Source organism: Microtus oregoni, unplaced genomic scaffold, assembly GCF_018167655.1.
Source record: "Microtus oregoni isolate MIOR12 unplaced genomic scaffold, Mior012 000016F_ref0000370, whole genome shotgun sequence".
Lineage (NCBI taxonomy): Eukaryota > Metazoa > Chordata > Mammalia > Rodentia > Cricetidae > Microtus > Microtus oregoni.
In genome coordinates this window covers 4,755,850-4,880,159 of record NW_024543075.1, presented here as the reverse complement: position 1 = coordinate 4,880,159, position 124,310 = coordinate 4,755,850, and the positions used below count along the sequence as shown (strand labels likewise).

General features: G+C 43.9%; 7 protein-coding genes across 7 annotated transcripts; 3 read left to right on the top strand and 4 right to left on the bottom strand.

Moving 5' to 3' along the window:
• Positions 1-11,418: 11,418 nt before the first annotated feature.
• On the bottom strand, positions 11,419-12,375 carry LOC121457967 (olfactory receptor 226-like). The gene has a single exon (XM_041667069.1). The coding sequence runs from the start codon at positions 12,373-12,375 to the stop codon at positions 11,419-11,421; it is 957 nt and encodes a 318-aa protein (XP_041523003.1).
• Positions 12,376-25,559: 13,184 nt separating this feature from the next.
• LOC121457637 (olfactory receptor 13A1-like) lies at positions 25,560-30,985 on the bottom strand. The gene is made up of 3 exons (XM_041666546.1): positions 30,949-30,985; positions 28,231-29,153; positions 25,560-25,592 (listed from the first exon to the last, which is right to left on the bottom strand). Exons 1-3 carry the CDS (start codon positions 30,983-30,985, stop codon positions 25,560-25,562), a joined length of 993 nt encoding a protein of 330 aa, XP_041522480.1.
• A 13,809-nt stretch (positions 30,986-44,794) lies between these two features.
• On the top strand, positions 44,795-59,356 carry LOC121458102 (scavenger receptor cysteine-rich domain-containing protein SCART1-like). The gene is made up of 13 exons (XM_041667226.1): positions 44,795-44,855; positions 45,180-45,506; positions 46,112-46,423; positions 51,550-51,864; positions 54,325-54,630; positions 54,772-55,089; positions 55,194-55,508; positions 55,586-55,900; positions 56,173-56,238; positions 56,316-56,630; positions 56,884-56,907; positions 58,549-58,689; positions 59,175-59,356. The coding sequence occupies exons 1-13, from the start codon at positions 44,795-44,797 to the stop codon at positions 59,354-59,356; spliced, it is 2,997 nt and encodes a 998-aa protein (XP_041523160.1).
• An 8,263-nt stretch (positions 59,357-67,619) lies between these two features.
• Positions 67,620-70,860, top strand: LOC121457636 (olfactory receptor 13A1-like). The gene is made up of 2 exons (XM_041666545.1): positions 67,620-67,658; positions 69,943-70,860. Exons 1-2 carry the CDS (start codon positions 67,620-67,622, stop codon positions 70,858-70,860), a joined length of 957 nt encoding a protein of 318 aa, XP_041522479.1.
• Positions 70,861-80,150: 9,290 nt separating this feature from the next.
• Positions 80,151-81,068, top strand: LOC121457852 (olfactory receptor 13G1-like). The gene has a single exon (XM_041666893.1). The coding sequence runs from the start codon at positions 80,151-80,153 to the stop codon at positions 81,066-81,068; it is 918 nt and encodes a 305-aa protein (XP_041522827.1).
• A 14,696-nt stretch (positions 81,069-95,764) lies between these two features.
• LOC121457931 (olfactory receptor 13A1-like) lies at positions 95,765-96,715 on the bottom strand. The gene has a single exon (XM_041667008.1). It carries the CDS (start codon positions 96,698-96,700, stop codon positions 95,765-95,767), a length of 936 nt encoding a protein of 311 aa, XP_041522942.1. The 5' UTR covers positions 96,701-96,715.
• A 25,144-nt stretch (positions 96,716-121,859) lies between these two features.
• LOC121457957 (olfactory receptor 13G1-like) lies at positions 121,860-122,777 on the bottom strand. The gene has a single exon (XM_041667051.1). The coding sequence runs from the start codon at positions 122,775-122,777 to the stop codon at positions 121,860-121,862; it is 918 nt and encodes a 305-aa protein (XP_041522985.1).
• Between the last annotated feature and the right edge of the window lie 1,533 nt (positions 122,778-124,310).

Below are 124,310 nucleotides of genomic sequence, written 5' to 3'. Positions count from 1 at the left end.
CTTCCCTTAGTGCTAGGCCTGTGGAGTTGGAGTCTGATATGGGATTCCCCTCTGTATGCTGTGAATATCATTGGTTAATAAAGAATCTGGCTTGGGTCTGTACAGGGAATAGAGGTAGGTGGGGAAACCTAAACTGGATTTTGGGAGAAAGGAGGCAAAGTCAGAGAGAAGCCATGTAGCCCCGCTGGAGACAGATGTGGAACTTTAGCTGGTAAGCCACAGCCATGTGGCGATACACAGATTAATAGAAATGGGTTAAATTAACATGTAAGAGTTAGCAAGTAAGAAGCTAGAGTTAATGGGCCAAGCAGTGATTTAATTAATACAGTTTTTGTGTGGTTATTTTGGGGCTGAGCTACTGGGAGGCCGGGAAACCAACATGTGGCCTCATTACAACAAATTGGCATGCCAACGTGGTGGACTAAATCCATGTAAAACCTGAGAGGACTTGAAAAGGAATTCTAGGCAAAAAACCAAAAAAACTCCAGAGTTAAGCACAGCTTAATGCCGTGGTTCCTTTAAGAGAGGTTTTCCTGATTTAGCAGTAGTGATAAAAAAAAAAAAAGCTGTTTTGAAATGGCTGTGGCTTCCTGGGCTGTACTTCCAGTATGAACTCTGATGAGGTCCGGCTATGGAGGATTTAAATGGGATTTCTGAGTAGAGTGTGACAACTTCCTTAATGGGAACATAGACTGTCTGTGTGCCTGATAATGGGGCAATGTACATGGCTCTCAGAGGCAGGGAACAGCTCCACCATGTCAGACTGGGCGGGGCAAGCAGGCAGTGCCGTATTTCCTCTAGCAATGGCTCCACTTAAGTTCATAAGAAGGGTTTAGCATGTAAGAAGTACTTCTGGTCAGAAAATAGTTACAGACACACAATAAAGACAGATTCAGATAACAAAAGACCTCTAAATGGGTCAATGTGTTGGATAAATGTATGTAGGCTTGGGAGAGAGAAGATAGAGAGTCATAAACAAAAAAAGAAGAGGTGATGTGGGATTCCCCTCTGTATGCTGTGAATACCATTGGGTAATAAAGAAACTGTCTTGGGCCTGCACAGGGAATAGAGGTAGGTGAGTAAAACTAAACTGAGTGCTGGAAGAAAGGAGGCAGAGTCAGAGAGGAGCCATGTAGCTCCACTGGAGACAGATGCTGGAACTTTAGACAGTAGGCCACAGCCACGTGGCAATACACAGACTAATAGAAATGGGTTTAATTAACATGTAAGAGTTAGCAAATAAGAAGCTAGAGTTAATGGGCCAAGTAGTATTTAATTAATACAGTTTCTGTGTGGTTATTTTTGGGGCTGAGCTGCCAGGAGGCTGGGAAAGCAACACGCAGCCTCATTACAACAGTCCATCTCTCAGATGTCACCATCCTTGACTCAGTTTCCTAGTACTTCATCAATACAGTGTGTATCTACTGATACAACTCCAGCCTGACGGGCACTGGCCTGTTCCAGGTTTGGCTGTTCAGATGTTGGCGACCAAGTGTTGGTGCCCAAGGCTGCATAGGATGGATGGCCGCTTGCTTGGGAGTCCAGCAGGACAAGGATCTTGCCTGTCCACATTTGTAGAGCTGGATCACCTTCTGAAGAGCACTAGCTACATGTGTGTGGCAGAGGGAGTGTCCTTGTCACTCTGTAGATTTGCCCCTGCTTGGCATTTCTTGTCTTTTTGCCTTTGTTGGTCGCAGTAGTTTTTCATGGTTTCATTTTCATCTCCTCGATGCTCAGTGACTCTTGTGAGTTTGCTGATCTTTAGCCTCCCTCTTTTCTAACTTGCCAGTTTTCTAACAGATCACCCCTGTTAGAGATAACTCTATCTTCATTCATCCTAGATTTTCTTCAGCTCTACATGTAGTTTCTTTTCCAGCTTTGTGCTTGCTCTTAGACTTTAACGGTGTTTGCAGAAGTAGAGATGTTTGTAGTTCTATTTTTGTTAATCTAATTTCTTTTAAAGTCAGTGCAGTGTTTTTTTTCTTTTCATCTTGTTTTTCATTTTGTTCTTACATCTTGTTTATGCAGCAAACCTCGCTGTGTGCATGAGTGCCGCTAATATACCACTCGGCTAAACTCTGGCATTTGTAATTGAACTTGTTTTCCCTCTGCTCTCACACCCGCTCTCCTCTGAGCATGGGGTTCACAATGTCATGTTTCTGCACCATAGCAGCACCACCTCATTAGTTTCTGACTTCCCAGGGTGATTTCTTTCTGTCTCCAGAGCTTCTCCTTGTATGTAATCCTCTGCATTCCAAATGGGAGTCTGTTAATTCTACTAAGTATCAAATGCCTCCAGGAATCTATGAATTTGTCTTGGGTCAGTTTTGTAATCCACTGTCAAATATTTCTCCATTCCAACAGTCCAAAAAAATCTGTTCTGGAGAAGAGTGGTCAGATAATGTCTATTTTCCACTCATTTTTCAAAGGGGTTGTTCTGTTGGTATTCTTACAGATATCCTGCGAGGTTCAGGTCTCCAAGAGCCTCACTCATACTTGAGAGGTCAGCCTGTAATCTAAGCCACTGTGGTTTCTCATGGTGGTTTTAACTTGTGGTTCTCTGACGACTAGAGATGTTCATCATATTATCATGTGCTTATCCCTCATGTCTCTATGCTCTTTGTAAAATGCTCATTCAAATTGTCCATTTAAAAATGCTTGGAGCCTGGCGGTGGTGGCGCACACCTTTAATCCCAGCACTTGGGAGGCAGAGGCAGGCGGATCTCTGTGAGTTCGAGACCAGCCTGGTCTACAAGAGCTAGTTCCAGGACAGGCTCCAAAACCACAGAGAAACCCTGTCTCGAAAAACCAAAAAAAAAAAAAAAAAAAAAAAAAAAAAAAAAAAATAAAAATGCTTGGATTATTTGTATATAATTGAATTTTGCTTGTTTTCTATTGGAAGTTTAGATTTTACACTTAGGTCTGTAATCATATTTTTAAAAAAATTAAAAAGACTTAAAAATATATGTGCATATGCATGAATCTTTGTGTTTGTGTGTGTGTGTGTTTGCATATCAGTACATTGCTCACAGGCGGCCAGAAGCTAGAATTAGAAGTGGTGGTGGTGAGTCACCTGACACGGGTGCTGGGAACTGAAGTGGGTCCTGCTGAGCCATTTCTTCAATTTCCTTCCCTAGTCTAATTTTTTTTTTGAGATAGGGTCTTATGATATAACCCAGACTGGCCTGGAACTCACTATATTGCCCAAGCTGACCTTAAACTAATAGCCCTCCTCCTACCTCAGCCTCCCAAGTGCTGGGGTGAATACAGCTGCTGACTGTTTTGGGTGCTTTACTACAGAGATGCACCCCAACCCTGTGATCTATTTTGAATTTGCTTCCACAGGTGATGTGAGGTATCAACGCCATTTTTTTTTGAAATCTGAGTGTTGATTTTTCCAGCACAATTTGTTGGAAAAAGAAGTTTCTTTCTATGCCGAATGCCTTTGAACCTCTGTCCAAGCTAATTGGCTTTGTCACTGTGGTCTGTTTCTGCAGTCTCTGCATGACTGTGGTTCATTTGTCTTCCTTGAGACCTCACTGCCTGCCTGGGCCATCAGCTTCCCAAAATGTCTTAGAATGGTTGTAAAAGTCATCTGACTTTGTTGTTGCTTTTCAGGTTGTTTTCAGCATCCCAGGTCCTCTGCTTTCCATAAGATCTTTACGGGGAAGACTGAGGGGCCCCTGACAGTGGCACCAGGATTTATTCCTACTGCATATAATGCCTTTTTGGGATTCTATGCTCTTTGGATGTATACCTTGATCAGCCTAGGTATAGTTGGGAGGGCCTTGAACCTTCCACAAAGCAATGTGCCTTACCCTTTCTGAGGATGGGATGGAGGTGGGGTGGAGTGTGTGTGGAGGGAATGGGAGGAGGGAAGGGAGTAGGAACTTGGATTGGTATTTCTTAAAAAATCTAAAAAAAAATCTTTAGGGGGTTTCTGAGAGAAGTCTGATGAGATTTTGATTGACATTGTGATTATGCCAGAGACTAAGGTAGTATCGTTTGGATCATGAACATGACTTATTGCTCCGTTCCTGCAGGTCTTTTTTAAACTTTGCTGAGAAAGTTAAAGAATCACATGAAATTAAATTTAATAAAGAAATTGAAAATAAGTTATACACAAATTAATCTACGAAATAGGTTTCATTATAGTTTTTGAATGTCTTTTGTGAGATTTATGCTTGGCTACTCAATGATTTTGGTTCTACTTACAATATTTAAAAATTTCCTATTGCTTGTTGGTGATATGTGGACATATTTGGGCCTTGAGCATCTGCCTTGTATCCTCAACAGTCTGTTATCATTATGAGCTTATTTTAGATTCTGTTAGAGTGTCTGCATGGCTGATTATGTCAGCTGTGACAAGGGACTGTACCTCTTTATTTTCTATCAGAATTCCTTTCCTTGCCTTACTGGACTGTTGCATCCTTTGGTGTTGTGTTGAAGTGGTGGGGTACACAGCCATGCTTTGATCGTGACTTTGGGTGAAAGTCTGGACTTGACTTTTAAGTGTGAAGTCAATTGGGCTTCCTGTAGGAAGAACATCTCGTGAGGTCTTACTTTGCAGAGAGCTATTTTTTTCCCCCCAGGGACAGAGTTTACATTTTCTCTGTTTTTATGCATCTAATGAGACAATCAAAGCATTTGTCTTTTAAATTTTGCTGCTTTGGTAAATTGTACTGATTATTTCCGAGATTTAACTTTTTTTAAACTATGTGTCTATATGTGTAGGTATGTAGACAGAAATTTCTGTCCTGCCTGGTCCTGCAGCTGTTCAATCCCAAAGAAAAACACAGAGGCTTATATTAATTATAAAAATATAAATTTATAATATAATTATAAATTATAATTATATTATCTCAGGCTTTTTATTAACTAGCTCTTACAACTTAAATTGACCCATAATTTTTGTCTATGATTAGCCATGTGGGTTAGTACTTTTTCTCAGTAAGACATTCTCATCTTGTTTCCTCTGCATCTGGCTGGTGGCTGACTCTCTGTCTTTCCTCTTCCCAGAATTCTCCCAGTCTGGTTGCCCTGCCTATACTTCCTGCCTGGCTACTGGCCAATCAGCATTTTATTAAACCAATATGAGTGACAAGAACATTATCCCCCAGCATGGGTATGTGTGAATAAAGATGCCTTTGGAAGCCAAAAGAGGATGCTGATTCTGGAACCCCTAGAGCTTTTGCTATGGGCAATTGTGAGCCACCCCTTGTAAGTGAGGGGAGCTGAACTTTAGTCTTCTGCAAGAGCAGTGAGTACTCTTAACCAATGAGCCACCTCTCTAATCCCCAAGACATGATTCCTTTCTCCTCTCTCTGTCCCTCCCTCCCTCCCCTCCCTCCCTGCCTTTCATTTCTTTTCCTCCCCTCCCTCCCATTCTTTTCTTTTCTTTTCTTTTTTCTTTTCTTTTCTTTTCTTTTCTTCTCTCTCTCCTCCCTCCCTCCCCTCCCTTCTTGCCTTTCTTTTCTTTTCCTCCCCTCCCTTCCTTTTTTCTTTTCTTTTTTTCTTTTCTTCTTTCTGTCTCTGTTTCTCTCTCTCTCCTCCCTCCCTCCTCCCTTCAGTCCTTCCTTCTTTCTTTCCTTCCTTCCTTTTTTTTCTTTTTGAGACAGGAAGTCACAATTTAGCCAAAGCTGGCCTGGACTCACCAGGCAGAACTCACAGAGACCTGCCTGTCTCTTCCTCCTAAGTGCTGGAATCAAAGTATACAGCACCATGTATGTCTACTGATTGAGTTTTAAATGTTAATTCAACCTTGCATTCCCAGTGAAAACTTCACTTGGTCTGGATGTATTATGCTTTGTTTCTACCTATGGATTTTACAGACTAAAATTTACCTAGAAATCTATAGCTATGAAAAATATGGTTTATGGTTTACTTTGCAATTCTGTTGCTTTCAAATCAAAGCAATGTCTCTTCAGGATGACTGGGGAAGCATTTAATTCAATTATCTCAAAAGACTGGTGTGTTATTATTTCTTGGGTGCTTTGTAGGATTAACCAGCAAAGCTGCCTCTCCTGAAGTATTTTCTTAGGAGTAAATGAATTTGCTTACAAATTTAAGAGATTTATATTTTATATTTGTGTCTTCAAGCAGTTTGCCTACTTAATCTAAGTTATCAGTTTATTGGCATAAAGTCCTTTATAATATTTCCTTAGAATCCCTCTAAAATCCATGGGGTCTGTGGTGATGTCACTATGACAACCTCATCCCTAGTCATTTGTTTATGATTTCACTTTTCTCCTGATCATCCTGGCTAGAGATTTATTGGTGTCGCTGACATTATCAATGAACATGTTATTTGTCCTAACTAATTTGGTATATTGCCATTTCTGTTTTATATTTAACTATTTTATGCTCCGTTAATACTTTATTTTTCTCATCATTTGTTTATTGTTAGATTTCTTAGAGTGGAGGCTATGCTCACTGGTTTAAGGCCTCTGCTTTCTATAGGTTGCATCTATAAGTCTGTGGTGTTATGACTCTTCCTTTAGGCACTGCTTTTGCAACATCTCATTAAATGCTTTTTCCTTTATGTGTATGGTTGCTTTTGCCTGCCTGCATGTCTGCACCATGTGCATGCATTATCCTGCATTCTGCACCATTACCCATGGATGCCAGAAGAGAGAGGGCATCAGATCCCCTGGAATTGGAGTTATAGATGATTGTGAGCTGCCTTGTGTATGCTAGGAATTGAACCAGAGTCCTCTGGAAGAGCAGACAGTGGTCTTAACTGCTGAGCCTTCTCTCTAGCCTCACATCTCATAATATTTATGTATTTATTTATTTTCACTTTCCTTGATTCTTTGTGGATTTCGCATGATGCATTCTGATCCCACTTATCTCTCCTGTCCCCTCACATCTGCCCTCTGCTTTTGCAATCTTCCCCCACAAATCAAAACCAAATTTAAAGAAAACCCCAAAACCGAACAAAACAACAAAACAAACAAAAAATAAAAGAATCTTGTCATGGAAACTGTAGTGTGGTCCATTGAGTCACACACAGTGTCCCCCTTAGTCTATTCATCTTACTTGCAAGTGTTCATTGCCAGGAGTCATCGATCTGACTTGAGGCCTCTGGTTTCTGCTACACCATGGGTAGTGAGCTCTCACTGGGGCTCCTCTTGGATACCCTGTTGATGTTCTGTGTCATGGAGATCCTGTTGTTTTTTAGATCCGTAGGCTCATCTTCTTCATATGCTTCATTTCTAAAAACTGTAATCTCAAATGTTGTCCTAATTTCTCTTTTTACTTCTTCTTGCTTAAAAATGTATTGCTTCTGAATACTTGTAAAATTTTTAGAAAGAGTTAACACTCATTGATTTTTTTTAAAAGTTTGATTCTATGGTGGTCAGAAAATACACCATGGACTACTTCTAATTATTTTATATTTGGGATTTATTCCACGGTTTAGAATATGAATTTATCTTGGTAAATGTCCCATGTACATCACAAAAGAATATGTAGCTATCATTAGGATGGAAGATGAACAGGATCCAACTCCTATAGACCCTGCCAGCCAGACACCCTAGACATCTACCCTGCATGTGGCAAAAGGCTAGTTAAGTGACTTAATGTTCTAACTAGTGATCCTAAGTTTTCCTGGATCCTGGCTCTCTGCTTTTGGGGTTTATTTGGGTCAGGGTTTGGCTTTGCTAGGTTCTAGGGTGAAGAAGGAGCTGATTAGATGTGTCCAGGTAGCAACCCGGCTCCTCCATGCTCTAAGAAGCTTCCAGGATAGTCAGCTACCTCTGCCATTCACCTCCATGCTCTAAGAAGATTCCAGGATAGCTAGCTATCATTCCCCAGTCCCTCTTCTCCTTCTATACCATGGGCTCCCACCACCCATTTCCCCATCCTCATCGGGCTCTACTTTCTGTTGGGCATAGCCATCCTGGAGAGCACATAAACAGAATGGGTGCTGCCAGAGGAACTCAGAAGCTCTGACAGTCTGGGAGACCTGATACTCACTGGAATCAGGCTGATTTATGGGTTACATCTTGTCATGCCATTTGGAGACAAGTTGGTGGTAGGCGATCTAAAGGAAGGATCTTCAGGTATGGGTAACTAGGGGCAACAGAAGCAGATGGACCAGACTGATACCCAGTGAGTGCTGTCTGCCCTGTGGGGAACCCAAGGGGAGGGCTGGGGTAACTGGTCTTGGTAAGAATTGTAGGGCTCACCCTATGAACAATCAGAGGCCCAATAGTATATGGTGGGTTACGTTGTGGGGATGACTAAGCTGCTGAGGAGCAGGACTTTCAACCCAGTGGTGGTTTGGGTTGAGAAGAAGGTGGCTGAGAAGAGGGTCTCTCAGAGGGGCCCAGCCTATGGAGTATCATTCATTGAGAAAGACCAGGATCTGTGAGCACAAGGTAGGGGTTCAGTGTGCTGGAGATCAGTAATGGTTGGTGATCATCGTTTGAGGTTCTGTAGCTGAAGAATTGTAGGTCGGGACAGAGTCTGGTTCCAGAGTGGGTCTGGGTTATGATTGACAGGTTGTTTCCAGGAGCCCTTAGCTTCCCAGGGTCTGCCATGACCCTGTCCTTTCATCTTCAGTTGCTTCCTGAACCACCAGGGAATGAACTAGCATCGTCATCCTAGTAGGGGCTCCCTACCACCCCTTGCTGAGTTGACTCTTTTATTTTTTTTTTATTTTTTTGGGGGGGGGTTTCGAGACAGGGTTTCTCTGTGGCTTTGGAACCTGTCCTGGAACTAGCTCTGTAGACCAGGCTGGTCTCGGACTCTTTTATTTTTTAAAATTGTTTTTATTGAGCTATATATTTTTCTCCTCTCCCCTTCCTTTCTACCCATCCCATGCTCCCCATGCTCCCAATTTACTCAAGAGTCTAATTCTTGAGCAATTCTTGTCTAATTCTTGGTGTATTATTACTATAACTTAATTCCATTTTCTTTTTATGTTGAGACAAGGTCTCATTGTGTAACCCTAATAGTCTGGAACTCACTTTGCAGCCCAGGCTGGTCTTGAACTCCCAGTGATCCACTTGCCTCTGCCTGCCGAGTGTTGGGATTAAAGGTGTCCATTACCAAGTCTGGCTCATACTTTTTAACTTTTTCTCCCTTTCAACAGTCAACCACTGATGCCTCTGCATCTTTCTCTCCAGTTCTGTCTTCCTTCAGCACTCTCTCCTTAGCTTATCTCTTGCTTCCTCTCCTCTCCTCTCCTCTCCCCTCCCCTCCCCTCCCCTCCTCTCCTCTCCTCTCTTCCCCTTCCCTCCCTTCTCCTTACAAGTGTTTTTCTAGAATAAAAAGTTGACCATGTCCCTGCTCTGCATCTCAGAGTGTTTTGGTGACTCTGTATTCAGTGAGAGATTAGGTCAGCCCTAGGGAATCTAAAGACTTTGGTCGGTCTGAGCTCTTGGACTTGAGCCTGAACCTTGGGTCTGAGCCTGAGCCTTTTGCCTCTGAGATTGGCATTGTCCCCTCTTTGGGCCTATAGTCCTCCATATTCAGTTGTACTGTTTCACAAATACCTGTCCATCCTCAAGAACACATGTCCCTACATGGTCCTGGCACCCAGAAGAGCCTGCTGGAGGCAGGCACCAGGCTCTGGCTTTCAGTGTTGGACTGGGCTGTAGGCTGCCTGATTCTCTGGTGTCTGTGGGGTTGGGCAAGACCTAGATAGGGCAGATACTGCATATACTTTATTATTAGTACAATGGTGAATCGGCAAGCTGGTTTCTACTATGCGTGTTTGGAAGGCGAGTTTACAGGTATTGGGAAGAGGGTGTGCTTGTCAGTTTTTATCTAGAGTCATTCATTTATCAGTCTGTAGGGCAAGACGCTTGTGCATGGATATGTAAGACAGGGCCCTGGCCTCCCTATTGCAAATACAGAGCTGGATCTTTCACTAGCCAGGTGGTGACCAGCAACAGACCTTGGGTTAGCATATGCAGAGAGCTCCTAATTTGCCTGGCTTTGATCCCCCCTTCCTCTTCTCTTGTTCAAATTTCCCTTATAGCCAAGTGACACCTCAGATCCTCAGGCCATGTATCACCTCCAGAACTACCAAGACCACCTCCCCAGGATGTGGAAGACTCTGTTGTCATACACCTACACTCTATGTGTCTGTGACCCTGTGAGTCCCCTGCTCCAGGACTTGGCCATCTTTTAACATACCTGTTCTACATAGCTTAGCGCAGTACCTAGGTCTCAACGGAAGCTTTGATATGTCTGTGTGCTTTATAATGGTCTTGAGAGTGATACACAGGGCTTTTACACTTCTGTAGTACAGGTTTCTGTGGCCTTGCAAATGCTGCTGGGAATCATTATCAGATAAAAACCCACAGAATGTCACACAGCTCCTGACTCACATACGACTGAGTTGAGGACTGGGGTAGGGCGGTATGAGTCCTCAGAACCCTTGGTTTCTTTAGAAACAAGGTAGCATTGAAAGGTACACTGCCTGGAGTCCTTTGCACATTTGCGGGGAATCTGGAGCAGTATGGCAGATGTGATCTGGGGTCCTCACTGCCCATCACCCTCAAGAGGAACAGACCAAGGTCTCCTCCAACAGAGACTGGGATGCTGGGATCCTTGGTCTGTAACTGTCATGGACACTAATGGCTGAACCCTGGCTGGAGTCAGGGTCTTCTGAAGACACCTGCCCTGTAGCAGGCAGCCCAGCTCTTTCAGGACAGAAGGTGCCTGTGGTCTATTGGGTGGTGGGCTTCAGGAATGGTCTGAAGGTCAGGATACTGAGTTCAGATCTCTGTGAGAAGGTCCTTGTCCAACTCCTGCCTTTTGTCAGTGTCCAGAGGTGTGTATCCTGGGTCCCCTTCCTGCCTTCGTTTTCACTCTGCAGGTGACTGGTGGAGCTGGAGAGTGGCTAGCGCTCATCAGGCAGCTGACAGGCTGCCTCTGCTTAGCGGTCTCTTGGGGTCTACCTGCTTTATCTTCTTTCCCAAGCTGTTTGTTCCCATCTCTTATTACCCTCTGCAACCTTGAGGCCTCTTCTTCTGGAAGACAAGCCTCCCAGCAGAAGCCACTGGTATTGGGTTATATATGTGGGCGTCAAGGCTGCTGGTGCTTGTTGCATCCCTTGTATGGGATGTAGAGCTAGAAGTTCTGTGTGTGCTGACTTCTTCCTCTGGAATCTGGTGCGTCATGGTCTGCTCTGATCTCCTCAGGTGACAGAGGCTGCAGCTATAGGTTGACCACGGTTGGTTGGTTGGAAAGAGCCCTCACACGAGGACAGACTTCGCATGGGTCCAGGCAAGGGCTCCTGAGAGGGTCCTGGCCTGGGACCTGGGAGCCATGGTGTGGCAGCTGGCTGTGTAGACCTAAGCAGGATTCAGGGACTGGTGAGAGGGCGTGCCAAACTGTCTGCTCACCCAACTCGGTTCTGGTGAGCTGGTTAGCAGGCTCATGTCTGGAGAAGCATGATTCCTCCTAGGAGGAGGCTCCCAGAGCCTGGGCTAGTCTCTGCAGCAGCTTGCGCAATGCCTGCTTGACCTCCTGGTTCCTCAGGCAGTAGATGATCGGGTTGATGAGGGGTGTGAGCACTGTGTAGACAACTGACACAAGCTTGTTGTAGTCAAAGGAGTAAATGGCCCGTGGCCGGGCATAGATGAAGAGGGAGGCCGAGTAGAAGATGACCACCACGGCCAGGTGCGAGGCGCAGGTGGAGAAGGCCTTCTGCCTGCCCCCGGCGGAGGGCATGCGCAACACGGTGCTGAGGATGGCTGTGTAGGAGAAGACAGTTAACACCAGGGGCCCCAACAGGATGAGCAGTGCCAGGAGAAAGTCGACGAGCTCTGCCAAGGACATGTCAGAGCAGGCGAGGTTCAGTAGCGGGGACACATCGCAGAAGAAGTGGTTCATGATGTTGGGGCCGCAGTAACCCAGGCGGGAAATGAAGAAGACCTTCCCTAGGGAGATGGTGAAGCCAGAGAACCAGGAACCACCAGCCAGGAGGCTGCAGAGACCAGGGCTCATGATGGCTGGGTAGCGAAGGGGGTTGCAGACGGCCACATAGCGGTCATAGGCCATGACCCCCAAGAGTGCGCACTCGGTGCAGGCCAGTGCCAAGAAGAAGTACAGTTGTGCCATGCAGCCTGTGAAGGAGATGCGCTGGAACCTGGGTGAGAGCAGACTGAGCAGCATTTTGGGGACGGTGACGGAGATGTACCAAACCTCTAGGAAGGACAGGTTGCTGAGGAAGAGGTACATAGGTTTGTGCAGCGAGGGGCTGGCGTAGATTACTGTGATGATGACCAAGTTCTCTGTCACGGTCAGCATGTAAGCCAGCAGGAAGAGCCATAGAAGGCCGAGGTGGAGCCCCAGGGAGCCTGGAAATCCTAGCAGGATGAACTCGGTCACATCTGAGATGTTGTTTCTGGCAGACATGGTGACCACAATGCCACCTGAGGGAGCAGAGGGAGAAGAATGAGGTGTGGGAGAGGACAGCAACCTCCTGAGCTGAGTTCCCTTTGGTACAGAAGAGACCTCATCCTCATATGCCACGGTCCCCCACCATTACTGCCTACAGCTTGGCTCACACAGGCTGTAGCAACCAGGCTTGCTTCTTAGGGCTGACAGTTCAGCTCAGCAAGTATCAGACAAACACCGTCCATCCCGGAGGGTATATCCCGGCACTGTGAGGCTGTCTCTCAGGCTTGGCTATAGGAAGAAGCAAATAACAATTGGGATGGTGGCCTTGGGACACTTTCCAGCTCTAGGATGACTCTTCTGGGCTCAGGACACATCCCCTGAGTTAGGGAGAGGCTATGGCTGGAGTCACTTTAGGCCCAGGAATTAGTGAACAGAGGCCAGCAGTATCAGAAGGGACTGAGGCTGTTTTAGAGCAAGTGGCCGGACTTGAGGAAAGGTAACAAGGAGAGAATTCTGGGGTCACCAGAAGGCATATGCGGTCAGTAGTAAGAGCAAGGCCTAGCCGGAGTGCTGGTGATGCAGCAAGGTTCACCCCGTGGGATTCAGCTCCGCCTTGCAGCACCGCTGGGCTCAGAGACCCTGCAGAGGGTGGAATTGCTAAAGACAATCACATTGAAGTAGACATAGGCTTCCTTTTGTGCCTTGCTGAGGAGTGGGATCTCCCCTCTTAGCTGGCTCAGGGGCTTTCCACCCTAGGCTAGGCCTCCTGAAACGTGGGTGCATTTAGTCACCATTTGCACTTACAGGCAAATCCATGTATTTGGGGCTGGGGAGACGGTTCAATGCAAAGTGCTTGTTGTTCAAGCATGAGATTCTGAGTCCGGATTCCCAGAACTCATGCAAAACTGGACATGGTAGCATGCACCTGTGATCCCAGCGTCCTCACAGAGAGATGGAAGGCAGGGAAGGAGACTCCCTAGAAGCTCACAGAGCAGCTGGCCTGGCCTGTGCAGCAGTGAAAAAGAGCCCTGACTAAACGAGGTGGAAGGAGAAGACTGGCATCTGAGGCTGTGCCCTGGAGTTTACATATGTGCCACAGCATGTATGTGCCTCTGTACTCACACACAGGAACACGCACACATACGGGTTAAAACACAAACACATAAATAAACCTATTCACTTGGAGTGGCTGGAAAAATTTCTGCTTGTTTCCATGGTTACTGTCCTGGCTGTCCTTGGTACATCCTCACATGACTACACAGGGAAGTCCAGCTAGTTTGCTGAGCACACTGGCTCATTTCACAGAGAACACATCAGACCAGGTGTAGCCGAGGACCAACTGCCAGGCTTTTCTCCATATTCTTTCTTTCTCTAGGGTGCTGTTAAGAAACACAGCCGGTGACCAGCGCAGAATCCAGCCGCCACCTACTCTGCAGTCCCCAGGTGTCCCAGGAAGATATTCTCAGACTAGGGACAGAGCCCAGAGTAGAGAAGATGCTGCTGTTGGGGCCTCTGACACTAGTCAGCAAACAGATCCTCTCAGGGCAGCTACTCTGTCCTCCATCCCGTGGAACGGCCTTTGGAGTCAAAATGCATGGGCTCCTGGGAGGGTGGCTTCCTAGGTACCCTCTGTACTGCTCTAAGGATTCAAAGCCTCTAACATATCTATTGGCGTGCAGTTTCTCTTCCAGAGACCACAGATATAGCAGAATACTAGGACACGAGCTGGGCTCACATGTCACCCTTTTCTTGGACTGTGACTTTGGACAGCACACATACACACAAGCCCCATACTCTTCTGTCAATCGGGGCTATGGTGGAATCCTCACTGGGAGACCTGGAAAAGCCATAGTAGACACCTCCTGCTACAGCTGCTCACAGAATAGGTGGAAGGCACGCTCTAGGAATAGGGAATCCCATAGGTTATCTGCTCTGCTGGCTCCTTGGAGCAGGGAAGGTCAGGACGGTTGGTAGGTACCTGTCCTGAGCTGGCTGGATAGGACAAGTTCACTGCCAGTATGGGTACAAAGAATACCATGTGATGGAAAGGCCTGGGTAGGTCTAAGCAGGGTCAGACCTGATCATCTGAGGTTTTCGAAGGTTAGGTACGGTGGTCTGGTTTGGTACAGAGATCCTTTGTTTGCATATCTGGATCACTGATACTGCTATCTCTGACGGACCTGTCTGGGAGCTGAGCTAGGAAAAGCCCAGGTCTTTCCCTGATGCAGCCCTTGTGACCCACAACAACTGCTTTCTGCTGATATCTGTTGCCCATCTGCTATGGGCATGGGCCAAATACCTCGTTCTCCCGGCTAGTTCTTTCTCTGAGATAAGGAGCAGCTGTCGCTTTATGCGACAGCAGCAAGTCTAAGCTTCTGCCTCGTGGACAGGAACAGACAAACTGGAGGCTCCTGGGGACCCAGGGCTGCTGGGGAGCCTGGAGCTGTTGAGCTTCCTGCCCTGGATTTGGAGATGCCATGGACAGGTACCCAGGAAGTTCACATGTCCCTGCTCCTCCTAACTCAATACCTAATAGAGCAACCCTATAGTTAACTTAGGTTCACTGACAGGGCATCTAGTCTTTGTGCCACATGCACACATACAGAACACAAGGCTTCACAAGGATAGCAGACTCCTGCCACATAGACAGGCATGGCCCCAGGAAAATCTACTTCTGGCATGTACAGATATCCCAGGGAACAAACACCAAGCTCCCAGCCTCAACACACCATCCTATTGCCCATAGAAGTCAGTGGATAAACACAGCTTTGAAACAGTGATAATCTTAAAAACACAGACATGTTGCTCCCTCCACATGAGCATCTGCTTAAGGGGATCATGGTCACCAGAATCAGCCCCAGGCTTACCGCTCAGCTAGGCTACAGCTCAGACTCATACAGACATGAGCAGGCACCCCGCCCCCCGTATGTGAATACAGGTGTGTAATCAGGGTGAGGCATATACAAATGCATGAGGCATCCGTACAGGCTCATGCAGATGCACACACAGACACGGTGCACATGCAAATGTACGCATAGACAGATGCACACAGATGTATATACAGATGCTCACAGACACATGCAGGTGGACACTCAGCACATATGTAAGTAGACACATACCCATGGCAATGCACAGGCACACCCAGATTTCATGTGCATACACAGGGGTGCACATAGACACACGAACACATGCACTTGAAAATCCACTCTCCCCAAGCTCTCACCTGCGTGGGGGTTGTTAGGTGATGGATCTGGGGGTTTGAGTCTGTTCTGACTGCCGGCCACTAAGAAGGAGCCAAGGGCTTCATGGCTTCGTTCAGGATCTCCTGAAGAGTCAGTGCTGCTTCTTGGACCTTACCCTTGAAGGTGCAGAGGGCCTCAGCGTGAGAGATCATGGCTCATGGTATTGGAGGGAGATGGGGACCAGGACTGTGGTAGAGATGACTGGGTGTCCGACTGTAGGCTCCCAGGACCCCCTGGATGTTAGGTGAAACCTCCTTCCAGGAGAGGAAGGTGGGTTTTGCCGTTGGAGGGTGTTCAGCTTCTCCGTCACTGTCTAGGTCTTTTGCAACAAGATCAGAACATGGGAGAAACAAACCCAGAGTTTCACTGCACAGGAGACCCCACGCAATAAAAGGGACCCCTCACATCAGAGACAACTGTCCCTTTCCAGAGGCGAAACAGGAGCTCCTCCAGCATTCTGTCACTCCATAAAAGTGGGAATCGGGACACTGTGTTCTCAGGTCCACCCAGCCCTACACCCTCAGCCTGGAGAAGGCAGCTGAGAGCTGGGAAGCTGCAGCCTTGCTCTATCTTGCTTCAGCCAAGTTTCCAAGGGCGTGTGTGTGTGTGTGTGTGTGTGTGTGTGTGTGTGTGTGTGTTTGTGTGTGAAGCCCTTACAGCTCCTGGCAGAGCAGCTCACAGGAGAGGGCTTGCCTAACTGGAGTTGTGCAGAGGGCTGGAACTGGGAGGAAAGAGCAGAGACCACGCCCTCTGCCCATCCCTGGGTGCTTTCTCTCACCTTATCCCCACGTGGTCCTCTGAGATCATGCTTGTCAGCCAGACTGGCTGTACTAGGAGGAGATGGACACTTGCCCCAACCAAAGACCTCAGAGGGCAGGGAAGGCATGCAAGGTATTGCCATGACATGAGCAAACAGCCCACTTAACACCTTGCATGGGACCTAAAGAGCAAAACACTGGTGGGGGGTGTCCCTGGGCCTTTTGCCCCTATGCCCAACTTCAGTCTCATCAGGATCCTGGGTTTAGAGTCCCTCTTACCTGCCTGTTCAGAGCTGTTATGTCTCATCACCACTTCCTGATCCCCGGGCAGTCTCTTTTGAGGATTATTGGGTGGGATCAGCTCTTAAGGTAGACACAGGACCTTCTGCCCTAGCACAGGCACCGGCACCGTCACCGTGGGAGGACCACATTCATGTCTCTGCCCTTGCTGAGGGCCTGTGGTGCACTATCTGCCATTTGAACATGATAGGTATGGTGGGTATCTTTCCAAGTGTGCCCCATGGGGAGGTTTGGCTTGAAGCTCCATGATGATATTGTCTGCAAGTGAAAGGGACAGAGGGTGATGGGTAGTGAGGGGAAGGTGTCTGGCCCTGACAAGGGAGCTTCAGCGCTGGCATGTCCAGGTAGAAGAGAGGCCATTCCCATTGCAGAGGGTAATGACCAGCTTCCTGTGGCTAGGGTTCCTGCCACTCATCTCATAGTCCTGAGTCTGATTGCTGATGCAATCTAGACCCCGGGGACTGCCTAGGCCCAGCATTCTTGCCTCCATGATGCCTGCCTCAAAAATCATCTTACAAATGCTAGTTTGTGGGGTTCCAGATTTCAGATCCAGTACATTCTTGGTTTCTTCAGGGATCTCAAGTATGGGGATGAGATGTCATAGGTTTTGATAAAGGGCAGTTTTATGGTGGTGGTGGTGTGGGGGCGGGGGGCGGTGGTACAAGGAGGGGCTGTTTGGAGTGAGGCCTGAAAGTGTAGAGACTAGGGTCCTGCCTAATCCTCAGCCCATTCTCCACCATGGAGGTCCTTCTCACTGAGAACTTAGGACTGGGGTACAACCTCCAGTGATCTATTGCCCCTTTCCCACCATTGTCCCAGCCTATACCAATATGCCTTCTCCTTCTTAACCAATCCCATTTTTCAGAAAGAAGCCACAAGGTGGGGAGCAACTTCCTGATTTCAGTGACCTTATCTGTGCCAACAGGCCCCCTGAGGCCCCCTGCAGCTTTGCACGGTGCCCTGGACCTTCCCGGCTTTCTCTAGCGCCCAAACTCTTCCTCTGCTCTCTTTGCCCACAGTTCTTTCTTGGCTCCTAATATCAGTACGAAAACAGCTCTCCCCTTCTGTCTGAGGAGTAGGCTGTGAAGCCCCAGCTCCAAGATCTGTCTTCTCTCTGTCTTGGTCCGTTTTGGGAGTCTACACTTGCATGTTCTTCTTCATGCCCATGGTAGGGGAATACCCAGGAAGGCAAGGAGAGGCCCATCCCAATCGGTTCTCTGTTTCTTGCTCTTTCTACTCCTGGGAAGACCCCAGTGAACACACCAAATCTCAAACAAGCTTCCACTCCTAGCTCCTTAGGCAGGGAGGTTATTCCTGTACATGTAAATTCTCATGTGTATTGTGTGTGGATCCTGTGCCTCCCGTAGTTCTACATTTTTGTAAGTTTTTAAGACTGAGACTTGCAGCCCACCACCTTGATGTATTTCCATATTTACTTACATCCCCTTTAATGTCTCTCAGTTTTCTGGATAAAGATGTTCCACATATTCCATGAGTCCAGTTCCCACACACTGGATATTTTTGTTGCTTCTACAAGTGGATCCGTTGGAACGCATTTTCTGAGTGGCTCAGGGGAAGATGCAAAGCTGGCTCCCATTGCCTGGATTTCTGTAGGCTGAGCACTGCTATGACATCTAGCGTTCATGCATGTCCTCCTGACATTTCTGGTGGTGACTCACGGCCTAACGCCATGGCATGTGTTTTGTTCATCTTCCTGTGCAGGTTTCCAGCTCCCGATGCAGAGTCAGTCAGATCTGGAGGAGCAAGGAGCGCATGTTCGTGTGGGTGGGCATGATGATGCCCGCTGTTTGAGCGAGGGGCTTCCCTCTGCTCTCTGGTTTGCAAACACCTGATTATGTTTATTTGTGAGCATAAATGGCCATTGAATTTTGTTTATTCTTTGCCCCTTTTAATATGGTAACATGATTTTCCTGTGTGGCTTTTCCAGCATGGCAAACTAACAGCAGCTGATTACGAGTGTCAGCTTTCCCAAATGCTGGTCAGAGCAAGCAGCTGGGGCATCGCTGCTTTGTGGTTCAGGGTCTGGAGTTTCCTTTGGGTGGGACCTTTCCTCTCTTTCAAACAGCTTTAAGCAGGCGTGGCTGATGTTTGATAAGCACACACAGAGTGCACAGTTTAGTGAGCTTGACTCAGGAACACACCCACGAACTCCTCGCTGCTGTCCAGACAGTGAGTGGCTCAGGGCTGCACACTTTCCTCTTTTCTCCCCCAGGAGACCACTGGTGCTTCCTAGTACTAAAGCTTAATTTGTATTTCCTGGAACTGCAATAACTCCAGTGTGGGTGAAACCACGCAGCCTGAGGCTTTGATTATCTGTATTGCACACACCTGCAGCACACTGGAAACCTTCATGACCATTTTCCATTGCAAACGGTGGGTGAGTAACTCTTATACCAATGGGTAGACACTGGAGATGTCTCAGTTATTGGCAGTTATGAGCAATTCGGTCATGAACGCTCATGTATTGTCTTTCCATACCTCCAATGTTTTAATTTTATACCCCAATGTTTTAATTTATTTTATGTAAACACCTAAAAGTAAAATAATATGACAGGCGGTAGGTGTATGTTTAGCTTATGCAGCTCCCTGCCTGTCTTCCCTTAAGGCACTCAAGGCGAATGACGGTGAAGATGAAACACATTAATCTGGGGATGTAGCTAATGCAATGCCTGGAGAGGAAGCCACAGCTTTGGGGTCTTCATCTGAACAGAAGGCAAACGTAAGAAGCAGAGATTCTGTCTTAAGAAAGTAGGAAGAGCAGAGCAGATCCAATTTAAGCCACAGGAAGAAAGAAATAAAAAGAAACAAATGTTAGCAAAATATAGATTATCAACAAGCCTGGAGGTCAACTGGATAAAATGTCAATAAAACAAAGTCTGCTTTACTAAGACTAGCTAAGATAAAAGAGAAAGCCCACAAATTATCAGTAAGAGTTGAGAGACCAAAAAGGGGTTTCTTGTGGGTTTCACTTATGACTAAAAGTAATATAAGACATTTACAAATGGTTTTTTTTACAATAAATCAATCAATGAGGATTACATTTATGCATTTATAAGCACTGATGTAATCAGAAATAGATTATTTGTGTATTCTGATATTTATCAAAGAAATTAAATTTATAACACACACTTCCCACTATGGAGGTTCCTCAAAAACCAAAAAGAGAACTTCCATGTGACTCATCTACAAGACCCCTGAGAATTCACACAAAGGCCTCCACACCAACATTTCACAGAAATGCTTGCACATCAGTTTTCTGCGGCGATACTCACAACAACCAAGCTATGGACCAGCCTAGGGATGACGATATGAAACATACACAGGACAAGATTTTATCTAGCTACAAAGAAGAACAAAATGATGTTCTTTGCAGGAAAATGAATGCAGCTGGAAACCATCACATTGCATGAAATAAATCAGACTCAGACAAACATGTGTTCTCTCACCTGTGCAATCTAGAGTGTACATGACAAATTGTTCATGAATACATGGCGTGAACGCAGAAGTGAGTCTGGGCAATGACGGCAACTAGCAATCAGGGGATGAAGAAAATGGAGGCAGGGAGGGTGAATATTGCTTATTTTTCATATTACTTATATGAAAGTATCTTCATATAAGCCAAATACTATATGATACGCAATGAACATGCCAATAAAATATTTAAAAAACTTTGCACATGTGTCTCACATGAAAACACTGAACATGAAAATGGAGGGAGGTTGCTGGGGATAGAAGAGTCTAAATAGGAATGGGTGAGAGGGTAGATAAGAGTGGGCTGGGGAGGCAGGAGCAGTTGGAACGAAGGATGCTGGGAGGCTGGAGAGATGGCTCAGCTTTTAAGATCAGTTGCTGTTGCTCTTTCAGAGGACCTGAGCTTGGTACCCAATACCCATGTTTGAATGGAGACACTATGTATGGATAGATAATGCTTTTCTCAGAAGCCATGGGTGATTAAAGAAGAATCCCAGTACCACCAAGGAGGTCCCAGAGATACCCCAAACTATGCAGGTGGTTGTCATTGATCTTGGTTGTCCACTAGACCTTGATGGTGAGATCCTGTAACTGAAGATGCACGTGCTCATAGATCATAGACAAATCAAGCTGCGGCGGAGGCAGAGCTTCCTCCCCAGTGGCTAGCCTCCACATTGCCGGAAGGTGGTAGGCAGGCTCCCCGGGGAGAAGAGTCGTCAGTAGTTTTACCTAGCCGAGAACCATACAAGCTACAGCCATAACCTTTCAGACACAGTACGCCCTCTGGTAGAATAGCAGCATGGCTGCTATGGGGCTAACCAACCATTTTCTGATTGAATCTGCGGTCTTCTCCAGACCCAAGAGTCTGCTGCTGAGGAGACCATAGGCCCTGGGAAGAACCCACTGCTATTGTTTTGTTATATGGTCATGTCTAACTGCCTTCTAAACACTCGTGTTTATGCCCACAGGTTAGTGCTGCATCCAGTCTTCATCAGAGAGGCTTCTTACTGTGGGAGGCTATGGCTAATTTACAGACCCAAAACTGACCAAAGTGCCAAAACCAAGCAGTGGTGGAGTGTTAGGGGGTGGGAAGGGGACTGATGTATTGCTCCCTCTAAAGCGTAGGGAATTTCAAGGAAGAGGAGGCAGAAAGAATGCAAGAGCAAGAGGATGGGGAGGCAGGCAGCAAAAAGATGCCTTCTGGACAACATGCAACCATTGCGTTTATGAACTCACTGCAGATGTAGTTATCTACAAAGACCTGTCTAAGACTCAGTCCCTCAACATTTCATCACGGATGACGGAGAGACCCATGAGGCCCATCCCTCCATGAACGACTACTGGCAATTAACAGCTGCTGGTGTATGGGGGTCTTTTTCTTCAATGTGGACACAGATAATTTGCCCTTACTCCCGTGGATTACCTCCCACCTATGAAGTTCTAATTAAACTCTGTGGCCACGCACAAAAAGAAGGCTTGAGAGTGTAAGGGAGATCTGCTGGGAAGTGCTCCAGAGGGGGAAGAAAGGGAAGAGAGGGAATAGGAGTGTGTGTGTGTGTGTGTGTGTGAGAGAGAGAGAGAGAGAGAGCGAGAATGACTAAAATTTACTATATAAGTGTGTAAAACTGTCAAGCAATAAAAATAAAAAAAAAACTTCACACAAAAAGAAGTTAAAAGCCCAAAGAACTCTACTAGTGAAATATATCAAACATCCAAGGACCCATGATGGAGACACACACACACACACACACACACACACACACACACACAGAGAGAGAGAGAGAGAGAGAGAGAGAGAGAGAGAGAGAGATTATTCAGATCTTTCATGACCAGCACAATCCTGATATAAAAATCTGATGAGAAAATAGATTTACAGAACAAAATCTCCTGTGAACAGAGAATTCCTAACAAAATCTTAGCAACCTACAAAACGATGATATAGTGTAAGTACCATGTATCCCAGGATTGAGATAAGCTTAACATTAAAACATCATCTCAGCTGGTAAGAAGACTTAGCCTGATATCCTGGTGGGTTAGATTCCTGGAGCCTGTGGTGTAAAAAAGAGAAAACAGATTTTTGAAAGTTGTCCTTTATGCACTACATGATTTTGTGTGTGTGTGTTTATGTAGTATTTTCAAAATTTAAATAAAATTAAAAAACCCATCACCACGATTCATCTTTACTTGATGGATACATGTTTCTGTGACTGATGTAGAAGGCGGGTGATGGGAAGGTGCTTCCGGGTCCTTGTCACAGCCTGGGTTCTGCAGGCACTCACAATTTTCAAAACCGCTCTGTATTCACCACCCCTAGCCTCGCTGCTGTAAAATGCTACCAAGCATAGCTCTGTCCTCTCAGAGACATCAGCTTGCGTTTTGGGGAAATCCACTAGAGAGAGTGGTGGCAGGGACCTGCTGGCTGAATTCTGGGATTTGGATAAGTCCTATCCCAGTTTTGAATTCAATGGGCAAAGATCAGGGGAGGAAAACAGAATTCAGTTGAGATATTGTATGATGTAAAACCCATATCCATTTTCAAAATATAGTAATTATTTTTTATTTTTATTTTCAGTATCGGAGCTTAAATCTATGGTCTCACACATGGTAGACAAGTGTCCTACTACTGAGCCCCAGCAATCGAGAACTTAATTATGTAGACTGTCTATGGTTTTTATAGACATGGAAAGGACCTAAATGAACCACAGAATTATGGAAAAGAACAAAATGTAGATTTGTTTTTGGTTTTCAAGACAGAATTCTCTCTATAGCTCTGGCTCTGAAGACTGGGCTGGCCTCAGACTCACAGAGAGCCACCTACCTCTGCCTCCCACGTGCTGGGATTAAAGGCGTGCACCACCACCACCCGGCTAAGAGATAGACTATTTTATCTTAACATTCAGAGCTGTAATAAGAAGAGTAGTGAGGCATGGGTATAAAGATAGAAAAGCAGATGAACAGAACACATGGGGACTCCAGAAATACTCCTACACATTCAGCTGGTGGAGCCAAAGGGCAAAAATCTCCTAACCAGGGACAGGAAAGACACCAGTGTTAATACCCACTTGGAAAGGTCAGGAGCCCCACTCCATACCTTATACCATATGCAAAATGAGTTTGAGATGGAGCTGGAACCTCAACAGACAAGTATAAAGTACAGAGATTTCTGGAAAAACAAAAACAAAATCCTGGAGACATTTTACATGCTCAGCATGGCTGTTCTGAAAGAAACAAGGAAGCAAGAATAGCATGAACACTGCTGTGTATTCAGATGCAACCCCGTGCTCTGCATTGCCCGAATTACACAGTTCTAAGCATCAACACTTCGGGTGCTTTTGTTCTTCATGTCTCCCTGTATCTCGCTGCTCTCAGAGGTTCTCCCCTGCATGATTTTAAGGCTTAAGATCAGTTTGAGGCCATGGTCGGAAGGACTCTGAAGTGGTAAGTGTATGAATGTCTGCCTAGTCAAGGGCAGATGTGTTTGTTGGCTTCCAGATGCAGTGACCACAACGTCTCTTTGCAATTTTGGTTAGTCCTGTTGTTTGATCTCTTCACTGATTTTTTTCTGTGATTGCGGTCTAACTTGCTGACAGGTTAAGATCTCCTACCAGCTGCATTTCCGTCAGTTTTGAGTACCCACAAAAAATTTTAGGTCATTTCCTTGTGTACTTGCTAAATTAAAATTCTTGACTATATGTCTTTCTTTGGGTTCATCTTCTATTTAGCTTCTCTAGGATCATGAATTATAGGCTCAATGTCCTTTATTTATGGCTAGAAACCAAATATGAGTGAGTACATCCCATGTTCCTCTTTTTGGGTCTGGCTTACCTCACTCAGGATAGTGTTTTCTATTTCCGTCCATTTGCATGCAAAATTCAAGAAGTCCTTGTTTTTTACTGCTGAGTAGTACTCTAATATGTATATATTCCATACTTTCTTCATCCATTCTTCCGTTGAAGGGCATCTAGGTTGTTTCCAGGCTCTGGCTATTACAAACAATGATGCTATGAACATAGTAGAGCATATACTTTTGTTGTATGATAAGGCCTCTCTTGGGTATATTCCCAAGAGTGGTATTGCTGGGTCCAGGGGTAAGTTGATCCCGAATTTCCTGAGAAACTGCCACACTGCTTTCCAAAGTGATTACACAAGTTTGCATTCCCACCAGCAATGGATGAGTGTACCCCTTACTCTACAACCTCTCCAGCAAAGGCTATCATTGGTGTTTTTTATTTTAGCCATTCTGGCAGGTGTAAGATGGTATCTTAAAGTTGTCTTGATTTCGGGCAATGAAAGCAGACAGAGACAGAGACCCAAATTGGAACACCGGACTGAAATCCCAAGGTCCAAATCAGGAGCAGAAGGAGAGAGAGCACAAGCAAGGAACTCAGGACCACGAGGGGTGCACCCACACACTGAGACAATGGGGATGTTCTATCAGGAACTCAACAAGGCCAGCTGGACTGGGTATGAAAAAGCATGGGATAAAACTGGACTAGCTGAACATAGCGGACAATGAAGACTGTTGAGAAGTCAAGAACAATGACACTGGGTTTTGATCCTACTGCATGTACTGGCTTTGTAGGAGCCTAGGCAGTTTGGATGCTCACCTTACTAGACCTGGAAGGAGGTGGGAGGTCCTTGGACTTCCCACAAGGCAGGGAACCCAGACTGTTCTTCGGGCTGATGAGGGAGGGGGGACTTGATTGGGGGAGGGGGAGGGATATGGGAAGTGGTGGAGGGGAGGAGGCAGAAATCTTTAATAAATAAATAAATAAAAAATAAATTAAAATTCTTGGAGAATTCGATATTTTTATGATGGTAAAGATGATTCATTTTTGTCTCCAGTAATGCTTTCTGAATGATTTTGCACAATATTAATATCTGTACAAAGTGACAGCCATATGAGCTGTATTAGAGCATCTACCAGTTCAGTTTCACCGTGGCCTCCAGCAGGCTGGCCAGAGTCTCTGACTGCTCTGTGTTCCTCTTGCTATGTAGTACACTCACCCCTCAAAAAAATTAATGAAATTCAAAACTTCAGCTCTACAAAGAACACATTCCTGTAAATAAAGACAAGTCACAGTCACAGAGGCCCAGGCTGGTAGCCCAGAAACAGAGTGCACCGGGCCCCGGGGAAAGACATAGGAGCAGGAACATCAAGGCCACAGGAAGATCAAGACTGCTGCTTCCAAGTTTGCTGAAGGCACCTGCTGTTATGTCCTGTCTGAGGCAGCTGCCTTTTATATCCAGTGTTCCCTTGTTCCGTAGATTATAAGTAAGTAAATCATAGTGAAGAATGACAAGAGAAAATTATCTTTTGTGTATTGTGGGGTTTAAAATACCCAGAGAATTAAAGTGTAGGATTTTAAAATGCAGGAAAAACTGGGAGGAATGGAGGGCGGATAAACTATAACCAGGATATATCGTACGAGAAAAGAATCTATTTTCAACAAAAAGAAAAGCATAAATTAAACCAACATTATTTATCACTAGAAAAAAATGACTCTGTCAAGCTTGCATTACTGAGGAAGCGATGCACATAGTAGGAAAAAAGCACTCTCTAGATGGAATTATTGCACACCATGGAAAGCGATCCTGTTAAAACATAAAACCCTTCCAACACCTGTCTGTGTTCATAAAAATACCAAGCTGTATTCATTACTGTAACTCTATAATAGAGCTTGATGTCAGGGATGGTGATGCCTCCAAAAGCTCTTTTATTGTACAGGATTTTTGGCTATCCTGAGTTTTTTTTTTTAATATGAAGTTGAATATTGTTTTTTTTTTGAGGTCTGTAAAGAATTGTGATGCGCGATTCCCTTCTGTATGCTGTGAATATGTTTTATTACCACTGGGTAATAAAGAATTTTCTTTTGTCTATGGCATGGTAGAATATAGCTAGGAAGCAATTTCAAGCAGAGATAGAAGAGGAAAGAAGGTGGAGTCAGGGAGATGCCATGTAGCTGCCAAAGGAGGAAGACACCAGAACAGTACCAGTAAAGCCACAGCCTTGTGGAGATACACAGATTAATAGAAATGGGTTAATTTTCGTGTTATTATTCAGGTATCAGTGGCCAGGAAACGAAAAGAATCAGTCTCTGATTACATAATGGCATCCAAAGTTCGGCAACGTACATCCACATAAAGCTCCAGAGAACTTAGAAAAAGGGCCTCCACATGCACAAATATGTGAATCAACTGGAGTTTCTTGGTAGTTGCATATTTTTGAGATAGGCTCTGTTTTCTGGCAGCTAACACAGGTACTATTCCTTTAAGAGACATCTACCTGGTTCTAGCTAATGGCAGGAGTGGCTCTGGCTCTTTAGGGGTGCTCTGTTACAGAGCAATTAAATGGGGTTTGTGAGCAGCTTGCGCAAGTTGTTTAGTGGTGGTGACTTAGTCCGTGGAGCTGGGGTGGTGAACATGGGGCTCACAGAGCAAACATACCTCTGCTATATTGAAAGGCTGAAGGGCGGAGCCAACATCCAGGCCACAGCAACCACACCCTTAGCATTTTAAAATAATGCTCCTGGCTGGCATTGCCTGCTCTTCCAAAGGTCCTGAGTTCAATTCCCAGCAACCACATGGTGGCTCACAACCATCTGTAATGAGGTCCAGTGCCCTGTTCTGGCCTTCAGGCATACACACAGATAGAATATTGTATACATAATAGATAAATAAATAAATAAATATTTAAAAAAATAAAATAATGCTCCTTATCAGATAAGTATTTCAGATACACAATAGGACAAATTCAAACATAGTAGACCTCTAAGCAAGACACAGTATGTTTAAAAAATGTACATAGGCTTGAAAGAGAGGGAAAATGTTGTATTTTTAAAAACTATTTCTTTTTATAATTGTCTATAATAAAGTCTTCAAAGATACATTAAAATAATATCAAAAGGCACATAAAGATGGAAAATTCACTGAGTCTGGATTATGTATATTATTGTGTTCCCTTTGAATTTATTGAATGCATTAGTAATTTCTTTCATTTTATTTTTTAAAAGAAAACAAACTATATTTATTTTACATAGCAATCCCAATTCCCACTGCCTTCCCCTTCCCATTCCCTTCATTTATTTCCCCACACCACCCACCATCCACTCCTCAGAGAGGGCAAGGTACATTGGTTTGTGGAAGGTCCAAGGCCCTCCTCACTATATCCAGGCTGAGCAAGGTATCTATCCAAAGAGAATAGGTTCATATAGGGACAAATCCTGGTGCCATCGCCAGTGGCCCACAGTCTGCCCCAGGCATACAACTGTCACCCACATTCAGAGGGACTAGTTTGGACCTATGCTGATTCTGTTCCTGTTCAGGTGGAGTTGGGGAACTCCCATAAGGTCAGGTGAACTGTTTTAGTGTGTGTCCCCATCATGGTCTTGAGCTCTTTGCTCATCTTCTCATTCCTCCCACTCTTCAACTGGATTTTGGGGACTCAGTCCAGTGCTCCACTGTGGGTCTCTGCCTCTGCTACTGTCAGCTGCTGGATGAAGCTTCTATGGTGGCATTTAACATATTCATCAGTCTGACTACAGGGCAAGGCCAGTTCGGGCACTCTCTTCTCTATTGTTTAGAATCTTAGCCAGGGCCATCCTTCTGGGAATCTCTCCAGTGCCAGGTCTCTTGCCAGCTCCATATTAGCTCCCTCAATCAAAACATCTCTTTCTTTGCTCCCATTTCTGTTCTCCCTCTAGCCTCACAATCCCATTCCCTCAAGTTCTCCTCCCCCGCTTTCCACTCCTCCTCCACCTCCCCCTACCTTCTGCTCCCACAAGACGCAATTCTTCTCAAGTCAAATATTGGGGTTTGAATGATTTTCACCAACACTACCAAAAACTCCTACGTCAGCGACACCAGGCTACAGACGTGCAGCCTGTCCCAAACCTGTTTGCACACACTGACAGAAATGGCCAGTGTCTCCTCCAAGAGAGGCACATTACATGTACATCTGCCACATAGATCACACGTCTGTTCCTTGCCATGGCATCAGATTCTCAGTCATAGGTTCCAACTAGTTCATCAGCAGCTGGATCAAGCTTTCTACCTCCTCAACAGACACAGGAAAACACCTTCCTGAGGGCCACTTTGACATCCTTATTCCTCAGAGAGTAAATGAGGGGATTCAGGATAGGACCGACTGTTGTGTACAATAAGGAAACCACCTTTCCATTTTCCATGGAGGATCCAGAGCCAGGCTGTACATAGGTATAAATGATAGTGGAGTAATAGAAGGTGACCACCATCAGGTGGGCAGAGCAAGTGGAGAAAGCACGCCTCTTACCCTCTGCAGAGCGGATGCGTAGGACGCTGGCAATGATGAAGCTGTAGGATATCATGGTAAACAGGAAGTTGACCACGCCAATAAAAACGTCTGCCAATACAGTCATGATGTTGTTGACGGTGGTTGGGCTGCAAGGCAGCAGTAGCAGTGCTGGGAGTTCACAAAAAAAGTGGCTGATTTGATTGTGGTCACAGAAATGGAGTCGTACCAAGAGGCCAGTGTTCACAGAGGAGTTGATTGCACTGATGGCCCACACACTGCCCGCCAGCAGGACACAGACGGGCCGACTCATCAGCATGCTGTAGTGCAGTGGGCGACAGATGGCCACATAGCGGTCATAGGCCATGGCTGTGAGAAGCATTAGCTCAGCCCCCAGAAACCAGGATATGAAAAAAATCTGGGTCAAGCATCCTTTGTAAGAGATGTGGCTGCCCTTCCCCATCAGACCCTCCAACAGCTTGGGAAGAACAGTGGATGTGCAGGCAATGTCCATCAGAGCCAGGTTTGCAAGGAAGAAGTACATGGGGGTGTGAAGACTTGGGTTCAGGCTGATGGCCATGAAAATGAGGGTGTTTCCTGTAACAGCCATAGTATAGAAAATGGAGAAAAAGGCCAGGAAGAAAACCTGAAACCCAGGATCCCCAGAGACTCCCTGCAGGACAAAGTCTACCACATCCGTATAGTTGTTCATTGTGATTTGAGACTGAGCCCCTGGGAGTTACTGTGACACAGATGGGTATGATCAAGGAGACACAGGGTGTAGAGCATCCATCATCTCACTAAGGATGCAGCCAGGTGTTACTTGAAATTCTTGCCATCTGTGCTGTTGCTGTAGAAAACACATAATTAACATGATGACATCATCTCTCAACATAGTCTGCTAATCTAGCTCTCCAGTCTGTACGCAACAGACCCAGAACAGAAGAAAATGCTGCCTGTGGTGGGCAGTATCCCTTTGTAACATCTGTTAACTTTGATATTGATCATTCCCTGTGATATATTTAGAACTGGAACTGTTATAAGTATGTGTGCCTGACTACTAAACTATACCAAGGGCCAAGCTGGTCCCCAGCACAGGTTTTTTTGTACCTAGAGGTGCCCAGCTTCATCAAGGGGTGGACCAGGCTTCTCAGATGCAGGCTGCAAAACAGTTCTGAGGAAGCATGCTTGGGGGTCTGGAGCATGGAGCAGTGACAGCATTCCATGCAGTTGGCACAGACGGTCCTGGCTCTTGGGTAATGAAATCTACAATCTCTTGTGAACACCACAACTGTCTATTTCTCCTGGCCACCCTAAGAACTCCTTGTGGACAATAAACTTAGTGAGGTAGGGAGGCATCACCCCCACTTCCCTGGGCCTTGTGGAGGCTTGTGCCTGCCAGAAAAGCTGGAAACAGAACATGAAAGGTATGGACACAGCTTTCACCTGGGCCCCAAATTTCTAGGCTATCACCCATGCCCAGTCTCAAGTCTGTCTTCACTACTCCTCATATACCCATCTATCTCTAATCACCCAGGCCTCTTCAAACATATGGACCTCTCAGGCCTAGAAGCAGGTGGATGGATTAGCATGTGGTAAAAGTAAGTTCTGCCCTCTCTAGTGTCTCCATGGGACTGAGTGTTCCTAGACCCTTCCTGGAGATTCAGGAGTGGGCTGTTGGCTACATGGAAACAACTCACACCAGGGCATGTCCTGAACAAGAAGCATATCTTCTCCCCTGCAAATGCACAGATCAAGGCCTTTCTCCTGCAGGGTGAGCTTGAGAGCAGGACCTGAGCTTTTGATACTTCCTCCACCTTTTCCGACTGAAGAACCAAGAAATTCATAGAATCTCCAGGGCCAATACTTGACCATGCAAAAGCAAGGGTTGGTCTGCCAGCACTCCCTGCAGTTGTCTGATGGCCTCAGACTGCATGCAGAGCTTCTCAGTTTAGGCCCTAAAATCCCTTTGTCTGCATCTCAGCCCAGTACCTGTCTGCCTGCAGCTCTGGGTCACAGGTGGCTTTGAGCCCTGTACTCTGAGCTAGATTCACAGGAAATGACCCTGCCTCTCTCAGAGATCCAGGGATGCCTCAGAACCAAGTCACAGGGCAAGTTTCCTTTTCTGCATGGATCAATGGCTCAGATACATCCCAAAGCAGATCCACAGAGGCCAAGCTCTTAGTTTCAAACTGAAACTGTAAAGGAAAGTGACTCTGGTAATGGATTTTTAAAATATTGGAATAGGTTAGGATAAAACCAAATATCTCTTGAGAATAATCACCCCCCCCCGGAAAAACAGATAAGGGAAAGATGTGAATAGAGGAAGGATCAGCTCACATGGAAAGAGAAGTTGTCCCTGAGTCTCCATCTAAGTCTGAGATGTCTGCATGTCATGGAGAACATGCAGTGTGGCCACAGGGTGAGAGTCCTGTGTTTCTTTTGTTTGCTGTTGACCTTAAAGTAGGGTCTGCCTTTTGGCATGGACACTGAGATTGCTAGGGAATGGCCCTCAGAGAGCAATTACCCACTTTGAGGTAAACAGGAATCCCTATGGTGGCCATAGTCCTCAAGCTGAGACACCAGAACCCTATGGCACAGGAAAAGTAGGCACCTGAGGCCATATGCACAGGTCTAGGGCACTGACCCCTCTGGTGACTTCTACCCTGGGGATGCCCTCAAGATAATTTGGCTGAGAGTCATGGCCATTTAATCCATGTAGGAAGATGGTTTTCACATTAACATACAATTCCTGAGCATAGTCTATGGGTTTACCTCACCTAACTATATCGTCTTGGTGTGTCATAGTTCTATCAATAAACCAACACTGATTGGTCCATTATTGTATAGGGAGATTGAGTAAGGGTCACTCTCATTGCATTGCGTGGAGAGTGTGGTCAATATGGGACATCACAGTTGAGGTTGGTCATGAGTGCATGCATCTTTTCATTGTAGTGTTCAAACCCTCTCATGAAGAAAGAGTGTGTGAAGTCTGTGGAGATGAAGATCAGCATCAGTAAACAGGACTTCAGTTCCACCATGTTTTGTACACTGGGTATAGATAACAAGGCACCTGAGTTCTTAGCAGCAGATTGGCTTCCTTGAAGCGCCAGAAGTCCCACAACAGGTGGACTAATCATCTCTTGCAGTCGTAGAACAGTGCAGACATTATAACTTTTAAAATCATCCTTTATAAAAATCTAAAAGAGCTAAAATGTCCATACTTCACAAGCCAAATGACCACTGGCCACCTTAAGTTCCACATCCTCCGAAGTCCTTGATATCTGTGTATATAGGCATTCTCAATCCCTCATAAAACCTCAATGGATGGACCACTTAGCATAACAGCAAATGCAACAGTCTCAGCAACACTCAAGATTTGAGGAATTCCTAGAGTACCTCAAGATGTGATATGACGTCATCAGAGAGGTCTTCATTGACAGTTGATGGGAACAGATACAGAGAACCCAGCCAAACGTTAGGCAGAGAGAAAGCCCAACTTGGAGATTTCCATCAGGTCCTTCCTTTTGTAGTTCAGGGAACACAAAGGAAGAGGGGGGATGAAGAATTGTAGGAACCAGAGGGGTCAAGAACACCAGGAGAACATGGCCCACAGAATCAACTGAGCAGAGCTCTTAGGGGCTCACAAAGACTGAAGAGACAATTTTCTCCTTTAAGTAACCTCTCTCCCATACTACCCATTTACTCAATAAGTTGGACTTTGGTGGTATCTGTGCTTTGGTCTATCCTAGACTCCCTGATGAGTGCCTATGTTGTAAAACCACTTCCTCTGAGATTACAACTGACCTCGGTCAACCTTTATGCATCGTCCCACAAAGGAAAATCTGCTGACACCACCTGTCTCCCAGGGATATCTGTCTCACAATGGGCAAACAATTTCAGGAAGGAGAGACTGCAGACTCCTATATAGTCCCCCATAGCTGCAACAACTTCCTCATTTCCAGGCTCCCTCCCTCACCCCTATAAAAGGGTCCCAACCAGTTTTCTTCCTTGGCAGAACCCTCCATTTCCCAAGGGGGAGAGGATAACTGTAGTGATTTGAATGTAAACGGCCCTGTATGCTTATAAGCGGTGGCATTTTTGTTAATTTTGGTCTTGTAGGAGGAAGTGTGCCACAGGGGGCAGGCTTTGAGGTTTCAGAAGCTCAAGCCAGGCCCAGTGTCACTCTCTTCCTGCTGTCTGCAGGTCCAGATGTAGAACTCTTGGCTCCTTCTCCAGCACCATGTCTAGCTGCATGTCCCCATGCTCTGCACCATGATGATCATGGACTAAATCTGTATCCACGATCCTGCCCAATCAAATGTTTTCCTTTATAAGAGTTGTCCTGGGCTGGAAAGATGGCTCAGCTGTTAAGAGCATTGCCTGCTCTTCCAAAGGTCCTGAGTTAAATTCCCAGCAACCACGTGGTGGCTCACAACCATCTGTAATGAGGTCTGGTGCCCTCTTCTGGTCTGCAGGCATACATGTAGACAGAATATTGTATACAGAATAAATAAATAAATATTTTAAAAAAATAGTTGTCCTGCAGTTATGGTGTCCCTTCAGAGAACTGGAAACCCTAATTAAGTCAGTGCCCTTGGCTGTGTATGTCAATAAACATTCTCTTCTGCTGGGGTCTGATTCTGGTTTCTTTTCTGCCTTCTGTCTCTACTCTGTGCTCCTAAATCTAACCTCTGATACTGAAACTGGGATCCACTGGTGACCTAGGCATCCAATGGATGGACCTCCCTTGTTCTCCTCTGCTCACTGGCTCCAGGCCCCAAGTAGGCCTGGCAAGACCATCTGTCACTCTCAGGCAGCCTCTGCTTTCACTCTCTGCCCCCACCTTTCTCTTCTCTCACTTTGCTCTGTTTCATTCTGATATAGTCTGACCTGCAGAAGGACGACTCCATCCAACCAGAGCACACATGAAACACAGTCAAACGCTGAGACAAGCTAACTCATGAGACCTACTGTAAAGGCCACCTGGTTAGGTCTCAGGGATCCCAGGAATGCTCCTCATCTCACCTGGAGACTCACTTTGTCGAAAGTTCCAGGAACTTTCCCTGGGCCATGAGGCATCAAATTCTAAAAGTTATGAGTCTGGGGATACCCATTCTAGTCTCCAGGACTGTTGGGTCATCTGAAAACAAAGGAATGCCTCCAGTGACTGAATTTGACCTCTGGTTCTACCTTGGTCACCCACTATGAGCTCTAAATTATCCATGCCAAAACAATACACACCTTTAGCCTGTTTGCAGGCTAACTTCAAAGAGCTCCTTGTAGGTGATTTAGAAAGGCCAGTCCTGTTTAGCTCTTAGTCCAAATCTAATGTCAATATATACTTAACAAAGACCACTGCTGGGTTGAATTCAAAACTTTCCATTTTAGTATCTAAATTGATTTATATAACTTTAAAAGACAGAACAAAGAATTGTCTGAGTTGCCTTCCCTCATATAATCCCTCCCCCACCAGATCACCCTAACCAGTCTCATCCCTGTCACTCAGCTCCCTTCAGTCTCTGGAAGTTCATATGGGCTTTGCTCAGTTGATTCAGAAGGTCTTTCTCTCTTGGTGTCCTTTTCAATTGTCGGATACGGAAATTTAACTGACTCCTTTTACAAAGTTTCCAGATGCTTGTTTCTTATGCAGGAATCTGATGCAAGCCATAGATAATTATAATTACCATATCCTGCTACAGAACTCTAGCATACAGCCCAACCAGTTATACAATGGAATGTAACATCGCTAAATGTGCTGGATAGTTTTATGTCAGCTTCATACAGGCTAACAACCTCTGAGATGAGGGAACCTTAATTTTAAAAGATGTCTCCATAATATCAAACTGTAGACAAGACTTTAGGGCATTTTCTTAATTGGTGATCCATGGGGAAGACCCAGCCCATTTTCTTGTTGCCATCCATGACCAGGCGGTGCTGGCTTCTCTAAGGAAGCAGGCTGAACAAACCAGAAAGAGCAAGCTAGTATAAGGCATTCTTCCATGGCTCCTACATCAGCTCCAGCCTTCAGATTCCTGCTCTGCTTGAGTTCCTACCCTCACTGCTTTTTTAAAAAATTATTTTATTTTTTTAAAAAGAAAACAAACTATCTTTTTCCATTTTACATACCAATCCCAGTTCCTTCTCCCTCCCCCCTCCTTCCATTCTCTCTACTTATCCCTCCATACCACCCCCATCCATTTCTCAGAGACGGTAAGGCACATTGCTTTGGGGGAAGAACCAATGCCTTCCATACTATATCTAGGCTGAGCAAGGTATCCATCGAAAGAAATCAGGTTCCCTAAAAGCCAGTATAAGCAATAGGGATAAAATCTGGTGCCACTGCCAGTGGTCCTGCAATCTTCCCCAGCCATACAACTGTCACCCTCATTCAGAGGGACTAGTTTGGACCTATGCTGGTTTCTTTCCTGTCTGACTGGAGTTGGTGAGCTCTCATTAGCTCAAGTAGACTGTTTCAGTGGGTGTCTCCATCATGGTCATGAGATCTTTGCTTATATTCTCACCCCTCCAACTCTTCAACTGGACTTTGTGAGCTCAGCTCAGTGCTCTGCTCTGGCTCTCTGCCTATGTTTCCATCAATTGTTGGATGAAAGTTCTATGGTGACATTTAAGATATTCATTAATCTGACTACAGGGCAAGGCCAGTTAGGGCCCCTCTCTTCCATTACTTAGTATCTTAGCTGGAATCATTCTGTAGATTCCTGAGAATTTCTTTAGTGCTGGGTGTCTTGCTAGCCCCATAATGGCCCTCAAGATCAAAATATCTCTTTCCTTGCTCTCATCTCTGTCCTTCCTCCATCTCCCCCTCCCCTTCTCCCTGCCTCATCTCCTTCCACCTTTTCTTCTATCCCTACCCCCAAGCTACCAATTTTGTCAGGAGATCTTATATATTTCCCCTTCCAGGTAGATCTATGTATGCTTTTCTTTGGGTTCAACTTGTTGCTTAACTTCTCTAGGATCATGAAATATAAGCTCAATATTCTTTGCTTTACAGCTAGTATCCACTTATGAGAGAGTCCATACCATGTTCATCTTTCTGCGTCTGGGTTACCTCACTTAGGATGGTATTTTCTAGTTCCATCCATTTGCAGGCAAATTTCAAGATGTTGATTCTGTTTGTTTTATCATTGATTACTACTCCAATGTGTAAATGTGCCACATTTTCCTTATCCTTTCTTTGCTTTAGGGGCATCTAGGTTGTTTCCAGTTTCTTGCTATTACAAATAATGCTGCTATGAACATAGTTGAACTGATGTCCTTGTAGTATGATTGAATATCTTTTGGGTACATGCTCAAGAGTGGTATTGCTGGGTTCTGAGGTAGTTTGAGACCCAAATTTTTGAGAAACCGCCATCCTGATTTCCACTAACAATGGAGGATTGTTCCCCTCACTCCACATCCTCTTCAGCATAAGATATCATTGGTGTTTTTGATTTTAGCCATTCTGACTGGTATAAGATGGAATCTCAGAGTAATTTTGATTTGCATTTCACTGATTGCTAAGGATGCTGAACATTTCCTTAAGTGTCTTTCGGCCATTTGAATTCCTTCTGGTGAGAAATCTCTGTTTAGTACTGCACCCCATTTTTTTTAAACTGCTCAGATCTTTATTCCTTTCCTCTCTTACAGGTTTGGGTCATGACTCCTTTGGGGTCTCATACCAGATATCCCTGCACCCCATTTTTAATTGGATTATTTAGAAATTTGATGTCTAATTTCTTGAGTCATCTATATCTATATATCTATATATATTTTGGAGATCAGTCCTCTTTCTGATGTGAGGTTGGTGAAGATCTTTTCCCATTCAGTAGGCTACTTTTTTTTGTCTTATTAACTGTGTTCTTTGTTTTACAGACACTTTTCAGTTTCAGAACATCCCTTTTATTTATTGTTGCTCTGCGTGTCTGTGCTACTGCGGTTCTATTTAGGAAGTAGTCTCCTGTGCCCATGCATTGAAGGTTTCTTTCCACTTTCTCTTCTCTCAGGTTCGGTGTGGTCAGATTTATATTGAGGTCTTTAATCCATCTGGACTTGAGTTTTGTGTATGGGGATAGACATGGATCTATTTTCATTCTTGTACATGTTTTGCTAGCACCATTTGTTGAAGATGCTTTCTTTTTTACATTGTATAATTTGAGCTTCTATGTCAAAAATCAGGTGTTCATAGGTGTGTGAATTAATATCTGGGTCCTCAATTTGATTCCACTGTTCAACCTGTCTGTTTTTATGCCAATACCAAGCAGTTTTTATTACCATAACTCTATGATATCAGGGATGGTGATGCCTCTGGAAGTTCCTTTCTTGTATAGGATTGTTTCGGCTATCCTGGGTTTTTTGTTTTTCCACATAAAGTTGATTAATATTCTTTCAAGGTCTGTGAAGAATTGTGTTGGAATTGCGTTGAACCTGTAAATCGCTTAGCTAGGATTGCCATTTTTATGTTGATCCTCCCTATCCAAGAACCTAGGAGATCTTTCCATATTTTGGTGTCTTCTTCAATTTCTTTCTTCAAAGACCTAAAGTTTTTGTCAAACAGGTCTTCCTCTTCTTTGGTTAGTGTTACCCCAAGATATTTTTGTTATTATTGGCTGCTGTGAGGGGTAATGTTTCTCTGATTTCTTTCTCATCTTCTTTATCATTTGTGTGGAGGAAGGCTACTGATTTTTTTGAGTTGATCTTGTGCCCTTCTATATAACGGAAGGTATTTATAGGTTGTAGAGTTCCAGGGTAGAGATTTTGGGGTCACTTATGTATACTATCATATCATCTGCAGTTAGCAACAATTGGACTTCTTTTCCAATTTGAATCCCCTTGATCTCCTTTTGTTTTCCTAGTGCTCTAGCCAGAACTTCAAGAACTATGTTGAATAGACATGGAGAGAGTGGATAACCTTGTATTGTTCCTGATTTACTGGAATTATTTTGAGTTTCTCTCCATTTAATTTGATGTTGGCTGTCATCTTGCTGTATATTGTTTTTATTATATTTATTTATGTTCCTGTAGCTCCTGATCTCTCCAAGAACTTTTTCATAAAGGGGGGTTGGATTTTGTGAAATGCTTTTTCAGCATCAAAGAAATGATCATATGGATTTTTCTTTCAGTTTATTTATATGATGGATTATTGATAGATTTTCATATGTTGAACCAGCCCTGCATCTCTGGGATGAAGCCGACTTGATCATGGTGGATGATTGCTTTGATTTGTTCTTGGATTCGGTTTGCCAGTATTTTATTGAGTATTTTTGCATCCATGTTCATGAAATGAAATTGGTCTGCAGTTTTCTTTCTTGGTTGAGTCTTTGTGTGATTTCTGTACCAGAGTATTTGTAGTCTCATAAAAAGAGTTTGACAATGTTCCTTCTGTTCCACACTCAACAAAACACAAGAGAAAAGAATTACTGCTCTTTATTAGTAATCACAAAGGTGATACATAGTATAACACTGTAACTAGATATTTTCTATTCAAGTATATATATATATATATATATATATATATACATACACACACATAATGTATATATACAATCCACATCTATAGCCTGTGCATCCCCATATAACATACACAACACAGTATGATGTTTGGGGATTTTAGAAGAACACAGAAATAGCCAACATTAATTATTCTATAAGCCACGATCCTGAAGTATATGGATATATGTGCGTATTTTGAGCTCATACTATGCAGTTGTGTAGTCAGCTGTTTTTCACTAAACAATATGGCATGAACATTTTGAATTTGTTTTTGAAAATGTGACATTTTTGTACACTGTTGTTCCTTCTTAAAAACTATTTTTTGAGAATATATATATATATATATATACTTGAATAGAAAATATCTAGTTATAGTGTTATACTATGTATCACCTTTGTGATTACTAATAAAGAGCATAATATAATATATATATATATTATATATATATATATAATTTTAAAAAATCATACTCGCCTCCTACCCCTCCAAACAGACTTTCCCAGGGCTTCTTCCTCCCAAATTTATTCTCTCTTTTTATTTTATTTAACTCCTTGGGTCTAGCTAGTGCTGCCCCTGTGACTGTGGGTATGAGGTCATTCACTAGCATATGAGTAACTTATCAGAGGCCATACCTAGAAGAGAAAAACTACTCCATTTTCCAACCAGCCACCAGCCACTAATAATTCTTCAGATAGGGGATATGGTCTGGTAGGCCCCTCCTCTACTTTCTCATCCTTAATTTCTCAAAGGTCTTATGATTGGGCATCTCTTGGCTATATTCCCAAGAGTGGTGTTGCTGGATCCTGAGGTAGGTTGACTCCCAATTTCCTGAGAAACCGCCATACTGATTTCCAAAGTGGTTGCACAAGTTGCATTCCCACCAGCAATGGATGAGTGTTCCTCTGACTCCACATCCTCTCCAGCATAGGTTATCATTGGTGTTTTTCATTTTAGCCATTCTGACAGGTGTAAGATGGTATCTCAAAGTTGTTTTGATTTACATTTCCCTGATCACTAAGGAAGTTGAACATGACCTTGTCCCAGGCCTCAGATCTCTCTTTTCTAGTTATTGATCACTGGGGTCCCATAGGCTCATCCAAACAATATAGTCTATAGCTATTGCTCTGGGTTATCCTCCAGAACTTAACGGTAAAATGACATTGCTGAAGTCACCACATACTTGGGTCATAGAACGTAGAAAAATCAAGCTGGTATCAACCTGGAAGTTTTTTCCTGGGCAGTTTTCATAGACCTTAAATATATTTTAACATGTAAAAATGTCAGTTTTTTTTCCCTAATGGTCACAGCATAGAGTATTCATTTTATTTATTTATGTTTTGCCCATTGTTATTTCTTTCCTTTTACTAATTGTAGATATGGCTTATTCTTGCTTTTCTAGATCCTTGAGTTGTATCCTTAGGTTGTTTGGGATTTCTTGTAGGCTGTAGGCTTTCTTGATAGGCTGCTTTCATGGTAGCCATTAGTGCTGGTATTTTCCTTTCTGTTTTAAAGAGTTATTTATTTTACTTTATGTATATGAGTGCTTTGCCTGTCTGGATGTATAGGTAATATATGCATATCTGGTGCTCATGAGGTCGGAAGAGGGTGTTGGGTCCCCTGGAGTGGATTTGCAAGAACCCTGGAGTGGATATGCATGAACCCTGGAGTGGATTTGCAAGAACCCTGGAGTGGATATGCATGAACCCTGGAGTGGATATGCATGAACCCTGGAGTGGATATGCATGAACCACCATGTAGGTGCTGGAAACAGGACCTGTGCCTTCTGCAAGAGCAAGAAATGATCTTTACCACTAGGGTTTTTTTTTCTGACCCACTATTTCCTTTTTGTTTTGCTTGTTTCTGTTTTGAAGTGTATCAAAACCCAGGGCCTTATGCTAAGCACATACCCTAACACTGAGCTGTGTCTCTGCCCACCGCAGGCTGTTTATAAAGCTTTTCATGTATTTTTAGGATTTGTAAAGTATGTCATGCTACTGATTTCTAGCTTCATTCCATTGAGTCCATTGAAAAGATTAGTAAGGGTTTTCACCATTAGAACTTGTGGTCTTACCCCTGTTGGCTTTTCCTGTGGTCTGCCCCGGACTACATTCCATGTATGACTTGAAGAAGTGTTCTGTGAAGCGGGTGAGTACATTTGTCTGTAAATGCATGGCATGGCCATTGATCTATCTTATATATTTATCTGTAGGCTTCCTGTGATGTCTAGATCATTCTGATGAAAGTAGAATATTGGCACCCACATTATGATTGTATTGAACTCAGTGTCTGCCATTAGAATTTGTAATGGCCCTGTGCGTTAGGTCATTGTTGGGTCTGGGTGGGGGGTCATGCAAGGATGGGGACAAATCACCAAAGTTTAATAAACCAGAAGCAAACTTTATTCCAGAAACCAGAATCTGGGAAAAAGTATAAAAAAAAATCTCCATGGGGCACAAAAATTTATTAGCTAGCTGAGACCACAGCCAGAGATGGATTTTTATAAGGCTGTTGAAAAGGCTGGTTTCTGAACCCACCTTTTTATAGGAGGGGCACCAAGCATTAGGTCTGAACAAAGGAATTTTTACAATCTCAAGTAAAACTCAGATACAGATTGCCTTGCTTTACAATCTCCATTAGCAGAGAGTTTTTTAGTTAAACTAATATTTGTACTCAATCTATTGTCTTCCTTGGTACTTCCAAGTGGTGTTTACTGAATCCCTGTGCTCTCCCCTTTGATGCTGCCAGTTTCACATAGCAGAGATCATCTATTTATTTCCTAAAAGTTGACTCAGCTCATATCTGTAGGCTAACTCTCAGTTTGCAGAGAGATGCTTTGGCCTTGTAAATAGAGCCATAGGTTGTAATGCAGAGAAACCCACTATTAATGGTCAATCCTCAAGCTGCTGAGAAAACTGTTGACAGTCTGTTCTCATTCTCCTGGGCTTACAACTTTGCATTTCTTTATTTCTACACCCCTATTTCTGGAATCTACATTTTTATATTCTCATTCTTGGCCCCTTCAGTCATCTGATATTCTGTGTCTGCCAATAGAATTTGTAACAGCCCTGTGTGTTAGGTTATCTGGTATTGGTTGTATACACATTCACACTCATTATAACTCATTGGCGGACAGTTTATTAACTATCTTTGCTTCATTTTCATGCTTTTGGCCTAAAGCCTACTTTATCCAGCATAATTTCTGTGATGACTGCTCACTTTTGCTAAGTTTCTTTAAAACCAATTCCCCTGAATTCTTTGCAGGGAAATTTATGGGTTTTCTAATGTTAGGATAGTTGAATTTCCTTGGTGACTGCCATGTTCACCTTTTGTGCCCCTCTGATGATATTTCACTGTCTGGTGGCTTATTCATCTTTGTTGGGTGTTTTCACAGTGAGTAAGATGTTGTCCTGGCAGAGTTTCTTGTTACAGTTGGTTAGGGTGTACTGGCTTTGCTACAGGTGGGTACTTTTAATTCAGCATTCATGTCCAATGTTGGTGATGTCTTCAAATGTCTGATTGGTGTGAGATGGCCATGTTTGGGAATTATATCATTGCCAGCATGTGACTCGCTCAGGTGGGACTGGTTCTGAGGAAACTCTGGATGTGGTGCATCTTTCTGTGTCTATAAAATCTTCAGACTTTCTGAAAGTCTTTGAGGACATGGACATCTCAATGAGCTGGTGGGTTTTGTCATAACACATCCAGTAGCGGAAGGAAGTCTCTGTCAGTGTGAGTGGGCATCTGTTACAGGCTGAGGCCGGCACCTGCCCATCAATTCTGTGTATGAGGTGCCTCCAGTGAATACTTAGCATCCAACTAGTGGTGCTGTTGTAGATTATTTAGAAGGTAAAGCTTGGCTGGATAAAAAAGATTACTAGGGGAAGATGGAGCTTGAGGTTTTATAGCCCAGGTCCACTCCCTGTCTCCTCTCTGCTTCCTCCTACATTAGGATGCAATGAGATCACCTGCATCCCTTTCCTGCAGCCATGCCTTCTGCTCTGTGGTGGACTGTGTCTCCTTGACTTATGTACAAATAAATCCTTTCTCCCTTTACCTTCATGTCAGATCCTTGGCCACAGCAACAAGTGAAATGATGAATAGTCTTAGAGCTTCCTCAACGGTTCCCAGTGCTGAATGTTTGCTTCTCAGGCACTATATGAAAGGATTCTGAAAACGGGGCCTCAGCTGCTTATCACACGCTTCCTTCCCAGAACCTGTGGCCCAAGACAGCTAGAAAGGCTGTTGTGTAAGCACCTTCCAGCAGCACAGGTGGCTCGTGGTTTGCCCCTTTCTCTCTTCCTTGAGTATATTGGGCAGGGCTTCTGAAGATAAATTTCCTGACTAGACTTTAGATTTGTTTAATTTTGTAAAGCAAACTTTGATATATTTTTATAATTCCTTCATATTTGGGGCTAACACATGTTGCTAGATTTTTAAAATAATAATAGGGGTTTTAATTATTTTAACTGCTCAGTGCTAGTGTGCAAAATAATTGTTATCTAAATAATTTACATGTCTGTGTTGGTATGTACTCTGCAACTTGGTGGGATATTGTTTTATCTCTGTTACGTTCCTTGTGAAGACCTCAGCATTTTCTATATACGAGGTCTGCTGAATAGAGCTTTGCTCTGTCTAGCCTGAGCAACCCTTCTCCTTTTCCTTGCCTGTTTCCCCTTTGGGTTCTTTGGTTTCTTCCCCGTGTTCAGAGAGTTGTTCTGAACACGAGCATCCTTCTCATGTCCCTGATCTTAGCCCAGAGGCTTTCGGTCTTGTACTCCTGAGCACAGGTGTAGAGTGTGAGGCTAGCATCCCTCAGAGGGTGTCTATGAGCACGTTGAAGTTGTCTTCATAGAAGGAGAGGAAGGGCCTCTAAAATCCAAGAGCCTTGTGCATAAAGAAGATGATGGCCATGTGGAAGAGCCCAAAGACAGCCTGGGAAGGATATGAAAGAGACTGGGCATTCCTCATTCTGGAAAGTGCGCCTTTGTTTTCCCAGGTCCATTCACTATTTCTGCTGTACTGCTCCCAGAAGGGTCTTCATGATGACCAGCACCTACATTTTACAGACCCAAATGTCACTTCCCTGTGTCCCCGACCAGTGCTTACATATCTAGGCTGGGATGCTAGCTCATATACTATTTCTTTCAAGGTTGGTCCTCAGACTGGGGTCCTCTACTAAGTAGGCAAAACCTCAGAGTAAGTGGTCCTTGCTCTTTCTCGGGGTTCTTATGACGTGTGCCTACAATCCTTTGGCAGCTGATTCCTATGGCAATTATTGCTAGTCCTTTCCAGAAACTGCTGTGATTCTGCCATGGCTCTTGTTCTGGGCCTTTCTTCTCTTCCTAACCTGGAACATTCGTTTGCATTTGAAGCCAAGGGTTTTGGGTTTCCCACTCACTCTTCTTTTTCTTTGGAGGAGAGGCTGACTCCTAATATGGCCTGGTGTTGATCTTCTTGCAGCCTCTAGGCATGGCCTTTCCAAGCTCAGTGGCCTGTTGATACATCCGAGGCTTTAGAATTTGTCTGTCTACCATGTCTTTCGTCCAGCACACACTGGAATATGAATGGTGGCCAACGCAATCCAATATTTTCAGATCACTTGTGGTCATATTTATTCAGAATCCCATCCTCCATGGCCAGAGTATTCTTGGACTACAATTCTCCTGAGACCAATCCATGGTCACACTCTGTCTGTATCTTCCCACTAATGACCCCTGTGTGCGATCTTCTCACTGAATGAGAACTCTATGAAAAAGACATCTACTCTCCTCTCCCACACAACCTGTCTGGGAAGTGTGTTTCCTGGTGTCCTTTCCCTGTGCCATGTGGACCAGCTTGCACGTTTGTGTTATTATCTGTTGTCTTATAAGCATGGGCCCGCATGAAGTCCTGGCAGAGCTTGGCTTCTTCTGGCATTCAGTTATAACATTGACCCTCAGATCGGATCGTATTACAGCAGAGAACAGAACCTTTCGTGTTGTGGGCGAATGAACTGCCATGGGGCCTGGTTCATAGAGGTTCTTCCAAGAGTGTTGGTCCCAATTTTCCTGGACTATTAAGCATTGTTAAACGTGACGTTAGGACAATGGCATGTAGGAGGGGAGTTGGTGACCAGGATATGATAGCTCAGACAAAAGCCTGAGGTTTTGCTGAGGATTCCCAGTTAAAAGAGGGTTGCCCTCTTGTCTGTCTCCACATGGCTGGGTCCTGTCTCCTTCCTGGGAGTGGACATCCACTTTACTTCTCTTGCCTGTCTCCCTCCTCATACTTCTCAATCTTTCCCACCGAGAAGCTCCACAAACCTCCTGAGCACCTTGTTGGCGGTGGCTCCAGCTTCTTTCATGCAGTTGGCAAGTTTACAAATAACCTTTTTTTGTTAGCGGGATGTGTAGGCATTTCTGTGACTTCTGGTGGAGTGAACTCGTAGGGGCCCTAAGAGAAGCTCCCAGAGAGGGAGAAAAATGTGACATGATGAAATTTTTAAGTCTATTTACTAATAATTAACCAGTCTTGGAAAGATCCCAGTCCTTGTCCAGATCTTCTGTTTGAGGGAGGGAAAGATACTTAGTGTCTTGCTTGACTCCAGCTTCATGAGGCACAGCCATTGAGAACTTGCTGGGAGGCTTTTTGCCCCCCTTCCACCTGGGGTTACGCTGGGTACCAGCTGCAGGAAGCACACTACTGGTGTGGCACAGTGAGGGAAAGCCTTCGTTGGGTTACAGATGGCAGCTCTGATGTAGGGGAGGCTCCCAGGGTGATTACAGGCTCTGGCTCTAGAACAGCATCACTGTAGATTAGAGCCCACCTTTTGCCTGGAGGCAGAACAAGCACTGTTACTGAGACTATCAGTTTGGGGAGCTGACCCTGCCTGAGATCCAGAATGGCAGGATCCTCTCTGGCTCTGTTTCCCCTATTGCTGACCTGCTGGACCCTCCCTACTGGTGAGTGGACACTGCTGTTTACCACTTGTCAGGGACGCAGGTGTGTAAAATATTGGCAACGGAGGTCAGCGGTAGCATAGTGCTGGTGATGTCTGCTGCCTTATTTCTTTGCGTTAGTTTCTGCTAGTTTCTGTTTTGCTAAAACAACCATCTTGATTCTGTGATGATTCTGTGCTAATTCAGAATATTCATAGTGAGGGAATCTAAAAAAGGAGGGAGTAACTGGTAGACAGTGATGATGAGTGAGTTTTCTAGTCAAGGAGAACTTGGAATGAAATCCCCACCCAGTATTTTCTCCATCTGACTCACGTCTTATCCCGGAAGGACTGACTGGGGAGGATGCCCTGAATCTCATAGATGGTACAGACCAATGTGATGGCCGTCTGCAAGTGGAGCATGGCGGGCATCAAGGCTTCGTGTGTGGTGACCACTGGGGCATGCAGGAAGCTTCTGCGACCTGCAGACAGCTTGGCTGCAGTCACGCACGCTCTACCTACCAGTATATTCTGAGGCCTGAAGAGATGACGGCACCCTGGCTGTATGGTACCAACTGTAGCGGTGAGGAGGCCACCCTCTGGAATTGTTCTCTAGGGACCTGGGGGCCCCTCAGTGACTGCAAGTGCCAGTGTGTGGTGTCAATTAACTGCGCAGGTGAGTCAGACAGGGGCTACTCAGATTCCTAGTCTCCCCTGGGCTCCTTTCCTGCCTTGGAGCTAGAGGCACTGAGGTAAGTGTCCAGGCGAGGAGGGGTGTGGTCAGGTGGGAGCCTCTTGCCCCCAGAGAGTCCCATGGTGAGAGACCATGAGGGAAGCTTACCTTCTCTGTTCTAAAGAAAACCAGTTCTCACTCTCCTTGTTCCCCTTCTCAGTAATTTTTTTTCCTGTATTTTTTTTTTTTAAGTCAGCCATTGGCTCTAAATATCACGGATGTGCCTAGATTACCTCAGGGAACACCTCAGGATCCCTGTACACTGTCACTGCAGCAGACACAACTTAAGTCAGGGGGACAGGACAGGTTGTGAGGAACGAGCCCTGTCTCAAGCTCTCCTGTGAGTTACTGCCTCTCCCGTACACCTGTCTGTGATAGTATTCTGGGAGGATGGGCTCTGTTTGCCTGTTCTTCTGGGGTAACAGTAAAAGCAACACCACCAGGGCTCCTGTGCACTTACTTCAAACTAAAAATGCCAGTCTGCAGACCCTGATCATGCTCTCTTGGCAGTGGCTTCTAGGAGTGGGTTTTTTCTCCTGTGCTACCAGGTGCAAGCTTTCAGCAAGTCATACTGGCCGGAGGTGCCAGTCCGTGTGCTGGGTCTCCCGAGTTGTTGAGTGGGTCTGTCCCCATCCTGAAGTGTGACCTGCAGAAGGAAGAGGCAAGTGTCCTGTGCAGAGACCTGGCGTGCGGCACGGCTCTGCAGTGGTCCAGAGCTCACCAAGGAGCAGGGGCTGGAAGTCAAGACCAGAAGTTCGTGTCTTGCCAAGGCACGGAGCCTAACACTTCCTTCTGCAAGATCAATGTGAACTTTGCAGAGCAGTGTGACCTTGTATCTTACACCCAGGTGGTGTGCACAGGTAGGAATGCCCTATGATGAGTGTGTCAGTGTGGAAAGTGGGTGTCTCCATATGAGGAAATAGGATCAGGCATCTGCCCCACAGTACAAGGTCAACGGAATCTTAGTTACGTCATGGTTGACACCATTCCACACTGCTACCAGGAGCCATTGGGAGATCCCTCTGGGAGCAAATATGTTGTTGGTGCTACTCTGCCCAGGATTTCTTTCCAGTTTGGACCTTGGAGCTTATGGACTCTGAATCTCCTTGGTATCTATTGTAATGTTCTCTTTTTCATCTCTAATTTTATTAATTTGGATTTTCTTTTATTTCATATAGTTAATTTTGCCCAAGGTTTGTTAATCTTACTTTTTTTCTCAAAGAATCAACTTTTCATTTCATTGATTATTTTTGATGTTTTTTTGTTTGCTTGTTTCTATTTCATTAATTTCAACCCTAAGTTTGGCTATTTCTTCCCATCTATTCTTTTTTTGTGTGTTTTTTCTTCTTGTTTTCTACAGCTTGCAGGTGTGTCACTAAGTTACAACATGCTATCTCTCCAGTTTTTTAGCGTGGACACTAAGGGCTATGAACTTGCCTTCGTTGTGTCCTATAGGTTTGAGTATGTTGTGTTTTTGCTTTTATTCAATTCTAAAATTCTCTTATTGATTTTTATCTTGACCCATTTTTTTTCATTCATCAGTGAGTTGCTCAATTTCCATGGGTTTGTGTACTTTTTTTGCTTCTATTGTTGCTGATATTTAAGTCATGAGTCATAATGGTCAGATAGGATACAAAGTTTTATTTCAATTTTTTAGTATCTGTTGAGACTTGCTTTGTGCCCTAGTATGTAGTAAGTTTTGGAGAAAGGCCAATGAGCTGCTGAAAAGAAAATATATTCTTTTGTGCTGGGGCGAAATGTTCTGTATATGTTGTCAGGCCCAAAGAAAACTCCAATCTCCCGAACTCCAAAAGGCAACCCAAATATCCAGAAATGGGCTCAACTTGAACTATTGGAGCCTTTCTGGTGGTTAGATAAAAGCCAGCATTCCTCTGGAACTTACAAAGTTGTATTCTGTCTACCAAAAGAAGTCATTCTCCTTTCCTCAGGCAAAATGGGCATATGGCTCTCCAGTTAACATATACCGAGGTACCCATCAGGTAATCAAGGTCCACGCTGGCCTCCAGGCCCCCTCGGTCCCTACTCACAAGTGTTTGCTATGCATTTCAAAGCTCCCACGTCAGTCTCTGGCCAGTTTCTTTCCGCAGTCACTCTTTCTTACAGCCCACCTCTTCTGACTCGTCTCTCTGTGCTCTGCCCCTGCCATTGTCACTGTTTTCTCTGTTGTCTACCCCCTGCTACTCTCCCTCCTCTTGAGAATAGCCCTGGCCATGTCCAGTCTACCTTCTCTCTCTGCTGTGGACTCTCCCGGATTCTTCTAACTGTTCTCTCTCTCACATCTGCAATAAAGTCTTCCCGTGCCATGGAGTGGTTGCATCATTAGTTTACCCAGATGCCTGTTAGGTACATTTTTATGAAATTGTTTAACTCTAGCATTTCTCCGTTCAGGAATTGTTTGGATGACCTGCCTATTGGTGAGGGTAGGTTATTGAAATCACCCCGTTTCAATGTGTGGGCGTCAATATGTGATTTTAGTTGTGGTACTGTTTCTTTTGTGAACTTGGGTTCCTTTTTTATGTTGTGTGTATAAATATTTAGAGTTGTAATGTTCTCTGGGTGGATTTTTTTCTTTAATGAGTGCTTTATGTTCTTCCCTAGCTCTTCTATTTAGTTTTCCTTTTTTTTTTTAAAAAAAAATTAACACTTTCTTTGACCGAGGTGTCCATATCTATCTATCTTTGAGACCTGAAATTCTCTTTTCACATCTTGAACTCCATTGGTGAGGCTTCCCTTTGAAGTTTTTGTTTGTTTTCCTAAATTTTTAAGTCCCAATTTTATTTAAGTTTGGGGTTTCTATCGTGAGTTTATTTTTACTTCCTTTTCTTGAACTCTTTTCATTATTTCACTCAACTGTTTTTTTTTTTTTTTTGTGTGTGTGTGTGTGTGTGTGTTTTCATGGCCTTCATTCAGGAATTTATTCATAACCTCTCGAAGGTCCTTGGACATATTTGCAGTTGCTACTTGAAGTTCCTGTCATATGCTTCAGCTATATTGTATTTTTCTTGGCTTACTTTAATGCAGTAACTGGCCTCCTTGGAAGCATGAAGTTTCTTGTTCGTGTTTGAATTTCTGTGCTGGGGTATAGGCGTCTGGAGTTGATGAATGAGTTGATCCTAGGGTTTGTTTTCTGGCTTTGTCTTCATTGGTGTGTGCTCCATTCATTGGTTTTTGCTGCTCCTTCTGCATCTTAGGAAAGTGTAGTGACTGCAGGTCCCTTGGTAGAGAGTGCTTCTTCAGGTCAGGCGGTGCTGAGAAGACTGGAGAGGATTTGGAGAGAAGTCTGAAAGGGCCTTTCGGGAAGAGCGAGGGGGATCCTGCCCACACAAGCTGTGAGGACCCCAGGGGGTTGGCAGTGTGGTTAGAGGAGTGGATCCTGCAGGTGGGCTGCAGTAGGACAATGGATGTATCCGGAAAGACAGTGACTGTAGAATTAGAGGACCTAGGGACTCTACCAAGAGTTGGAGTTTCTACTGAATGGAGTTCAGTTGCGAGGATGGGAACCTAAGAGCCAGATGCCAAAGTGTCTTAGGGTTGCTATTGCTGTGATAAAACACCACGATCAAAAGTAACTTGGGAAGAGAAGGCGTTCTTTCACTCACAGTTCCATATAACAGTTTATTATCAATAGCAGTTCCTGTTCAAGCAGGGTTAGGAACCTGGAAGCAGGAATTGATACAGAGGCTGTGGAGAGGTGTTGCTTACTGGCTTGCTCCCAGTGGCTGGCTCAGCCTGCTTTATTATAGAAACCAGGGCTATCAGCCCAGGGATGGCCCCACCCACAATGACCTGGGCCCTCCCACATCAATCAATAATTAAGAAAATGCTCACCAGGCTTGCCACAGCCAAATCTTATGGAGGCATTTCCTCAGCTGAAACCTTTCTCTTTGAGGACTCTAGCTTGTGTCAAGTTGATGTAAAACTAGCGAGCACAGTGAGAATGAAGAGATGGTAACGGAGAACAAGAAGAGAGGTGGGAATTGCCTGCCTGACTCTAAGGCTAATTATTTTATTGGCACACACCCTAGTATTCTTTGTAATTTTTTTTGAGAATTTTATGTATGAGTTCCGTATGTATATAATTCTTTCCCTTCCTTTCTACTCATCACGTCCCTTCCACTCCCTCTCAAACTCCTGATTTCCTGTTTCCTAATTATAATTGTTAAATATATGCATATCAGTTTATAACCACACCCCGCTGAGATCATTAGTGTTGCTCATGTGTTCAGGGCTGATTCTTGGGACTGGCTGGCCTAGCAGGAGTCTAGCTTCTGTTGAGAACTGATTCTCTCTTTCCCATCAACCAACAAGTGCCTGTAGTTCTTGTTCTACGGGTGAAGCCCAAGAGAATTTCCCCATCCATGTTGGCATGCCAATTGGTGTTGTCATTTTTAGGTATTCTTTCGGTAGTCTTATTTTTGTGACCTCTTGGGTACAGCTTCTATGTCATTTATAGAAGACACTATCTTGCAGCTCTATCCTGGTCTTCTTAATAGTTTTACTAAGAAACCTTAAATTTTTTTGACTTAAATTTTTATTAGTTTCTGCTGCAACTTATGCAGAAAGTTCTGGATATACCTTTTTATTTGCTGAGATCTGTCAGCACAATTGAAGTTCATTATCTATTCCTTGTACACAAACGAATCAGTTCGAAAGAAGGAAATGGAGATCATTGCATACTCCACCTCTTAGAATCAAATGTGTGAAACCAAATGGTGTGGATTTATTGAGAGATTTCTTTGCAGAAAACCAGACGCAAACTCACAGGGCAAAGTTCATCAGTGTGTATTGTGTTTCCTCCTGACATTCAATTGTTCATAATGCCTCACCATTAAGTAGACATATGTGCCATGTTGGAAATGGTGGCGTCATATCTACTTACTCAGTTGGTCATTAGTTTTTATACCAACCTTATTGTATGGACTTTCTTGTGTGGCTACCTGGTAGGCAGGGATGTTTCCATAGGGAGTTATGCATCCCTGATGGCTATACATAGGACAAGTATTCAGATTTGGAGATGAAATTGCTAAGTCTGTCTGTTAATGCTATACTGATCTTAGAAGTGCTCAGGTGTTCAGACAGAGTTTCTGTTTGAGGCAGAGAAAGGTTCTTGCTGTCCTGTGTGGTTCTGGACTTAATAGCTGCAGCCTCTGTGACCTTGTTAGGTGGAGGATCCTTGACCTTCTCATATCTGGAACTGTTTTGCTCTGACTGCTGGAGGCATCAGACTGATGGTGCTGTCTGGGCCCTGGCACAGTGTATGAGTTCCTGCTATCAGTGCCGGATGAGTGCCCTGATGTGGGGAAGACACTCAGGGTGCTTATGGTCTCAGGCCCCAGGGCACTACCACCCTAAATTAGAGTGATATGACTCTAAATAAGAGGCAGAGACACTGGTATCTTCCAACCAATGTAATAGGTAGTGTGCAGAGGTAGGGATGCTTCACCCTGAGCATTTTAGTCTAGATGTTGGATATCTCAAGATGAACAAAGGAGATTTATCTATCTGTCTCCAAGCACAGAGTCAATAGAATTCTCTCCATTGAAGAGTTTGTCACCATTACTACTGAGGTGATTCAGGGTGGTCCAGGGATGTCCTTGGATAGTGTCGTTGCACTGTGTGTTCTGCCCATAGCTCATGTCTAGTCTGCACTCTGGGTTTGAGGAGCTATTGGGGTAGAGCCCATTTGCCTTGCTTGTGATGACATGGGGCCCATGTCTCTCTAGAAGCAAAAATACTAGGAGAATATTTATGTTCAAAATCTGTGTGGGTTCCAGTTTCCAAGTGAGGTATGAGGGGCAGTTTCAACATCCTTGTGTAGACCCTCAGAAGTTGCCTTGTGGGCCACTGTCCCTGTCCTCCTCTACCATTCCTCACTGGGGGACTGGGTGGCAGGCATCACTTCACTCCAGTGACCTGCAGGAACCCTGCCTTGACCTTATTTGCTTCATTTAGTGTTTGTCTTCAGGTCACGTGGAGGCTCGGCTGCTGGGTGGCACACACCCCTGTGAAGGACGCCTGGAGGTTCTTCGAGGACTTACCTGGGGCTCTGTCTGCTACGATGACCTGGACCTGCCCATGGCCCAGGTGGTTTGTCAAGAGCTGGGGTGTGGCACTGCTGTATCCATACTCGAGAGTTCCCAATTCGGCCATGGATCAGGGCCAGTGTGGACAGAGGCCTTTCGCTGTGTGGGCAATGAATCACTGCTGTTCCATTGCCAGAGGGAGCCTGGACACCAGTGTGGCCATGATCAAGATGCTGCATTAACCTGCTCAGGGGAAAGTGAGTCCGTTCACAACCTAGAAGGGTGTTGGGTTGTGTTAGTAGGATCAGTAATCTGAGTGATGGACTGTGATGACCATGGATGGATAGCTGTGGGCAGGTGCTCAGGGCTTGTGTTCTCTCCTGTCCTAGAATTTCCATGGTCTCTTTTTCACATTTCTCTCCTCTCATGTGTCTGCTTTCCTTTTTCACCTTTTGGGAAATGACTGCACAGCTCTGTCACAGATCTCAGAACAGGGGGTAGTTTGGGGGTAGTACTGATGGTTCCGCATATTCTCTATGGCAGGCCTTAGTAATACATGGCTCTCAGCCCTGCCATGTGTGTTGTTTCCCTGGTGATGAGGCCCATTTGTATACACAACTCAACTTTGCTTCATTCCAACCAGTTTTCTGCCTTGTCTTGTTCTTTGGTGTCACATCTAAAGCTTTACAAGTCCAAGGAGGTCTGCTACCCTCAATGTAGGTCTTGTGCAATTTATCTTTTAAGATGTGTATTCTGTGTGTACTATGTGTAAAATATTTCCCATGTTTAATTAACATGTACTTAGTGTCTGTATTTAAGGGGTGCAGTCTGACATGGAAATTCATGTTATAATCTGCACTGGTCAGGTCTGGGTAACTGGCGTATCTGTCATCTCAGACATGACTTTTTTGTTGAGAACATTCAACACCTTATCCTCTAACTATTTGGAAATATTCCACAAGTTGTGGTCAGCCACATTAGAAAGCATTATAAGTCTGGTTGTTCCATGACACATTTAACCGTTCTCCCTCAACTCCCAATCCTCCCTTCTTGGCTCTGGTAACCATATGTGATTCTGTCCTGTTGTTCTATCAGCATCTTCCTCATGAAGATAAGAACTTGTGTTTTGTGTCACCTGGTGACTGATTTATTTTGCTTAATGTCTTCTTTCCTGTGTATATTCCTCCAAATGGCAAAGTTCAGTCTTTTCAGTGGCGGAGATACCTATCATCTTGTTCATACACACTGTCTTAGAGTTTCTATTGCTATGACAGCATGGCTATGGTAACTCCTATAGAGGAAAATATTTAACTGGGGGTGGCTTACAGCTTCAAAAGTTTAGTCCATTATCATGGTGGGACATGGCAGCATGCAGGCAGACATGGTGCTGGAGAAGGAGCTGAGAGTTCTATATCTTGATCCCCAGGCAACAGGAAGTGAAGTGTGTCGTTGGGAGTAGCTTGAGCATAGGAGACCTCAAAACCTACCCCCACAGTGACACACTTCCTCCAACAAGATCATAGCTACATCAACAAGGCCACACCTCTGAATAGTGCCACTTCCTATGGGCAAGCATTCAAAGGCATGTGTCTATGGGGCCCATAGCTATTCACATTATCACACACCATGCTTTCCTTACCGAGTCACTCTTTAAGGGATACCTAAGTCAACTCCATGTCCCATTGTGGATAGTGCTGAAATAAACACATAAGGGCCTTTGTCTCTTCCACATGCTCTTTTGAGTGTGTTTGGCTAGATGACCGGAAGTGGGATTATTGACCTGTGTGGCCATTCTATTCTTGGTTTTCCTAGGAAGCCTCTTATTGCATGTGTAGCTTTAGATACTGAATGAAATTCAGGATTTTCTTTTAAAAAAACTGAGATTGGTTCTATCCTTTTCTTTTCAGTACGTTCTTTATAGACATGCTTATCTGCTTAGGGGTACCCCATAGATCTCCAGGGCACTGTTCATTTGGGATAATATCAGTGGGTCTATCATTATGTTCCTTGGTTCTTCTGTTCTGCTCATGTCTACCCTTAAATCCTGCAGAAATATACTTGGGCCACACAATTTTCTTTTTGGTCCATTTCATCATTCCTACAGGTTGTTGAGATTCAGTTTACAGAGACATTGCACATAGTCCTCACATTTTACAGTTCTTTTCATGGTTTCATGGAGCAGATTAAAGACCACGTGCTTAGGATTGTGTGGTATGTTGCTTTTGAACGTCTTTTCATAGGTAAAATGGTTATTGAGGCAACACAGAGAGATTTCCTTTAGTGATCAGAAAAAACTATTCTTCTCTTAGTCTGTAGGTTAATTCTCTGTTGTGTTACACTGTATCCAGGCCACTTAATTGCCTAGTGTTCATACCTGCTGTGTGTAGCCAACGTTGAAGGCATTATCACACTAGAGATGTCCCATATTCAATTTCAAGAAATTTGATGCTTCTAGTTCCCCTAGCATGATCCCTGAGATAGGAAGGGTAGAGGTATTGGGGATGTGGGGGTTTGAGGAGGAAGGGATGGAGTTGTGTAGGGCCGGGGCTCAGGAGCTACTTAGCCTACCTTGAGTAGCAGCACTCTGCAAAGATACTCTCCTGCTTAGTCTGTGTGTGCCCAGTTTGCACGTGTCCTGTCTGTAAGAGACTCACACTGAACATGGGTGTCCGCAGCTCTGGGATGTGGGAATTTCACTGATTCCAACTCTCCCTTAGAGTTCCGGCTGGTCAATGGCAGCAGCCGCTGTGAGGGCCGTGTGGAGCTTCGGGTAAAGGAGAATTGGCTGCCCCTCTGTGCTGCCCACTGGGACTTAGCAGACGCCATGGTGCTCTGCCAGCAGCTCAACTGTGGCCGTGCAGTGGCCATACCCCACGGAGGCCACTTTGGAAATGTGAGGGAACCTATCTGGACAGATGTGTTTCGCTGTTCAGGGACAGAGCCCCACTTGCTGAGCTGCCCAGCAAGCACGCTAGGGGCCCAGGCATGCACTGTGGAAAACCCAGCCTCCGTTATCTGCTCAGGTGAGTTCAGGCAGTCATGAGACTGTGAAGGAGAAGGTAAGCAGGACTGATGGACAGAGGCGGGAAAGGGTTGGGAGGATGAGGATAGGTGAGACTCCTCGATGCACTGGTCCTCTGCCCTTCAGAGTTTCTCTCTGTCAGGTCTCCAGGATGCTCTGCGGCTGAGGGATGGACAGAGCCATTGCGATGGACGAGTGGAAATCTTCCTGGATGGTGTGTGGGGGCGTGTGCTGGACAGCGCCTGGGACCTGCGTGATGCTGCTGTGGTGTGCCGACAGCTGGGATGTGGTGAGGCACAGCGAGCCTATGACGCTCCAGCACCAGGCCACAAGACAGTCCCTGTGGGGTTGAGCCTGGTGCAGTGCTTGGGCTCTGAGACCCACCTGACCCGGTGCAATGTGTCCGTGTCTCAGCTGGTGACTGCGGGAACTTTGCAGGATGCGGGTGTGGTATGCTCAGGTGAGTGTGAGTGTGGGGTGTCATCTCCTCCCCCTCCCCCACCCTGGGTTCCTGCTTTGCTCATGTAGTCCAGTGTGCCCTGACTGGGTCTCTCCTCTCTGCAGGGAGCTTGCGCATACGGTTGGCAGAGGGTAAGGGCCGCTGTGCTGGGCGTGTTGAAGTGTTCTATCAGGGCACATGGGGCACTGTATGCGATGATGCTTGGGACCTGCGCGATGCCCACGTCGTCTGCAGGCAGCTGGGCTGTGGCTATGCCCTCAATGCCCCCGGGGCTGCCCATTTTGGAGCAGGTACTGGGCGCATCTGGATGGACGAACTGGGCTGCCTGGGTGAGGAGGCTACTCTCTGGGAGTGCCCATCAGGAGGCTGGGGCCAACAAGACTGTGGGCACAAGGAGGATGCAGGCGTGGTCTGTTCAGGTGGGTGCTACAGGTCCAGCTTGACACACCCCAGTCCTCCCCAACTCTGCCTGGCTGACTGAGCCCTCTGTCTGCAGAATTCACTGATATAAGGCTGCAGGAACACAGCCAGGCTTGCACAGGACGCCTGGAAGTTTTCTACAATGGGACCTGGGGTGGCGTGTGCCAGTCCTTGAATGCTGCCTCCCTGAGGGTTCTGTGTGGACAAATGGGCTGTGGGTCCCAAGGGCAGCTGCTGGCCAGGCCAAGGAGCTCGTCTACACTTGAGACTGTCTGGCTGAAGTCCATTCAGTGCAGAGACAAGCATGACAGATCCTTGTGGCAATGCCCCTCGGAGCCCTGGAACAGGCATTCTTGCCTCAGCGGAGAGGAGGCCTGGCTGGTGTGTACAGGTGAGCTGTGTTGTGCGTTTCCAAGGGGGCTCACTGGGGCTCTGGGTGGGGTGTGGATCGTAGAGACTCAGCTCAGGATCCTGTTGCTTCCTGTTTCTCGTAAAGACGGCTCAGAGGGGGAATAGTGTGTGGAATTCTCAGGCTTTGTGGCTCTCCTTTGAGACCTAGAGATTTTTTTTCTCCCTCTAGTTATGGGGAGACAGCATGAGGGAAAGAAAGTAGTTCCTAGATTTTAGGTTCCTGAACTTATGACATTCTTAATTTCCACACAGAAAAGACTGAAGTTTCTCAGGATATGGGGCAGGTTCCCAATTGCTCATCAACACTTAACTGCCCAGGTAACTCTTCCTCCACAAGTCTCCTAAGAACTCATCAGCCGGAAAGCATCATGCACTGATTGTTGACCCCTTTCCAGAGGAAGGTGCGCTTCGCGTGTTTGGGGGTGAGGATGGCTGCTCTGGACGAGTAGAATTCTGGCATGCAGGTTCTTGGGGCACAGTGTGCGATGACTCCTGGGACCTGGCAGATGCAGAAGTTGTGTGCCGGCAGCTGGGCTGTGGCCCGGCCATAGCTGCCTTGCACAATGGTGCCTTTGGGCCTGGTTCAGGGCCTGTATGGCTAGATGAAGTGGGATGCCGAGGCACTGAGACATCTCTGGGAACCTGCCAGGCGGAACCGTGGGGCTATGGAGACTGCTCCCACAAGGAGGATGCTGGCGTACGCTGCTTAGGTGAGTGAGGCAGCACACAGTGGTGGGAAGAGAAAGATTGATATTTCTGGCTATTTTCTACCCTTATTCTGCTCAGACAAATCCTTGAGCACAGGACCCCAACATTTAGGGTACCATTGGTGCTCCAGGGACAGATTGCCACCCTCCGTCCTATATAGCTCATGCTGACCTGGTGGCTGCCACCCACAAAGTATGGGCCCATTTGTGTCGTTGAAGGTGGTTGGTAATTCCCCAACCTGCATTTCTTTTGCAGACATCTCTGGGACCGTGGCTTCAGGTAAGTGACTCTTTGTTAATCCTTCCCTCCGCTCATCCATCATTACCTGGACGGCCTGCAAAGGCACCCTTTCCTGACCTTTCTTGAGAACCGCCGAGACCACATGCCATGGGCACACTTTGTGTCAGATATAAATCTGTGGGGATGATCTCCCAGTCTGTGATGGAGACTGCTCATCTCTCCTATGCCTGCTGGATGGGAAAACATGGGGGACCAAACTCCTGGTCATAAGCAGCCCCTTCTAGGAGCCTTTAACTTACAGACTATGTGGTTTTGTCAGAGTAGGCTGTATCCTACTGGACAGCATGTCCATACCAGAGCAGAGGGAAAGACAATGAGAACCCCCACATGGACTTTCTCCTTTCCTCAACCTAGGACTGAGCACTTGGGTCCTCTTTCCTGGGGCATCTTGCTCTGTTAACACAGATGATCTTTTCTTTTTATTCTTTACTGAGCTATATATTTTTTCTCCACCCCCTCCCTTCCTTCTATCTCCTCCTATGATCCTCACACTCCCAATTTACTCAGGAGATCTTGTCTTTTTCTATTTCGTGTGTAGATTAGGTCCATGTATGTCTTTGGGTTCTCTATGTTGTCTAGGTTCTCTGGGTTTGTGAACTGCAGGCTTTTTTCTTTGTTTTATGCCTAAAAGCCACTTATGAGTGAGTACATATTACATTTATCTTTCTGGGTCTGGGTTACCTCACTCAATATGATGTTTTCTAGATGCATCCATTTGCCTGCAAAATTCAAGATAGTGATTTTTTTTTCCTGTGGTGTAGTACTCCATTGTGTAAACGTACCACATTTTCTTTATTCATACTTTGGTCGAGGGACATTTAGGTTGTTTCCAGGTTCTGGCTATGACAAATAATGCTGTTATGAACATAGCTGAGGACATTGGGTATATACTCAAAAGTGGTATTGCTGGGTCTTAAGGTAGGTTGTTTCCTAATTTTCTGAGAAATTGCCATACTGATTTTCAAATTGACTGAACCGGTTTGTACTCCCACCAGCAATGGAGAAGTGTTCCCCTTACCCCAAATCCTCTCCAGCATAAGCTGTCATCAGTGTTTTTGATCTTGGCCATTCTTACAGGTATAAGATGGAATCTCAGAGTTATTTTGCTTTGCATTTCCCTGATGGCTAAAAATGTTGAGCATTTCCTTAAGTGTCTTTCATCCATTTTAGATTATTCTGTTGAGAGTTCTCTGTTTAGGTCTGTACCCCATTTTTCATTGGATTATCTATTCTTTTGATGTCTAATCTCCTGAGTTCCTGGTATATTTTGGAGATCAGCTCTCTGTCTGATGTGGGGTTGGTGAAGCTCTTTTCCCATTCTGTAGGCAGCCGTTATGTCTTGTTGACCATGTCCTTTGCTTTACAGAAGCTTCTCAGTTTCAGGAGGTACCATTTTTTATTTGTTTCTCTAAGTATCTGTGCTACTGGGGTTCTATTTAAGAAGTGGTTATACATGATGATTTTACATGAGCAGTTACCTGCTAATGTAACACTGACATCAAGCTGTCCTGGGTTGCTCATGGGGAGGTTGATGTCCTCCAGCCCGAGCATCAGCTTGTCCCAGGGGGCCCAGGTACATAGCACACACTTTTACTCATTACCTGTTTCTGTGCTCCATAGGCAATTCTTCGGCTTCTCCACCACCTGTTCCTGAGGTCTGGACCCTGCCTGAGATTGCCTGCCTGGTCCTTAGCTGCCTCCTGGGCATAGTTTTTCTGGTCCTGGCTGCTCGGTGGTGTCACAGCAGAGCCATCAGCATGGGTAAGGAACAAGCTGGTAATGTGTCCCAAAGGCAGTGGAACAGAATTGTAGGAGAAGCGTTGTGAGACTCCAGCTACCACACACCCTCTCTGTTCTAATTATTGTCCTGAATGCTGGAAAGTCTCCGTGATAGCCAATGCTGAGTTAATATCGGGAGATTCCTGGATTATTATGGTCTGGAGGATTCTGGGTTTGTCCACTGTGCTGAGGACATCCTGCAGGTACACAATGGACTCCATTGCCTCACCCACCATTGCTTGTGCTGTCCTGACTGAGATCTTTCACAGATGAGCTATGGACCTTACACTTACACGTCCTACACCAGACCTTTGAGCATTGTGTATCCTGAGCAATAGAGATCTCATTGAGGGCACCTGCAGTCAGGGGTGTCTCCCTGTATCTGGGTTCTCATCATGCACAAGAGCCACAGGAACCAGAGAGGGTGGCTGAGCTTCTTTTGGAAAGTTCTGGTATGATCTCTGCAGGTTCAGGAGCAATGGGGCAGCTGTCCTCAGATGCTGTCTATGAATACATTGAAACAGTCCCTATGGAAGAAGGAGCAGAGGAGTCGGCAGCATCCCAGAGCCTGGTGCAGGATGAGGATTATGATGATGCAGAGGAGCCCGAGAACAGCCCTGCAGAAGATGTGGAGGCTGGGTACCACTGAGCTGGACTAGTGTGTACCTCTGTTCCCTGAGTTCCAGTGCACCCTTCCTCATAAAGCAGTTCTACTGTGGCCTGAGGATCAAATGGGTGGCTCTCCCTTTAAATATAGATAGAGCTGTTTGCTGCCTGAATGCTGACGCTGATGCTGAAGCCGAAATAGAAAACTGTGATGGTCCCTATCGTCAACAGATGATCTGGCCATAAACCTGTCCAAAGTGTGGTATCCCCCTCAGAGACTATAGCCTTCCCCGTCCCCATTTACCAAACTGATGTCATTAAACTTCTTTCTACTTAGAACTAATTGTCTGTCCCCCCTAGAACTATTTTCACAGTCAACCATAAAACTTGTTGTCTTCTGAGCCTCAGGTGGTACATTCTACTATAATCATGGGTAAGTATCTTGCATAGCTATCACGAATGAAATATCCTCTTACCATAGATGGAAACTAACACAGAGACCCACCACTGGCTTGTGCAGAGCGTGAGAGACCTTGGAACACTCAGTCCTATGGGATGTCTTCATCAAACCCCTCCCCTCTGGGCACAGGAAGCTTTGCTGAGGAGGAAGTGGAAAGTTTTATTTTGAGGCTCCTATTGAGAAGACCACACAGACATAGTGAAGAGCCAACTGAAAGTCTTTATTCCAGTCAGCTGGTGGCTGCACCTGGGTATCAGGGGCCCAAGTGTAGTCCAGTGCCTTTCTCAGGGTCTACAAATGAGCGAGAAAACCACATCCTGGCTGGAGAGTCCCAGGATTCCTTCCTCACCACAACAATCTAAGTAGATAGTTGCAAAAGCCATATGCAATTGGAAAACATAGCTCAGGCCTATCTTTGTCAAGAGCCCAGATCCTTGAGTTGTTTCCTCCCTGGAACTGTTTCCCTTAAGTTCATTTCTACTGGCACTTTTCTCAGCAAGGCAAAATTTATCCTAGATACCAAAATGGAGTTAGCACAGTCAACTTACAGCCACAGTTTGTAAGAGCGAGAGGCGATGCATGACTCCAAGAAAACAGCACCTTCCAGACACAGCAGGACTGACCCGTGACTGAGCTCAGAGAGTGTGGCAGCACACACACGCTCGAGTCAGGTTCCCAGGGCTGAGACAGGGAAGTGGACCAGGGCTGCCTGCAATCACTCCTCTCTGGAGCCTTCTCCCATGGGGTCTCACTGGTGTGTTAGTCATACTTTATGGTAGGTCCCACATCTAGGAGTTGTTAGACAACACAAAATGAACTCAATAGTATTGTTAGAGACTTTTTGTCTCATAATGTTTTTCTTGGGCATTTTTTTTATCTTATTGATCTTTCGCTTGTATATTTTGGTTGCTATTTTTTTTTGTGGGGTGTTTCTGATTTTGTTTTGCTTGTTCATTTTTTAAAGAGAGAGAGGGTGTGGAGTTGGGTCAGTGGGGAGGGGAGAAAGTGTGATCAGAATATATCGTCTAAAAGAGGTTTGTTCAATAAAAAATAATAATCTCACAAGAAATTTTAAAATTTGGAATGACTCCCTTGTTCTCCTCTGCTCACTGGCTCCAGGCCCCAAGTAGGCCTGGCAAGACCATCTGTCACTCTCAGACAGCCTCTGCTTTCACTCTCTGCCCCCACCTTTCTCTTCTCTCACTTTGCTTTGTTTCATTCTGATATAGTCTGACCTGCAGAAGGACGACTCCATCCAACCAGAGCACACATGAAACACAGTCAAACGCCGGGACAAGCTAACTCATGAGACCTACTGTGAAGGTCACTTGGTTAGGTCTCAGGGATCCCAGGAATGCCCCTCATCTCACTAGGAGATTCACTTTGTAGAAAGTTCCAGGAACTTTCCCTGGTCCCTGAGGTCCATAACTTTACAAGATAGAACAAAAAATGGTCTGAGGTGCCTTCCCCATATAACTCCTCCAGGTCACCCTAACTGGTCTCATCCCTGTCACTCAGATTCCTCCTACTCACAGTCCCACCCAGACCCCATTCTTAATTAACCCCCATCCGTCTTTTCCCTAGAGCCTCTACACATCCTTAAGAAATGAACCATAAAGCCTAGTGTGGTTCTGCAGGATAATATCCTGGCTGGGAGAGCCTATTGCACAGGGTGATGGTTTCTGTGGGAACCATACAACAGCAACTGCAAATGTGTACAGAAACGGAGCATTCCCCATGCTCCCATGCTCCCAATTTACTCAGGAGATCTTGTCTTTTTCTACTTCCTATGTAGACTGGATCCATGTATGTCTCTCTTAGAGTCCTCATTGTTGTCTAGGTTTTCTGGGATTATGATTTTTTAGGCTGGTTTCCTTTAAAGTGGTTTATTTATTTATTTATTTTTATTGAGAATAGAAAAAAAAAACAAGTTTCCGCCTCCTCCCAGCCTCCCATTTCCCTCCCCCTCCTCCCACCCTTCTCCCCTCCCCCTACTCCTCTCCCCCTCCCTCTCCAGTCCAAAGAGGAGTCAGGGTTCCCTGCCCTGTGGAAAGTCCAAGGTCCATCCCCCTCCATCCATGTCTAGGAAGGTGAACATCCAAACTGGCTAGGCTCTCACAAAGCCAGTACATTAAGTAAGATCAAAACCCCGTGCCATTGTCCCTGGCTTCTCATCAGCCCTCATTGTTCGCCATGTTCAGAGAGTCCGATTTTATCCCATGCTTTTTCAGTCACAGTCCAGCTGGCCTTGGTGAGCTCCCAATAGATCAGCCCCACTGTCTCAGTGGGTGGGTGCACCCCTCGTGATCCTGACTTCCTTGCTCATGTTCTCCCTCCTTCTGCTCCTCATTGGAACCTTGGGAGCTCAGTCCAGTGCTCCAGTGTGGGTCTCTGTCTCTATCTCCATCCATTACCAGATGAAGGTTCTATGGTGATATGCAAGATATTCGTCAGTATTGCTATAGGATAGGGTCATTTCAGGTTCCCTATCCTCAGCTGCCCAAGGAACTAACTGGGGACATTTCCTTGGACTCCTGGGAGCCACTCTAGGTTCAAGACCACTTATGAGTGAGTACAGATGATAATTGTCTTTCTGGATCTGGGTTACCTCACTCAATATGATGTTTTCTAGATCTATCCATTTGTCTGCAAATTTCAAGATTTCATTATTCTGCTATGTAGTACTCCATTGTGTAAATGTGCCACATTTTCCTCATTTATTCTTTGGTCGAGGGAAATTTAGGTTGTTTCCAGGTTCTGACTATGACAAACAAAGCTGCTATGCACATGGTTGAACACATGTCCTTGTGGTATGATTGATTATCTTTTGGGTATATACCCAAAAGTGGTATTACTGGGTCTTGTTTCCTAATTTTCTGAGAAATAGCTCTACTAATATCCAAAGGGGCTGTACCAGTTTTCACTCCCACCAGCAATGCAGAAGTGTTCCCTTTACCCCACAACCTCTCCAGCATAAGTTGTCATCAGTGTTTTTGATCTTGCCCATTCTTAGAGGTGTAAGATAGAATCTCAGAGTTTTTTGATTTGCATTTCTCTGATGACTAAGGATGTTGAGCATTTCCTGAAGTGTCTTTCAGGCATTTTAGATTCCTCTGTTGAGAGTTCTCTGTTTAGGTATGTACCCCATTTTTTAAAAATTGGATTATGTGTTCTTTTAATGACCAATTTCTTTAGTTCGTTGTATATTTTGGAGATTAGTCCTTTGTCTGATGTGGGGTTGATGAAGATCTTTTCTCATTCTGTAGGCTGTCATTTTGTCTCGTTGACCATGCCCTTTGCTTTACAGAAGCTTTTCAGTTTCAGGAGGTCCCATTTATTCGTTGTTTCTCTTAGTGTCTGTGCTACTGCGGTTATATTTAGGAAGTGGTCCCCTGTGCCAATGAGTTCAAGTGTACTTCCCATGGGACAACTCTTATAAAGGAAAACATTAATTGGGGCTGGCTTATAGGTTCAGAGGTTTAGTCCATTATCATCATGGTGGGAAACACGGAGGCATGCAGACAGACATTGTGCTGGAGAAGTAGCCAAGAGTTTTACATCTGGATCAGCAGACAGTAGGAACAGAGTGACACTGGGCCTGGCTTGAGCTTCTGAAACCTCAAAGCCTGCCCCCTGTGGTACATGTCCTCCTACAAGAACAAAATCCCAAAATGCCACTCCTTATAGGCCTTCAGGGACATTTTCATTAAAGCCACCACAGACATCTTCTCTTCCCTGGGAAATGGAGGATTCTGCCAAGGGAAAAAAGCTGGTTGGAACCTTTAATAGGGGTGAGTGAGGGTGCCTGGGAATGAGGAAGTTGTAGCAGCTATGGGGGACTGTATAGGAGTCTGCCATCTCTCCTTCCTAAAATTGCCCATTGTGAGACAGACTTCCCTGGGAGACAGGCTGTCTCAACAGACATTCCTTTCTGGGCTGACTGATAATGGTTGATCTTGATCAGTTGTAATCTCAGAGGAATTGTTTTTACAACATAGGCACTCATCAGGGAGCCTAGGATAGACGAAAGCATGGATACCACCAAAGTCCAACTTATTGAGTAAATGGGTTTTATTGGGGTTACTGAAAGGAATATGGGAGAAGGGCTAGTTAGAGGAGCAGAAGTTTTTCAAAGACAGCAAAGCCCACCCCAACATGAGTGTCAGCTTATGAAATTTGGGAACTTGGAGCGCACTGCACAGCCTGCAGACACCTCAGCAGCTGGAGATTGTCCTTTCCAAGTGACTCAGTCGCTCTAAACCTCTTCTTTTTCCAGGCAGCTAGTCTGGTCTTAGTCTTCTCTGCAGCAGGGCTTGTCTCAGCATGACTCTTATCAGCCTTTGTTTATTCTTGGATGGGAGGGGCCTGTAAATCTGATGAGTTGCAGGGACTTACTGACTCTATTTTGAATTTTTTTTTTAACCTTGTGGCTTAAGTAGTTTCCTGCAAGATGGAATATTTCAATTTAGGATGAGACTGCTACACATCAGCCAACTATGGCTCTGAGTAGGAATTACTTCTGTTAATGTAGGGACTGGTGACTCTGAGAGCGCTCCTTCACAGTTAGGGGTCAGTGATGATCCCGGGGATGGCAGGATGAGTTCCCTACATTGTGGGGGAAAAGACTGACAATAGCATGGACCAGGCAAGCACTTGCACTGGAGTTGCTGATTTTGTAACACACTTACTCTTTTGATGTCTTTGTTCATGTTTTCCTCAGCTTCCTTAGCAAATACAAACTTATGAATGTTGTCTGAGATTTCTGTCCTGCCTGGTTTCCACAATTAAGTCCCAATGAAATCACACAGAGGTCTACATTAATCATAAACTGATTGGCCCATTAGCTCAGGCTTCTTATTAACTCTTATAACTTATATTAGCCCATTATTCTTATCTGAGTTAGCCACGTGGCTCAGTACCTTATTCAGCGGGGCAGTCACATCTTCCTTCTTCTGTGTCTGGGAAAGGACTCCAGACTAGGACTCTCTTCTTCCCAGAATTCTCCTGTTCTCCTTGACCCACCTCTACTTCTTGTCTGGTTGTCCTGCCTATACTTCCTGCCTGACTACTGGCAAATCAGTGTTTATTTAAAATATAATTGACAAATATAAACCATTGTCCCACACCATATGGATATTCTGGTACAGTGGAACACACCTATAATCCCTGCACATCAGAGGCTAAGCTAAGAAGATCTGGTGCTAAAGACAACCTGAACTACACAATAAGACTCTGTCTTGGAAAAAAAAAAAGACAAACACAAAAACAAGTCCAAAACTAGAATCCCAGAGAGCATCTGGGGCTGAGTGGAGGTTGACTAGACCCAGAGGGAAGAACAAGGACTATTCTGGAGAGGGATCTGGTGGAAGGGAGTTCAGGATTTTATCTAAGTGGGCTAGCTTTCCAGCCCAATGAAATGAAACAGGTAGACACGCTATTTGAATGGCACACAAGGGATATCCCTGTGAAGGATTCCAAGGATTGGAAATTCCAGTAAAACTATAAAATAGGATGGTCTCTGGAGACAGCCAAGCATGGATGTGGGGTTGTGTTTCTACTTTTCATGAGTGAGTGTGGTCAAGATCTGATGCCTGCCTCTCTGAAGCTATGGAGTGAGTTTAGTACATGTAACTGGATTTATACAGGTGTGTTAAAATATTAACACATTTGTCTTAAGAGATCATAACTAAATGGGGTCCCAGGAGTTATTTATGGCCAAACTGATGGATAGGATAGAATCAAATGTAAAGGGAACAAATTGGTCCCCAGTGACTGAAACCTGGCATTGAATAGCCCCATGTGCAACATCCCCTAGGCAGCTCCAGGATGTCAACAAGGGGAACGCCTGTATAGACAAGCAAAGGGAAGAGCCAACACTTGGCTATCCTGTCCTACTGAGCAAGGGAGGTCCAAGACTGCCTTCAGATCAGTTCTCATTTAGTTTATGTGAGAAGGGAGACACCAAGGTATTCCAAGTACAGTTCTCCTTAGATGTATCCCAGACAGACCCACCTGACTCCATGATGAATGTTCATTCTACCACATCCCAGAGGATTGACGAGCAGGGGTTCCTACACACGTATTACGTGTACTGTCAATCTTTTTTTTTTTAATGTACTGGCCGTACTATTGCTAAGGACATATTGCTGTGTGTGTTCTGCAAGAGCCCATAGAATGTCTAGAGAACTTGCTTGCCTAGAGCTTCTGTGAGCAGCTTCCCCTCAGTCATCTTCTGAGCCCTCTCTCCTGTTTGGGAAGGAGTAGGAGACAGCCCTACAGTTACCTCTGAAATAAAAATAAAAAAAAATGGCCCATTGTGCTTTCTGATCTTCAGGAATCAAAACCTGTATTCTGTGCCATACCACAGATGGAGTGGGCTGGCCAGCTTCAAGGGGCAGAGGAAAAGCCAGATGCAAGGCTGTCCACGCCACTCAAGTTATTGACCCTATAGCTCCTGCTGGTTTTCTTTTACTAGTTAATGACTGAGTGCAACCATTACACCAGCCTAACCACCAAATGTTTTTCCACAGACAGAACAGAGTTCCCACCAGCAGCATTGTCAGTTGCTAGGTTCATGGTCACACTGGCACACCTCATCACTGGGATAACTGGCTCCCCTGCTCTGTGGATGATTGCTGCTCCAGGTCAGTGAGTGGTGGATGAGCATCAGTTCCTCATTAACCAGTTAGCTCCATCGTTGAGGCTTATATGCTACAAACATGGTCACTTGATTTGAAACATGAGATTTTCTTATGCCAGTGTTGCAGAAACCATTGATTGCTTATTAGTTTTATAACACAGTATTATCCCTTTATGAAAAATTGACTAGTAAAAACAGATGTAGTTGAAGTTCATATCACAGCTTAAATATTTTTATTTGTATTTTTGTATTGTTTGTTAGTACAGCCAAACTGCAGTTTTTGCCTCCTTTCATTCCTCTCAATACCTTCCTCAACTCTCCCACAGATCCACTCTTCTGTTTATAAAAGAGCAGGCTTCCCAGAAACAGCATCTGAACATGGCTAACAAGATACAGTAAGACTAGACACCAACCCTCATATCAGAGCTGGGCCAGCCAATCCAGTAGGAGTAAAGGGTCTGAAGAGCAGGCAGAAGAGTCAGAGACAGCCCCAACCCCTGTTGTTAGGAGTCCCACAAAACCACCAAGTTAATAACTATAACATACATGCAGAGGACCAGTGCAGACTCACGCAGTCCCCATTATTGTCTCTTCAGTCTTTGTGAGCCCCTAAGAGCCCTGCTCAGTTGATTCTGTGGGTCATGTTCTACTGGTGTTCTTGACCCCTTTGGTTCCTACAATTATTCCTCTCCCTTTTCCTTGGGGTTCCCTGACCTACAATGGGAAGGACCTGATGGAGATCTTCAAGTTGGGCTCTCTCTTTGCCTAATGTTCAGCTCTGTATCTCTGCATGTGTTCCCATCAACTGCCAATGGAAGCCTCTCTGATGACATCATATCACATCTTGATGTCCTCTAGGAATTGCTCAAATCTTGAGTTGTGCTGAGACTGTTGCATTTGCTGTTATGCTAAGAGGGAGAAGTTTTGTGACAGACTGAGAATGTGTGTATTGACAGAGTTTGAAGACACTTGGGAAGATTTGGAACTTAAGGTGGACAATGATCATTTGGTTTGTGAAGTGTGATCATTTTAGTTCCTTTGGATTTTTTTTTTATAATAGCTGATTCTGAATAGGTTGCTTTCTTAACTGTTCTAGAACTTCAGAAGATGATCCTCCCACCTTCTGTGGGCCTTCTGCTTCTGCAGGGAAGCCAATCTGCAGCTAAGAACTCAGGTGCCTTGTTATCTATACCCAGTGCACAGAACATGGTGGAACTGAAGTCCAGTTTACTGATTCTGGTCTTGATAACCACAGACTTCACACACTCTGTCCTCAAGAGAGGATTTGAACACTGCAATGAAAAGTTGCATACACTCATGACCAACCTCAACTGTGATGTCCCTTATTGACCACACTCCCCAAGCAATGCAATGAGAATGGCCCTTGCTCAACCTCCCTATACAATAATGGACCAATCAGTGTTGGTTTATTGATAGAACTATGTGACACCAAGATGATATAGTTAGGTGAGGTAAACCCATAGACTATGCTCAGGAATTATATGTTAATGTGAAATCTGTCTTCTTACATGGATCAAATGGCCATGACTCTCAGCCAAGCTGTCTTGAGGGCATCCCCAGGGTAGAAGTCACTATAGAGTTCAGTGTCCTAGACCTGTGCATATGACCTCAGGTGCCTTCTTTCTCTGTGTCTTAGCGTCCTGGTGCCTCAGCTTGGGGACTATGGCCCCAACAGGGACTCCTGTTTACCTCAAAGTGGGTAATTGCTCTCTGAGGGACATTCCTCAGAAATCTCAGTGTCCACCCCAAGGGGCAAACTCTGCATTAAGGTCAATAGCAAACAAAAGAGACAGAGGACTCTCATTCTGTGGCCACATTGGATGTTCTCCATGACATGCCAACATCTTAGACTTAGATGGACACTCAGGGACACTCTTTCCATGTGAGTTGATCCTTCCTCTTCTCACATCTTTCCTATGGGTATCTACCGTCCCTGCTTTTTTTCTTTGTGTGTGTGTGATTATTCTCAAAAGATACTTGATTTTGTCCTGACCTATATAAATATTTTAAAATATTTGTTCCCAGAGTCATTTTCCTTCACAGTTTCAGTTTGAAACTAAGAGCTTGGCCTCTGTGGGTCTGCTTTGGGAACTATCTGAGCCATTGATCAGTGCAGAACAGAAAGCTTGCCTTGTGACTTGGCTCTGAGGCAGATCTGAATCTCTGAGAGAGGCATGGTGGTTTCCTGTGAATCTGGTGCAGAGTTCAGGGCTCAAAGCCACCTGTGACCCAGAGCTGCAGGCAGACAGGTACTGGGTTGAGAGGCAGACAGAGGAGATTTAGGGGCTCACTGAGAAGCCCTGTGTGCTTTATGAGGCCAACGGACATCTACAGGGATGCTGACAGACCAACCTTTGCTTTTGCAGGGACAAGTATTGGCCCTGGAGGCTTTATGGGTTTCTTGGTTCTTCAGTGGGAGTCTCAAGATTACCCTGCAGGAGAAAGGCCTTGATCTGTGCATTTTCAGGGGAGAAGATATGCTTTCTTGTTCAGGACATACCCTGGTATGGGCTATTTGTTTTCATGGAGACAACAGCCCATTCCTGAATCTCTAGAAAGGGTCTGTGACCACTCAGTCCCATGGAGACACTAGAGAGTGCAGAACTTTGTTTACCACATAAGTCTACCTGCTTCTAGGCCTAAGAAATGCATATGTTTGAAGAGGCCTGATTAGAGATAGACGGGTGCATGATGTGTAGGGAAGACATGTTTGACACAGGGCAAGGGTGATGGCCTAGAAATTTGGGAACTGGGTGAAGCTGTGTCCATGCCTTTAATGCTGTGTTTCCAGCCCTGGCACAGCCTGACACCTTCTCTGACAGACACTAGCCTTCACCAGGCCCAGGAAAGGCAGGTGATGCCTATCTACCTCTCTGTGTTTACTATCCACAAGGAGTGCTTAGGGTGACCAGGAAGAAATAGACAGTTGTGGTGTTCACAAGAGAAGTAGATTTCATCTTCCAAGGGCCAGGACCATCTGTGCCAATTGCATGGAATGCTGTCACTGCTCCATGCTCCAGACCCCCAAGCATGCTTACCCAGGACTGTTTTGCAGCCTGCATCTGAGAAGCCTGGTCTACTCCCTGATGAGGCTGCTCATCTCGAGGTCCTAAAAAAACCTGTGCTGGAGACCAGATTGGCCCTTGGTAAGCTTTAGCTGTCTGGCATATAGGCTTATAGAAATTCCAGGTCTCAGGATATCATAGGACATGATCAATATCAAAGCAAACATACTACAGAAGGATATTGCCCACCATAGGTAGGGTTTTCTTTTGTTCTGGGTCTGTTGTGTACAGACTGGAGAGTTCAGATTAGCAGTCTATGTTGAGAGATGATGTCATCATGTTACTTATGTGTTTTCTACAGCAACAGCACCCATGAAAGCATTCCCAGTCACACCTGAAAGACCCTATGAGAGATGATGGATGCTCTACACCCTGTGTTTCCTTGACCATCCCCACCTGTGTCATAGTAACTCCCAGGGGCTCATTCTCAAATTGCAATGAACAACTACACAGCAGTGGTAGAGTTTGTCCTGCAGGGATTTTCTGGAGATCCTGGGTTCCAGGCTTTCTTCTTGGCCTTTTTCTCAATTTTCTATATCCTGGCTCTTGCAGGAAACACCCTCATTTTCATGGCCATCAGCCTGAACCCAAGTCTTCACACCCCCATGTACTTCTTCCTTGCAAACCTGGCTCTGCTTGACATTGTCTGCACATCCACTGTTCTTCCCAAGCTGTTGGAGGGTCTGATGGGGAAGGGCAGCCACATCTCTTATAAGGGATGCTTGACCCAGCTTTTCTTCCTAACCTGGTTTCTGGGGGCCGAGCTGCTGCTGCTTACAGCCATGGCCTATGACCGCTATGTGGCCATCTGTCGCCCACTGCACTACAGCATGCTGATGAGTCGGCCCGTCTGTGTCCTGCTGGCGGGCAGTGTGTGGGTCATCAGTGCAGTTAGCACATCCGTGCACACTGGCCTGATGGCACGGCTCCATTTCTGTGGCCCCAACCAAATCCGCCACTTTTTATGTGAAATCCCAACACTGCTACTGCTGTCTTGCAGCCCGACCACCCTCAACAACATCATGATTGTCATCGCAGATGTTTATTTTGGTGTGGTCAACTTCCTGTTTACCATGGTATCCTACAGCTTCATCATTGCCAGCATCCTACGCATCCGCTCTGCAGAGGGCAAGAAGCGTGCTTTCTCCACCTGCTCTGCCCATCTGGTGGTGGTCACCTTCTATTACTCCACTATCATCTATACCTATGTTCAGCCTGGCTCTGGATCTTCCTTGGAAAATGGCAAGGTGGTTTCCTTATTGTACACAGCAGTCAGCCCTACCCTGAACCCCCTCATTTACTCTCTGAGGAATAAGGATGTCAAAGTGGCCCTCAGGAAGGTGTTTCCCTGTGTCTGTTGAGGAGGCAGAAAGCAGTGGTGCAGCTCAATCCAGCTGTTGATGAACTAGTTGGAACCTATGACTAAGAATCTGATGCCATGGCAAGGAACAGACGTGTAATTTATGTGGCAGATGTACATGCAATGTGCCTCTCTTGGAGGAGCTACTTGTCATTTCTTTCTGTCAATGGGCATCCAGGTTCGGGGAAGGCTACATGTCTATAGCCTGCTGTCTCTGATGTAGGATTTTTTGGAATCCTGTGTTGGTAAAAATCATCCAGACCCTGATATTAGACTTGAGAAGAACTGTCTCATGGTTTCATGGTCTCCAACCAGTGAGAGGAGAAGGAACAAGTATGCCTCCCATACCAGTGATGCCCAGGAAGGGGTGGGTTGACTTATCTCTTCCTCTTCTGTTGGGAAGTTCTGTCATCGTTACAGAGGGTACCAGTCTTTTTTTGTTTGTTTGGACAAAAGTGTCTTCAGCGTGACTAGGAGTTCATTCTACCTTTAGTCTCTCAGTTCTGCAGTCCTGGACTCTCCTTTCTCCTCCAGGCCATTTTCTCTAGGCTGTGATGAACCCTGTATTATTTGGTGCTGTTGGTAGCAACATCCAAATGAACAGCTGCCTCTGCCCCTGTCCTCTGAATCCATTGGTGTAACTGGTGTTTGAATACCTTGAACTGTTTGTTAACTGCTTGTTCATGTAGAGATCAGAGACCAGGCTATAGGAACCAACTCTTTCCTTCTGCCATATGGGCTCTCAGACTCGAACTCAGATTATCAGGTTTGGCAGCAAGCACCCTTACCTGCCGAGCCATGCCGTTGGCCCTCCTCATTTGTTCTTGAGATGTGCTTTCTACCCTGTGTGTAGGGTTTGAATGCCCACAGCACCTTACTGAAAGAGTTCAAGCATAGTGAACGGAACAGGATTGAGCAGGACACCTGGGAATTTGTCCCCACTGCACTCATGCTGGGCCGTTGTTTGAGATCTGCTTCCTTGCTTTACTCATGAGACCCTCTGTTTTACTCATTTCAAGGCACGCTGCACTTTCACTCCTCCTTAAATGCATTCGCATGCATAGTAGAGACCATCATTTGTTTATGGGTTTTTCTAGCTTATAGCTCTTTCAGTAAAATTTTCAGGCCATGAAATGCATGAGTTGGGTGTCATTTACTGAGGTTTGGCACACACATACAGCTGCGCAGGCTAAGTCTCTGTGGAGACTGGAGATGGTAACCTTCAATCTAGGATGCTCCACCCAGGGCTGCTCAGCCTCTAAGGCCTGAGGTCGTCTCTGTTCTGTTGTTTCAGCTATAGGTGAGTTTTGTGTGTTGTAGAACTTGGTACAAATGAAATCACACAGCCCACATTCTTTTGCCAGTGTCTTCTTTCATAGCACAGTGCTTGTTTCTGTTTTATTAATTTTATTTCCTTTTTTCTTTTTTTAAATTTATTTTTATATTTATTTTTTAAAAATTTCCACCTCCTCCTATCCTCCCATTTCCCTCCCACTCCCCCTACTCCCCCTACCCCTCGCTCTCCAGTCCTAAGAGTATTTTTTCTTTATTTTATTTTTTTATTTATTAAAAATTTCCACCTCCTCCCCTCATCCCATTTCCCTCCTTCTCCCCCTCCTCCTCCCCCTCTCCAGTCCTAAGAGAAGTCAGGGTGCCCTGCCCTGTGGGAAGTCCAAGGCCCTCCTCGCTCCATCCAGGTCTAGGAAGGTGAGCATCCAAACAGACTAGGCTCCCCAAAAGCCAGTACATGCAGTAAATTCAAAACCTAGTGCCATTATCATTGGCTTCTCAGTCAACCCCCATTGTCAGCCACATCCAGAGAGTTCGGTTTGATCACATGCTCCATCAGACCCAGTCCACCTGGCCTTGGTAAGCTCCCATTAGATCAGGCATGCTGTTTCAGTGGGTGGACCCTCGCGGTCCTGACTTCCTTGCTCATGTTCTCCCTCCTTCTGCTCTTCATCTGGACCTTGGGAGCTCAGTCCAGTGCTCCAGTGTGGGTCTCTGCCTCTATCTCCATCCATCTCTGCAACCCCGCAGCAGTATTTTAAAGATTCATTCCTGTTCTCATGGGTGACTAGTACTTTGTTCCTTTCTAATTTTGATGCACACTAAGTTCTGTGATTATAACACATTTTATTATACAGCTTCCATAAATAACTGTGCATAAGTCCTCTTCCATGATTTTCGTTCTCTCAGGAGACTGTGAATGTCATGGGAGAGGCTTCAGGGTGTGGATCTGCTGAGTTTTGTAATGAAGTTTTCATGCAGGTTTTACCCTTCCTACTCTCAGCAACACTGAATGGGATCTCTAACTGCCTTTTACCACATCCTACATACACTGACAGAAAGAGGCACAGAATTTCAACAGAAGAACTTCAAATGGCCAAAAGACACTTAAGGTCATGCTCAACCTCCTTAGCGATCAGGGAAATGCAAATCAAAACAACTTTGAGATATAATCTTACACCTGTCAGAATGGCTAAAATCAAAAACTCCAATGATAGCCTTTGCTGGAGAGGCTGTGGAGGAAGGGGTACCCTCATCCATTGCTGGTGGGAATGCAATCTTCTGCAACCACTTTGGAAATCAGTGTTTTGGTTTCTCAGGAAATTCGGGATCAACCTAACCCTGGACCCAGCAATACCATCTTGGGAATATACCCAAGAGATGCCCTATCATATGACAAGAGCATTTGTTCGACTATGTTCATAGCAGTATTATTTGTAATATCCAGAACCTGGAAACAACCTAGATGCCCTTCAATGGAAGAATGGATGAAGAAAGTGTGGAATATATACACTTTAGAGTACTACTCAGTGGTAAAAAACAATGACTTCTCGAATTTTGCATGCAAATGGATGGAAATAGAAAACACTATCCTGAGTGAGGTAACCCAGACCCAAAAAGATGAACATGGGATGTACTCACTCATAATTGGTTTCTAGCCACAAATAAGGGTTACGGAGTCTACAATTGGTGAACCTGAAGAAGCTAAATAAGAAGGTGAACCAAAGGAAAAACATATAGTTACCCTCTTGGCTATGGGAGGTAGACAAAATTGCTGGGGAGAAAATTGGGATCTTGGGGGTGGGGTGGGATGGGGTAAGGGGAGATGGGGAGAGAAAAGGGAGAAGAGGAGGATGGGGGGAACTTGGGGAAAAAGGATGATTGGGATAAAGGAAGGTTGGATAGGGGAGCACGGAAGCACAATTCTTAGTTAAGGGAGCCACCTTAGGGTTGGCAAGAGACTTGAACCTAGAGTGGCTCCCAGTAGCCCAAGGCGATGTCCCCAGTTAGTTCCTTGGGCAGCTGAGGATAGGGAACCTGAAATGACCCTAGCCTATAGCAATACTGACGAATATCTTGCATATCACCATAGAACCTTCATCTGGTGATGGATGGAGATAGAGACAGAGACCCACACTGGAGCACTGGACTGAGCTCCCAAGGTTCCAATGAGGAGCAGAAGGAGGGAGAACATGAGCAAGGAAGTCAGGATCACGAGGGGTGAACACACCCACTGAGACAGTGGGGCTGATCTATTGGTAGCTCACCAAGGCCAGCTGGACAGTGACTGAAAAAGCATGGGATAAAACCGGACTCTCTGAACATGGCGAACAATGAGGGCTGATGAGAAGCCAGGGACAATGGCACGGGGTTTTGATCCTACTTCATGTTCTGGCTTTGTGGGAGCCTAGCCAGTTTGGATGTTCACCTTCCTAGATATGGACGGAGGGGGGAAGACCTTGGACTTTCCACAGGGCAGGGAACCCTGACTGCTCTTTGGACTGGAGAGGGAGGGGGAGAGGAGTGGGAAGAGGGGGAGAAGGGTGGGAGGAGGGGGAGGGAAATGAGAGAAAAGAAAAAAATAAAAAAAAAGAAAAAGAAGCAAAAAGGCACAGAATTAGAAGCCTACTCATTTCTTTATTTTTTTTTTTAAAACTATCTTTTCTTATTTTACATACCAATCCCAGTTCCTATTCCCTACCTTCCTCCTATCCCCACCACTTTCTCTCCCTACCCCCATCCACTCCTCAGAGGGGTAAGTCTTCCCATGGGGAGTCAACAAAGTCTAGCACATTGCTTTGAGGAAGGACGAAGACCCTCCCTACTATATCTAGGCTGAGCAAGGTATCCCTCCAAAGAGAATGGGTTCCAAAAAACCAGTAAAAGCAGTAGGGATAAATCCTGGTGCCACTTCCAGTGGATTCACAGTCTGCCCCAGTCATACAATTGCCACCCACATTCAGAAGGCCTAGTTTGGTCCTATGACAGGTTCCTTCCCTGTCAGGCAAGAGTTGGTGAGCTCCCATTAGTTCAGGTAAGCTGTTCCAATAGGTGTCCCCATCACGGTCTTAATCTCGTTGCTCATTTTCTCACTCCTCCCACTCTTTTTTTAAAAAATATTTATTTATTTATTTATTATGTATACAATATTCTGTCTGTGTGTATACCTGCAGGCCAGAAGAGGGCATCAGACCCCATTACAGATGGTTGTAAGCCACCATGTGGTTGCTGGGAATTGAACTCAGGACCTTTGGAAGAGCAGGCAATGCTCTTAACCTCTGAGCCATCTCTCTAGCCCTCACTCTTCCTACTCTTCAACTGGACTTTGGGAGCTCAGTCCAGTGCTCTGCTGTGGATCTCTGCCTCTGCTTCCATCAGTTGCTGGATGAAGGTTCTATGGTGACATCAACCTGACTACAGGGCAAGGCCAGTTCAGGCCCCCTCTCCTCTATTGCTTAGGCTTTTGGCTGGGGTCATCCTTGTGGATTCCTGGGAATTTCTCAAGTGCCCAGTTTCTTGCTAGCCCCATAGTGGCTCCCTCGCCAAGATAATCTCTTTCCTTGCTCTCCTTCTTTATCCTTCCCCCTTCTCGACTATCCCATTCCCTCAAGTTCTCCTCTCCCCTCCCCTCATAAGGATCTCCTTATAAGAAACCTTACTTCATCTTTGTTGTTCTGTGACATGTAATATAATAACCTTAAGACAAGACTATAAGTCGTTGCTCTGTATAGTAGGCTCTTCCACGTGAGTGAGTACTAACCAGGCCTGACTCTCCTTAGCTTCTGAGACCAGACAAGTTTGAGTGTATTGTGGGCAGTGTGGCGGTAGATTGGCTGAATGTGTGCTACAGGAGATGTGGTGTGACTTTCCTGGACAGCCTGTTAAAGCATCGTCTATGTATTCCGAATACCCAAAGGGTGGACAGACCAAACAGAGACTCTGTCAAGTTAAGCTTGGTGAATGCATGATTTGATGGACAGCTGCATTAATTAATAGTCCTGCCCTTATCAAGTTTAATATCTGTGTACCTTAGCATTTCTAAGATTTTGTACAGATAGACAGGAAAGAGTGGTGCTTGTGACCTCTCTTCTCCAGTGGAGAACATCAACAACCCCATGACCACAGATCTCAGTCCATGCTCTATTGTTCTGATTATTTCATTGCCATTGTTGTAGACCAAGCTCTCCCAGGGCCACCAAAGCCACCTTGATTCAGGGTGGCCATGGGTGTGTCAAGCTATACTGAAGGAGGGCATACTTGCTGTCTCTCACATTGTATCTCCAGCTACAGCAATTGTGATGTGGGTAGGAGCCTCAGTAATGACCTTTACCATCTCATTTGGGTTAGGTGAGGGGCTTTCTTTAAGAAGCAAATTATATTCTGGATAAATAAAATGTTCCCACAGAAGATATCATGAATTTTGGGGTGCTATTATTTTTCGGGTTTTGAAGTGTCTGAAAGCTTCTGGGGGTTAGGAATGAGTTCATTTTCTTAGCTGGCAAACTACTTAAAGGACAGGAAAGGAGTGCAATCGTGGAGAGTCTGAGTGCAGCCATCATGCCATATCAGGAAAGTTGGGTCCCTTGTTGAGTTTCAAGTCTTAGTAATACGTTACCTTAAGGACCAACTCACAGGGAAGTGCAAGGACAGCTTATTAGAGCTGAAAAGGAAAACCTCGGGTTCAGACAAGCTGGAAATGTTGCATCTGCCCAGAGGAAAAGAATGGAGAAGGGGAGGTGGGATGGAGGCATTCTGTTTGAAATAAAACAGTCAAATAGATATGGCAGTAAGCCACATGGCTAGGGGGATTGTTTAGAAAGAAAGGAAGAAGGCCCGAAGGATTAGGGAATTAAAATAAAAAAATCCATGGCAAGCACTCTAAATCTTGTGACTGCCCTGGAAGAAAAGAATGGCAAAAAGAAGGGGAAAATAATCCATGTATGAAAACCAGCCTTGTGGTAGCAGACAGTCACAGGTGGGGAGCAGAGAGAGTGTTAGGGAGTTTCAGGCATTTTCACACTCTGTCCAGCACCTGAAAGAAAAAGACAGAAGGAAAGCAAAAGGAATAGTTCTGTCCCTGAGTTAGGACTCAGCAGCAGACCCAGGCAAGTCTCATGGCAGCTCCTGTGCTAGGGGGAGAGAGTCCTAGGACAGAAAGTATATACTATCTTAAGGAGAACTCTTTTTTCTAGGAGGAACCCCACCCCACAGCCGGTCTTTGACTTGTTGAAGTGGTCTAACACTGGAGGGAAGCAACAAGGCGTGTCTCCACCTAGAGGTGAATTTCATTTTTACTATAGCTGTGGGTTTGAAACCAACTCCCGGTCATTTCCTTGGGTGGTGATGGTGCATTCTGGGAACAGAGAGCTGGGAAAAAGCAAGAAGTCTGATTTCTGATTTATCTTCTTCTTACATTGGTTAAGGCCAACTCTGAACACTTCAATTTCTGTTTTCTCTCTCATTAACACAACCAATGTCTTGAAAAGCCAGTGCCCAAATCGTTTCCTCCAAGTAGAATGGTCAGAGATTGTTCAATGAAAGGAGAAGGCTATGGCTTGAATATAAAAATTTCCCCATGGGCTTATGCACTGGGGTCTTGTAACCAGATGATGGGCTTTTGTGAAGTGGTAAGATCCCGATAATTCCTCTTTTTCTCAACATACAATGACATGGTATTGGAGGTTGAAGTCCTAGCCTCAATCACAGCTACGGAAGGAGCTGAGCATTTAGAAGCAATGGATAGAGCTTTGCAGCACCAGTGTAGCCTTGTGTGTTGGTTTGTAGGGTGGGGAGGGCCCTGCTGAGGCAAGCCAGCACTGTTGCCTGAGTTTGCTTCGAGACCTACTTCAGAGCTGTGACCAATAAATTGTAACTGAGCACATAAATGACGGGGCACAGGCTGGAAGACCATGCTTAGGTGAAGTTTGTTTTTTTTTTTCCACTGGGTGAAGAGCAGAATTGTGACAGCTGCACCTGCCTGAGGACATTATCCACTTAGAGCAGATAAAGCTGATTGTGACCAGTCACAGTCTGTGTCAGAGGACAGACAATAGAGCTGGGAGCGTGTCTGCCCTTGGCCTCTCAAGTGTTTCTATCTGGAATGAGGACTCTTTGAGATTGAAAGAAGTGATTTGGGGAGAAAATTGGCTCAAGGCACAAACATCTCATCTGCCTGAACACTCCCTTTGGCCTCTGCTGTCACTGGTGATGTTGGCAGACAGCAAGTCCCTGGGTAGAGGGCAGAGACCGGCCCTTGGGTCATGGGTCCTACCAAGTGTGTGCTGCATTGCCTGAGAAGAGGCTTGGTCATCTCCCCAGCTAGTCCTCCTCAAGAAGCCAGTGTGTTTCTGCCTAATTGGTCCCTCAGGGCCTGATTTCTCCCTGTGAGCTTTATAGCTGTTCCATTATAGAGGATGCAGGGACTCTGGTCCTCACACAGACATCCTAATGCCCTCTCTTAACTTAGAGATGTCACATATGCTCTTTAAATATTTTAAACTTAATTTGGTTCTAATGAAGTTGGAGAGAGAGAGGGGGGGTGTTAAGAAAAAAAATGTCTGGAGAGGACACCTGGGAAGATTCATGCTATAGATATATCATGTGAGTTTTGTATTGGTTGTACTTGTAGCTATACATGTGTTTGAATGTTAATGAGTGTTTTGGTAGTAGGAGTATATTGCTCTTCCTATGTGACCAAGGTTCAAGAGACCATTTAAGCTGCTATTTTTGAGAAAGTTCTGCAAGCTTATAAAAAAATGGATTACTTGGTCAAACCATAGTGTAACCCCCCCCCCTCAGAACCTGCCTCTATCTCTCCCATCTCTGCCTCTCTCTCTCTCTCTCTCTCTCTCTCTCTCTCTCTCTCTCTCTCTGTGTGTATTGTCTCTCCCTATCTTTGCCACCCTGTTTTTCTGTCCCTGTATTTATGTCTCTGTCTTCCTTTCTCTGTCTTTCTGTTTCTATTCCCACCTCTTCTTCTTCTTTTCCTTCTACTCCCTTCGCAGATGTTGAGTTGAACTCTACAGCATCTCTAGAACCAGGGAGCACACTCCACGGGTGATGTGGTTCATGACCTTCTGGTCACCCCTACAGGGACACAACTTGTAATATTCAGATAAGGTCATCCACCTTGCAGACAATACCTGAGACAGTTAGGAGAGTTGAGGTCCAAATCAAGAAATAGTTTCTTATGACGCTGGCTGCATACAGGTGCATGAAAATAACAATGATCCTTAAAAAGGAATATAATATAGTGGATTATTTGCAAATGTCAACTTCGAGCTCCAGTTTATATGAGAAGTCACATCAGCCCTGGAATGTGGCCCTTATGCATCCAGACACACTCTGTGTAAGGCTTTTCTAAACTCAGCTGTAGTTTAAAGTTTGAGGCCAATGTGTGGCTACATGGGTGTAGGGGTGAGACAGGGCTCAGTTCTGCCCAGTGCCCTACTTCAAAGCCTTCGATCTTCAGTTCCAGTGACACACAGATGGATGGATGTGATTTACATAGGTGAGTGCACCAGTCACCCTTGAAGACCATGGTTGACGGTGTTTTGTATGTCCAGGTGAGGGACACTTCCCATCTTCCTCATTCCTTCCCATTCTCATCCACTCTCTGAGCCCTTGAATAGAAAGGACCCGCAGCTATCCCTGTTAGCAGGACACACAGACTTTCACCCCTGGAGTCTTCCTGGCCATTCTCCATGGTCCCTGAAGTCTGGGGAAAGAACCCTCCCAATGGAGAAATACCCTGGGTCCCCAAGGCTCATGAGTGGTCACAGAGGTCTCCTAGAAGTCCCACACCTAGAAACATACATGCAGCACTGGGTGGCACATTGCTCTGTTCTTATTAGAGGCAGTCTGAGATTTAGGTGGATTTCAACACACCTGGGGTGGGTGATTAGCACAGACTTGGACTAGAGCATGTGTTTCCTCTTCAGACCCTGTCAGAGCTGCCACAGAAAACCCACTGCTCCTGGATCCTGAGGCCTCCCCAACTTTATGATGAATGGGACGCTGGTCTCCGAGTTCCTCATCCTGGGATTCTCAGAGATGCCTCATCTTCAGGTACCACTTTTCCTCAGCTTCCTTTGTCTCTACATGGCTGCAGTCTCAGGAAACCTGCTCATTATGGTGACAATCAGTGCCAGCCCAAACCTACACACCCCCATGTACTTCTTCCTGGTCAACCTGGCTATGGTGGACATCCTCTGCACCTCTACGATCCTACCCAAGCTACTGGACAGCATGGTTGGGCAGAGGACCATCTCTTATGGGGGCTGCATGACCCAGCTCTTCTTCTTCACATGGTCACTGGGGGCAGAGCTTCTGCTCTTCTCAGCGATGGCTTATGACCGCTTTGTGGCCATCTGCTGCCCCCTGCACTATAGTGCCTGGATGGGCCCTAGGGTGTGTGTGTTCCTGGCTGGACTTGTCTGGGCCATCAGCCTGACTAACACCAGCGTGCACACAAGCCTGATGCTGCGTCTACCCTTCTGCAGCTCCAACGTGATAGAGCACTTCTTTTGTGAGATTCCCCCACTGCTGAAGCTCTCCTGTGCTCCAACACAACTGAACGAAGCCATGGCCTTTGCTGCAGATGTGTTTCTGGCCGTAGGGAACTTCTCTGTGACCATGATTTCCTATGGCTGTATTGTGGCCAGCATCCTGAGGATTCGCTCTGCTGAGGGCAAACGACGTGCCTTTTCCACCTGCTCTGCCCACCTCATCGTGGTGAGCATGTACTACTCCACCGTCATCTACACGTACATCCGCCCTTCCTCCAGCTACTCACTGAACAAGGACAAGGTGGTGTCTGTCATCTACACCTCTGTGGCACCCACCTTGAACCCCCTCATCTACACTCTGAGGAACAAGGATGTCAAAGTTGCTCTTAGGAGACTTCTGTCCTGCTGCTGAGTCATTGCTGGCCCTGCTGCCTTCCTCTCTGCTGCACTGGGGGATCTCAGGTTTGTCAGTGGTCCATATTACTTTTCCTGGAGACACAATTTGTTGACCCACAAGAGACAACTATTTGACTGCTTCACTTCACCGAGAAGCCCTGGGACCTCTACTTGATACTCTGTAGGATCAGAGGGGCATCCATAAAGCTATGATATTCAACAGTTAAGTGAATCCCCCAAAACAACAAAAGTGGGTGTGGCTTATTCCTAGCCCTCTCTGCTGCTGTCACATGAGCCAGGAGCTCTGAGTAGACAGTGCTGTGTGCACCTCTTCTCTTTTAACCCACAAAGGGTTAAAAACAAAGGCTGAGTATAGCCTTGGTTGTGGCTTGCATGTAGACAGGGGACCTGAGAATAAAAACGGGCTTTGTCATTTGAGGACAATTGGTCTTTCCTGTTAGTAAAATATCTGAAAATTTGATTTCCTTCCACTTTTAAGTATACATCTGAAAGAATTTTCATGGAGATTCTTGCCATGCTGTGGGTATGTTGTGGGTATTCTGTGGGCATGTTGTGGCCCTGTGTGATGAGATAAGGCCTGCCAAAGCTGGCTCTCACCCTGAGGGTGTCAGTAACACACAGTGCTAGCAGCAAGAGGTTTCTTGAACCCAGGACCTCATCATTTCCACTGTGGAGTGATGTAGCAGGTAAGGCGTATGATTGGGAGCCTGTCAGTTTGGAGGTTGTAAGTAGAAAGGGAACTATGAGGGTGACTATAGCTATTGTCCTTCAGGGTCTGCTGACTTCTTGGAAGAAATCCAAAGACCTTTGATGCCAAACCCAACCCTCACTTCTGGATTGTACTGTATCAAGGTCATGGGCTAATTCTGATGGCCTTTTGATCTCTCTGTCTTCTTCTGGTTGATCTGTGTACCTTCCAATGGCTGCTTTTTATTGCTCCTTTCAATACGGATTCAATTAATTAGCTAATTTTCATATTTTTGAGGTTTGTCTTATAGCTCATATATGTGTATAGTGTTTTTTTTTTATCATTTCCTCTCCTTTCAATCTTTTTCCTATGCTCCTCTTTCTCTCAGCTTCATGGCTTCCTTTTTATTTATTCGTCCTGTTTTTACCCATGCAGGAATAAATATTCAAATAAAACCTGCTAAATTCATTTGGAGTTGTCATATTCATATGCATTTAGAGCTGACCACTTGGTCCTGGCTAACTAATTACGGGGCTAGTCCACGGGGAAGACTGATCCTCACTCTGAGCAGTGGTTAGTTGCCGAGGGCTCTTCAGATCTCCACCACCCACATCAGCATATCAGCTGGGGTTGTCATTGTTCAGGTCTTGTTTAAATAACCACTTTCTTGAGGGTTTGTAAATACAGCTCCTGTCCTGTGTAGATGACACAATGTTGCAGTATATATCTCAATCCTCTGGCTCATAGTTTTGTCACCCCCTCCTCCCTGATGTTCCTTGAGACTTAGGTGTGGAGGTTGTTTTGTATCTTCAACATACATTAGGTCTACAATACACATTAGGGCTGGGCAGCTCACAGTCAGTTCCTCCATGCATTTTGATCAGTTTTGGCTTCCTATACATTAAGAAGCTTTGATGAAGAGAGAGAGCTGCACCTATCTGTGGGTATACTGGTAGGGTTTGTATTGGTTTGGGAACGTGGCAGTAGAAGGTTCTTCTATACGTCTGTGACCTGTCCAACCACTGTAGTTGGATGGGTTTACAGGACTAGGCAAGAATTCTGTCCTACTGAGGGGCTCTGAGTCCAATTAGACAGATTTTGGCTACTGCCAAGACATAAATGTTGCTGTTATACCTTTAGGGAAATCTTGCCATGCTGCTTGTTGTCGTAGTTCATAGGTAACACAGAGGGAAAGATACCAATTGTCTTCCTTCTTTGGCAGCCTATATATCACCTTCCGGTATTATGAAAGTTCATCCTCAGGGAGGAGGCTTCTGGATGAAATACAATTGGATTCCTCCAAATCCTGCATCTGAAGTGTATGATGTCTTCAGCAATAAGGACTACCCTCAAATTCTAGGAGGCCACCCAGGGCAACAGCAATAGCCTACAGTGTTTTGGGGGATGATTGAACTCCCATGCTGTCAACTTAAAAATTTTCCAAAGCATGGAACTGTTGTTTGTTAGATAGTCAGCGGCTCTTGGGAAGATATTAACACCCTAAGTGGTATAACTTCATTTAAACCATATATCAAATCTATAGCTTCAAATGTCCTAAATTCTACTTATTCATCCTCCCTGTCTCTCCCTCTCTAATACCCTTCCTCTGCCCTGTCCACTTATCCTCTCGCATTGGGGGTCAGGGTGGAGCATGTTCATAGGTATTGGGGCTGCAAGGAAGGGTTAGGACGGACTAAAAGAGAGTTCTGAAGTTAACTTGAGGGAGTGGGATAGTCAAGATGGAGGAAGGACAGAGATGAAAACAAAGAAAGAAATAATTTGATTGAGGAAGTCATTATGGGGCTAGCAAGAAACCTGGCACTAGAGAAAGTCCCAGGGATCCAAAAGGATGACCACAGCTAAGACCCTAAACAATAATGGAGAGGGGCCCAAACTGGCCTTGTCCTGTAGTCAGATGGATGACTATCGGAAATGTCACCACAGAACCGTCATCCAGCAACTGATGGAAACAGAGGTAGAGACCTGTAACAGAGCACTGGGCTGAGCTCCCAAAGTCCAGTTGAAGAGTGGGAGGAGTGAGAATATGAGCAAAGAGGTAAAGACCATGATGGGGACACCCACTGAAACAGCTGACCTGAGCCAATGGGAGCTCACCAACTCCAACCAGCTGGGAAAGAGCCAGAATAGGTCCAAACTAGTCCCTCTGAATGTGGGTGATAGATGTATGGCTGGGGAAGAATGCAGGGCCAATGGCAGTGGCATCAGGATTTATTCCTACTGCTTGTTCTGGCATTTTGGGAACCTAGTCTCTTTGGATGGATACCTTGCTCAGCCTAGATACAGCAGGGAGGACCTTCCCCAAAGCAATGTGCCTTACCCTCTCTGAGGAGTGGATGGGGTTAGGGTGGGGGGAAGGGCATGGGAGGAGGGGAGGGAGTGGAAACTGGGATTGGTATGTATAATGAAAAAAGCTAGTTTGTTTTCTTTAAAAAAAATAAAATAGAAGAAATTATAAAAAGGGAGAGTGCTGTAAGGGTCCACAGGGAGGAGTAAAGCTTGATCTGCTGTGATATTTGGTGCAGTTGCCATGGAGTTGAGTCTGAGAGGGAAGACGGGACTCTTGTGCAAGTGGTTTGCTACGGGACTGGGGCTGAGACTGGGGAATCTGTAATAGAAGGCAGAGGAATGGAAGATCAATTACCCAGTTCTCAAGCCAGTGTGGCCAGTGGACTTGCAGGTGCAGAGCGCCTCTGGGTATCGGAGGCTGATACAAAGGAATGGTGCCCAAAACAAGGGTTGGGTCTCCCTCATGGATCTTCAGAGTCTTCAGGAAATGGAGGCAGGAGAGTGGACAGGCTCTTCCAAAGGGTTCCCAGGTAAAGGTGCTGATTTTATTTCTGTTGTTAGCTAGTTGTCCTATGGCTTCATCATCACCAGCATCCTACTTATTTGCTCTGATTTGCTCTTATTTTTCTCTGCAGAAAGCAAGAAGAATACCTTCTCCACTTGTTCTACCCACCAGTGCTGGTATCCTGTATCACTCCACAGTATTCTACACCTATATCCGGCCCACTGTGGGATCTTCTGGGCTCCTGTACAAGGCATGAAAACTTTTATATACCACTGTGACCTCATCTCTCAACCCCCTCATTTATACCCTGAGAAAAAAGGAATTCAAAACAATCCTCAAAAAATCTTATTTTCTTCCTCAAAGGAACTCTGAAAGCAGCAGGAAAAATGCTTCATGTATGCATCTCCTGATTATTGAGATGTAGGCTAAGCTGTCACCTCAGACAACATATTCAAGTCCGTATATAGGAAATATTTTATTTTGTACTGGATATGCTGATCATTTCAATTTTTTTCCCATTTTTTTTATTGAGAAAAGGAGAAAAAAAAACAAGTTTCCATCTCCTCCCAGCCTCCCTCCCCCTCCTCCCACCTTCTCCCCCTCCTCCCACCCCTCCCCCCACCCCTCCCCCCACTCCTCTCCCCCTTCCTCTCCAGTCCAAAGAGCAGTCAGGGTTCCCTGCCCTGCTTCCTTTGCTTCTATGGCCTGCCTGCACCAAGCAGGGTAGGCGCTTTGTTTGCTAGCTGCTCCATCAGCACGGAGGCCTGAGCTCTCGGCGCCAGGAGAGACAGCATTGGGGTGAGTTTCTGGCCCCGCCCGGCACCAGCCTGGGACACGGAGCTCAGAGGTTCCTTGGCCCCCTATCCTTCTTGGGCTCTCTGCAGGGTCCCTACTCCCGGCATACCGCCTCTTTCTTCCTAGCCCACCCAGCTTCCATCCAGAACCCTCCCCACTTCGGCCCCACCGCCCTCTTTCGGCACATAACAGCACCCAGCCCAGCCCGTCTGGGCACTGGGTCCGAATCCTTGGGGCACCCAAGCGGGTGAGACTTCCTTTGCTTCTATGGCCTGCCTGCACCAAGCAGGGTAGGCGCTTTGTTTGTGAGCTGCTCCATCAGCACGGAGAGACAGCGTTGGGGGTAGTCACTTTGTTTGCAAGCTGCCTCATCAGCACGGAGGCCTGATCTCTCGGCGCCAGGAGAGACAGCGTTGGGGCGCCAGGAGAGCCAGTGTTGGGGAGAGCCAACATTGGGGAGAGACAGCGTTGGGTAGGCAAGGAGACCTGATCCAATAAAAGAAGATTCATAAGGGAGCATTTGAAAGAAGGATGGGCAGACGCCAAGGCAAGAATTCGCCCAACAAGCTGAAAAGCAACATGAAGCCACCAGAAACCAGCGACCTCACAACGGGAGGACATGAACACCTTAATCAAGAAGAAGTAGAAAAGATTGACTTCATGAAAGTGATTGACACCCTTAAACAGCATGTAAAAAATGCCCTTATAGAAATGGATGAGAAATATAACAGAAAGTTTGAAGAATTGAATAAATCAGTGAATGATACCCTAGAAAACCAAGGAAAAACAATCAAACAGATAATGGAAACAGTTCAAGACTTGAAAACTGAAGTGGAGGCAAAGAAAACAAACAGAGGGCCGGCTGGACATGGAAAATTTAAGTAAACAAACAGAGTCTGCAGAAACAAGCATAACCAACAGAATACAAGAGTTAGAGGAAAGAATTTCAGATTCTGAAAATACCATAGAGAAAATAAACACACTGACCAAAGAAAACAGCAAGTCCAACAAACTTTCATCACAAAACATTCAGGAAATATGGGACACAATAAAAAGACCAAACCTAAGAATAATAGGAGTAGAAGAAGGAGAAGAAGTGCAGCTCAATGGTCCAGAAAATATATTTAATAAAATTATAGAAGAAAACTTTCCCAACCTAAAGAAAGATATACCTATGAAGATTCAAGAAGCATACAGAACACCGAATAGGCTGGATCAAAAAAAAAAAAACATCCCCTCGCCATATAATTATCAAAACACAAAGCATACAAAATAAGGAAAGAATATTAAGAGCTGCAAAGGAAAAAGGCCAAATTACTTATAAAGGTAAACCTATCAGACTTACACCTGACTTCTCCATGGAAACCATGAAAGCCAGAAGGGCCTGGATAGATGTACTGCAGAAACTGAGAGACCATGGATGCAAGCCCAGATTACTATACCCAGCCAAGCTTTCGTTCACTATAAATGGAGAAAATAAAATTTTCCAGGATAAAAACAAATTTAAACAATACACAGCCACAAATCCAGCTTTACAGAAAGTAATAGAAGGAAAATCACTAACCAAGGAGTCCAACAATGACCACAATAACTCAGACATCTAGAGACCATTCACCAGCACAACTCAAAGAAGGAAAACACACAAACCCTACTACTAAAAAAGTGACCGGAGTTAACAACCACTGGTCATTAATATCACTTAATGTCAATGGACTCAACACACCTATAAAAAGGCACAGGCTAAGAGATTGGATAAAAAAACAAAGCACAATTCTTAGTTAAGGGAGCCACCTTAGAGTTGGCAAGAGACTTGAACCTAGAGTGGCTCCCAGATGCCCAAGCCAAGGTCCCCAGTTAGTTCCTTGGGCAGCTGAAATGACCCTATCCTATAGCAATACTGACGAATATCTTGCATATCATCATAGAACCTTCATCTGGTGATGGATGGAGATAGAGACAGAGACCCACACTGGAGCACTGGACTGAGCTCCCAAGGTCCCAATGAGGAGCAGAAGGAGGGAGAACATGAGCAAAGAAGTCGGGACCACGAGGGGTGCACCCACCCACTGAGACAGTGGGGCTGATCTATTGGGAGCTCACCAAGGCCAGCTGGACTGTGACTGAAAAAGCATGGGATAAAACTGGACTCTCTGAGCATGGCGAACAATGAGGGCTGATGAGAAGCCAAGGACAATGGCACGGGGTTTTGAACCTACGTAATGTGCTGGCTTTGTGGGAGCCTAGCCAGTTTGGATGTTCACCTTCCTAGAAATGAACGGAGAGGGGAGGACCTAGGACTTACCACAGGGCAGGGAACCCTGACTGCTCTTTGGACTGGAGAGGGAGAGGGAGAGGAGTGGGGGGAGGGGGAGAAGGGTGGGAGGAGGGGGAGAAGGGTGGGAGGAGGGGGAGAAGGGTGGGAGGAGGGGGAAGGAAATGGGAGGCTGGGAGGAGGCGGAAACTTGTTTTTTTTCTTCTTTTCTCAATAAAAAAATGGAAAAAAAAACAGGATCCAACATTCTGCTGTCTACAAGTAACACACCTCAACCACAAAGACAGGCACCTACTCAGAGTAAAGGGCTGGGAAAAGGCTTATCAAGCAAATGTACCTAAGAAACAAGCTGGTGTGGCCATACTAATCTCTAACAAAGTTGACTTCAAACTTAAATCAATCAGAAGAGATTGAGAGGGGCATTTTATACTCATAACAGGAATAGTTCATCAGGATGAAGTCTCAATCCTGAACATCTATGCCCCTAATATAAAAGCACCCACGTACATAAAAGAAACATTGCTAAAACTCAAGGCAGCCATCAAACCGCACACACTAATAGTAGGAGACTTCAACACTCCTCTCTCACCAATGGACAGGTCAATCAGACAGAAACTTAACAGAAAAATAAGAGAATTAAAGGAGGTAATGAATCAAATGGACTTAACTGACATCTATAGAACATTCCACCCAAATAGGAAAGAATATACCTTCTTCTCTGCAGCTCATGGAACTTTCTCAAAAATCGACCACATAGTCGGTAACAAAGCAAACATCCATAGTTACAAAAAAATATTAGTAACCACCTGTGTCTTATCAGATCACCATGGATTAAAGTTAGAATTCAACAACAATGCTACCCCCAGAAAGCCTACAAATTCATGGAAACTGAACAGTCAACTACTGAACCATACCTGGATTAAGGAAGAAATAAAGAAAGAAATTAAAGTTTTCCTGGAATTCAATGAAAATAAAGAAACAACATACTCAAACTTATGGGACACTATGAAAGCAGTCCTAAGAAGAAAGTTCATAGCATTAAGTGCCCACTTAAAGAAAACAGAGAAAGCTCACATTGGAGACTTAACAGCCCACCTGAAAGCTCTAGAAAAAAAAAGAAGCAGACTCACCTAGGAGGAGTAGAAGACTGGAAATAATCAAACTGAGGGCTGAAATCAACAAAATAGAAACACAGAAAACAATACAAAGGATCAACGAAACAAAAAGCTGGTTCCTGGAGAAAATCAACAAGATTGACAAACCCCTATCCAAACTAATCAAACGGCAGAGAGCGAATTTGCAAATTAATAAGATCAGAAATGAAAAGGGGGACATAACCACAGACACAGAGGAAATTCAGAGAATCGTTAGATCTTACTACAAAAGCCTGTATGCCACAAAACTGGAAAATGTAAAGGAAATGGACACTTTTTTAGATAAATACCATATACCAAAGTTAAACCAGGACCAGGTGAACAATCTAAATAGACCTGTTAGTCGTGAAGAATTAGAAGAGGTTATCAAAAACCTCCCTACCAAAAAAAAGCCCTGGACCAGATGGTTTCAATGCAGAATTCTACCAGAACTTCCAAGAAGACCTAATACCTATACTCCTTAATGTATTTCACAATATAGAAACAGAAGAGGCATTGCCAAATTCCTTTTATGAAGCTACAGTTACTCTGATACCAAAACCGCACAAAGACTCAACCAAGAAAGAGAATTATAGACCAATCTCACTCATGAACATTGATGCAAAAATCCTCAACAAGATACTGGCAAACCGAATTCAAGAACACATCAGAAAAATTATCCATTATGATCAAGTAGGCTTCATCCCAGGGATGCAGGGCTGGTTCAACATACGAAAATCTATCAATGTAATCCATCATATAAATAAACTGAAAGAAAAAAGCCATATGATCATTTCATTAGAAGCTGAAAAAGCATTTGACAAAATTCAACATCCCTTTATGATAAAAGTATTGGAGAGATTAGGGATACAAGGGTCATACCTAAATATAATAAAAGCTATATACAGCAAGCCGACAGCTAACATCAAATTAAATGGAGAGAAACTCAAAGCCATCCCATTAAACTCAGGAACACGACAAGGCTGTCCACTTTCGCCATACCTCTTCAATATAGTGCTTGAAGTTCTAGCAATAGCAATAAGACAACATAATGGAATCAAGGGGATTTGAATTGGAAAGGAAGAAGTGAAACTTTCGTTATTTGCAGATGATATGATAGTGTACATAAGCGACCCCCAAAACTCCACCAAAGAACTTTTACAGCTGATAAACACCTTTAGTAATGTGGCAGGATACAAGATCAACTCCAAAAAATCAGTCGCCCTCTTATACTCAAAGGATATGGAAGCAGAGAGGGAAATCAGAGAAGCTTCACCTTTCACGATAGCCACAAACAGCATAAAATATCTTGGGGTAACTCTAACCAAGGAAGTGAAAGATCTATTTGACAAGAACTTTAAGGCATTGAAGAAAGAAATTGAGGAGTATACCAGAAAATGGAAGGACCTCCCTTGCTCTTGGATTGGGAGGATCAACATAGTAAAAATGGCAATTCTTCCAAAGGCAATTTATAGATTCAATGCAATCCCCATCAAGGTCCCATCAAAATTCTTCACAGATCTTGAGAGGACAATAATCAAATTTATATGGAAAAACAAAAAACCCAGGATAGCCAAAACAATCCTATACAATAAAGGATTGTCTGGAGGCATTACCATCCCTGACTTCAAACTCTATTACAGAGCTACAGTGATGAAAACAGTGTGGTACTGGCATAAAGACAGAGAAGTCGACCAATGGAATCGTATAGAAGACCTGGATATTAACCCACAAACCTATGAACACCTCATTTTTGATAAAGGAGCCAAAAGTATACAATGGAAGAAAGAAAGCATCTTCAACAAATGGTGCTGGCATAACTGGATGTCAACCTGTAGAAGAATGAAAATAGACCCATATCTATCACCATGCACAAAACTCAAGTCCAAATGGATTAAAGACCTCACTATCAGTCAAAACACATTGAACCTGATAGAAGTGAAAATGGGAAGTACCCTACAGCAGATGGGCACAGGAGATCGCTTCCTATGTGTAACCCCAACAGCACAGACATTAAGGGCAACATTGAATAAATGGGACCTACTAAAACTGAGAAGCTTCTGTAAAGCAAAGGACACTGTCACCAAGACAAAAAGGCAACCTACTGACTGGGAGAAGATCTTCACCAACCCCGCAACAGACAAAGGTCTGATCTCCAAAATATATAGAGAACTCAGGAAACTAGACTTTAAAATGCTAATCAACCCAATTAAAAAATGGGGCACTGAACTGAACAGAGAATTCTCAGCAGAGGAAGTTCAAATGGCCAAAAGACACTTAAGGTCATGCTCAACCTCCTTAGCGATCAGGGAAATGCAAATCAAACAACTTTGAGATATCATCTTACACCTGTGAGAATGGCTAAAATCAAAAACACCAATGATAGCCTTTGCTGGAGAGGCTGTGGAGGAAGGGGTACCCTCATCCATTGCTGGTGGGAATGCAATCTTGTGCAACCACTTTGAAAATCAGTGTTTCGGTTCCTCAGGAAATTCGGGATCAACCTAACCCTGGACCCAGCAATACCACTCCTGGGAATATACCCACGAGATGCCCTATCATATGACAAGAGCATTTGTTCAACCATGTTCATAGCAGTATTATTTGTAATAGCCAGAACCTGGAAACAACCTAGATGCCCCTCAATGGAAGAATGGATGAAGAAAATGTGGAATATCTACACATTAGAGTACTAAGCTGCGGTTAAAAACAATGACTTCTCGAATTTTGCATGCAAATGGATGGAAATAGAAAACAGTATTCTGAGTGAGGTAACCCAGACCCAAAAAGATGAATATGGGATGTACTCACTCATAATTGGTTTCTAGCCATAAATAAGGGTCACGGAGTCTACAATTGGTGAGCCTAAAGAAGCTAAGTAAGAAGGTGAACCAAAGGAAAAACATATAGTTACCCTCTTGGCTATGGGAAGTAGACAAAATTGCCGGGAAGAAAATTGGGATCTTGGGGGTGGGGTGGGATGGGGGTAAGGGGAGATGGGGAGAGAAAAGGGAGAAGGGGAGGATGGGGAGAACTTGGGGAAACAGGAGGATTGGGATAAAGGAAGGTTGGATAGGGGAGCACGGAAACACAATTCTTAGTTAAGGGAGCCACCTTAGGGTTGGCAAGAGACTTGAACCTAGAGTGGCTCCCAGGAGCCCAAGCCGAGGTCCCTAGTTATTTCCTTGGGCAGCTGAGGATAGGGAACCTGAAATGACCCTAGCCTATAGCAATACTGATGAATATCTTGCATATCATCATAGAACCTTCATCTGGTGATGGATGGAGATAGAGACAGAGACCCACACTGGAGCACTGGACTGAGCTCCCAAGGTCCCAATGAGGAGCAGAAGGAGGGAGAACATGAGCAAAGAAGTCGGGACCACGAGGGGTGCACCCACCCACTGAGACAGTGGAGTTGATCTACTGGGAGCTCACCAAGGCCAGCTGGACTGTGACTGAAAAAGCATGGGTTAAAACTGGACTCTCTGAACATGGCGAAAAATGAGGGCTGATGAGAAGTCAAGGACAATGGCACGGGGTTTTGATCCTACTTCATGTTCTGGCTTTGTGGGAGCCTAGCCAGTTTGGATGTTCACCTTCCTAGATATGGACAGAGGGGGGAGGACCTAGGATTTACCACAGGGCAGGGAACCCTGACTGCTCTTAGGACTGGAGAGGGAGTGGGGAGAGGAATGGGAGGAGGGGGAGAAGGGTTGGAGGAGGGGGAGAAGGCTGGGAGGAGGTGGAAACTTGTTTTTTTCCTTCCTTTTCTCAATAAAAAAAAATAAAACAGCTCTTACATATTTCCACACATCTATTACATTCAAATGTATTTAGGTGTGAGAACACTGCTCTTAAACATTAAGCTACTTCTGTGACTCACTGAACCAAACCTCACTACTAATTAATAATGGAGTGGAAGTCTTTAGTGAGTCCTAATGAAATTCCTTGAACTTCTGTGCAACAGCCACTATAGCGTTCTAAGGAGGAGGAATCCCTGTTCTCAGTCCACACCTCCTGTAGACGCCATAGCCCTGGTTTGTTTTTTTATGTCTTTCTCATCATTATTTTATAAGATTCCTTAGAGCATAGTCTGTATCTCAGGTTAAGGGAAGGACACCCATTATAGAAGTAATAAAAAGGATTATGACATTGAGCTGGACAGCCTCTGATGCCTGCCGAGCCTCCCCTAATTTCAATACACACTCAGGTCAGACCAGAGGCAGTCACTGGCACAGTAATCCTTTTCTAGACACAGTGACACTTCATAGTTTTTCTTAGTCAAAATTCTGACTTAGGACCCAGTGTCTGGTGTATTTTGTGTGAACTGACTTTTCTTGGAAGATCATTGTTATACTGTGTTCCATGTAGGTAATGTTGGCATGTCTCACTGTGATAAGAATTCCCAAATTGATGTGGAATACCCTTCTGTATGCTGTGAATATGTTTTATTATCATTGGTTAATAAAGAAGTAAAGAGGGGCTGGAGAGATGGCTCAGTTGTTAAGAGCACTACCTGCTCTTCCAAAGGTCCTGAGTTCAATTCCCAACAACCACATGGTGGCTCACAACCATCTGTAATGAGGTCTGGTGTCCTCTTCTGGCCTGCAGACATACACACAGACAGAATATTGTATACATAATAAATAAATAAATATTTATAAAAAAATTAAAGAAGTAAAGAAGCTGATTTGGCCAAGAGCCAGGCTGAAAATCCAAGCAAAGATACAGAGAAAAAAAGGAAGGCAGGCGCCGGGCGGTGGTGGCGCACGCCTTTAATCCCAGCACTTGGGAGGCAGAGGCAGGCGGATCTTTGTGAGTTCGAGACCAGCCTGGTCTACAAGAGCTAGTTCCAGGACAGGCTCCAAAACCACAGAGAAACCCTGTCTCGAAAAACCAAAAAAAAAAAAAAAAAAAAAAAAAAGGAAGGCAGGGTTTGGGAGATGCCAGCAGCCACTGGAGAAGTATGATGGCATGGTAACAGGCCATGGGCCTTGTGGTAAAATATGGACTAATAGAAATGGGTTAATTTAAGTTGTAAGAGCTAGTTAATAATAAGCCTGAGCTAATAGTTCAAATAATTTGTAATTAATATTAAGCCTCTGAGTGGTTATTTGGGAACTGTAGGGCAGGAGAGAAATTTCTAGTTATACCAAATAATGTATTTATGAAATGTATTCATGTATATATGCTTGTGGCCATTTGAATACTTAGTGTTTGGGTCATTACCAGTTGTTCTACAGCTTAATCAGTAGTCATGTGACTAATAACAGAAGGAGTAGTACAAAATGTGACTTGATGGTGAAGCAAACAGTGTGAAAGGAACCAACGGGTGAAATGGGCTGAGCTCAATGACACATATGTTAATCTTTTTTCTCTCCACAACTGGATCCAGAATTACTTAGGAGATCACTTATGGACCTTCTGTCCATGCAGGTGAGAGTATTTCCAGAAAGGATTCACTGAAGCAAGGCATCCACTCTCAATGTGAGCAATACCATCCCAGGGACTGGATACTAGAAATCTCAGGCTTTCTAGAAAGGAGAAAGCCAGTTGAGCACAGGTGTTCCTCTAATATGTGTCCCGGGCTATCACAGGGTGAGGAAGTTTCTCCACCACATTATCCCACTGCCATGAGGCCCTGCCTCACAATAGGGCAAAGCAAAGAGCCAAGCGCCCATGGACTGAAGCTTCTAAAGCCATGAGACACAATAAATGTTTTGGAAAAAATATTTTGGTCACAAGGATGAAAAGCTAATTAATATAAACATATTTGATTTACATCACAAGTCCTAGTATGGTGGAATGTATAAGAAGGGTCAAGGAAGCAGGATGAGGAAGAATGTGTTTAGTCTGAAAACAATGCAGAACTGTGTTGGCAGCTGTTGCTGTAGATGCTGCTCTTTCTCCACCGAGTCGTCATTCTACCATATCTTAGAAGTAGTCTCAGATGTACTTCCTCTCCCTTCTCCTGTCCTCCTCCTCCTTTCTATTCTCAATGAGTTTTAAGAGATTTAGCCAAGAGAAAGTGGTCAACAAAAATTTTTTATGTCTATGACTTTTGTTTTGCTTTTTTATCTTATTGACATTGGTTTATTTTTATTTTTATTTTTTGTTTGTTTGAGAGGCAGACAGACTGGGTAGGAGAGAGTATGATATTGGATGGGTAGGGAGGTAGGGAGGCTCTTGGAAGGGTAACAAGAAGGGAATGACTGTGATCAACATATATTGAATGAAAATAAGAGTTTAGCCTTTGAATTTTTGTCTATGATTCATTTTTGTTGATTTTTATTTATGGTGTGCAAGAAGTACTCAACTTCACTCTTTGTGCATAGATATTCATCTAATTCTCCCAAAACTGTTGGAAATAATTCATCTTTCCCATCAGTTCAATTGTCTCATCAATGTGACATAAAGGCAGTCTAACAAATGTGAGTCCATTTTTGAAACTTAAATTTCATCTCTGCTCCACCAATTGCCCCTTCATGCCAGTGTCAACAGCCTTGACAACCACAGTTCAGAAGGAGGCTGTGAAATGGAAATCTGTGTCATTCAACATTGATTTTCCCAGGACAAGATGGCCATTCTGTCCCTCAAGTTTCCTTATGAAGTTTAGATTCTTAGCTGTAGTTCTGAACAAAGTCCTGTGATGTTTGCATGGTGGCACTGGAGGAAAGGGATTTGTTTTGTGATTATCACTGTTGTCACCCACTTAAATCTTCCACACCAGGAATGTGGAATCTCCATTTACATAAACTTTAATTACTTTTGAAAATGTTTGTACTTGTCAGGGAATAAAGCTTGCATTTTTTCACTGTCTCTAAGAATTTTGTTGTTTTGGGGGTTACAGTAAGTAGAATTGTCTAGTCCTTGCATTGGAGAATAGTTTTCTAAAACAGCAACAAGTACTCCCCTACTCCATGAAGCTGCTCTGAGGAAAGCATGTGTAAGAACATGCCAGGCCAGGAGAACAGGCTAACCTTTCTATTTAATGTGAGAAAGAGGGCAAGAGCCTCCCCAGGGCCAGCTTGACATCCTTGTTCCTCAGTGTATAGATGAGGGGGTTTAGGGTTGGGCTGAGGACCGAGTACAGCACTGAAGTCACTTTGCTTCTTTCTGGGCTGTAGCTGGAAGCAGGACTGATGAAGGCACAGAACACAGATGAGTAGTACACACAGACCACGATGAGGTGGGAGGAGCAGGTGGAAAAGGCCTTCTTCTTGCCCTCAGCAGAACGCATGCGCAGGATGCTGGCGATGATGCAGCCATAGGAGAACAAGGTGAGGAAGAAGTTGATGCCTCCATAAAAGGCATCTGCCATGACAGTCATGATGCTATTCACATATGTGGAGCTGCAGGAGAGGAGGAGGAGTGGGGGGATCTCACAGAAGAAGTGGGTGATGACATTGGGGCCACAGAATGACAGTCGTGTCATCAGACCAGTATTGATGGATGAATTCAGAGCACAGATGAACCACACACTCATGGCCAGGACCCCACACAGCTGTGGGCTCATCCTAGAGCTGTAGTGCAGGGGGTGGCAGATGGCCACATAGCGGTCATAGGCCATGACCGTGAGCAGCAGCAGCTCAGAAGACAAGGACCACACAAGGAAGAAGAGCTGGGCCATGCACCCCTTGAAGGAGATGGTGTTTTCCTCAGACACTAGGCCAAGCAGTGCCTTGGGCAGCACAGAGGAGGTGCAGACAATATCCATGGTGGCTAGGTTGCACAGGAAAAAGTACATGGGACTGTGGAGTCCAGTGCTGGAAGTGACCAAAACAATGATGACAATGTTGCCTATGAGAGCCATTGTGTAGAGAATCAGGAAGCAGATTATCAGGAGAAGTCTTAGATTAGGGTTCTCTGAGAACCCTTCCAGCACAAACTCTGTCACCATTGTCTGGTTGAGATTCAACATCATAATGGAGAGTATTAACTCCACTGCTGTGTCTGTTGGCTTCTGAGAAAATACCACAATTTATCACTTCAACATCTGATTTTCAAACTTGATCATCTCAAAATTCTCTGCTGTCAGAAAAAGGAGGAGTGAATGTATTTTTGTCATGGATTAGTTTTTGTTCCTTGTCTTCTGTACCACACCACTTGGAAACCACATATATTTCCCTTGCTCTTAATTTTCTGCCTAGAAACTCTTGCCCTACTAATTTGGATCAAGAGGGACATCTTTTCTTTCCTTGTCTTCTTGAACATGTGGATTAAGTAGAGCATCCTTCATTCAGGACATTTCTATGCTTTACTTTTTCCATCAGCACCAAAAACTGTGCTTTTCTGATGGTGCTTGGAGACACAGCTGTACCCTTGACCCCAGCTATTCCCCTCATCTCCACAGCAGGTATTCTACACATGATGACATCTTTTGGGTGGATACACACTGAGATGGTTCTTATACCTTACTCTATCACCTGGTCTCCCAACTTCTCACTTACATAGCCAGAACCTGGAAACAACCTAAATGACCCTCAACTGAAAAATGGATAAGGAAAATGTGGTACATTTGCACAATGGAGTACTACACAGCAAAAAAATGACATCTTAAAATTTGTGAGCAAATGGATGGATCTAGAAAACTTTATATTGAGTGAGGTAGCCCAGACCCAGAAAGACAAATATCATATGTACTTGCTCATAAGTGGCTTTTAGACATAAATCAAAGAAAAACCAGCCTACAATTCACAATCCCAGAGAATCTAGGCAACAATGAGGACCCTAAGAGAGACATACTGGATTTAATGTACATGGGAAATAGAAGAAGTCAAGATCTCTTGAGTAAACTGGGATCATGAGGACCATGGGAGAGGGTAGAAAGGAAGGGGAGAGGAATGGAGGGGAGAGGAGAAAAATATAGCTCAATAAAAACAACAAAAAGGAAAATGCTAAATACTGCTCCATTAGAAAGTTTTCAATACTTATAGTAGTCTGAAAAATCAATCAAAAATAGAATAAGAGAAATAATCATAAACAAGTCTGGAGGTAAGAGTTTAAATATCCAGTAGGGTTTCATGAGATATAAGTGAAGGTTTTAAAAAATGTGTCAATTTTATTTGAAAACACAAAAATGGTACAAATTAATTGAAAACAATCACCCCAGGAAAACAACAGTAAATCAAAACCATCTTTATCTGTAAGAAATCAACTATTATTTTAGGAATACAGCCAGTGATTACACTGGGGAGATTTAGGAAACATTTAATAGAGAATTATTCAGTGATGAACAAACTTGGGGGTCACAGTTCTGCTCAACTCCAAGTTTCTCTGAGGTTTGAACAGCAGAAAACCCACTTCTCATTTTATGAGACCAGTACAACTTGCTAAAAACATGAGAAAAAAACATGTAGCAGGAAAGTATAATTTAAGAACAATTATATAAATACTTTAGACAGACCAAAACATCAAACTATATGAAATAATAAGCCTTTTTGATCATAAAGTTCTTATTCCTGGAGTTCAAATCCCATTCAGCCTTCAAATATCTTTTCATGAATTGGGCAAAGTTAAGATTCACCGGTGATAAACTACCACACATGTACAAATTGCAAAAACTGTAATTTGTACCAAAAAAACCAAACTTACTTCACAAAAAGAAATGAAACTGGAGGGATGTCATAGATTTTAGTACCATAGAAGACATTATAGACTGAATATGACATAGAAGGAAGTGCTCCCCAAGATCAGTGAAAGGATTCCTATTTGAGAGATGGAAAGGAATCAAGCCCAGCTCTTAAACTTGTGCTCAGTACCAGACTGCACCACTAAAATCCAGTACAGATTAGAGCCATATGTCTCCTGTACTCAGCCAGTACTAAAAACTAAACAATGGGACCACACATTGACATTTTTGTCCATTTGCTGGAAATAGAATTTTTCTCACATTACATAACCTGATTACAGTTTACCTCCTCTCTACCCCTCCCAGTTCCTCTCTACCTCCCCTCTCATACAGATCCATTCCCTTTTTGTATCTCAATAGAAAACAAACAAAGTTCTCAAGGATAATGATAAAATAAAGTAAGATAAAACAAAACTAACATACCAGAATTGGACAAGACAAATGAACAGAAGGAAAAGTGCCTAAGAGAAGGCACAAGAATCAGAGACCCACTCATTAGTACACTTGGGAATCTCATAAAAATACTAAATTGAAAGCCATAATACATGTGAGGAGGACATGATACGCACCTATATCATGCTATTTTAAAATGTTAAGGGAATTAAATAAGGGTAAAGTCACAGAAAACTCAATAAATGAAATAATAGCTATAAAGCCTTGACGCTGGGAGAGTCTTTACTCTGGATAATAATCTCTGGTCAGATGACTACTTTGAAAGTATTTGTTAATTTCCATTTGCTATGATAACATTTCTCAGTGTGATATGATCTTACTTGTCTATTTTTGGTTTTGTTGTTTTTGCTTTGGGAGTCTTATCTGAAAAACACCCAGATGATTTGAAATGTTTCTTCTTCTCTCTCAGGCATTAGATTTAATCTTTGATCCATTTTGTATTGATTTTTGCATGGGACATGAAAACGATCTTGTTTCATTATTTGGCATCTAAACATCCAGAGATATCAGAAATGGAAAGATCTCCCATGCTCTTGAATAGATAGGATCAACACAATAAAAATGGCAATCTTACCAAAAGCAATCCACAGATTCAATGCAATCCTCATTAAAGTCCCAACACAATTCTTCACAGATTTTGAAAGAACAATACTCAACTTCATATGAAAACAAAAAACAAAAAACCCAGGATAGCCAAAACAATCCTGTACAATAAAGGAACTTCAGAAGGCATCACTATCTCTGACAAGCTCTATTACAGAGCTACAGTACTGAAAACAGCCTGGTGTTGGCATAAAAATAGGTAGATTGACCAATGGAATCAAATTGAAGACCCAGATATTAATCCATACAACTATGAATTCCTGATTTTTGACAAAGAAGCTAAAATTATAGAATGGAAAAAAAGAAAGCATCTTCAACAAATGGTGTTGACATAACTGAACGTCAACATGTAGAAGAATGAAATAGATCTATATCTATCGCTGTGGAGGTGTGAAAATATGAGCCTATTTCCACATTGACCAAAGGTCAGAGAGTTGGAACTTTCCTTTAGTTCCATCAAGGTTATTGTGCTTCTACCTCAAACAAAGGTCCCACCCAGATGTGTCAGAGAGTTCTGCTCTCTCTAGGTTATTGTCTACGGGTGTGGCTGATGGCCAGACCTTGTGCTCCAGGAATGGAAAAGTAGATTGTTCCTAACTCAAACAAGAGTCTAAGGATCCAACTAAGTTTCAGTTAAGAAGATAACATTAGATTCCAACCAGGGAGTGGTTTGCCTACAGAATGTTTTGGTCTTGGTGTAAATGTGACTTGTTTTGTTCCAGCAATAGAATGTTTGACAATGAATGTAGCCTGCAACTTTCAATTGGTATGTTCATTTCCTTTTATCATGTTAATGCAGTCTTTTGTCTTTGGGGTCAGGGGTATTTTAAGCAGTTGTAAATTAAAGGTGGGCAAATTTTCAGTACCCATTGAAAAATTTCCACCTGATACTATCCTATATATTTCTTCTTTTTATTATTTTCATTTGAGTCTTCACATTCTTTATTATATTTCTAAATCCGGACTCCCCTAACCTGGTGAGAGATATTTTTGTTGAGGCTGGTCCCCGGCATATCCGCATGCACAAAACTCAAGTCCAAATGGATTAAAGACCTCAATATAAATCTGACCACACTGAACCTGATAGAAGAGAAAGTGGGAAGTAACTTTGAATGCACGACACAGGAGATCACTTCCTAAATATAACCCCAGTAGCACAGATACTGAGAGCAACAATAAATAAATAGGACCTCCTGAAACCGAGAAGCTTCTGTAAAGCAAAGGATACAGTCAATAAGACAAAAAGGCAGCCTACTGCATGGGAAAAGATCTTCACCAATCCCAAATCTGTCATAAGGCTGGTCTCCAAAACATGCAAAGAACTCAAGAAACTAGATATCAAAATACCTAATAATCCAATTTAAAAATGGAGTACAGATCTGAACAGAAAAATCTCAACAGAGGAATCTCAAATGTCTTAAAGGCACTTAAAGAATTGCTCAATATCCTTAGTCATCAGGGAAATAAAAACAACTCTGAGATACCATCTTACATATGATATACCTGAGATTCACCTGTCAGATGGCTAAGATCAAAAAGCACTAATGACAGATTATGTTGGAAAGAATGTGGAGTAAAGGGAACACTCCTGTATTGCCGATGGGAGTGTAAAATTGTACAACCACTTTGGAAATCAGTATGGCAGTTTCTCAGAAAATTGGGAATCAATCTACCTTAAGACCTAGCAATACTACTCTTGGTCATATACCCAAAGGATGCACATCCAAACCACAAAGATATTTATTCAACTATGTTCATTATTAGTAATAATTAGAATTTGAAACAACCTAGATGTCCCTCAACTGAAGAATGGAAAAGAAAATGTGGTATATTTACACAATGGAGTACTACTCTGTGGTAAAAAACAAACAAACAAGCAAAAAAAAAATGACATCTTTAAATTTGTCAGGAAATGGGTGGAACTAGAAAAAAAATATCCTGAGTAAGGTAACCCAGACCCAGAAAGACAAACATAGTATGTACTCACACAGAAGCGGATACAAGACATAAGGCAAAGGATAACCAGCTTACAACCCACAACCCCAAAGAAGCCAGGAAACAAGAAGGACTCTAAGAAAGACTATATGGATCTAGGGAAGGGGAAATAGACAAGTTCTCCTGAGTAAAGTGGCAGTGGAGGGAAGAGAAAGGAAGTGGGGATGGGAGAAGGGAATAGGGGGATGAGTACATGAGGGATTGAGAAGGTCGAGTTAGGGGAAAGACAGAGAGGGACAGTAAGGAAGGAGATATCTTGATACAAGGAGCCATTATGGGGTTAGTAAGAAACCTAGAACTAGGGAAATTCCCAGAAATCTACAAGGCTGATCCAAGATAAGAATCTAAAGAATAGTGTAGAGGGTGTCTTAACTGCTTTTCCCCTGTAAGTAGAATGATGATTACCTTAATTGTCATCATAGAACCTTCATCCAGAAACTTATGGAATCAGATGCAGAGATCCACAGCTAAGCACTGGGCCAAGCTTCCAGAGACCAGTCCAAGAGAGGGAGAAGCAATAATATAAGCAAAGGGGTCAAGATCATGACGAGGATATCCACAGAAACAACTGACCTGAGCTAACAAGAGCTCTTTGAATTTGGAATGACAGCTAGGGAACCTGCATAGGACTGAACTAAATCCTCTCAATGTGGATGACAGTTGTGTGGCTTGGGCAGTTTGTGGTGCCACTGGCAGTGGGACCAGAATTTGTCCCCCCTAGTACATGAACTGAATTTTTGGATCCCATTCCTGTGGAGGGAGATCTTGCTTAGTCAAGATACAGGGAAGAGGGTCTTAGTCCTGCCTCAAGTGATGCAACAGATTTTGTTGACTCCCCATGGGAGGCTTCACCCTCTCTGAGGAATGGATGAGAAGTGGGGTGGGGAGAATTTTGGGGAATGGGAAAAGGGGAGGGAGAGGGAACTAGGTTTGGTATGTAAAAGAAAAAGATTGGTTTAAAAATAAAATAAAAACAAAATAAAAAAGAAATAAACACAGACTCCCCAGTGTATGAAAATCTGAGAGAATTCACAAACACCAGAGAAGTCCCCAAAATATTTTAAGGTAGTCCCACATCTTGCGATTAAGAAAAGATAATATCTGTGAAAAAGGTTTTTTTTTTAAATTTATTTATTTATTAAAGATTTCTGTTCCTTCCCCGCCACCGCCTCCCATTTCCCTCCCCCTCCCCCAAATAAGTCCCCCCCCCCCTCAGCCCGAAAAGCAATCAGGGTTCCCTGTCCTGTGGGAAGTCCAAGGAACCCCCACCTCCATCCAGGTCTAGTAAGTTGAGCATCCAAACTGCCTAGGCTCCCACAAAGCCAGTGCGTGCAGTAGGATCAAAAACCCATTGCCATTGTTCTTGAGTTCTCAGTAGTCCTCATTGTCTGCTATGTTCAGAGAGTCTGGTTTTATCCCAGGTTTTTCCAGAAAAAGGTTTTAAAGTATAAAATACAGTGAAGGACAGATGCACAAAAAGAAATAAAGAGCATAAAGCCTTGTCAACGAATGCACTACACCACCAAGCCACAGCCCTAAATGACAAAGAAGAAGAAAATAAGAGATTCAAGACCAACAGACAACAACGACACAGCACAGAAGACACTTATAATGACAATCTTGAACATAAACAGTATATAGTATAGAGAAAAAGAAATACCCTCCCCGAATTACTACAGAAAGTGGGAAGGAACTGAAGGATAAAGATCAGCACAAGAAATGAGCCCCATTCTCACACATTAATAAATGTTCTTGCTAGTAAAGAAGTTACAAAACAATCTTATTCACAATAGGTAGGGAACAAACCCTAGTACATTAAGAACAGATTTAGCTAAGCATGTGAGCAACCTTTTTAATAAAATCTACAAAACAAGCAGGGCAATGATGGCTCATGACCTTTAATTCCAGCACTCAGAAGGCAGAGGCCGGTAGATCTTTATGAGTTTGAGGCCAACTTGGTCTATAGACAGCCAGGGATCCATGGAAAAACCCTGTCTCAGAAAAAAAGAAAGAAAGAAAGTAAGAAAGAGTGTGCCTGATCTAATGGAAGTTCACCAAAGCCAGCTGGACCGGGACTGAATGAGCCTGTGATCAAACCGGATTCTCTGAATGTGGCTGACAATGGGGGCAGACTGAGAAGCCATCGATAATGGCACTGGGACCTGTTTCTACTGCATGTACTGGCTTTTTGGGACCCTAGTCTATTTGGATGCACACCTTCCTAGGCCTGGATGGGCCTTGGACTTCCCACAGGGCAGGGTACCCTGGCGTCTCTTAAGGAGGGAGGGGGAGAGAGGAAAGAGAGTGAGGGAGTGGAAGGGGAATGGGAGGAGGGGAGGAAGTGTAAATTTTTGAATGGAAAAAAAAATAAAATAAAGAAAGAATTGCAAATCAGCGAGTAGTTGAGTCCTCCCCCACACTAGCATGACCTCCATGACCATGAGTAGGAAGAGTTAATATCATTTTTTTTTTGAATTTTAGAGACAGGGTTTCTCTGTAGCTTTTTGGTTCCTGTCCTGGAACTAGCTCTTGTAGACCAGGCTGGTCTTGAACTCATAGAGATCCACCTGCCTCTATCTCCCGAGTGCTGGGATTAAAGGTGTGCGCCACCACCACCCGACAAGAGTTAGTATCATTGAAACTTATGTGTTATCCAAAATCTTTTTCAGACTCAATGTAATAATATTCTTTATAACACTAGAAAAAAAATCCCCAAATTCATAAAGACCAGGAAGTCAGGACTTAACATGGTGGTCTTGAGCAAAAGAACAATGTGTGATCAACTGTTTGTATAGTTTCAAGACACACACCATGTTTTCCTAACCAAGACAACATGATCTCAGCGTAAAAGAGACTGCAGACCGTGGGAAAGACCAGATATCTAAGAAACGAACACAGACACCTGCTACCAGGCAGTTTCTGCATAGGCACTAAGAACATACAGGAAAGGACAAGCTCTTCAGTATGTGTGCTGGTAAAACTGGATGTTCACATGCCAAAGAATGAAACAAGATCTTCTTCTTGCTCCATACAAAAATGAATCCAAAATGGACCAAAGATCAAATCTAATGCCTAAAAGAGAAGGAACATTTCAAATTATCTGGGAGTCTTTCAGATAAGTCTCCCAAAGCACACACACCAAACCCAAAACTGGATAAGTAAGATCATATCACACTGAGAAATGTTATCACAGCAAATGGGAAGTAACAAATACTTTCAGAGTAATCATCTGACCAGAGATTATTATCCACAATAAGAACTTCAAAGTAAAAAATGACAAACAGTCTAACTTAATAAGTGAACAAATAATCTGATTTTAGATTTCTAAAAACTACAAACCTTTAAAAAAAATAAATGGTCACATTCATCAGCCATCACGGAAATGCCAATCAAACAACAGTAAGATATCTCTCCAAACACCATGACCATTAGCAAAATACAAAGACAAAAAATACTAGCAAAAAGTCAGAGAAAAAGGAATTCCTACGATGATATAAATGAGTATAGCCGTTAGGGAAACTGTATAAAGGTCCCCCAGTAAACTAGAATTGAAACTTTCATATAGGCCAGAACTCCATTACAGAATATATATTCCAAGGAAATGAGGTCAGCATGTCGGAGAGACACCGACACTCCTTTGTGGAGAAGTGGTCACAAAAGCAAATAAACAGAGCAAGCATAAGTATTAATGAGGGCATGAGGGGGGACAAATAAAAGGTAACACACACATGTGCAATGTAACATTATTCAAACACAAAAGTATGACCTCTGTTCAGGTACAGCAAAGTGGATACAAGTGAAGAATAATAAGACGAGATAACTAAGCCTAAATCAGGCACAGAAAGACAGATACCACATGTATCTTTCATACCTATCTATCCTAGCAGAATATTGATTGATAGACCTGATAAATGGCAAAGGCGAGGAAGTGCTAAGGGAGACAGGACAATGGGAACCAAGCACATTTAGACAGAAACATCGGTTCTATGACTCTGCATCGTGGAGTGGCTACCTGCCGCAGTCATCCCTTATGTATTTACAAATAACAAGAAGGGAGGAGCTCAAAGCTTGAGAAGACAGAGATGACACAGTCGCAGAAATGTAAACATGTACTGAGAATATGTGTAAACATATCGACATATCATCATGTGTCCCATCAACACTTGCAATGACTTCTTGCTACAAATCGCAGTATTGATTGACAGTGTGCATGGTAGCTTTATTCATAAAACTGGACCATAAAAACACATCACAGAAAAGACAAATGTAAGTGGACAACACTATGGATGGAGCCCGAAGATTAAGATGAGCACAGGAGGGGGAGAAGGGTGGGAGGAGGGGGAGAAGGGTGGGAGGAGGGGAAAGGAAATGGGAGGCTGGGAGGAGGTGGAAACTTGTTTTTTGTTTATGTTTTTTTTCTTCTTTTCGCAATAAAAAAAAAGAGAAAAAAAAAGATGAGCACAGTAACCGTTTACAATGAACTTGTGTGAGTTTACGCAGAGGAAAATGCACTCATAACCCGATCTATAGAAATTACACATCTGTATTACCTCAAATTTTTGTGACCCTGACAAGACAGTGTGAGAAGAGTTCTGGGATCATGGAAATGTCTTGCATCTTTATGGAACTGGGCTACATGAAAGAAAGCAGCCTATAAAACACATCAAATGGTTTTTAAAAAATGCAATCCTCTTCCTTAAGTGTACCTTGAAAACTATAATAAAGTTTAGTTTCACTTGTTCAGTTTACTTTAATCAAAGCCTTCAAAATGTTTTAGGTGTGTTAGAGCGAATGGAAACTATATTAAGGGTAATGGGAGCTGCATGTCTTAAAGTGGAGAGAAGAGATACCAGTGAGAAAGGGGAGAGAGTGTGACCTCTGATCTCTGTGGAGTAAGATTATTATGTGAGAAGTCAGATGTGTGTCTCTTTTTTTGAACAGCATCACTCCCTGTCTTTGCAACTGGAGTAATCCCATGGCAACACCTACACTTGTGAATTCACATTATAGCAGAGAGAAATAGAAAGTGAGGGTGTGCACAACAGCAAACCGGTCTAAACTGAACACAAGAAAACAGCAATGATTGCACAAGCATGTGTGCTGAATTCTCTCCATCAAATCTATATCAACCATGTTGGAAAATGCCTTATTCCTTTTGAATCTACTGAGACCACTTTGATGTAAGAACGGAACAATTACAAGGAACATCTGAAGCCTGATAAACACGACCTTTTAGCAAAGGGAATAAAGGTTGGTCAGGGCCAAGGCATGGACAATGTGCTGAAAACCTGAACGATCCTGTAGGCCTGGGATGAAAGGAGTAACTGTGATGAAGAAGCAGCTGTCACCATGAAGGGTTCCTGTCTGTGAACCTGGAAGCACCTAGGAACGTCTAATGCTATCAGACAGGTGCCCGATTCTGGGATTCCCCACATCCGAGACTGCCTAGTAAACTGGAGGGAGCTTTGCTCATAAAGAACAAAGAGTGTGAAGATTAGAAGATCATCATGACTATGGGTCTCTGATGGGCAAAGTCTGGATTAGACACAGGGCATTCACACAGTCTCAGCTCCCTGCAGAGCATGTGTCCTCTTCACAGGAAAAAGTACAAACTTCACCCTGTGCTCCTCACCTCCTCACCAAGTGGTACAAGCTGCTGCTTCTCATCTGGATCAAACCAGGCATCCCCTGCAGAGTATCATGGAGGAGCCTCAGTATCTGTACTGAGTTTGTAGGATAATAATCCTACTCCAGAGAGAAGAGGTTGGTGGGGGATCACTTTGAGGGCCAAAGACTACCATTTTGCCTCCAACAGCCAAATGTACAGATTTTCTGGGGATAATTTTCATGCATGACTGAGAAAAGAAAAGCACTTCTGGAAGACCATAGGTCAATAGTCATTCTTTTTTTTCATACACACTGAGTTTAGCAAGCAATATTTTGATGCTTGTTATTCCTATAGGCCTAGTAGACAATATTATCTAATTCAGATGTGATACTGTTATACAGAGGGAAAAATTAATCAGTGTTTCCCAACTGCTCACCTCCACACATGTGCAACAGAGAGATAAGCTACAATTACCCAAGCCCTCTCCCCATAATTTCTTCTGGTTCTTTTGTGAACTTAGTTTTTATTGCTGGTGTTCCCATTTGTGCCTAAGAGAACACAGGAGAATCTGGTATCCAGGTTGGGGTGGTTTGTGTGGAACAAATTCCCAACAACCACAGATAGCTACAATTCATTTAAAATTTAATACGAGCCCTATGGGTGATGAACGAGGAAGTCAGAGTGAACACAAGGAAAAAACAGACATAATAAACTGAGCATTGTTAGAAGTTAGACATTCTGCTGTTTACACAATGGAGCACGAAACCAAAGCTTTCTATCATAATCTGTTCTCTGACCTATCACTCTGCCTCAGGCCTCACTGAGAACACGAGTTGATGCCCCTCTGTGCGGACATCCGGACACTGAAACAAATACCGCTTTTATAGTGAGACTTTTGCTTTGGGCCTCTACTCTTAGTCAGAAGGTCACATAGTGGAAGATTAGACTTCACTCACCTTTCTTGGTCATAGTGAATTGAAGTGACAGATGGTTTCCCCAAAAGTGCACATTGTTCTGAGCACAGACTCTCCTTTTCTGCAAGAACCAAGTCTTTAGTGTCCTTCTGAAGCTGTCCTCCTTTGTGTAAAGGTCACTGACCTTCAGAAATACCCGTGATTTTCTGAGACCAGAGACAAATGTTTGTCCTGATGCCTCCTGGGATAGAAACTGAAGGAGAAAGCTCTTAGGATCAATTAAATGGAACTCGTAGCTTCATGACCCAAGGTCCCTGCAGACTTGTGTGGAGGACAATGGTCAGGGGAGTCACATATGTGGGCAGGAGCAGTTCACCATCCATACCCTCCATTCGCCAACCTTCTGCGTGCATTTCCCAGAGTATTATTGAATACTCATGCCCTGTGTGGAAGATCTCACCATGATATAAATTGACTCCCCTCTTCTGCTGAGAGTACTTCATCTGAACTGGACACACACAATGAGAGTGTTCTAAGTATCTTATACTTTCTTTGTGATGCCAGATTCTTCATAATTGAAAAACTAAGTAAAATATTTTCTTTCTTACTTTTCTTTTCTTTTTTTATTTTTTAATACAACCTTACTGACGTTTTCCCTCCTACCATTCCCTCATTTTCTCTTCAGAAAAGAGTTGGCCTCCCAGGGTATATCAGCTGAACAAGGCATACCAAGATACAATAAGACTAGGCACAAACCCTCATACTACAGGTCGCAGGAAAAAGATACCAAGAGTAGGCAAAAGAGTCAGAGACACCCCACTCCCACTGTTAAGAGTCCCACAAAACACCAAGCTAACAAGCATAGCATATATGCAGAGGACCAGTGCAGAGCCATGCAGGCTCCATGATTGCCCCTTCAGTCTCTGTGAGCCCCTATTGGCCCTACTTAGTTGATTCTGTGGGCTGTAGGTTGTAATTCTGTTGATTCTGTAGGAGACCTGGATCCTACAATCCTTCTCTTCCACAGGTTCCCAGAGCTTCACCTAACGTTTGGCTGATGATCTCTCTACATCTGCTTCCATAGACTATAGGAGGAACCACTCTGAAGGAGAATGGGCTAGGGACCCATCTATGAGTATTGAAGAATATCATTAGGAATAATTTCATTTTTTTTTGGTCAGTTATGTTCTAACCTAAGATGCTAGGCCATCCAGCTTCTGGTTCCTGGACATCAAGGCAGTGTTAGACATGGACACAATTTTGCAGCATGGGCCTCAAGTTTTATCAGTTATTGGTTGGCCAATCCCACAAACTCTGAGCCATTATTGCCCCAACACATCTCTCAGCATGACAGTTTGAAGGTCAAAGTTTTTTTTTTTTGGCTGGGTTGGTATTCCAGTCCCACCACTAGAAGCCATGCCTGGTTGCAGAAAATGGCCAGTTCATTCTCTGTATCCTCCATTACTAAGAGTCTCCACTAGGGTCACCCTCATAGTTTCCACTACACTAGGTTTCCACATCACCCATCCAATGTCCCCCAATTCTAGTCATCTCTCGCAGTGTTCTGTCCCTCTGTGCTTCCCTCCTGTACCTGATCCTTCCTGTTCCTATCCACACCTGCCCCCTGTCTACCCACAAAATCTATTCTATTTCCCCTTCCAGGGAGATCCATGTGTTCTCCACCTCCCCCCCAGAGTCTTCCTTGTTATTTAGCCTCTTTGTGTCTGTGGATTATAGTGTGATTATGCTAATATCTGCTTATAGGTGTACATATATCATGTTTGTCTTTCTGGGTCTGGGTTGCCTCATTCAGGATTATTTTTTTCAAGTCCCATCTACTTACCTGCTAGTTTCATGATGCCATTTTTCTAACAGCAAAGTTAAACTTCATTGTGCAAATATATCACATTTTCTTTATCCATTCTTCAGTTGAAGGACATCTGGGTTGTTTTCAGTTTCTGAATATTATGAATAAAGGCTCTATGAACATAGTTAAACAAATGTCATGTTTGGGTTCATGCCAAGGAATAGTATAGCTGGATCTTGAGGCAAATTGATTCCCAGTTTTCTGAGGAACCACCATATTGATTTCCATAATGACTGTATAAATTTGCACTCCCGCCAGCAATGGAGGAGTGTTTCCCTTGCTCCACATCCTTGTCAGCATGAGCCATCACTTGTGTTTTTGATATTAGCCATTCTGACAGGTGGAATCTCAAAATAGTTTTGATTTGTATTTCCCCAAATGGCTAACAATGTTGTTTTAAGTGTTTGTTTGCCATCTGAGATTCCTCTATTGAAAATTCTCTGTTTAGATCTATACTCAATTTTAAAATTGATCATTTGGTTTATTGATATCTAGTTTCTTGAGTTCTTTATATATTTTGGATAGTCATATTCTATTAGATGTGAAGTTGCTGAAAATCTTTTCCCATTCTCTAGGTTGCCTCTTTGTCCAAATGGCAATGTCCTTTGCCTGATAGAAGCTTTTCAGTTTTATGAGGTTCCATTTATTAATTGTTAGTCTTAGTTCCTGTGTTATCACTGTATGTTTAGGAAGTTGTTTTCTGTGCCAGTGTGTTCAGAGCCATTCCCAGTTTTCTTTTCTATCAGGTTCAGTGTCTTTTATGTTGAGATTTTTGATCCACTTGCACTTGAATTTTGTGCAGGTTGATAAATATGGTTCTATTTACATTCTTCTACATACATACATTCATTTAGACCAGCACCATTTGTTGAAAATGCTTTTTTTTTAAACATTGTGTATGTCTGGCTTCTCTATAAAAAATCAGGTGTCTGTAGGTAGGTGAATTTTTGCCTGGATCCTTGATTCAATTACATGGATCAACCTGTCTGTTTTTATGCCAATATCATATAGTATTTTTATTACTGTATCTCAGTAGCACAGCTTGAAATCAGAGATTCTGGAAGTTGTTTTGTTGTTCATAATGTGAAAGACACAAAGTATAAAAAAAGAGAAAGTTTAATAGAAAAAAGAAAGTATATTGACTATTGTAAGATACAATGTTTTCCAAATAAGATATTTGGAAAGCTTCATAGAGAAGCAATCAACCATGTGCATGTGAAGGTTTTCTTTCTTTCTGCGTTTATAATATGCTTCCATTATTCATCATCAAATACCACTATACTGAATCCTTGACTCTGAATGGTACCTATTAATCTCTTGCACTCACATCCTCATTTTTCTGACTGGTGTTTCTCTGTTTAAGGCCATTTAGTAGAAGAAAGAATGAAAATATAATCCGTGGGATATTGATGAGCAAATGTATAAAACAGATGGAAGAATCAGAAAAAATGCCAGAGCAAATCATTAAGATGAAGAATTTATGAAGTACAATTTGTCATGAATTGTACTGACCAATAAAGAAATGAAAAATTAAAAAAAGGAATATAGGGGCTCCAGAAATTGATATTCCTCATACCATGTGAGAGAGGATCCACTTAGTTCTTTTTATAAGCTAAAGTCTCTTGCTTTGGGATATTTGTTGCTAATCTCTCCCAGGACATAACTGCAAGCTCATTGGCTATGTTTTTTGTCTGTCCATAATGAGGAAATTTCAGAACAGTAAAAGGTAGCAAAATTTCTGCTGGGTCTAATCCTATTGATGAAGTCTCAACTTTCCTTTCAGAATAAATTCAGAAACCTTTTCTACAGAGATCTTTAATTTTTACTCTGTTTTTATGGTAAAAAATAAGATAGTATCTTTTCTCTTCATAGGAATTCCTGTAGGAGAATGTGTAGAAGATAAAATAGCCAGAAAACAACTACGCTCTGGATGTAAGTGATTGACTTGTGCATTCTGCAATTTCTTCTCTATGAAGTCAATTCTCTCTCAGCCTCACCTGATAATTCTCTTGGACTATTTAAGTCCTTCTCATCATGTAGGGTTTGAAATAAATTACTTTGTTCTTGAGTTGTCAATCCAATTATGGGCCGTAACCAGTTAATATCTCTCAGCAATTTCTGAAAATTATTATGAGTTTGTAATTGATCTCTCTTGAAGCTTTCATAAACCTATCTTATATCCTAAGTAATTAACAGAATCTCCTCTTTGTACTTTTTTCAGGAACAATATATAATCCCCAACAAGGCATTTTTTATTACCTCTTCAAACAGTTTTTGAATGTATCTGAGTCTGAATTATAAGGGTAAAATATTATTCATATAATGGTAAATGATAGTTTGAGAAAACTGTTTACAAGTTATTTGCAATGGAAGTTATATAAAATACATTTATTGTGGAAGAATTTTCCAGTGAAACCTTTTAACAGGCTGGGAATTATTACAAGTAGGAACTGTGAAGGCATTTTTTCTCTATCTTATTCTTATAAAGGTATATATATATAGTTAAGAAACAGTCTTTAAAATAAATCACTATAATAGACTACCCCTTAGGTAATAAGGAAGGCAAGGGAATTACAGGTCATAAAGAACCCACTGCTTGGATTATCTTATTTACAGCTCCCAGATCTGTTACTATTCTCCATTTTCCAGAATTCTTTTTAATGACAAATATAGGAGAACTCTAGGACTAATCAGTTCTTCAATATGTTGAATGTTTAGCTGCTTCTGTAGAAGTTGTTTTAGTGCCTGTAATTTTTCTGATATAAAAGTGGAACAATAGTTCCACTCACATAGGTTTAACAGCTAAAAATTTTAAAGGTAGGGTTGTTGGTTCCTTTGAAAGACCAACAGTTGTGCCCTGCTTATGCACAACCCGAACAACCAGTGACTGTTCTTAAAATACCTTAATATGTCTCTCAGAAGCATTCTTTATGTTTTGGTTTGTTATGAGATTGAGCCTGTGTTTTCCATTTCTGTAACAAACCACGTCCTCATAAATTCATTGCTATGTTAGCCACGAATGGCTCTAATTTTTCTCTCTGTCCTCTGTCCATATTCATTTGATTCAACTTATAATTTATTTTACCTAAGATTAACTCTAACCCCTAGAAGTTAAATACTTACCTCCTGAAAAGGCCAATCTGGATGCCAATATTTTGGTGAAATTGCCGGGCAGTGGTGGTGCACGCCTTTAATCCCAGCACTCGGGAGGCAGAGGCAGGCGGATCTCTGTGAGTTCAAGGCCAGCCTGGTCTACAAGAGCTAGTTCCAGGACAGGAACCAAAAACTACGGAGAAACCCTGTCTTGAAAAATCAAAAAAAAATATTTTGGTGAAATTATTGTTATATCTATATCTATGTCAACCAAACCTTCAATTATAAGGGAATGTATCCATATTTTTAGCTTTGGTCTTTGATCATTTATAGAAGTTTGTCAAAATACTTGTTTTCTGATCTCTCCTGACAATTTTCTTTTGTCTACTGAAGCTGATCTCTCATCCAGTGCAGTATGATTTTTAACAGCAAGCATTAGGTCTTTTAATTGCTCTGTGGCAATTTAATTTCTATGCTGACAGGGAATGATTGAACCAAATTTGACATTGGGGTCTGTGAGAGGCCCCCTAAGGCATTTCCCAATGGCAAAGTGTTACCTGCCCCTTGTTGATCTGCATTCATTAGTCAAATGTCAGCCTTTGCTGCACCTTCTGCATACTCCAGAAGCTGGGTCTTCTGTTTGGATTATCTTTAATCCCATTCCATGAGAAGAAATCTATGCCTGATATTGCTCAGGTGGACAAGAACATGAGACTAGATAGACCATGAACTTAGGGAAGACCAAATACTACTGCTCTGCTAAAGTAGCATAGCAATAAAATGACTCCTAATGACATTCTGATATACCTATAGGTCAGTGTCTTGTTAAGCCAACATCAGAGAGAGAAGCTTCCTCTTACATGAGATGGCCACTAATACAGAGACCCACAATCAGGCAGTGTTTGAGACCTTGGAAGAGTCAATCAGTCCTAAATGGGACATCTCCATCAAATACTTTCCCCTAGTACTCAAGGAACTATGTGGAAGGGGAGGGGGGAGATAAGAGCAAGTGGGGATGGAAGAGATCAAGAAAACAGTGCCTTCTAGACTAACAGGACTGGTACACATATGAATTCATAGAGACAGGGTAGCATGCACAGGACCTGTACAGGAGTGAGCCAGGGTCCCAGCAATTAAGCAAGAAAGGAAGGAAGGAAGGATGGGAAGAGACAGACCTTATCTTTCAGAGCTCGATGGCTCACAAAACACTACATGCTAAGCTATCCCATTTGGGTCTCATATAAAGCCTTCTCCTTGAAGTTGGTAGGTAGGTAATTACACTTCTGTGGGTGAGCATGGGTTCCAAAATATAAAGGGATATTCAGCAGCTGTTTGAAGCTTAGGGCAAGTCAGTCTTCAACCTAATGTTAGGCATTCTAATCTTCCCATATGATATAATGATAAAAAAAAATGACTGACACAATGACGTGCTAGACACAGAGCTGAAAAATCTAACTTCGTATCAATTTATTGACACATTGGTCTTCAAAAGACTGCTGTAGACACTTTCTCAGAGTATAAACAGAACCAAACCAAGGCCCTGCTTTCAGTGATGTTCACAGAACTGAAGCAGGAAGGCAAGTCCTCTCCTTCCTCACCACTGTTCTCTTTTGCTGATTTGCTGTTTGCTTGCTGTAGATGGCCTGAGGTCCTTGTGCTCACAGAAAAGCACTAGGGAAACCAGGAATGTTACACACACAGAGTAGTCTCCTCAGTGAGGGAGATGGATATTTGCTTTTCACCCTGAAACCTGAAAATAGATATAGTTAATAGCATAGTGATCTGTGCTATCTGCAGGATCTGGTCACACCTGACTCTCCAGGACAATTTCATTTATGTTTTATTGAGGTTTATGTTGGGGTTAAGCCCACTAAACCTATCAGGTTTCAGAAGGATCATTATAGCAGGTGAAAGCTGATTAAGATATCTGAGGGTAAATAAATTAGCTCACATAAGTCCTTTATCATGTCTCATTTATTCTTCCTATGCTCTCTCTAATTTGCTGTTCGTCTTCACTGTTCTTTCATTGTTCTCTTGCTATTCTTTCTCGCTGTTTTCACCCATCCCACATGGTTTCCAATTCCTGTACCCACAGATATTTAACAATTACAAGCATTCATTTTACATAATCACAGAAACAGGTAAGGGAGGCACCTTTTGTCTCATAAGGGGCATGACTGTGAAGCCCCCCAGCAGACACTGGGAGGATTAATTAAGAATAGGACTTTATTCTATCACCATGCACAAAACTCAAGTCCAAATGGATTAAAGACCTCAATATCAGTCTGAACACACTGAACCTGATAGAAGAGAAAGTGAGAAGTACTCTACAACACATGGGCACAGGAGACCACTTCCTATGTATAACCCCAGCAGCAATGAGGGCCTCATTGAATAAATGGGACCTCCTGAGACTGAGAAGCTTCTGTAAAGCAAAGGATACTGTCACTAAGACAGAAAGGCAACCCACTGACTGGGAGAAGATCTTCACCAACCCCGCAACTGACAAAGGTCTGATCTCCAAAATATATAAAGAACTCAAGAAACTAGACCGTAAAGGGCTAATCAACCCAATTATAAAATGGGGCATTGAGCTGAACAGAGAATTCTCAACAGAAGAAGTTCAAATGGCCAAAAGACACTTAAGGTCATGTTCAACTTCCTTAGCGATCAGGGAAATGCAAATCAAGACAACTTTAAGATACCATCTTACACCTGTCAGAATGGCTAAAATAAAAAACACCAATGATAGCCTTTGCTGGAGAGGTTGTGGAGAAAGGGGTACACTCATCCATTGCTGGTGGGAATGCAAACTTGTGCAACCACTTTGGAAAGCAGTGTGGCGGTTTCTCAGGAAATTCAGGACTTACCTCTGGACCCAGCAATACCACTCTTGAGAATATACCCAAGAGAGGCCTTATCATACAACAAAAATATATGCTCTACTATGTTCATAGCAGCATTGTTTGTAATAGCCAGAACCTGGAAACAACCTAGATGCCCTTCAATGGAAGAATGGATGAAGAAAGTATGGAATATATACATATTAGAGTACTACTCAGCAGTAAAAAACAAGGACTTCTTGAATTTTGCATGCACATGGATGGAAATAGAAAACACTATCCTGAGTGAGGTAAGCCAGACCCAAAAAGAGGAACATGGGATGTACTCACTCAATTTTGGTTTCTAGCCACAAACAAAGGACATTGAGCCTATAATTAGTGATCCTAGAGAAGCTAAATAATGAGAACCCAAAGAAAAACATATAGACATCCTCCTGAATATTAACCTTCATCAGGCGATGAAAGGAGACAGAGACAGAGACCCACATTGGAGCACTGGACAGAAATCTCAAGGTCCAAATCAGGATCAGAAGGAGAGAGAGCACGAGCAGGAACTCAGGACCCCGAGGGGTACACCCACACACTGAGACAATGGGGATGTTCTATTGGGAACTCACCAAGGCCATCTGGCCTGGGTCTGAAAAAGCCTGGGATAAAACCGGACTCGCTGAACATAGCGGACAATGAGGACTACTGAGAACTCAAGAACAATGGCAATGGGTTTTTGATCCTACTGCACGTACTGGCTTTATGGGAGCCTAGGCAGTTTAGATGCTCACCTTACTAGACCTGGATGGAGGTGGGTGGTCCTTGGACTTCCCACAGGGCAGGGAACCCTGATTGCTCTTTGGGCTGACGAGGGAGTAGGACTAGATTGGGGGAGGGGGAGGGAAATGGGAGGCGGTGGCTGGGAAGAGACAGAAGTCTTTAATAAATAAATAAATTTTAAAAAAAGAATGGGACTTTATTTATTAACTACTATTTTTTTAATTAATTAATTAAAGATTTCTGCCTCCTCCCAGCCACCGCCTCCCATTTCCCTCCCCCTCCCCCAAACAACTCCCACTCTCTCATCAGCCCGAAGAGCAATCAGGGTTCCCTGCCCTGTGGGAAGTCCAAGGACCACCCACCTCCTTCCAGGTCTAGTTAGGTGAGCATCCAAACAGCCTAGGCTCCCACAAAGCCAGTACAGTACGTGCAGTAGGATCAAAACCCATTGCCATTGTTCTTGACTTCTCAGCAGTCCTCATTGTCCGCTATGTTCAGCGAGTCCGGTTTTATCCCAGGCTTTTTCAGACCCAGTCCAGCTGGCCTTGTTGAGTTCCCGATAGAACATCCCCATTGACTCAGTGTGTGGGTGCACCCCTCGCGGTCCTGAGTTTCTTGCTCGTGCTCTCTCTCCTTCTGCTCCTGATTTGGACCTTGGGATTTCAGTCCGGTGCTCCAATGTGGGTCTCTGTCTCTGTCTCCTTTCATCGCCTGATGAAGGTTAATATCCAGGAGGATGACTATATATTTTTCTTTGGGTTCACCTTCTTATTTAGCTTCTCTAGGATCACTAATTATAGGCTCAATGTCCTTTATTTATGGCTAGAAACCAAATATGAGTGAGTACATCCCATGTTCCTTTTTTTGGGTCTGGCTTACCTCACTCAGGATAGTGTTCTCTATTTCCGTCCATTTGCATGCAAAATTCTTTAAATCAATACAAAATTCTAAGAAGTTTTTGTGAACTGACTATATTTCTTAAGTGCCACTAGTTAAGCTAGAAGTTTGTGATTAATAATTGTAGAAAATGCAGCAGTGCTGTTACATTTTCTAAACACTTTTGCTCCCTATCTGGTGGCTGGAAACACAGCATTTGTAACCAAAGTAACCCGTAGGCCCGAGAGGAAGGTGAACATGCTTGATTTGCATTAGTGTCTGGCTAGCTGAGTTAAAGCCAGTGTCTTTGGGGACTTTGCTTCCAGCATGTTAGGACCCTGAGCTGTGCCCTCATACTTGGCATTATAAGGACCACACTCATACAGACCTCTATGTAGGTGGCATTTTCCTGTCCCAACTGCTTGTTCCTAAATAACTAATACAGAGCTTAATATTACTAATAAGAGCCCTGTTGATAGCCCAGGTTTGTTATTACCTAACTCTTACATTTAAATTAACCCGTATTTTTTTTTTTTGTCTATGCTTTGCCATGTGGCTCATGGCCTGTTATCTCATTTTCTACATATCCTGTTTCTTTGGCGGCTGGCTGGCATTTCCTCTGACTCCTCTCTTCTCCTGGGATTCCTATGTGTCTGACTGTCCCACATATACTTCCTGTCTGGCTACTGGCCTGTCAGCTTTTTATTAACCAATAAGAGTAATGCATATTCATAGTGTAAAAGATTATTCCATAGCATTTATACCTTTTTGTCTAAGTACAAAGGAAGTTTTTTTTAACATAGTAAAACTATATACAACAAAACAGTTATTAAGTAAGAATTACCTTCTAACATAACTAAGGAAAACTATAACTATATATATAACTATATAACTATAACTCTCCATCAAAGACCACAGACGTATGAAAATTTAACTAATGATAGGGACATCAGGCTGTCTGGACGGTGACCCAAAGTTCCTCTGAAGTGATGCATCCAACTCTTGCCTACAGGACTAGAGTATCTGACAGATTTTCCCGTGAAGCAGGGGATTTTGAAGGATTGTCCTACTTTGTCTTGGAAAAGTGTGTCAGTCTCTTTCTTTTGTGTTCTTTTGTAATTCAGCCGTCATATTGTCAGCAGTCAAGGCAATGGCAGGTTCTTGTCCAGTAGCTACCTTTTGCCTCAAAGAAAGTAAACTCCATATAGATTTGCTTTGATGACCATCATCTTCTGTGAAGTAGATTGGTGTTGCCAGGAGCAGACATGTCTCACTATCGAGAAAACCCTTAAATTATTAAGCAGATTACATGCCATATTCTGTAGGCCTTTGAAATGTTTGAAGACTATTTATCTAAGTATATCATTATATGGCCTTGAATACATACTTAACATGACTATAAGTTTGACTATTATAGATGATTATTAATCTGTACTTCTTAATTATACATCACACTTTTTAAATGAGATGCATAGGCACAACATACCCAAAAAAGAGTAGAAACATACATACAGGATAACAAAATTAACTTTACATTTGTATAAATATTCAAAAATTCATACCAATGTAAAATATTTAAGACTAATAGTTGCTTTTTTGACTTAACAGTAGATTCAATAGTCTACTTTTTTTATCCTATTATTTAGGTTTCCCTCCACTTTCCTTTCAGAAAGAGATCCTTGAACCCAATCTCCTTTGTTTAACTTTTTTCCTGACATTACCAATAACAACTTGTACCAAAAACCCCTTAAATGGTAATAAATATCCATAACCCATTTTTGGGGGACTGTGGGAATAGTTTTTAAGACTACTTCCTGTTAATTGGGGTGCTCGTAATCTTTGAGGAAACCTTGAGAAAATCAGGATACCTGTGAAGTCTTGACTGGAGTATTCTGTGATGTTATATCATCTCAATTAGTAGACTTAAAGCTGTTTTGGATGATGGAGCACCTGGACCATCCATTGCATTGGTGTCTGGTCCCTTTGCTCTGAAAGTACATAAACTTTAAAAGGTAAAATACATATCTGCATTATCAATTATCTGAATGGCTCTTCCAAATTTATGTGTAATGATCTAACTGATGAAAATAATCATTATATTCTTTGCTTGTTGTGGCAGTCCCTTGATGCTTGCTGGTTGCCTACCCTGTGCCAAGAGCAGAAATAAGAAGAACAAGACATTGTTTTGCTAATAAAAGTCCATAGTCTTCATGAGAGAATAAACAAAATTGGGGTAGTCTTTAACTGGGCAGTAGGGATGGATAGTATTATAGAGTTAAAGGCAGCAAGGAGGGATAATTAGCACTTAGGATGTTTGGAACCATATGTCTTATATATAGTTGAAATGAGGTTATACCACTTGCGATGTTAATGTCCTCCCAAAACAAATGACTATGTAACAAAAACCACAGTACCATGCATGAGAAACCTACTTTTGGGTTGTTGGCAGAGTAGTCCAAGTATCTCCCAAAACAACTATAAGGTATTATTGATGTCCTGGGTGGCTTCCTAGAATTTAAGGGTAAGTCCTTATTGCTGAAGACATACACTTCAGACACAGAATTTAGAGGGGTCCAATTACATTTCACCCAGAAGCCTCCTCCCTGAGGATGAACTTTCATAGTACCAGAATTGAGATATAGGCTTCCAAGAAAGAAAATCAATCAGTATCTTTCCCAGTGTGGTACCTACGAATCACAGCATTGAGCAGCATGACAAGTTTTCCCTAAAGGTAAAACAGAAGCACTTACGTTGGCAGTAACTGTCTAATTGGACGTAAGATCCACTCAGTATGCCTGGTATTATGAACCTAGACAACTGCCTGTGGCTGGACAGGTCAGATACACTAGAGTAGACCTTATTACTGTTTTCCCAAACCAGTGTAACCTCTAACTGTATCCTTCATACTTATCCCTATACCCACAGATTTCTGTGGCTCCCATCCCTCATCAAAGTTTCTTTTTGCAGCAGACAGGGACCAATTCAGAAATCTACAACTGTCTATAACTGCTTAGTCCTAATGGATACATTTATTACACAACTACACATCTAAGTCTAGAAGAACATCAAAGAAGAGAAAGTGGAAGAATTATGTCCCAGAGGATCAAGATATCTACTGCAACATTGTGTCATCTATATCGGGAAGATGTATTTACCAAACCTCAGGAATATGATTACTTAATCAAGACCTGAACAATGACAGGACTGGTAGGCATGCTAACAACGATAGTGGAGATCTGTGGAGTTATAGACGATTAATGACTGCTTGGAGCAAGAGTCAGTCTTCCCCATGGACTAGGCCCATAATTGGTTATCTAGTATGAATTGATAAGCTCTACACATGTATAAATATCAGAAGCATGAGTGCTCAAAAGGTTTTACTTACATATTTATTTATATATGTGTGATAATGATAATAATAAGGAAAAAGAGGCCATAAAGTTGAAAGGAAGTAGGAAGGAATAGAAAGGATTGAGAGGATGAGGGGAAATGATAAAAAATACTATACACATATATGAGCTTTTAAATAAACTTTCAAAAAATACAAAAATTATCTTTTGAATTAAACTGGTATTTAAAGGAGAAATAGAAACTAACCATTTGCATGAACTTCAGGTCAACCAGGAGGAAACAGAGAGGTCAAAATGTCACCAGAGTTAGTCCATGACCATGGTAACAGCCGAAGCTAGAAGTAAGGCATCAAAGATCTCTGGATTTATTCCAAGAAGTCAGCAGGCTCTGACTATGCTCCCTTTCCTAGTTCCCTTTCTACCTACAGCCTCCAAACCAACAGACTCCAAAGCATTCACCAGCCCTGCTACATCACTCCACAGTGGAAATGGAAATGATGAGGCTCTGGTTCAAGAAACCTCCTGCTGCCAGCACTGTGTGCTGCTGACACCCTCAGGGTGAGAGCCAGCGTTGGCAGGGAAGCTGCTGACTGGCATTGGTGGTTCACACCGGACAGGATGGAAGGCAAAGGCAGGGGTCATCTCATCACACACTGCCACAGCATGCCCACAGCATGGTAAAAGCCTGCCCCACCAAGTCTCTGTCAAAGGTACTAAAAAGTAGAAATAATGTTTTAGAGAATTAACTTACATGATGAAAACGTCCTAAAATCTTCAAGCCCCTTTACATTCTGGGGTCCCCTACTTACATGCCAGCCACAACCAAGGCTGAGTAGCCTTTGGGGTTAAAAGAGAACAGGTACACGAAGCACTGTCTACCTAGAGCTCCTGGCTCAGGGGTAATGTGTGGTCCTGCAGGTGCCACATGGAGGTTCCAGGTCTTCTCCTCTGTCAAGTGCAGCAGTTGAAGTTTGTCCCTTATGGCTTGGCAGGGTATGTCCACAGGAGAAGGAAAAGGGACCTCTACCAAACCTGCAATCACCCAGTGTGGCAGAGAGGAAGGCAGCAGGGCCAGCAAAGACTCAGCAGCAGGACAGAAGTCTCCTAAGGGCAACTTTGACATCCTTGTTCCTCAGAGTGTAAATGAGGGGGTTCAAGGTGGGTGCCACAGAGGTGTAGATGACAGACACGACCTTGTCCTTGTTCAGTGAGTAGCTGGAGGAAGGGCGGATGTACGTGTAGATGACGGTGGAGTAGTACATGCTCACCACGATGAGGTGGGCAGAGCAGGTGGAAAAGGCACGCTGCTTGCCCTCAGCAGAGCGAATCTTCAGGATGCTGGCCACAATACAGCCATAGGAGAGGATGATCACAGAGAAGTTCCCTACGGCCAGAAACACATCTGCAGCAAAGGCCATGGCTTCGTTCAGTTGTGTTGGAGCACAGGAGAGCTTCAGCAGTGGGGGAATCTCACAAAAGAAGTGCTCTATCACGTTGGAGCTGCAGAAGGGTAGACGCAGCACCAGGCTTGAGTTCACACTAGTGTTAGTCAGGCTGATGGCCCAGACAAGTCCAGCCAGGAACACACACACCCTAGGGCCCATCCAGGCACTATAGTGCAGGGGGCAACAGATGGCCACAAAGCGGTCATAAGCCATTGCTGAGAAGAGCAGAAGCTCTGCCCCCAGTGACCATGTGAAGAAGAAGAGCTGGGTCATGCAGCCCCCATAAGAGATGGTCCTCTGCCCAACCATGCTGTCCAGTAGCTTGGGTAGGATCGTAGAGGTGCAGAGGATGTCCACCATAGCCAGGTTGACCAGGAAGAAGTACATGGGGGTGTGTAGGTTTGGGCTGGCACTGATTGTCACCATAATGAGCAGGTTTCCTGAGACTGCAGCCATGTAGAGACAAAGGAAGCTGAGGAAAAGTGGTACCTGAAGATGAGGCATCTCTGAGAATCCCAGGATGAGGAACTCGGAGACCAGTGTCCCATTCATCATAAAGTTGGGGAGGCCTCAGGATCCAGGAGCAGTGGGTTTTCTGTGGCAGCTCTGACCATGTCTAAAGAGGAAATACATGCTCTGGTATCAGTTTTTTTATAATGACCCACCCCAGGTGTGTTGAAATCCACTAAATTGCAGACTACCTATGGTAAGAACAGAACAATGTGCCACCCAGTGTAGTACGCATGGTTCTAGGTGTGGGACTTCTAGGAGACCTCTGTGACCACTCATGAACCTCGGGGACCCAGGGTATTTCTCCATTGGTAGAGATCTTTCCCCAGACTTCAGGGACCATGGATCATGGCCAGGAACACTCCAGGGGTGGAGATCTCCGTGTCCTGGCCACAGGGATATCTGTGGGTTCCTTCTATTCAAGGCCTTAGAGAGTGTGCGAGAGTGGGAAGGAATGAGGAAGATGGCAAGTGTCCCTCACTTGGACATACAAAACACCATCAACCACGGTCTTCAAGGGTGACCAGTGCCCTCACCTATACAAATCACAACCATTTATCTGTTTGTCATTGAAGCTGGGAATCAAGGCTTTAAATTATGGCACTAAAACAGGGCTCCAAGCATGACTAAGCCCTGTCTCACCTCTATACCCATGTAGCCTCAGAGTTAAAACTGCCCCTGAATTTAGAGAAGCTATAAAGAGAGTACACCTGAGTGCGTAAGGGCCAACTTCCAAGTGATGAGGTAAGAACAGGCTATACAGCTTCTCATAAACTATCGCAGGTGTACTGAGACAAAGTTTATGTTTGGAAATAATCAACTAGACTATATTCATTTTTAAAGGACATTGTTATTTTCATGCACATTTATACATTCAGAGTTATAATAAACATTTTAGTGATTTGAACTTAGACCTCAACTCTCCTGTGTCTTGGACAATGTCTGAGAGCTAAATTAATTTCACAAGGCTGTGTTCCTGCAGTGGTGACCAGAAGGTAGCAGACCACATCACCTGTGGAACATGCTTCCTGGCTCCGGAGATGCTATGTAGTTCAACTCGAGTTCTGAGAAAGGGGTACAGGAAAGAAAGAAAAAAAGGTGGGGATAGAAAGGATAGAAATGGGAAGATGGCAATGTAAGTCCAAGTGCATAAAGACACTGAGGCAAGGAGGAGAGACAGAAACCCACACACACACACGCATGCACACATACACACACATGTGCGGAAGAGATTGAGACATATAAAAGCAAAGAAAGACACAGAGATGGGGGAAAGACATAGAGGTACCAAGACAAGAAAAGAAAGAACAGAAAAGAGAGACAGAGATGAAAGAGAAACAGACAGGCTCTGAGAAGAAATTATGCTATGATTTGCCCAAGTTCATTTTTTTTTTCAGCTGCTTACAGAAGTTTCTTGAAAATGGGAGCTAAAGTGAGATCTCATAATCCTGGATCACACAGGAAAACTCAATAACCCACCCATATTACAAAAACCTTGCAATTAATATTTGAACACACTAACAATTAGTATAAAACTCACGTGGTAAGCCTATAGCATGAATCTTCCCAGACGTCCTC

Bases quoted from the DNA above. Each gene is read 5' to 3' on its own strand.
- LOC121457967 (XM_041667069.1), bottom strand. From the start codon at position 12,375: ATGTCTGCCAGAAACAACATCTCAGATGTGACCGAGTTCATCCTGCTA.
- LOC121457637 (XM_041666546.1), bottom strand. From the start codon at position 30,985: ATGGCCACCATAGGGATTCCTGTTTACCTCAAAGTGG. The intron at 29,154-30,948 runs GTAATTGCTCTC...AGTAACTCCCAG, and splicing joins TCCTGTTTACCTCAAAGTGG to GGGCTCAGTCTCAAATCACA. The intron at 25,593-28,230 runs GTGTTTTCCTGT...TGTTGAAAATAG, and splicing joins TCAAAGTGGCCCTCAGGAAG to ATTCTTTTCTCGTACGATAT.
- LOC121458102 (XM_041667226.1), top strand. From the start codon at position 44,795: ATGGCAGGATCCTCTCTGGCTCTGTTTCCCCTATTGCTGACCTGCTGG. The intron at 56,239-56,315 runs GTAACTCTTCCT...ACCCCTTTCCAG, and splicing joins ATCAACACTTAACTGCCCAG to AGGAAGGTGCGCTTCGCGTG. The intron at 58,690-59,174 runs GTAAGGAACAAG...TGATCTCTGCAG, and splicing joins CAGCAGAGCCATCAGCATGG to GTTCAGGAGCAATGGGGCAG.
- LOC121457636 (XM_041666545.1), top strand. From the start codon at position 67,620: ATGGTGGAACTGAAGTCCAGTTTACTGATTCTGGTCTTG. The intron at 67,659-69,942 runs ATAACCACAGAC...ATTGCAATGAAC, and splicing joins GTTTACTGATTCTGGTCTTG to AACTACACAGCAGTGGTAGA.
- LOC121457852 (XM_041666893.1), top strand. From the start codon at position 80,151: ATGATGAATGGGACGCTGGTCTCCGAGTTCCTCATCCTGGGATTCTCA.
- LOC121457931 (XM_041667008.1), bottom strand. From the start codon at position 96,700: ATGATGTTGAATCTCAACCAGACAATGGTGACAGAGTTTGTGCTGGAA.
- LOC121457957 (XM_041667051.1), bottom strand. From the start codon at position 122,777: ATGATGAATGGGACACTGGTCTCCGAGTTCCTCATCCTGGGATTCTCA.